General features: G+C 40.5%; 1 protein-coding gene across 1 annotated transcript; it reads left to right on the top strand.

Moving 5' to 3' along the window:
* The first annotated feature begins 27874 nt into the window (after window positions 1-27874).
* On the top strand, window positions 27875-117284 carry LOC149209481 (protein LIKE EARLY STARVATION, chloroplastic). The gene is made up of 4 exons (XM_089396376.1): window positions 27875-29568; window positions 112523-113250; window positions 116108-116304; window positions 116698-117284. Exons 1-4 carry the CDS (start codon window positions 28968-28970, stop codon window positions 117077-117079), a joined length of 1908 nt encoding a protein of 635 aa, XP_089252502.1. The 5' UTR covers window positions 27875-28967; the 3' UTR covers window positions 117080-117284.
* The last annotated feature ends 26895 nt before the right edge of the window (window positions 117285-144179 follow it).

Genomic DNA, 144179 nt, shown 5'->3' with positions numbered 1-144179 from the left:
AGTCTTAATTCTAACTGCTAAACTAACTCTATGCTAATGTAATCTAATGAAGAAAAGTACATCTAATCTACGCTAACCCGGGGTGTTTTTCTTTTGTTATGCGATCTAGAAAGATTTCTAACAGCAGCCGGTAATAAAGATCATTCAACTGATATCAGAATATAAATCAATAAAGATAAACCATTCTGCATAAGAAGTTAGGCAGAGTAGTTGTGAACAGCATATCGCATAATCAGTTTTCTATATGTTAAACATAAATAAATGACCCCACCGTACAGAAGTGCCAAATGGTAATGCAGACATTCATGCAATAACATACAAAGAACTCAGCCACATATCACTTTAGGAATACTAGCAGAATCTAGCCAAGAGATAAAAGTACCATTTATGACTAACTTCACTAATAAACTTCAAGTGACAATGATTTATTTCTACTTGTTCTAACATCTGCTAAGAGTACAGAAGTGCAACATCAGTAACAGATATTAAAATGCAAACATAAATAAATCTCGATCCATCCATTCATCAAAAACCTCCTCTGAGGGTGCAGAAGTGCATGTTCTGAGGATAAGTTTTTTTGACAGATTTCCGGACCCTTCTCCAAAAACCATGAGAAGGGTTAAATACTACTAACTAATCAATCTTAATTACATGAAATTAGGGAATCGGCCTCAAATGACCGCCCTTTTACTAAATGCAACTTTATTTCTAAACTTAAAATCTAATTTCTAACCGTTTCTGTATATTCTCTTTAGTGCTGTCAACAGTGTAATGCTTTCCTGGGAAGAGTCGGCTGGCCGCCTTCTTGTTTCGCTCGGGAGATAAAAGTGGAAATAGTAGGAGCTGGCACTTCCTTCCGGCAGACCAGAAGATATTTTCGAAAACCTTTCTCTAGCTGGGTGTATTCGCCGCGTGTATACTTAGCGTGTCCCAGTTTCTTCTCGAACTGATTTTGCTGTTGCCGTTTTCGGTTTCCGGTCGTGCGAATGACTGAGTGGGTTAGGAGTCGTGCTGTATGGGCAACTCCCTGTGTCGAGAATTTCTTCCGTTCTTTGTTCCAGGTTTTCCTGACGCGTCCTCCTTCTCATGCGCTTCTTTCTCTGCTTCACTAAGTCTGAGCTTCAGGATCTTTTCTGAATACGCTGCTTTTGTGCACCTTTGACTCTGAGTCTTGGATAGTCTAATTTCGTCAGTGCCGGTTGGCTGATAGTCTGGAATCCGCGGTTCTGCTGCATGCAGCATCCGTTTGCGGAGGCATTTTCTCTTTGCTGATTGGCGCTTTCCTCTTTCCCTCAGATGTTTCCTGCATATAAACTTATATCAGTTGCGTGTCTTGCAGTCTACGCAAAGGGGAAGTGAAATGAAAAGACTTGACGTGAAAGCATTAATCTCTAATGAATGCATAATTCTGACATTCATCATAACTTGACTCTTCGATAAATGTAACGCAATCATTCCTAGATACTTAAGCATGCGGTTATTAAATTCTTTCAAGGCGCGCGCTTAATGCATGGGTCTATCGTGTGATAAGTCTTTTCAGATCGCAGGTCGCAGATCGCTGCCATCGCAGATCGCAAATCGCAAATCACAAATATCGCAAGTTCTCGTTTAATGGTTACATCGTATAGCGTGATGCTTGCGATTTGCGATATCGCATATCGGCGATCGCATTGCTCGAAGGTTTTTCTTTTAAGGGGCGCGTGTGAGGCATGCGATGCGATGAACTTCGCATCGCACTTTCGCAGTATTTGCTTTTCGCGCTCGAGTTATGCTTCGGCCTTTCTTTGCGATGCGATTTGAGCCTTAGGGAGAGAAATACAAAAACTTTAGAAAAATATTTTTTGGGATTTTCGTTCAGGGTCCCCTCTTTGCTTGACGTTATTGCTAATGTCAAGTGAAGAAGGGGGGTTGTTGGTGACCACAACAATGGCGATTCACTGTGAAGAACCAGTTATCTCTGCTTGTTCTATTGCATTTTCACTTCCAAAACAAAAAAGTTTTCTTATGCCTAAATTTTGTTATGGACAGATAGAGTATTACCTTTTATCCTATCAATGATGCTTCGTCACAACTTCTTATTCGTTCTGATTGTTTGTTTCCTCTGGGTTATTTTTTTGTATTCATACCTAGTCATTACTCAGTCTCCTCAAAGACAAAATAAGGTGTTCTCTGCGTACTGGATTTGTAAAGTATGCTCATTTGTCGTAGGTAGAGCCTCTGCTGCCCGCAAGCGTCCATAGCCTCGACAGGGTTACCATGTTATCCAGCAATGATCCTTTTTCTTGCTTGAGGTTATTTACAACATTCCAGAGAAAAATCCTTTTGACACTTTTTCTTTCTTTTTTGATTTTTTATTCTCTAAAGAACAATGTCTTGGTTTGGTGGCCAAATTATGACACAGTCATTCACTTGATTTACACGTTTGCTGAACAAGCTGGCTCGTGATGAGACCCCTTGTCTTTCGATTGCACAATCTTGAGTCGTTGCCCTGTTTTGGTAGACAGTAGTGGCAAAGTCAGCAAGTTATAATATCTGTGATCATGATAAGCCGGCTCGTGATGAGACCTCTTATTCTTTGAGATATAGTGTTTTCTTGGATTGTCTCTCTGGATGCTGTGATTCTCCTTAGCAGGGAGGAAGTCATTGTTTTTCCTTAAGAAAGCTCTGGACGACAATAATAGAGTTTTAAGAACAGCAGTTTTGCAGAGAATACCTATTTTGCTATCGATGATACCTTTCATAGCATTGGCATAAAACAATTTTTTGCCAAAAGTTATTCTCATCCCAGGTTTCTTTGAGAACTTTGAAACTAACATCATATTCAGGTTAAAGTTAACTCTATTTGTCAATAATAAAAGTCATATTTTTCGAAAAGTTTTGCTATTTATACAAGTGAAATCAAAATCTGATACAGAAATGATATGTTTCTTCAGGAATACTATTTATGATCGTTCACAACCAGCCCTATCTATGAAAAATGAAAACTAACATGAAAATTTAAAACTATCTTACAAAAACAGAAGGATGACCTTCTATGGGAAATACATTTTGAGGATTTGTCCGTTTACAGGCAGAGAATCTCTCTTGCCTGTCAAGTCCTGCAACACAAAAGTCGACGGGCCTATGACTTCTACGATTTGAAAAGGACCAAGCCATAGCTTCTGGAATTTCGTATGTTTGCCCTTTTCTTCGTGAGCCTTATCCCACTTCAAAACTAAATCACCCATCTGGAAGTTTTTTCTGGTCTTTATGTTCGAATCAAAAGAGGATTTTATCAGCGCTTGGTGGTGAGCATGGGTTTTCTTGGCCTGTTCTCGTCGTTCTTCTAACTTGATTACCTCCATTTGCCTTAGTTGTAAGGGAGAAGTAGGTACTTCATCAATGTATTGTACTAAGGACAAGGAGGGAATGAGTAAGTGAGTAGGAAGAACTGCTTCTCTCCCGTAAACCAAATTAAAGGGAGAAGTCCCGATAGAGGCTTTCTTGGTAATTTTGTCTGCCCATAAGGCGTTTACCAGCGCTTTGTGCTAATTCTTTTGGTTTTGGTCAACTGTCTTTTTGATAATCCTGATCAGGTTCTTGTTTGTTGATTCAGCCAACCCATTACCTTGCGGATAGTAGTTGGCAGAATACTTCAGTTTGAACCCTCTTTTGAGTGCGAACTCAGTCATGGTATTTCCAGAAAAATATGAAGCGTTATCAAATATTAAGGCCGTTGGCAATCTAAACCTAGTAATGATAAACTGATCTATGAATTCAACAATGTTTTCAGAATTAGCTGTCTTGAGAGGAACTGCCTCTACCCATTTAGTAAAATAGTCAGTTGCAGTGAGGATATACCTATGCTGTTTAGAGGAGTGAGGAACGATCTCACCTATTATGTCCAGGCCCCATTGGCTGAACGACTGTTCGATGTTAACCGGCTGCAGTGGCATGGATGACTTATTTTGTTTTCCTGCAGCAGTTTGACAGACTTGGCATTTTCTCACGTGATTGTACGAGTCTTTGAACAGCGTGGGCCAGTAGTATCCTGCACGTAAGATTTTGTGTGCGGTGGCTTCTCCAGCATAGTGTCCACCTGCTGGTCCATTGTGGAGTTCCTGCAAAACCTTTTCGGCTTCAGTTTTCTCAAGACATCTAAGAAGCACAGAATCATAGTTTCTTTTAAATAAGACATCATTTACGAGCTGGTATTGTTTAGCTTTTAACCTCAGGGCTCTCTTTTTGATGTGATCCAGGTGAAATGGAGCATATCCGTTCTTTAGGAAATAAATGATGTCGGCATAAAATGATTCTGCGTCGTTTAGGCTTACCTCATACGCGTGTACCTCTTCAGGCGATTCTTCGGGGATTTGCGATGCTCCAGCTAACATCTTGCAGAAGCCTTGGCCTCTTACGATGTGTGCCGGCTTGATTTCCAGGTCGTATTCTTGCAAGGCGGTGATCCAATTCGCTCTCTTTTCGCCCACGTCTTTCTGAATCAGGAGGTTTCTTACCGCCGGGAATGGTACTATGACCTTGGTATGGGCCTTTAGCAAGAAGGGTCTGAAATATTTGACTGCTTTAAAGACGGCATATGCCTGTTTCTCTACGTCCGAATATTTCAGCTCAGCACCTTGTAAGTTTGAGCTAAGGAATGCGATTGGGGCTTCTGCCTTTTCTTTGTTTGCCTGGGTCAAGATCGCAACATAAGAATGTTCTGAGGCGAACGTGTATAAGACAAATGGTTCTGAAAAATTTGGGGTTGCTAGGGATGGAGCGTCGATGATGGCTTGTTTGATTAAGTTAAACGCTTCGTGCTCGTCTAGACCCCATTTAAAGTTTGAATTCTTTTTTATCATTTTTTGTAAAGGAGAAATAATACGTGAAAAATCTGGGACAAATCTTTTCACAAAATTGATCTGTCCTAGGAAAGATTGCATGGTATTTTTGTTGTGGGGCATGGATATCTCGGAAACTTCTTTGATTCTGGCAGGTTCGATGTGAATGCCCGATTTGGACACTATGAACCCTAGCAATTTTCCTTCACTCAACGCGAAAAAAGATTTCTTCGGGTTAAGCGAGATTCCATACCTTAAACATCTTTGAAATATTTGCTTCAAATCTTTGAGATGGTCGCTTCGTTTTTTGGAGTACACAGTTATATCATCCAGGTAAATCACTACTGATTTATTGACTAACCCTTTGAACGCAATATCCATAGTTCTTTGAAAAGGAGCGCCGGCGTTGATCAGACCGAACGGCATCTTTCGATACGCGTAGGTACCCCATTTAGTTCGGAAGGTGGTTTTTAGCTGATCGTCTGGGTGTACCAGCACTTGATTATATCCTGAAAATCCATCGAGGAAAGACATCAATTCTGAGCCTGCTACAGCCTGTAATATTTGCTCCATAGGTGGGAGGGGAAAATTGTCCTTCTGACAGGCTTTGTTGAGATTCCGGAAGTCGATGCAGATTCTAATATCTCCGTTTTTCTTCCTAACAGGTACCATATTGGATACCCATTTGGAATGTCTGACCGGGAAAATTATTCTGGCTCTCAACAACTTATTCAGCTCAGTTTTTATCTGATTTTCCAGGTTGGGGTGGATTTTTCTGAGCTTCTGTTGGACGGGTTTCTCGTTGTCGATCATAGGGATAGTGTGCTGAATGATAGAAGTGTTATAAGTTTTCAGCTCATCGTAGTTCCAGGCAAAGACGTTCTTGTACTGTCGTAGAAGACGGATGTATGCTGATTTTTCTTCAGGAGCTAGGCCTTGGCCTAGATTGACGTTTTGGGGTTTCTCATCGGTTCCTAAGTTCACTGATTCGTAGTTCAGAGTTGAACTGTAAAGTTTGGCGTTAGCTGACCTTTTGAACCGACTTTTTAAGTCATACAAATCTTCTAATTTGACCACTGATTTGGGTATAGCGTTATCAGTGCCATTTTGTTGTATTTGGTGGTCATGACAGTCCTCGTCGATTATCTGGTTTGAGTAGGATCCTTCAGAGGTAAGGAAACTTACGATGTCTGGGTCGTCGTTGAATACTCTCCAGTTGGTGATGTTGTCAGGGATAGACGGTTTAAAAATTAATTCTATCGAAAACCTATCTGGACTAAAGTCTTCGGAGGGAATGAGTCTGGAGGGAATGAGGTGAGTAGGTCTGCGCTTGCATTGTGAAGTCTTGGGATTGATGAAATATTGAATGCTGTAAAATGCGCAGTGAGATCTTGCACTAAAGATTGGTAGTGCTTTAAATGACTAGACAGGCAGCGTATGGTGTTACGTACCTGTTTGACGATGATCTCGGAATCTCCAAAGACTTGAAGATATTTGACGTTGGAGCCGATTGCTTTGTATAGGCCTTGCACCAAGGCTTCGTATTCCACTGTGTTGTTCGTGCAATCGAACTCCAGTCTGCATGTGAGCATGGTCTTATTTCCGTCTGGGCTAATCAAGACGCATCCTGCTCCCGCTCCCTCGTTGGACTTAGAGCCATTAAAATATAATTTCCAAAATAAAGAAGTATTTACAGGGTTATCTAAGAAACTAACACATTTTGAATCATCAGTCTGGGAAAAGTTTTCTACTTGGGACACGACTGAATTTTCTAAATATGGTGATATGTGAGCATTGAAATTTCCAAGGAAAGAGTCTACCGAATAGTTGCCTATGATGCTGCTGTTGTATGCTATGGCTTCGTTCTCTCCCTCCAGATCCGTCACTATGTACTTTTGGTGCAGTTCTCGTTCAACCTTTATTCGATTTGGCTTCCCGTTGAAGGGTAACCACATGTGCGACCAGTCAGTCGAAAAGTATCCATGGAGCTTCTCGGACCAATCCCTGCTAAGAATTAGACCATAAAATTCAGGGATGTCAGCAACTAGAATATCGATGACCTGGCATACCTTGGGGTTGGACGATAGTCTTATGTTCACTTGATTAAGTTCGCCTATCACTTCGACTTGTGATCGATCAAGTTGAACTATGCGCACTGCGGATTTTTGCGGTTGAACATTAAGTTTGGCACATATTGACTTGGGTAGAATATTGGTTGAAGCACCAGAATCAACCAAGCAGTTATGCACGTTTCTGTTAAAGATCTCGTAAGTGAGGAGGAAAGGGGGAGTGTGAGATCTAGACCTCCCTCCAATCAAAGCGATGTCATTTGGATCGATTTTATTGATCGCGTTGATTGGGGGTCTTCCTATATTATGGGAAGCTATAGCTGCAGGTAGAGGTGCAGTAGGCACGGCGTGTAACTCTTTCATCATGATCTTTTGTTGGTGTTTCAATTTGCTCAGCTCGTACAGGGTGATATTAGCCCTAGTCTTCTTCATGTCGTCGATGATGTTATACTCCATTTCATCTGACACTATTAGTGTCTTTGATGGAGGCGATTGCTCTGATTGGACTGGGCTAAATGAGGTCGCTTTAGGGGTTTTCTTCTTTGTCGCGACCTTTTCTTTTGCTGGAGGGCTTGCGCCCTTCTGTTTTGGGGTAGTCTGGGGAGGATCAAGTTGATTTCTGCTTCTTGTGCTAACCGGAAGTGCTTCTTGATCTTCCTCTTGTGGGAGGATGAAATCCCACATTCCTTGCAGTTCCACCACTTCTTCATCGTCGGTATGCGTTTCAATGGTGTTCTCTTCTTCTTCTTCTTCAGATTCCACGTTAGAGACCACGCTGGGTGGCTTCGTCTCCATAGGAGGATTTCTCTTAAAACTCCTAAAAGGCTTTCTTGGGGACGATTCTGCTACTTGTTTCCTGATATCAATCATCTCATTTGACATGGCCTTTAATACCTTTTGTAATCCTTCCATGTCGAAAGGATCCTTCGTTTGCTTCTTCTTGGTTCCTTCTTTGAAAGAGATTTTCTTAGATTTACGCTCTTCGATTGTAGATCTCTTTTCTAGGGCTACTACGCGTCTTTCGACTGCCAATGCCTCAGCCAAATTTTCGACTAAGGTTGTCTTGCTTGCCCTATCTACGAATATGGCCAAGTTTGAAGGTAAGGCCGTGATGTACCATTCACATCTTACTTCCTCGCTGGGTTGGGAAGCAGCGGGGATTTTATTGAGGATCTTGTTGAACCGTAAGTTAAAATCTTTAATGGGTTCCCGAGCCTCAGCTTTAAGATTGGACAAATCGTTGATCAGTGTCGCTGTCGATCTATCATCGCCGAATTTGGTGAGAAATTGATTTTGAAAAATATCCCAGCTGGTGATAGATCCGGAGGGTAGCGAAAAGTACCATGACCCGGCCGTTCCTTGCATCGTATAGGGGAAGAGTCGGACCACGGCGTCTTCGTTGGTAACTCCGTTGAGATTAACAGAAAGCATGAAATTATTGATATGTTCTTCAGCTAGCATTCCGGTTTCTGGATTGAACTTTGGTAACCACTTCTCGGGATGGGCAGGTATTGGACTCAGGGGTGGAGGCATTAAAACCGCCCCAAGGTTGTTCCATGGAGATTGTGCCATCGCTGAGTTGCTGGTTAGTAAAAGAGTAGAAGATGATCTTTGAGGTTGAGAAGATAGAGATGTTATGATCTTTGACGATTGTGGAGGAAGGGTTGCGGAAGATGGATGAGTGATTTGAGGTGGAGATGTGGGTGGTTGACTTCGCGGAGAGGGAGTTGAAATGGATGAGGTGGATGAAAGAGTCTCTCTGTCAGACTCTTGAAATGCTTTCCTTGCTCTTTTCCTAGTGGGGAGAGGGATTTCAGTTGGCTGAATGCCAAACTTTTCACTCTTCAATCGGGTCAGGGGATGAGCAGGGTTGTATTGCGAAGTCAAGCTGCCTTTAGATTTATCAGATTTCTGGTTAAAAATAGAGAATCCCTGGAGTTTACGGATCAAGGTTTGAACTTCAGGGGGATCGACAATAAGTTGTTCTGATGTATCGGGATGTATAGCAGCGGTGGATGTCCGAGCGACTTCCAGTTCCGAGTTTAGTCGTATTGGGGAAGTCGGGGAAGTTGGTGAGGGTGATTTTCTCTTAGAATGGTATTTGGATTTTGAATTATGTGCCATTCATAGCTAGGCCCTCCTTCTAGCGCCAGAAATGTTGAGGGCCCCGAGGTCGGGTCAACAACAAGGGGGATACCCACCCGGTCCGGAACCTGGTTGGCGGCTCCTTGCCCGTTTGGAGTAGCGGGTCCGACTGGGGGTAATGGGACCAGTTTCCCAATGTGATGGGTGTGTGTGTGTGCGTAGAGTCTGATGGTATTAATCTAGGGGGTTCTTCTAAACTAGTCTTAATTCTAACTGCTAAATTAACTCTATGCTAATGTAATCTAATGAAGAAAAATACATCTAATCTACGCTAACCCGGGGTGTTTTTCTTTTGTTATGCGATCTAGAAAGATTTCTAACAGCAGCCGGTAATAAAGATCATTCAACTGATATCAGAATATAAATCAATAAAGATAAACCATTCTGCATAAGAAGTTAGGCAAAGTAGTTGTGAACAGCATATCGCATAATCAGTTTTCTATATGTTAAACATAAATAAATGACCCCACCGTACAGAAGTGCCAAATGGTAATGCAGACATTCATGCAATAACATACAAAGAACTTAGCCACATATCACTTTAGGAATACTAGCAGAATCTAGCCAAGAGATAAAAGTACCATTTATGACTAACTTCACTAATAAACTTCAAGTGACAATGATTTATTTCTACTTGTTCTAACATCTGCTAAGAGTACAGAAGTGCAACATCAGTAACAGATATTAAAATGCAAACATAAATAAATCTCGATCCATCCATTCATCAAAAACCTCCTCTGAGGGTGCAGAAGTGCATGTTCTGAGGATAAGTTTTTTTGACAGATTTCCGGACCCTTCTCCAAAAACCATGAGAAGGGTTAAATACTACTAACTAATCAATCTTAATTACATGAAATTAGGGAATCGGCCTCAAATGACTGCCCTTTTACTAAAAGCAACTTTATTTCTAAACTTAAAATCTAATTTCTGACCGTTTCTGTATATTCTCTTTAGTGCTGTCAACAGTGTAATGCTTTCCTGGGAAGAGTCGGCTGGCCGCCTTCTTGTTTCACTCGGGAGATAAAAGTGGAAATAGCAGGAGCTGGCACTTCCTTCCGGCAGACCAGAAGATATTTTCGAAAACCTTTCTCTAGCTGGGTGTATTCGCCGCGTGTATACTTAGCGTGTCCCAGTTTCTTCTCGAACTGATTTTGCTGTTGCCGTTTTCGGTTTCCGGTCGTGCGAATGACTGAGTGGGTTAGGAGTCGTGCTGTATGGGCAACTCCCTGTGTCGAGAATTTCTTCCGTTCTTTGTTCCAGGTTTTCCTGACGCGTCCTCCTTCTCATGCGCTTCTTTCTCTGCTTCACTAAGTCTGAGCTTCAGGATCTTTTCTGAATACGCTGCTTTTGTGCGCCTTTGACTCTGAGTCCTGGATAGTCTAATTTCGTCAGTGCCGGTTGGCTGATAGTCTGGAATCCGCGGTTCTGCTGCATGCGGCATCCGTTTGCGGAGGCATTTTCTCTTTGCTGATTGGCGCTTTCCTCTTTCCCTCAGATGTTTCCTGCATATAAACTTATATCAGTTGCGTGTCTTGCAGTCTACGCAAAGGGGAAGTGAAATGAAAAGACTTGACGTGAAAGCATTAATCTCTAATGAATGCATAATTCTGACATTCATCATAACTTGACTCTTCGATAAATGTAACGCAATCATTCCTAGATACTTAAGCATGCGGTTATTAAATTCTTTCAAGGCGCGCGCTTAATGCATGGGTCTATCGTGTGATAAGTCTTTTCAGATCGCAGGTCGCAGATCGCTGCCATCGCAGATCGCAAATCGCAAATCGCAAATCACAAATATCGCAAGTTCTCGTTTAATGGTTACGTCGTATAGCGTGATGCTTGCGATTTGCGATATCGCATATCGGCGATCGCATTGCTCGAAGGTTTTTCTTTTAAGGGGCGCGTGTGAGGCATGCGATGCGATGAACTTCGCATCGCACTTTCGCAGTATTTGCTTTTCGCGCTCGAGTTATGCTTCGGCCTTTCTTTGCGATGCGATTTGAGCCTTAGGGAGAGAAATACAAAAACTTTAGAAAAATATTTTTTGGGATTTTCGTTCAGGGTCCCCTCTTTGCTTGACGTTATTGCTAATGTCAAGTGAAGAAGGGGGGTTGTTGGTGACCACAACAGGGCCCTCGATCCATGTCCAAGCCTTCATTAGAAATGAAATCCATTGTACCACTCCTCTCCCTATAAATATGAGAGCATGAGAAAAAAGAAAATGAGCTCTTAATTCTCAAGATATCATGCAAAACTAGAAAAAGAAGAAAATTTGACATTGATGCAACTCTTTAACCTAGTTTATAGCCAACAAAGAATCTACATAAACATGTAATTGGCCACATCCCTTATCCTTTGCATAAACCAATAGAGCTTTAAGTGCCAAAAGCTTAGCAAGGTTGTTAGTTCGCCTTCTAAAACCCATTTTTGCATGAAAAACATGTTCAACTATAAGATTAAGGACAAAAATCTCTCCACTTTTGTGCTTTCCCTCCTAAGAGGCACCATCGGAATAGGCCGATGGGAATGATCGATCAGGATTCTCTTCCCTTACTGACAGAGGTTAAGATTTAAATTAGGGTTCAGGAAAATGAGAAAGGATTGTCAACCCTTTTGTAGCGATTTTATTAGGGGGAATATTTGCATCTTGGAATATACACTTGTTTTGTGCTAGCCAAATACCTCGTGCAACTATCAGCGTAAGAGATTTGAAGTTTACCATAGCTGAGTTATGGTACCATGAACTCCAACTTTCTTCTACGCTTGGGCCCCCGCATACATAGGTTGGTCCCAGGGAGTAATTTCAAACTTCCCATACTTTCACTGAGAAATGACACTTTAGAAATAGATGTAGTATGGATTCTCCACTTTCTATGCAAATATAGCACCTGGCGGGCCAAATTTTGGATCTCTTTTACATCGCATCCCAAATAGGAACCTTGTTGCTTAATATACACCACATAAAAATGTGAACCTCCAGACGACATTTCAATTACCATATAATCTTCCACCACGAGACGAGGGTATTTTCCTATGCACTGATGCTGTGATGAAGGTGTCCAAGTTTAGGCATATATATTCCTGAAGAATGCCCAAATTAGTTCACCATTAGTACCAGTCAGTCAGACATTGGACTCTTGGAGAGTAGTCAAGAATCTATTCCATTCAATTTGTTGATGACCTTCCAACCCAGGGCTCTCGTTGACATCTAACTTTGTTTCCATAAGGTAGTATATTGTGGATAAAATATTTGGATAAGCCTTGAAATTCATCTCTCTCAAAGGTGATTTACAACATGCTGGGATAATATGAAACTGCCCCCACTAGAAACCTAAGGATCCACACCAACTCTAACTTTTTTCCCATCCCTAAATTTACAAACCAAACCAACTCTTATGAATTCAAAAGAGTTTAACACTGCTTTCCATGCAATTGAGATATTCACTCAAGGCTTGACTGGAAGTCGAATCTAATCTTCCAACAATAAGGGGAATATGTATTTGAGAGTGACCACATGTGTCCACAAGTTATCTAAAGCGATTAACCTCCATCTACACTTTACAACCAAAGATGATGAGAAGAAAACAAGTTTCTAAGACCTCGGCCTCCTAAAGACATATGAAAACCAACCATCCTCCATCTGACCCGAGGAACCACATAATGGTATTTATGCCCTGCTCGCAAGAAAGAGAGATAAATTATTCTTGCTTTTTCTAGTATACCATTGGGAATTTGTTGTCACTGCAACAAACACCCTCCAAAATTTTGCTTATACTTGAATTTTGGAGCCTACCATGGATCTTGCAATCAACCTTTCCATAGTCACTTCTAGTTGTGTTAAGTCTTTGAGCTCCCTTTTGGATTGGAAGTGTTGAAGTCACTTGCTCAACATGCTCAATCTGTAACAAGTGAATGAACGCATTATTTTACACAAGATTGAAAAAGCATAGCACAATCAATCAAGACTGTGCCTATGCGATGTCCACTTTATTAGCTACAAAGACAAGTTGATCAATCAAGAGAAAGGGAAGGGACATCAAATTGAGACAACAACTAGAGATCAAGTTCCATTGAAGAATCCTCATTTCTAATCCATTTGGAGGACAAAGAAGAAGATCATGACCCATATTTTAGAAGACACAAATAAAGTAGCAACAAAAAATGGTTGGACATTGCCATGTCATCGTGTAAGTCCATGTCATTAGTGTCATGTTATGAATCATCATGTGCCACATCATTTTGTGTAATATGTAATTCAATATTGGAGAAATATAATGTAAAGTGGAAGTCCAAGAGTCATTCATGTAATTTGAAAAGTCAGGTAGGAAGTCAAAAGGTCGCAGAGAAGTTGAACAGTCATGAGGGTATCCCAATAGTCACAAGAGAGGTGAAGGATTGCCCCATTTGTTATATATACACCCTCATGGTACAAGTAAGGGAATTTTCACCTTGTATTTTCCCATAAGGCATCAAATAGAAAAAGTTAGTACTTTTTGGGAGCAAGTTGTGGCTCCAATGCTCCACTATTGGAGCTAGTGATGCTCCTTGTATTCATGTATCTTGGGACTTTTACTTAATACTTGAAGCCTGATGCCAAACACGTTTTCATGCTCAATTGCAAATATTTGTAAGCTTGTTATGTGAATATTTATGATTCATGTTTGCTTTCACATGAACTAAAGTAGTTGAACTATTTCGGTTAGTTTAGTGCTTATCTAACTAAAGATGTGTTGTAATGGTTATAATAATCGTCGCATATATGTGGACTATTATGCTTGAATTTAGGCAATTCTCTTTTACTTGAGTGCGCATCTACTAATGTGGTACTATTAGCTCTCTCTTAGAGGCTCACCTTTCCTCCCCCTTGCAGTAGAAGAACCTTGATATACCTGCAACCGAACATTCATTGGGCACACAAACTTGCTTTCTGCAAAGGCACATACATGCTTCTCTCTCTTGCTCGCAGCTAAAGCCAAGGAAAAGCTATAAGAATATATGGCAATCAGGACGATATTTCAGATGGGGCTCCTATTCCAAATATTGTGAGGTATAATTGGGACTTCACATCAGGGAGACCCCCTTGGTTTGACGGATTTCCAGCATCGTCAACAAAAGGGTGCTAGAAGGAGGGCTAGACGACAAGTAGTACCCATTGAATCTATTTTGAATCTCTTATCCTAAATGGGTCATCCTAAAATCATACTCCCGAGGTGTTTTTCTAACCTGTCCCCTGGTGAACTTTTAATCCCTGATGAGCCTCTTTATCACTTGTCTCAATTGAAGTTTGATGGTCAGGATAGAACATCCATAATCGAGCACATTTCTAATTTTCTTAAATTTTGTGAATATTACGAAATCATTGATGAAGATTTGCTTGTGTGGCTTTCTTCCTCACCATTGAAGGTCATGTTAATCAATTGTGACATACCTTACCATCTACTTCCATCCATTATTTTCATCATTTCATCAAGGAGCTTTATCAATCCTTCGTTAGGTATGATTACCGATATGTTATTAAAATAATCAATTAGCTAAGAATGAAGCCTAATGAACCAGTTGAGGATTTCTCTGATCAATTCCTTCACCATTATTATGAATTTCCTGAAGAATACATGGATTGGGATTTCTTTAAGAAAAAGTTTGAGCATTTGGTTCACAACTCTTTGCATGGTGAATATGAACCTCATGATGTTTCTACTTCCCCAACTCTTGTAAATCATGAAACACCTCTAATTTCAAAGGAGGAATCTACGATTCCTTTTGTACGTTGTCCTCCTCCATTTTCAATTTCGATGTGGGTGCCTCCTTGCAATGTTTCTGAAGTTGAGAAGTTTGAAAATCAAATTCCTAATCCATATCTTCATCCTCCTCCCACTTTTCATGATTAAGATCTAATAGAAGAAACCCCATAATGGCTCATGGAGTCTAGGGTGAAGGATAATCCTTTCATTACTCAAGATGATATTGACACTCTTAACATCAGTATTGAATTTGGTTCTATTGAAAGTGTTACTTCTTCAAGGGACATTTGTAATCCTCTATCATTTACATGTCATGACTTTTCGTATCATGATCTGCTTGATCAATCCGCTCCACCAACTAGCTCTTCATGCTCTCCTAGTTTTTGAGTTGCTGGTTCAAATTGTGATCAGATGCAAGGCAACCACATTACACTGGTAGAGGACGAGGAAAGTGAAGAGATCTCTCTTCCCTTTTTCAAAACTACCCATGTCAAGATGATACACTTCCATTCTTGGATGATTTTCAATTTGCTAATCTCGGTAGTGAATCAAATGCAATCAATTCTTTCAATCAATCTGTAGCATCAGTCAATAATCATTTCGATGATGACAATCCTATTAATGTAAGTAATGATGAATGCCTAAGTGCACGGATTTATCTTTCAGTTTCTTATGAAAATTTTAATTCGAAAGATTTAGATCTAGAAGCTTCTTGTTGATTCGAAACTTCTTATTCATCTCACTATCCCTTGTGCTCTACTGTTTGCGATGTATCTACATGTGATGAAGATATTCCACACTCTTCAAGTTCTTCATCAAATGTGTTTGCTTCTCAATTGTCACAAGGTAATGAGGTTTTCCACGATGAAAGAGAAAATAATCAGATCATTGAGTATCCTTTCCATCATGTATCATCTCTTCTCTTGCATGAAGATAACTCTTCGAATAAGATTTCTCATGAAATTTCTCCAATCCATACATCTTCAGATTTGCGATTAGAAAAATCTTCCAAATTGAATAATCTGTTTGTTGAAGTTGAAAAATCCAGTCAAATCAGAGACAGATATGGTTGTCATCCATTGAGCAGTGGTCTTTTTGAAATCAGTGGTAGCAGCTATCCTCACACCATACACGATCTAGCTCAATCTTCGAAATGCGATTTTACAATCTTTAAAGGTTCCGAGACTTGTCAGCGAGTCGAGGTACTTCAACTTCCGTTGATGGTTATGTCAGGATATCGTGACTTTGGTAAGCCCCCCGAACTAAGTTAGATATGGTTTCTCTCACACAATCCTTCTCTTTGCATGGTTTCACTTGATGTAAATTTCTTTTTGAAAGATGTTTGGTATTTTGGATGTAATTTTTCAACTTTTCAAGATTTCACTTATGATCGGATTCAAGAATATTCTTCAATTGATTCATCTTCATGCAAATCTATTACATCAAACTCAGGTTTGGAATGTGCATCTCTATTAAATTCATGGCACTGTGAAGTTGATCACCTCAAAAGATCATCTTTGGCTGAAGGAATCATATCTCTCAGATTTATTTCATGATAAGCGGCTCCTGGTTTTCCTTGTGAATATCATATTGCGAATCTTCTTCTTCATAGCACCTGAAATCCTCTTGAGTGCAAATGAATGCATGAGTTATTGTGCGAATCAAATTATTATCCGTTCACTATATTCTAATCGGTCTCATGTGTTTGTTGTACTGGCATTCCTTTTCACTTATTTCGATGATTATGATGCCAATGCAGTGTGTCATTTGTCATGTGAAGAAGATGATTCTATTATTCAAAGCATTTGTGAAGATGTTCAAACTAATCTATCTTTGTTATTTTCTAACCCAAAATCTCATGCCAAAAATGGTCCATTTGATCATGATATTAATTGTCATTTGTTTCACCACTTTCCCACCAGTATATCCAATGACAATTGTTTTACATCCTTTGATCCTCATGGTTCAACATCCCACCATTCAGATACTTGCCAAGCAGTTGAGGTGCTTTCAACAATTGTTGATGGTTATACCAAGTCCTCCTTGTCTTAGCATGTCTGTTGAATATGATCAGATGTATTTTGCCTCACGAGATTCTCATCTTGATTCCACAAATTTAATTTAAGATTCATTATTTCAAAGTTTTAAAGGTTTTAAAGAGGATTGTTTCGAATTTCATGATCCAATCACAGAATGGTTGGATAAATCTTACTTGGCAAGTTCCATTGCAAATAACATGTTTCATCCTTTTCTTATGATTGCTAAGGAAGATGACACATAATAAGGTGCATTCACAAGAAGTCTTCGAGGTTTGTTTGATTATGGTTTCCAACGAAAAGGAAAGAATGTGAATTGGATAAAAGTAGTGGTTGTGACACATCGTTCTTCCTACAGGCAAGAGATTCATTTTTTGTGCAAGTTATTCAAGTTCTGATCTTTTTCGTTGCACATTACTTTATATTTGTTTTAATTGCGCATATCTTTGTGGATGCAAGTTGGGAAAAACTACACTGGTTACATTGGAAATTTCATTATATGTGACCCTGACCTTGTAGTTGTTAAGTTATGAGTAGGATTAGTTACATTCTAGTTTCCCCTCTCTTGCACTCATTATGCACTTGTTCTCTTTAGTATTTCTTGTATTTTCTTACTTCTTTCTTCCATCATGTTTGGTTTAGCCTCTTTTGTTTGTGCTTTGGTTTCACTTCCTTGTTGTGTCATGTCTTTTCCTTTATGTTATGTTGATAAGACTTTGCATGAAGGGTGTACTATTTGGCCTCGAAAGGACAATGTGGCAAAATAGAGAAGGACTTTATGATACTGCAACATTTGGCTAACTCTCCATCCTTATTCCTTGTCTTGGTTACACCTTTTGGTTAATGATGTTCCGACGGAAAATACGATCCTTACATTAGGAAAGCCTTGTGTTGAACCATGATCTCCATGTCTATTATGGAAAACCTCATGCCTACACTCGGGTCTTTGTGTTTTGGTGTTTTTCAGGCTGATCCAATCAATTAGAGAAGGACAAGGGGAAAATATAAACGAGCAAACCAATATCAAAGGTCTTATATATGCTTCTTTGAAGGGACAACCTCTCTTGCTCTTAGTAAGTCAGGATCCCTCTTCCGCCCATGAAATAAATAAGTGTCGATGCACAGTCCTATATAAATAAATAAATAAAGGCGAAAGAAGAGAAAGGATTCCTGTGCAGAGTGGTGAAGAAAGCAACTCCGCTGGGGTACTGTCCATGCTCATTGGCAGCAGAGCAATGTTTGTGTCCCTGAAGTGACTCTGTCGGGGTACTGTCTAGGCCTGCTAGTAGCGGAGAAACACCAAAGATGAAAAAATATACTCTAAAAATATAAAGCTCACGAACTTCATTACCCTATCTTGATTCGAAGTATTGTGTGATCGCTGACCTTATGTTTGTGTTTAAACAAGTAAAGGAATAAAGGGGACTATTTTTTTGCACAGGGTAAGTGGGGAAGCCATGGTAATCTGAATAATGAATCAATACTCCCTGATGAAATAGACCTCGCACGAAAGAATTGACAAAGGGAGAGAAGTTAGAATTCTACCAGTGTGTCACCAAGTGTTGTCACTGCAACAATCACCCTCCAAAAAAATTTCTATACATGAATTTTGGAGCATACTGTGGATCTTGCGATCGACCTTTTGGTAGTAACTTCTAACTTTGTGAAGTCTCTAAGCTCCCTTTTGGATAGGAAGTGTCGAAGTCACTTTCTCACACATGCTCAGTCTGTAACAAGTGCATGAACATATTCTTTTACACAATCTTGAACAAGAATAGCATGGTCCATCAAGACTGTGCATGTGCGATATCCAGTCCATGTCGATAGTCAGTCTACACTGACATTGACAATTTCTCACTTCTAGCTGTGTTTGTACTTCTATTTCGGTGAGTTTTGCAAAGTGTCGTTTCACCCAAATTTGTTTTCACAAGTGTCATTTTCATGTTTTCGATTGTTGCTTTCACTTGCTTTCCCTTTAATTAGTGTCATTTTCATGTTATCTTCGCCCTAGCATGTGTTGTTTTTACCGTTGTTCGCATATCGCAAGTGTCATTCGCACTCTTATTTTCATATAACAAGTGTCGTATTTTGGTGTGGGAATTGTTGCTTATCATGTAAAGTGGAGTTTTGGTTTGTTTAAAGGGGAAATATTTGTGATAATGAGTTGTTATTATCATTATACATGTTGTGCACTCATTTCCAAAGTTTCATGCATTGTCATACAAGTGGCGTCATTGTCGTCGCAAAGTGTATCTTTAGTGTCACAATTGGAATGGGTTGTCGTAATGTTCTGCATTAAGTAAAATATGTTGTTCATGTGTTTTGAGTGTTTTATGTTGTGTCGTTAAGTGAACTAAGTGTGTGATCATGTTCAAGTCTTGCTTTTATTCAACTTCCTCTCACTGATCCAACACTTAGTCAAAATTGGAAAAACTCCTGACCGAGCCACTCAGCCTCATCCAGCCCTCCTAAACGGTGCAATGCACAGTCTCAGTCCTCAAGCATTAACCTTGTCTATTGGCACTACGTAATGTGTAGTCCCTGCCTCCCAGAACTGCATATTTCACAACCTCAATGTTCATGCCCTGCCCCTGAGTCCCATAACTCCGCAATATTTCTCTTCATCCAAGCTAGCACTGCACATTGCGTAGTCTTAGTCCTCAAGTCTCAATATTAAGCTCCTAAACTATGCAACTGCATAATCACCTAACCTCCTGTCCTTCTAGTATTGTGCATTTCACAATTTTAGTGCTCAATCCTGGGCCTTGGCCTCCAAAACTACACAATCATTCCCTCCAGCCCGGCCTAAACTAAGCATTGCACACTGTCATACCTCAAGCCCATCCCTTGAGATCTCGAGTTGCGCAACTGCGTAGTCACCTAGCATCCTTTGCCTTCTAGAACTGCGTAGTTGGTTGAAACAACGCAAAACCCCTTCACCTGGCTCACTAACTCCCAAAACTGCGCAATCTGCTTGCCCATACCAGCTTGAACTACACATTGCGTAGTCTCAAGGCTCAAGCTTCATCCCTGACTACCTGAGCTATGCAACTGCACATTCACTAAGCCTCTCCCACATTCTGCCACCCAGTTCCGGCATAATTAATGGATCATCATGCAACATTTGAGACTAGGTGTTTATCAGACTGATGTTGTATTGTCATCAGTGGATTGCAGATGAAAGTACTCTATAATTTTATGACAATATGATGAAGAAGGAGATGGAGAAGAAGGCCATACCTGAAGACACTTTATTAACTTCAAAGACAAGCTGATCAAATAAGCTGGAAGTCCATGTCATCAGTGTCATATTGTGAGTCATCATGTGCCACATCATTTTGTGGAATATGTAATTCAATATTGGAGAAATATAATATAAAGTGGGAGTCCAAGAGTCATTCATGTAATTTGAAAAGCCATGTAGGAAATCAAAAGGTAATAGAGAAGTTGAACAATCATGAGGGTAGCCCAAGAGTCACAAGGGAGGTGAAGGAACACCCCATTTGTTATATATACACCCTCATGGTACAAGCAAGGGACTTTTCACCTTGGCTTCTCTTATAAGGCATCAGAGAGACAAAGTTAGTAATTTTGGGGAGAAAAATGTGGTTTTGCAATTCTCCACTGTTGCAGCTAGTGATGCTCGTTGTATTCATGTATCTTGGGACTTTTACTTAATACTTGAAGCCTGATGGTTGACACATTTTCATGCATGGATTTTGAATATTTGTAAGATTGTTCTATGAATATTTATGATTCATGTTTTCTTTCACTTGTACTAAAGTAGTTGAGCTATTTTGGTTATTTTAGTGCTTATCTAACTGAATATGCATTGTAATGGTTATAGCAATTGTCACATCTATGTGGACTATTATGCTTGATGTTAGGTTATTATCTTTTGTTTGAGTGCACTTCTACCAATGTGGTACTATGGCCTCTCTCTTAGAGGCTCACCTTTCCTCCCCCTGCAGTAGAAGAACCTTGATATGCATACAACTGAACATTCAACGGGCACACTAACTTGCTTTTTGCAAAGGCGCATACATGCTTCTCTCTCTCTCGCTGACAGCTAAAGCCAAGGAAAATCTATAAGAATATAAGGCAATTGGGCCAATATTTCGGATGGGGCTCCTATTCCAAATGATGTGAGGTCTAATTGGGACTTCACATCGGGGAGACCCCTTGGTTGACAGATTTCCAACACCGTCAACATAATCCAGGCTAATGACATCTAATAAACATGGATAACCTTCATAACTAATTTTACCAGAACTAACCGCCCTGCTCGGGAGAGCCATCTGAATCTCCAAATATTTAGTCTAGTTTTGCTAAAATCCAGGCCAAATCTGGTTTTGAGTAATCATTTGGTTTCAATTGAAACCCCAAGTATTTTATCCCCTCTTCAATTCTCCTCAATTCAAAAGGAAACAATGTAGTGAGGTGCAACATTTCTTGGTTATCCAAATTCAGGCAAGAGAGAGTGGATTTTATGGCATTTATTTGGATTTTAGTTGTTTTCCCAAAAAGAGATAAGGCTTTAAACTATATTTTTTGGCATCCTGCATCGATCCATTACATAAAATTGATATGCCACATATAAAAAGTAGATGAGTAATAGAAATACCTTGAGCTATATTTAAACCATGAAACTCACCTCGCCTCTTAGAAACAACTAGCAAAAGGCTTAGTCCCTCCACTTCCAGGAGAAACATGAGGGGAGATAGTGAACATCCTTGCCTTAGACCCCTCTAAGAATGGAAAAATATCTGGATGCAGATCCATTTATAACAATGCAAATGAAATAGATTGTATACATTTCATGATCCAGTTGAGGAAAGGAGGTGGAAAACCAATTTGAGTAACTATGTCATAGGTTTTTGAGATGTTGATTTTTAGTGTTGCTCCCTTCAAATAAAGTGTTTTCAAACTATGAAGTCCTTCTTGAGCAACCCTTATGGCTTCGTGTATCTGCCTCCCTTCTAGAAAACCAAATTGTTCTTTTGAGATTTCTCTTGAGAGAATTGGCTTAATCCTCTGAGCTATAATTTTAGCAATAACTTTATATATACTATAGCACAACGAGATAGGACAAAATTCTTCAAAGGTTTGAGGATTTCCCCCCTTTGGATGAGTGTTGCAAGGGTAGAGTTGAAGGCTACCAACACTCTCCCATGTGCTTTGGATTCATTTACCACTCTAAGGATATCAAATCAAATCACCTCGAACAAAGTTAGGAAAGCTTATATCCCCTTCCCATCTTGCCCAAGGCTCTTATCCTTTTGAAAGCTAGACAAAACCTCCTTCCACTCCTCCAAACTGAACTCTTCAAGCAAAGAGTCTAGGTCCTCCTCCTTTACATAACTTGGGAATAACCGAGCTACCTAAAGAATGTCCACTATGGAATTTAAAGCATCTTCTTTGAAAATATTTTGGAAATTTGTCTTCCCCAACTCAACCAGACCATCAAAGGAAGTAACCTCTCTTTCTTCTTGATCCTTCATACTCCATATAATGTTCTTCATCTTACACCCTTTGGCATAAACTTGATTTTTTTTTTTTTTTATTTTTTTTTATTTTATGTTTTCATCTTTGCATTCCAACTAGACTACTGTGCTCTTAAGTCACCAAGTTGCTTCTCTTGATGCCAAAATGTCTCTTCTTCTTTTTTCCAATGATAATAATGCTTCCCTCGATGTTTCACTCGACAAAGCTTCCTCTCTTGCCTAAGATAAAACCCACGCTTCATACTCTACCTTCACCAGATTTTCCTCCTCTTTCTCTCTCTTTTGATAAGCTCAGGCCTTTATATGATCTTTTAAGCTCTGGAGGCTTGACTCAAATTGAATCGTCGCTAAGCTTCCAGTCGTATGGTAAAAAAATATCCAATATGACTTCATAAGATTTATGAAAGCCTCTTCTTGCAGCCATGAGGAATTCATTTTGCAAGAGCTAGTAGGTTTTTTTCTTCATCCTTTGATTTCCAAAAAAATGGGGGAATGGTTAGATTCACCCCTTACACCAATCCATTGGATGAATACATTAAGCCTATCTAACATATGCTCACATTTAAGGAAATGATATAGCCTTTTGGCCACTCTTTTAGGACCAACCCGATGAATACTCCAGGTAGGCTTTATCTTGATAGGTTCAATATCAATCAACTTCTTTTTATCCATTTTGTGTATAAAATATCCCAAAAGCAGGTTAGGAATAACTCTTGGACCCCATGAATTAGATCAATCTTCCCAAGGCCTCCCAAAATCACCCCAAGCTAATGGAAAATTTGTTTATTACGAAGGTTTTGAAGGATAAGGCTACCAGATGACCCTCATCAAAAGGGGCTTAGGTTACATAGATCATAAGAGAAAAAAGGCCCATCAGAGCCCTGGGGAAAATCACACATTGCTTTTGGTAGATCAAGGTATGTGACTAGAAAATTAGAGACCATCGTGAACCTATCGAAATAAACCATTACCCATTCTTTCCAAGTTCAAATAAAGATTCAACAAGAGAGGTTACAAGAGAACAAGAAACTAACATATTGCTTGAGAAGGCTACTGGGACTTCAATTGGAATTGGTTGAACATGAGTGCCTCCATCCAATTCTCGAGCGGTCCCCTCTGCAATCACCTTTGTATCATAGGAAGGGTTCGATGGGCCAATGACATGATCTTCTAAAGGGGCAGGAAGGACATCGATAGTCTGCATGTTTAGAGTGGTTGTGGAAGTAGTAGCGACTGAAGGATTTTTTTGTAAAAGGATCCTTCTGAAATTTATTCTTTTTGACAGGCAACTTACAAAATTTGAGGGTATGTCCATACTGATGACACCGTGGGCAATAGAAAGTAACCCCTTCATAGTCAAGAGGTTGAAGGCTGCCACTACCATCTCCAAGGTCCAGTGAATCAAATAATCCTTCTCTTAAATTGATGTTAATCAAAACCCTAACCATCGATTTGTCCTTAGTCTGTAGATTGGAGAAATCCACGTCCATATAAGTTCCCAACTGCTCCCCACATCTTAAAATATCTCAGGCTTCCATAAGTCTAACAATTAGCCAGGAAGCCCAACCTAAATAGGTGTAACATCTAATCTTTCCCAACTCGTGTCAAACAAAGGGGTCCAAAATTTTAAAATTACTGGGGTAGAGTCAATGTTCCAAACCTGTTGCGAAATAGCTAGGGCTTCCTCATGGGTTAGAGTATTGAGCTGAATCCATCCCTTTGATAGCAATTTTTTTTGGAGCGTTTGAGATGGTAGGACTTACTTCTGCAGCCACCCAAGCTTCCAAATTTTTAATATTGAACTTTTGAGCTCAAGTCCTTCCTACTAGGGTCCTATTTTCCATAGTCGTTGCTTCCTGCATACTCACATCTACCCCAGACACTGATTACATTTTGCAGGAGGATCGTTTCTCTTTATTACGCTTGTCTTTTTTCCCCCGAGGTACCTGGCTCAAATCCCCTGAATGAGGTAGTGAAAGACCTTCAACACTCTTAACTTCCTATTCGTCACCTCCAAGATCTAGGCCTCCCATGACATGTGACTTAGGAACTATTATATAATGAAAATAATTTAAAATGCTACTAGAGCCCGAGTGAAACCCTCTTGATGTTACTTGTTTGATACCAAATTGTTGAGGAGTGCATCGTGAAGGTAGCAAAATATCCTCCGGGAAATTCGCAATACCCCACTCTAGTTAGAGGAAGCTCATTTTGGGAAGGAGAGATATTGAACCTAGGTATAACCTCTAGCCCCAAATCCAACAAATATTGCAATTCCCCAAAAAACGGTGAAGCGAAAGAGGTTAAACCCCAAAGTTCTTCCGAATGTGCCTCAACCTTGGTCCGGTTAGGTGAGGAAACAACTACTAGACTTGTTGACTCCGATGTAATAATAATTACCCCTTATGACCTTGAACCCTCAAACCGAGCCTCCTTCGAGGCTGAAGCCATTGAAGAGACTATTTTCCATTCCAACACCTCTACAGTTTGTCCCCTTCCATTCCAAAGAGCTATTGTCTTTGGGGTATTTATGAAAATAGGGCTCCCTTCAACGTTGACTGTATCATAATACCCCAGGTCTTCTGGTACCACGATGAAATCGTCTGCATAAAAAAATGGTAAGTCAGTTACATGTCAGGCCCACAACCGCTGACCACCCTTACACTGAACTGAAACTAATGACCACCCTACACTAAACCAATATATAAATTAACTAACTGAAGGGAAAGGGAAAATTCCCCTAGTTACTTCTCCAAACCCTAACTCACTGCCATAGATGCGCTCCTATGCTCCTGTCACCCTCCTCTACTTTCCATTTCTTATTACCTTTATCTCCTTTGACATATAATTTTTAATGTAATTATTTGTTTAACAATCTAAATATATTATTGTTTTGAGGCTTCTGTGATCAGTGCTTTGTGTGTAGTTTTCTTCCGGAGTTCTCACATCCATGATTGTTTGTATCGACGTTTCGAGCCATCCATCGTGGCTCATCATCAGGATAGATCAGTAATTGTGTAGGACAGATCTCACTGGACTTGAATAAATAGGGTTAAGAGATACACAGGGAATGGAAGCCGACCTTGCCAAACTTGTTTTGTACTTTTTGGTTTAATTTAATTATATACTATTAATACAATAGAATGATTAAAATTAAGTTTGAAATATTTAATTATATAATTGAAATGTTTAATTATTAATTTTAATGTTAATATCAGTGATGCCAAACAATTCAATTATTTAATTTGATATTCTTTGTTTATTAGTTAAAATGTAAATTAATATTTTTAATATTTAATTATATGATTTTTAATATTTAATTATATGATGAGATTTTTTATTTAATTCAATCAAATAAACCTAAAGTGAATCTATATCGAAATATTTAATTATGTAATGGTATTTTTATTTGTTCGAATATTACTACTAAAATGAATTTTTAATTTATTTTTATTTATTTATTATTTATTTATGATTAATTATATTATGTTTGTTACTACTTTATTTTATACTTAATTTTATTTTAGTTTTGTTCTTATTATTTAGAGTAAAATAAATTAGTTTGATTTTAATAATAATCTTAATATCTTAATTTTATTTTAGTTTTATTTTTATTATTTAGAGTAAAATAAATTAGTTTGATTTTAATAATAATCTTAATATTAATTAGTACTAGTTTAATATTATTCTTTGTTTTTATAAATTTTGTAATTTTAGTGATTTTCATTATTAGATCTAATGGTTTATATGCATGATATGAATATTTAGAGATGAAAACTAATATAGTTATCTGTTTAGAATTTGTTTGCATTTATCTAAGATTTCTGTTAATTTTCTATCATAAAAGGTGTTAATGTTAATTACTAATAATGTTAATATTAGTAATCTAAGATTCATAGTTTTTAGTTTTACTATGTAAATTAATGTTTTTAATTTTAAGAATTGGAAGTTAGGGTAGGTGTTTAGTACTGGTGTGAAGTGTGGAGAATGTTGGGGAGGGAGGTCAAGCTTAATGGGGGAAGGGTTAGGTTAGGAGAGGGTGTTCTAGGACGTTAAAGTAGGAATCCAATTGTCACTTATTTTCCATCCTTCGTCTCGATTAAGGTTGTTAGGGTTTCTATAGCTTCTCTCGGTTTTCTATAGTGATAATAATCAATTTTTAACTACCACCTTAGAATTTATATTTTTAGGGATTAAAAACATATTTATAATAATTATTTTTAAAATATATCTAAAAATAAAATAATTAATTGTTAAAATAGTTAATAATAAACATTATATTATTAAGTTATTATTATAAAATATATATTTTTGGAAATTTGACCAATACCATTTCACAAAATGATATCCAAAATAAAATAGTATTGTTAAAATAGTTAATAATAAACATTATATTATTAAGTTATTATTATAAAATATATATTTTTGGATATTTGACCAATACCATTTCACAAAATGGTATCCAAAATAAAATAATTTTGTTAAAAGTTTGAAAATATAAAATTCAAAAGTATTATAGCAATATATTTATATTTTTATAAGTTGGGAAACATAACAATCGTTTTTACTAATTATTTAATTTAAAGTCAATTACATAAATATTATATTAAATATTATTATTATTATTTTTAATATATTTAATATTATTATTATTATTTTTAATATATTTATATTATATAATAGAAATTAAAATTTCATAGATTAATATTATTTAAAAAAGTTATGATTTTAAATATAATAAAAAAATAAATTATAATATATATATATGGTTGTTGGAATAAGTAAAAAGATATATATTAGAAATTCATAGTTTAGTTTAGGACTAAGATATTAAAGAAAACTCGACACTGAAATTGGGATCTCAGACTCCTGCTTATCTAGTTTTGATAGGCCAAACAAAATGCTTATCTAGTTTTGATAGGCCAATTCAACGAGACGCTTATCTATTGAACTTAATTATGACCGACCATGATGTCTTTATAAAATTTGAAACTGGATTAAAAAAAATAACATCTAAAAAACCAGATAGGAAAAATAACATTCCAGTAAGCTAAGCACTCCTTTGTGTACTCCATCCACAAAGGGACAAATTAAAATAATAAATTAGCCTAAGATCAAAATAAAATTGCAGGGAGGATAAGTAAAGTTAAAATGCATATTGTCATCTAACAACAGGATATCAAACTTCTACCGCAGAACTTCCTATGAACGGTATTGGTGCAACCTAGCAACATTGTACATTTCACTGATATGATATAATATCATTGATATGTGTTAAAGTATGTCAAAGTAGATGCACAACACCGTACTCCGTACTCTGCATATATATATATATATATATAGATTATATATTCATTCATGTGACACCAATATTGATACATGTGAGTCCACATCAATATTGTTTTTTTTTTCTAACTATATGGTGGGTAACAGTCCTAATCAATCTATTCAAGGGGAAGCCATCTAGCGGGAGTATTTGACAAGTGGAATAGGGTAACAAGAAAATTACTAGCAGAGAAGCTATCCCACCTCACCTGTGAACGGTGCACATCGTACGCAGGACACCAGCCATATCTGCTAGTGGACACCGGCTTTAACAAGATGGGGACTTCAACGGAAGAGTACTGCAGTCTGCATTATTTCACCACCGGCTTTAACAAGATGGGGACTTCAACGGAAGAGTACTGCAGTCTGCATTATTTCACCACCGGCTTTAACAAGATGGGGACTTCAACGGAAGAGTACTGCAGTCTGCATTAGTTCACCAGTATCTTTATTTTAGTTGATATATCTGTTCCTAGATCTCTTTCCTCCCCAGCAAATCTGTTCCAAGGTATCTATAACAGGAACGTTCTGACCATTTTGCAATCTGATTTCAAGGTACATAGGTATTGACAAAGGTGGAGAGCCAAGAATTCTTCACATTGTGCTGACAAATCAGAATCTCAATCATCACCGTTTGCACTCCATCCCATGCTTGCCACAGTTCAGACAGGGTGGACCAGGCCTCGAGAATAACTTGCCTACAAAGCCAACAAAAGGACATGAGTCGTCGCTCTTTTATATAAAGCATAGAGTCCAAACTTAAAAATGCAGGTGTCAAAATTCTTCAAATCCCATTCGAAGTAACAGTTTAAACAAATGGTAAAGTTGCGTGCATGCAATTCAGTGACACAACCGCGAGTTGTCGTGCCATTGCTGCTGCCAGGGAGCTGGATCGTATACTGGCAACAAAATAACAGTATGAAATCGAAGTGCATTTTCTAAATGTCATATATTGTTAGCCGCGTCTGAAAAATCCCAGACTTGGATTGTGAATTGCATGCTGGAGAGCAATCTGAAAAAGTTTTAAATGTCTGTTAGTGGGCAGTTTTGAATATGTCTCACATATGCTTTTAACAAATATTAGGAGGCATTATCGTGCAATATTATAATTTGGGTGCTCATAACTGAAACTTGGGTGTACATGTTTTATTGAATATTCGAACTTGGGAGCCAATATTCTTGCAGTACCGAGTTGGGTTCTGAACATGGTTGCATATGTATTTATTGAGTATCGGCTTCGCGACAGATTGGGGTGATTCAGATATATTCATTAAGGATTGACTTGAGGACAATTTTGGCTGATTCAGTTCTAATCTTGTAGAGAATGGCATATAAGATGAGTAGCTTGATATTTGGAAATGTTCATGTCATGGGAATGAGGGAAAATACGGTAACCAGGGATGCCATTGTCCCTGGTGCTAGATTTATGGTGTTACAGAGTAACAGATTGGGAATGGTTTCCTGGAAACAGAGGCCTTGGGTTATATTAAAAACACGAGTACGGTATGGGATGAACATTACTGCTAGGGTTGCTCAGCAGGAAGACAGTAGAGAGAGATCAAACGAGGGAGATGGGTCTTACTTGGATATGCGGAATAGAGCATTAGAGAATCAGAAATCTTCTTCCTCTCTAGAACCAGGCCAAGAGGACAGCAATAGTAGCGCGGATCCGGAGGAGTTAGAGAGAAAAACTAGGTACTTTGAGCAAATACAGCAAGTCCCTATTGACGAAAGGGACAGAACCCAGAAGATGCAGGTAATTGATAGAGCGGCTGCAGCCATTGCAGCAGCTAAAGCTCTGCTAGAAGGAAATCGCCCATCACAACTTTACTCCCCTTCTGCTGAATATCATTCGGATTCCAAAGAGTTGAAAAGTGAAAGCTCGTTGCCAGCGAAGCCAAGTGATCCAAGCAGTCTCCCAGATGGTAATAACTTTTGTTTCTTTGTTTTTGTTCTTTTCTTCGGAATTGCGTATGAAGCATTCTTTTCTCAAGAGTCTGCACTATGTCAAAATCAGCCAAAACCTTACAAGTGAACTAATGCTCCGTTGGCTGTAATCAACTACTTGATCTAATAAATGGTAACTAATGGGCATTTTGTGTGTCTGCCTTTCTTACTATTTTTATTCGTTTTTCTGAACTCTCCCATGAGTTGATATAAATTCCAAATATTAAACAAATCTTTGAAGGATAAGGGACAGAACTTAAGTTTGCTAGGTTGGCCTTAGGATTTTGTCAAATCTGGATTGAAGTCCCTGATACAAAAGGTCTATAATTCTATGTAACCAGTAAAGTTATATATAATGTGTGCGTGCACATGCCGAGAAGGAATTACTAAAAAATGATAAGTACATCAAGAATGATATGTCATGGAGCTAAAGTGTGATGACACAGATTTCCCATCTCTACATAGTGGGGGAGAGCTACATCTTTCCTGAAAATGCCAATCCTGGATGAGATCTGTGCGGCAGACTCCAATTTAAAAGTTGTGACTTGAGATCTGTGCTGCCGACTCCAATTTAAAAGTTGTGACTTCTCCCAAATAGAATGGATTAGTCAACCCACTAAAGCTTGCACGACATTGCCTTTTCCATTAAAGGGCTATACCTGCCAGCAAAATTACATCCCAAAGGCCTCTTCCTGCCTGTCAAAGGGGTTATACCTGCTAGTGTAATGACATCCCAAAGGCTTCTTCCTGCCTGTCAGACCTTCCAGTTGTCCCTAAAAAGGATTCCCTTCCAATGAGGGTAGGAAAAAAATCACGCCTAAAAATCTTTGGCAACTTTGCAATTCCACATAACAGGTTTAACACTTTCAGCTTGAGCTATCACATTCCACAATTGAAAAAAAGATCAAATGAAGTTGAATCTCAAGCAATGCCGAATTTGATTCCCCAGGAAGATTTTCTCAATAAAATTTGTTAAAAAAAGATTGACGATTCACTTTGTGTTAACTTAAAATATATAAAAACATAACTATATATATATATATATATAATATATATACTTTATATACTTTGTGTTAACTTAAAATATATAAAAACATAACTATAATAATATATATATATATATATATATTACTATTTTAATTTTTATTTTTTCAAAGAGAAATATACATTGTGCAGTCTGCCAAGACTGAGTCAGCTTTTTCAGAAAGTAGATTCAAAAAAATACATGTAAACTGTCTGAAAAAACATAGATTATCCTAGTACTTGATCATATAAAATTTCAAGGGGAAAAAGAAAAATTGTCTGCTGACAGGTTTCAAAATGGATTCCATTCCATTTATTTCTTGATCATTCTGAAGCTTGTACTGTCCAAAAGAACCTGCCGGGAGCTGAAGAGCCTCCTTGGATAACTTGTCTGCCTGCTGGTTAAGTTCTCTGTATATGTGGGAAAAATACCTCCATTCAAAAAAATCCATTTCTGACAATATCTCTTTGAGGATGTGATTTATACTTGGAATATTAACATCCACTTTCTTATTAGCCTAGTCAATCACAAGCTTGGAGTCACTAAGAACCTATATTTTTTTAACTTTGAGATGTCTATCTGTGTATAGAAGAACCCAGAGGGCAGTGAATTCAGCCTTTGTGTTAGTTTCTCTCCCATGAGCATATCGCGGAAGATAATGATGGCTTTGGTTAAGAAATAAAATAGCTCCTACTCCACATTTCGGAGGACCTTCCTGGCTGGCGCCATCAAAGAACACCCAAGGAATTTGTTTGTCAAGATCCGGCATGATAGGCACACGAGCTATCTTTCTTTTTGGCTCTGAGCGAAATTCTTTACAAAGTTTTTCAATAATCCCACTAGTAACTTCAGGAGTAATTAGTTTGTCCTGGAAAATAACCTGATTGTGAGTCCATCATATGTTATAAACGAAAATAGCTGGAAAAGCTGGATAGCATTGAACCGATGAATCTGTTACCCATTCTTGAACACATTCTTCTAAATTTATTTTGCCCAACTGAGCAGCGGAAGGGAAGAAAACAGAGGGAAGGATACTCCATGCCTTTTCTGCATATGACAAGAAATAAAGAGATGAGAAATGAATTTAGACTCCATGTGGCATAAGGCGCATTGGTTCAGACCATTCCACCCCCATTTGATGAGATTATCCTACGTTAATAGCTTATTTTTTAGACCCAACCATAGAGATAATTTGCACTTCAGAGGACTACTGTGTTTCCATATGAAACACCACCACTATTTATGATCATGCACGGGGAGGGATTCAACATATGCCTTTTAGCCAAGCTTCGTAGTGTCCTCACCCAAGGAAGAGTTCTTAGACCAAATAAGATGATCTGGGTCATCATCGACTAGTTGGATAAGTGAAGAGACCAACAACCTTACATAAGCTGACCCCTTGGAAGCTTCGGATTCAGGGAGGGCATGATCTGCCGCCAACTTCCAGGCTTGACTGCCCAAAGCAATATCATATTTTGATTTTGTGTCGGCAATAACATATATCCCGGCTTGTCTTAGGAGATGGATACAATTTTGTGACAATTTGAATTCTATGCCCACGGTGGACCAAGGGTCTTCCCCAACCCTTATGCTTCTGCCATACCCTATCCTCCACAACACCCAGTTCCCAACAAAAGGAAAAGATTTGGTTAAGGCCCTCCAGTCCAAAATAAATTTGTCCCCAAGATATTTTGATTTCAAAGTATGTCCCCACAAAGAAAAGTTGTTGAAGGAATGCCAAAAACTGTGAGCAGCGAGGGACTGACTAGAAACATATATATTTTTCAATCCCCAGCCACCCAAAGATTTTGGCATAGCAGGAGATGACCAAGAAACAAGACGACAACCCTTAGATTTTGCTTTTCCAGACCAAAGAAATTTGAAACTTAGTTTTTGAATTTTTGTTAGAATCCCTTTAGGGACCAAAGCAATGGAGGTCCAATAAATAGATTTACTTTCAAAAACGAATTTCACTGGGATTAGACAACCTTCCTTGGAAAGAAGTCTGTTGGTCCAAACCGAAATACGTTTCTCCATCTTCTTAAATAACCAAATCCAATTTTCAAATTTATAGTCATTTGCTTTCATCATAAAACTCATGTACTTCAATCCTTCGTCTATGGACTTGATCGAATTGGAACAAATCACGTATGCAATAGGAGGATTTGTCCGAAAGGTTGTTAAGGATCATGCATGGTTTTTGTATATTAATACCATATCTGTGACTAAAGCAAACTGAGCTAGAATACGATTTAAAGTTTGGAAATATAAATTATTGCTTGGAATGAACAAAAAGACATCATCCACGAACAAAAGTTGAGAAATGGCTACAAATCGCGTGATGTTTACCCCTTTGAGCTCTCCTTTTCCTATTGCATCATGTATAGTTTACTCAATACTTTTGCCACTAGCAAAAAGAGGAAAAGAGAAGGAGGGCATCCTTGACGGAGCCCCCTAGAAGCACTCAAAAGGAAGAAGGGCGTCCATTGATAAGTACTATGAAGCTGGCCAACTAGATACATCCCATTATCCAATTCACGGATCCTTGATTCATGCCTACCTGAATCAACATCAATTGTAAAAACGTCTAGTTCACCTTGTCATATGCTTTTGAAAGGTCGATTTTGATGGCAGCCGTGCTGAGATTCCTAACTTTGATATAGTGAATAGTCTCCTGGGCCAAAGAGATCGCGTCATGGATTTTTGTATTTTGGAGAAAGTTGAATTATTCTTCCGAAATGGTTTCACTAAGAATAGGCTTCGGTCTAGTGGATATGATTTTTGTGATCAGTGTATAGATCACATTACAGTAGGAGATATGCTAGAAATCATCAAATGAAACTGCATTATGAATTTTTGGGAGTAGTGTTATGAAGGTCGAGTTAAGAGCACATAAAACCTTCCCCAAAGCCAGAGAATCCCGAACTACTTTTAGGAGATCAGATTTGATAAGATTGTAAAAGCCTGTGAAAAATTCTACCAACATCCCATGCGGACCCAGGCTCTTTCTTTTTTGCATGGCATAAAGAGCTCCCAAAAGCCCCCCCTCTGAAACTTTAGTTGACATGGACTCATTCATTTCATCAGAAATCGATCGAGGGAACAGGGATAGAGTATCCAAGATTTCCTGGATTGGACACCCCTCAAGTTGGGTGAAAAGGGATTTGAAATGTTGAGAGCCCAAATGCACAATGTCTTGAAAAGAGGAGTGAAGGGAACCCTCTTGTTTCTCAATAGATAAAATAGTGTTGACATTTTTTCTATAATTTGCTTAACTATGGAAAACTTTCGTGTTGTTATCCCTTCCTTGATCCATATTGCACGACTTTTATGTTGAAGCTTGGGGTAGCTTTGGAAGGTCTTCTACATAGGCTTGGGGTCTTAGCATGTAGAAGATTATTTATTGCCTCTTTAAGTGCTTGCTCTGCGGAGTAAGTGATTTATGTATTCTTTCCTAAGTCTAACTTAGGAAAAGTACTATAATTAAGTTAATTAATTATTGTGAACTATTAAATCAATTTCTAAGGATACCCCTAGAAGAAAATTTTTCTCCATGATGGTCTTCAGCCGGTAGTCACCAGCCCCTCGCAGTCACCAACTAGCTTGATGTGCCATTTGCCACCTGAGGCAGCCATGTGGTCCCTCACCCATCTATCATGATCGTATGTTTGAAGGTGGGCCTCCCAAACCTAAAGGTATGCCTTGTTATTTGGTAATTGAGTATTCTAGTTTATTTATCATGGAAACTTTGGGAATGGATTAATGGGGGGATTCGATGGAAAGAGTGGTCTAGGTCTGTGCTCTTGTCCCCTAGGTCCCTTTTGGGATATTAACCTTGCACCCTAGTCCCGTGGGATCTCTTTTATTGACCTATTGGTTTTAGAGATGGTACTGCATGGGAAACCCTAATTTTGGTTGCGTGGTCCCGCTACCCGATTCACATATATTACTCCCCTTCCGCTCATTACACCCCCAATCATCTCTCCTCCCACTTGGGTCCACATTCCTCCACTGGGTCCACATAGGGTCAGCCACCCCCTCCCCTTGCCCCACATCTTGGGTCAGGCCTGGAATGATGTCCAGAGTTTGATGCAACTAAAAGAAAAGGCATAATTGGCCATATTCAACAGGAAATTGTACTACAAAATGCAAAAGATGGTCGAGACAAAAGCATTTAGCATGTGGGCAAAAGCCATGACATGAGCTTTACGCCATTCCATGGCCATCACCCTGGTTCCTACATGGCCTTCATGAGCCTCCTTTATCATGCAGGAACCCATGATTGTCCCAACCCCCGGTGGGCGATGAACTGCCCCACCTTATAAGGGGGTATATACTGCTATACTTTACGCATCATGCTCTCATTACCTAGAGCCTCGAGCAGTTAACCAAAGAAAATCATAAAAAGGCAAAAGGCATATGAAGAAGGGTGGAAAAATCAAGGCCAGGGTAACTCATGCACCACGATTGCTCCCTCCTACACATTATTTACCCAAGTGTGGGCTTCCATTTTATTAGCTACCCTTGTACCATGGCATGTGATCTAGGTTTCCCCCTTTGATTCCCTACTCCATTCCATCATTATGCCACATTCCACCACCATTTAAAGGATGTACCATGGACATACCACCCCCTTTAGAGGTAGAAACCACCTAATAGGATGTTGGGTTAACCCTATTTGGAGTTGGGAGACATTAGCATATGCCAAAGCCCACTGTGGAAGGGCATGCCATTATGAAGTGCTCACTTGTTATCCATGGGTTGTAATCTCTTTAATGACTTGGTGTGCTAGAAGGCACGGGGATGCATTGGATCTTATGCAGGATTGCAGGTGGTTTCCATTTGGGTCTGGTCTCCCTATATGGGGTTCTGACCCCAGAGGGTTACATTGGCACATGTAGGGTGTGTGTAGAGAGCCATGGGCCTCCATAGCAGCAGACAACACTCCATGGATCCCCACAGCCATTCAAAGATTGCTTGTGGTTCACTTATTGGACGAGGAAGATGCATCTAATCCATCATGCCTAGCTGGCCCCAAAGTTGCACCATACACCTGATAGATGATATAGGACTTGCATGATGATGTTGCATCACCTACAGCATCATCCTAGTCCTTGCAGGCGATCTACAGGCATCTTCAATTTGTTTGGAGACCCATGAGGACACTTGTGTGCCCCCAAGTGTCATTTGGAGCACCACAGGTTATTACAAGGGGCCAACCCCTTGTCCATTGCTTTTGGGAGTTCATTTACACATTATGGCACATATGGACTCCATTAGGCCTCCTCCAAGGCCCAACGACATGCACCATTCATTATTTGATCTCTTGAGAGGCTTATTCTTTTGTTTATGAGCTAGTTTGGTGGACTTGTCACCAAGAGTTAGTTATTTTGCACATTATTTTATTGCAGGGGCTAATGTAGGCCTAATTAGCTAAATCAAACTCATTAGAAGTGTATAAATACAAGTGACGTGAATTCATTTTAGTATCATCACTTGGTTGGATGTGTATCTCTTTAGAGAACTTCGCTATCTTTCTTCGTGGACAAGATTTTGGAGCATGGAATGAATTTTGATGTTTGGATCATTTTCTCATCTTGGAGCTTCTTGTTTGGCAAATTTTTGATGGTTGGATATACTCTAATACATGTAAGTGCAATTTTAATGCTATTCTTTGCTCTATTTTTGTCACATACATTGTTGCTGGGATTTCGCTATTCTAGGGCTAATTTGCTGCATCTATTATTGCGAAGTTGTGGAAATTTTGTTTCTAGATAGTGATGCTTCATGTATGGGTCATGTATTATGAGTGAATGTTCCTAAGGATATTTCATGGTTGAAATTTATCTTGATAAGCCATCTATTTTGCAAAACGAAGTATAAAGTCTTTGAAGTTGCTCTCCTTTGCCCTAGTGCTAAGTGAAGCTGCTTTTAAGGCCTCCTTGACCAAGAAAATCAAATTCGAATTCATAATCATTCTTGACTCCAATCTCCCCAAAGGATTAGGCATTGGTCTACCATAGGTGATCACCCTAAAACTTATTTTTCTTCACCTTCTCCTCTTCTTTCTAGGTCTAGCCCCATAGGTCACCTAGGGCATCAAATATCTCACAATCTAGCCATCCAAATACTTCAATTTTTTGTCCACAACTGCGCTGGTGTGTCCTCAAGAAGCCCTCCAAATTTCATGAGATTCTGACAGTGGGATCTTGAGATATCGCAAGCCCTAGCTCAAAGACCAATCTTTGCCTTTGGTTTTCCTTAAGCTAGTTACCTCATAGGGATCATTGTGCCAACTTTCACTGATTTTTTTTTGATCCCCTTCTCTTCCCTAATTAGTTCAAGTTCATCACTGGTTGCTAAACCCTCCCCCCCTTGACCTAACTTGGGGTCCATTTGGTCCTGTGTGGTTCCGTTTCCTATCAAAGCTAACTTTTCAAGGATCACTTAAGAATCCAAGTTCCATAAGGATTTTGAGGAATAAGAAGCTCCATTACATGACCTACTCCCTGAACCTAACCCTCAAATCCTCATCAACCTTTCCTAGAAAAACCCTACACTTTGCTTACAAAGCAAGTAAGCCCTAATTTTGAGTTTCTCCTTGGAAATGGTGATTGGAATCACTTCTTATCCATTGCATTGATATATTCTTTGTAAGTCCTCATACCGAGTCTCCTCCCATCGGTAAAAGTCCGTAATGAGTAGGGAGCCTTAGCTAAGGTGACAATGGGCTAAGTCTCCATTGTTGCCCTTGTCCTAACAGTTGCCCCTTTAGGATTCACTTTAGGACCCCTACTAGTTTGAGTGGTAATAGAATGGATGGATTGGCCACTAAAGGACTCGCTTTTGAGGCAATCAAGGTTCCTTCCAATGTTGAATCCTTCCACAAGCTCAAATTCCTACTCTAGGTCAACTCGTGCCCTAGCCCTAGCCAACGGCTTGACCTTAAGAGGGCCGAAAAAGAGATTAGGAGAGAAAAAATGAGTTTTATGGTAATATTTGTGTGTGATCAACTAAATGACAAGGCTAGTGCCTAATCCTTGGGATGATGGAGTCTATGGGATTGAAAAATCAGCTAAATCATGGAAAGGAGTAAGGGAATTTTTTAAGCCTTAGCTAAAAACCCTAGCTTTTACTTTTGTGAGGGATCAAGGTCACTTGGGAGAGCTAGTTTTAAGATACACCAAGGTGATTCCCGTTCACATTCTATATATGAGTAATGCATACAATGTCATTATCTAGATTCCATACATTGGTTTTTAATAAAAACTAGCACAATAGAAACCCTAGATAACATATCATTCCATACATTAGGCACAAAAATAAATATTTATAAAATCCAAGGCTTACTTACAAGATAAAATGCATGTACAATCCTTTATTGATCCGAAGTGACATCTCCAATACCAAAGAAATAGCTCCAAGTAGCAAAACACCATAGAATCACATCTCCACAAGAATCCAAGAACGCGAAATCTCTAAGAGGGCTGAAATATGTTACAAGTGATGCTGATCTAACACAATGAACTTCTCCTCTATTTATATGAGTAGGACTAACAATTAGCCTAATAAAATCCCCTAAAACAAGTTTGATGCTAAAACATGCTCGAGTTACAAGCCAACATATTAGCTTTATGAAATATGCCCTAATTTGCCCACACGTGTGAGTTGTAAGCTCTCTAGGGCTGACGTCATCCAATAATAAAGCTCCAAATGTCATGTCCCTAGGGTGATGGGTGTCCAAGGTGGTGCAAAAGCATGTTAAGTCCATGATTTGAAGGTTGGCCCTCAAATCCACCTCATTGCCTCTTGTGAGGACCTAAGATCTAGTTGGGGCACCACAAAGTGGCCTCCATGGGTCTCCAATTGCTCAAAGTGGCCTCATCTGCTCCAACTTTGAGGGCTCCTTAGGTGCAACAAGCCCTCTCTAGTCTCTCAATGTGAGACCATCTTCCTCTTAGCTATGAATCAATTGCCACCCATCAATTTATGTCAAGGTCGGCCTGGGGGCATGTTGTGAAAAATCAGAAACCCGATTCCTATTGCAACTGGAAATAATTCTCCTAATTGTTAAATTAGTTTTTAACAATTTATTTACTGTTTGCTACAACAAATACTGAATCAATCACACTGCAACCTACACAAATAAAATGTGGAAGAAAATAAACGCTAGAAGAAATACTAGCACACACACATAAAATGATAGTTATTTTTGGACCAATGTCCTCAGAAAAACCCAACTTGGGAAAACCTGTGCAGCAGTTGAGGATTTTATTATTATGTAGCAGTGAAATAATCTGAGTATAATTGGATGCCGAAACTGGCAATCCTACGGAGAAAAACTGGCAAGAAAAGTCTAGTGAGGAATTTCCTCACTCCATAGGCAAATCCCGACACTGATCTCGACTCAAATTGAGCCTTCCACACTGTCCCTGCGCAGTCACTACGTCACCCTGGCGCAGTTGCTGCTGCTCTTAGCTTGGAACAACTTCTCCTCAAGCCATTTGACCGACTGCTGTTTGAAGAAACGTCACTCCTGGCCTCTGGATCCTCTGCCTAGCTTCTGGCACTGAAATTCTGCTTCTCCCTAGTAATTCGACTTTGCCTCTAGAGGCTACTGCGCTGCTCTGCGTCACCCTCACTGTGGTTTCTCTGCCTCTCCACAAATGCACTTACCGGAACTGGAATCCTTCCTCCGACTTCATTGACCCTGCCCCTCTCACTATTTCGATTTCCCTGGCTCTCTCTCCGACAACTAAATGCTGCTACTCAGGAAATTGATCTGCTCATGAAATCGAACCGCACAAGTGATTTCTCCAAGCCCTATTGACTTCTTCTTATAATCCTTTGTTGAGACTTTAATGACCAAGATTAGATCTTAATCGATAGCTAGGATTAACTTGAAGTCTATCAGTGTGAGTTTCTAGAACATTCACACCTTAACTTAATTAATTCTGATTAATTAGTCATATTCCCTAAGTTTAGACTTAGGAAATATTTAAAAACTAACTAATAATCTAATTAAGTTCTAGGCGGAATTTCTAGAAACGATTTATGGGTTTTGGAGATCTCATGCATTCTAACCTCTCCACCAATTCGATGCTACAATAGCTAACACTCCTTCTTAGCGAGGAATGTGTTCTAGAGTTGCTGCCCCCTGTAGCAACATCCTGTCTCTGCATTGTCGCCTGTCATGATGCTGATGTTTCGCTGCTTTTGCCCACCAACTACTGCACAACTCTGATATGTGCTGCATTTGTGCTGCTGCTGACCTTGCTAAACTATTGCCAACACTACATCTGCATTGCAACTCCCTCTCCATCTTTGTTGCTGCTGCAATTGCAACATTTGCAACTGAAAAACATCCTAAATAGTGAATCACTTGTGATCAGTATGATGCATCTGTCTCCCGAGTCTTTGATTGTTGCTAGTATCTGCACTGTCACTGAGGCATTTGCGTTGCTGCTGACTCTGCACTGCTACCAATTTTGCACTGCGCTTCTCAGCATCTGACTACAACTAGACTCTGCATATGTCACTCTAGCATCTGACTGCATCTACTACCACTGATCCATCCTGCTAATCAATACTGTGGGCCCTGTAGCAAGGTATTGATCTAAGAGATGGACCTCCTCAAAGAATCCTGCCCATCTATAGCACTCTGGGGCTATATCACTAGGTCACCCCACTTCACTCTTGGGGGTGTGTCAGCAAACATGGCGAAGTCTTCCTCTAGCTTAGAGGACAGCCAATCGATCTCTGTTGATGCTACCTGCTGGTCCTGCTTCTCCTCCTTGTCTTTCTTCCTAAGAGGACACTGGGTACTGTAGTGACCAAACTCACCACATCTGAAGCACTCGACCTTTGACAGGTCCTCCTCCTTTGGCTGCTCCCCCTATCCCTAACTGGGACCCTTCGATGCGAGGGCCACATTCTCCTCCTCCTTCACCTGCTTCGATCCACTGCGGCCATTGATGGAGCTCTTCTCTTGAGGTCATCTCAACTCTTCCTACTGCAAGTCAGCCCACATCTTGTCCCACTCTGGTAGCTTCTCTCTGCCCAATATGCTTTGGACAAAGACTTGCCACTCTTGAGAGACACTGTTGAGTGCCAATCTCACAAGCTCTGTGGGTTGAGTCGCTACCCCAACAACTGACAACTGATCTCGAACTTCTTGAATCCTGGTGAGGAAGGCGTCCATGCCTTCCCCCTTCTGCATCCTGGTGCATTTTAGCTTCTCCTCTAAGTACATCTTGGAAGTGACCTGATACAACTTGGAGAGAGTCTCCCACATCTCTCTAGCAGTGCCTTTGCCAGAAATGTGTGAACAATGTGATCCCGAACACCATCAAGGATCAACCTCTTCGCCTGCGCCATCTCCTTTCTGTACTACTTCAGCTGATCTGCATCCTGGGGCGCAACTACCATTACATCTATGTATGTCTTAAGGCCATATTCATCTAGAACGAAGGGCATCCTTGCCTTCTAGATGACATAGTTGGAAGCACCATCCAACCTGTCCTGATCTCGAAGCCCAACAGTGGCCATCTCAAACAATGTCGAAAATCTCCTCTTCCCTTCTGCTCAGCTGCTGCTAGGCTATTCACACTCCCTTATGGAGTGAGAAACTCTACTCACAACGTTTGGTGATTTGCAAGGGAAATCGAACTTCTTGAGACTAGTTCCCTGAGGAAAATTTTCCCTCAGTGTGTGCTCTTCTTCCACTTGATGCTAGCTTTGCTCTAGCAATTGCTGCAGAGCTACTGCGTCTAGCTAGAGATCTGCTATGCGAAAATACTGGGGATGCTCCCTTTGCCTTTGGAATCCCTCGATCTAGAGAGATCGATTTTTTCTGTCCCTTAGAAAAAGCGATTCTCCTCAAGAATTTCGACCTCTTGACCGAGGTGACTGTGCTGCCTCTGGGGTTTCAATCTGCTGGTCACACTGAACAACGAAACTCCTTTTCTTGCTACTGAGCTCTACGACTAATCATTTGCCCTCTGATAGCATGTGAAAAATCGGAAATCCGATTCCTATTGCAGCTACTGGAAATAATTCTCCTAATTGTTAAATTACTTTTTAACAATTTATTTACTATTTGCTAAAACAAACACTGAATCAATCACATTGCAACCTACATAAATAAACTGCAGAAGAAAATAAACGCTGGAAGAAATACTAGCACACACACATAAAATGACAGTTATTTTTGGACCAATGTTCCTGGAAAAACCCAACTTGGGAAAACCGGTGCAGAAGCTGAGGGTTTTATTATTATGTAATAGTGAAATAATCTGAGTACAACTGGATGCCGAAACTGGCAAGAAAAGTATAGTGAGGAATTTCCTCACTCCACAGGGAAATCTCGACACTAAATCTCAGCTCAAATTGAGTCGTCCAAACTGCCCCTGTGCAGTCACTGCATCACCCTAGCGCAGTTGCTGCTGTGCTCAGCTTGGAACTTCTCCTTAAGTCCTCTAACCAGCTGTTGTCTGAAGAAACGTCTCTCCTGGCCTTTGGAACCTCTGCCCAACTTCTGGCACTGAAAAGCTTCTCCCCAACAATTCGACTTTGCCTTTAGAGGCTATTGCGTTGTGCTACGTCAGCCTCATTGTGGCTTCTTTGCCTCTCTACAAATGCACTCACCGGAACTGGAATCCTTCCTTCGACTTCAATGTCCCTGCCCCTCTCTCACTCCTTCGATTTCTTTGGTTCTCTCTCAGACAACTGAATGCTGCTACTCATGAAATCGATCTGCTGATGAAATCGAATTGCACAAGTGATTTCTCCAAGCCCCATTGACTTCTTCTTGTAATCCTCTGTTGAGACTTAAACAACCAAGATTAGATCTTAATCGATGGCTAGGATTAACTTGAAGTTGGTCCATGTGAGTTTTTAGAACATTCACACCTTAACTTAATTAATTCTGATTAATTAGTCATATTCCCTAAGTTTAGACTTATGAAACATTTAAAAACTGACTAATAATCTAATTAAGTCACTTCTAGGTGGAATTTCTAGAGATGATTTCTGGGTTTTGGAGATCTCATGCATTCTAGCCTCTCCACCAAATTTGAAGGCTAGAACACATCTGATGCTACAAAAACTAACACATGTTGGGTACAACTGCGTCATCCTAAGAATTATCAAATTTGATACAAATTCATCCAATGTCTTGGGTGCTAGAGGTTCTCTGGGACATGTGTCATCCAATGATGCTGCTATTAGGCCCAAGAGTCTCAACGCTTCACCTGTTTGTGCTAGTATACTTCTTTGGAGGGCTTGGGTACTTGTGGAGTAAGTGCCCAAAACCTAGGCTGTTGGACCACTTGACAAAAACATGGACTCTAGTGAAAGCAACCAATCATCGGGAACCAAGATCATTAATTCTTCAAAGTGAACCAAAATTGAATGTCATGGGCAATTTAATACTCAAAACAAGGATCCCCTTCCAAAATCAGGACCTTGATCTTGCAATGGTGTTCTCTCCTCGAGTAGGGGTGCCTAAAGGTCAACCCTATTAGGTGTTTCCAGCCCCGAAGGGGAAGTAACATTTCCTTGGTCCATTCTTCAATTGATAGGTGTTAATGAATAGTAATGATGGTAACAAAGGGGATAAGGATTCATGGCCAAGTGCCAGGGCCAAAGGGACCAACTGATGGGTGTGTCCACATTCTGAGTGTATAGATGTGAGTAGGGAGTATTCATGGATGCATGAGATACCAGATCAACGTTTGTTTTTACACCCCTCTTGTGTGCCTTTTACTTCTTCTTGGTTGTTCTTTGCATTATTGCTTATATCTCAAGGGTTAGGGCTTGCTTTGAATGATGTAGCGGTTGTATTAGCCCTTTAAGATGAGTTAGTTTATCGCTCATTGAGGTTGGGGCATGCAAGGGTTCCTTCTTTTGATGTAATGGAGCAACACGTGCTTAGGAATTGGGTGATGGCCATATGAGTGAGGTAGAGCTCATGCTAGGCTTTTGCCCACCTGCTAATATTTATGTCCTTGGCGATTTTTTGCATTTTAATCTTTTCTTTCTTTTATATCATTGTGGCCATGATTTGCTCTTTTTGTTTTGTTTAGCCACATCAACCTCCCAGGGCAGAATTTTTGGGCCCCACCTAGGCATGTGGACATATGAGTGCCAAATCCTAAAGAACCAATGACCAGCTGAACTTGAAGAATGGAGGTTAGATATGGGCTTGCAATATATGATGGAAGGTGTTAAGTATGAAATATGGGAAGATGGAACTATGCTATCTTAATCATGGTTTCCCAAGTAGTGCCCCTCCTATACCCAAAGGGCCCTAAGGGAGGTCCCACTAGACTAGGATCAAAGATTAACCCCCCAAGTCAGGTGAGAGAACATGATAATGGTCAAAGTTCATCAATATTCCATATCACCCCATAATCCATCTTAAATGCTCAAGAACAAACTAGTATAAGCACTCGATTGCAAAATGATCAAAGTACTTTTTGAGTGGCATCCCACCTTTGTCATGTGCTCATGTCAGATTAGTGAGAAGCAAATGGTTGATGCAAGTGGCGGAGATGTATGGCATATCATCAACTAGTGGTGGATGTCAGGGGTTGCTGGCTATCTAGCTAATCGACTGGCTATCAAATGTAGGAGAAAAATGTTCTCCTAGGGGATTACCCATTTTGGTGGGTAACAAGGCTTATTATTATGAATAATCCTTTTTAGGGCAATTCTTTTGGGAGTGCCCTCGAACCCCTGCAAATTCAAAGAAGGAATCTTTATTTAGAGCCTTGCGAGGGGTCTTTTGCTCTAAAGCATCTTGATAATCGTGGCCTGTACTCAACTATGAATATCTTCTTTAGATTTTTGCTGTGCCCTTGACAAATAGGGTTTTGTGCTTACGTGTTCCACTACCAAGGGCATCCATCACCAACCTACCGACAAAGGGTCACTCTTCCTAATGACCAACTTGAGAAGGAAGGGGATATGACCTCCTTTTAGATTGTCTAGAACCTGAGGAAACCTCTGAAGCAACCTCCTTGATGGGATTATTCTCAGGTAGGTAAGCCTTCTTGTCTCAAAATCTAGCAGGTATTGTGAGAGGCCTCACAAGATAAAGAGTATATCAAGTGACAACACTATGAGGTGGGGTTTGTTAGTTTTTGTAGCATCGGATGTGTTCTAGCCATGAAATTTGGTGGGGAGGCTAGAATACATGTATTCTCCAAAACCCATAAATCGTTTCTAGAAATTCCACCTAGAGACGACTTAATTAAAATAATTAATCTTTTTTAATGGTGCCTAAGTCTAAACTTAGGAACATTGATTAATTAAAGGGTATTAATTAAGCCATGGTGATAATATTCTAGAAGAAGACATGGATCGAGTTCTAGTTAGTATTAGCCATCGAGTATGTTTTAATCTTGGCCGTTGATGTCTAACGAGAGATTATAAGAAGAAATTTGATGGGGGTTGGAGAACACACTCGAGACACCAGAAATTCGATTTTGCTGGGAAATCGATTTCCAGAGTAGCACCTGTGTGTTGCCGGAGGTGATTCAATAAGATCGAAGCAGTGAGAGAGGGGCAGGGATAGTAAGGCCCAAGGGAGATTTTCCAATCGGTGAGTGCATAGCAGAGACACAGTGAGTTCCACAGAGAGGCAGCGCAGAGTAGAGAGGTAACATAGTACTTTAGAGGGAAAGTCGTATTTTGCTAGTGAGAAGCAGTGATTCAGTGCCAAAAGCCGGAGTGGGAACCTGGAGGTCAGAAGAATCGATCTTCCAGACAGCAGCTGATCAATTAGCGAGAGAGATGCTGGCCCGAGTTGTGTGGCATAGAACTACGTAGGATGACACAGGGACTGCACAGAGGCAACAGAGAGTAGTGCGTCTTGAGCCAAGGTCAGTGTCGGATCACCGGTGGAAGTGATATTTTTCTCACTAGATCTTTTGTTAGTCATTTCTCTATATGGATTGCTAGATTTGAGCATCCATAGATTTGTACTCAGATTTGCTACTGCATAATAATAAAACCCTCAGCTGCTGCGCCGGTTTTCCCGAGTTGGGTTTTTCCGAGGACATTGGTCCAAAAATAACAATGTTATTTGTGTGTGTGTGTGCATCTATTCTTCCAGCATTATTTTTCTTCTGCGGTATTGTATTTGTGAAGGCTATAGTGTATTAGTTTCGATATTTACCATAGGATGCAGTAAATAATTTGTTCAGTTTATTTAACACATATAAGAAACTTAATCAATTGCTGCAGTAGGATTCAGGGTTTCTGAATTTTCACATGGTATCAGAGCTCAGATCATAAGCCAGAGAGCTCAGTAGCAGAGGGAAGGAGGAATTTTGAATCTCTGCATAGGCAACAGTTCGAAACCCTCAAGAGGCAGCATAGTCCTTGGGCCAGGAGGGTCAGTTTTTGAGGAAAATTTATTTCTCTGAGAGAGTCGACAGAGAAATTATATTTTCCAGATCAGAGCTTACTAGAGGCAGAAGGAGACACAGTGTTTTCCTTGTAGAGTAGATCTTCAGCTGGGACGCAATTATTTTGTAGCAATTTGCTAGTGCAAAATAGCGTTAGGAGGAAGGAAGAGCACACACTGAGGGAATTCTTTTCTCAGGGGACTTCTAGCCCAGAAGTTCGATTTTTCCTAGCAGAGAAGCAGTAGCTGTGAGCAGATTTGACCACTCCAGCAGGGAGTGTGAAAAGCTAGTCAGTAGCTGCGCAGAGGAAAAGAGGAGGAATTTGACATTTTTGCAGAGATGGCATCAGTAGGGTTGAGAGATTAGGATCAATTGGAGGGAGCCTCCAACTATGTGATCTGGAAGGCAAGAATTTCTTGTCTTCTAGATGAGTATGATCTCAAAGCTTACATCGATAGTGTGGTAGCTGTACCTGCAGATGCAGATTTGCTGAAGGCCTACAAGAAGGAGATGGTGAAAGCAAAGAGGCTGATTCTCGATGGGGTTCGAGATCACTTGGTGTCTCACATAGCTGGCAAAACTACTGCCCGACAGATGTGGGAGGCATTTGCTACGCTATACGAGGGATCTTTCGAGCAACGAAAGATGTATCTTGAGGAGAAGCTGAGATGCACAAGGATGCAGAAAGGGGAGCGCATAGACCCCTTCCTCACTAGGCTTCAGGATATCCGAGACCAACTGTCTGTAGTAGGGTCAGCGCCTTAGCCTACATAATTGGTGCGGTTTGCTCTCAACAACGTTTCTGAAGAATGGCAGGTCTTCGTCTAGAGTATTCTGGGCAGAGAAAAGTTGCCAGACTGGGATCGTATGTGGGCTGATCTGCAGCAGGAGGAGATGAGGCAAGATTTGGTGAAGACCATCATCATTGGCAGCAACAACAACAGTGGGACGAAGCAAGTAAAGGAAGAGGAGAATGTGGCCCTTGCATCAAAGGGGTAGCATGAGCAACGTAGGAGGAAGAAGGACGTTTCCAAAGTCAAGTGCTTCAGATGTGGTGAGCTTGGCCACTACAACACTCCATGTCCTCTCAGAAAGAAGCACAAAGAGGAGAAGCAGGATCAATGGGCTGCATCTACAGAGATCGACAGACTGTCCTCCAGATTGGGGGAAGAGTTTGCCATGATCACTGATATACCTCTAGAAGTGAGGTGGGGTGATTTGGTTTTGTAGCCCCAGAGAGCTACAGGATGGGCAGGATTCTTGAGGAGGTCCACCTCACGAATCAATTCCTTGCTACGGGAGCCCATAACATGCAATAGCAGGATGGATCAATGGCAGATGATGCAGTCAGATGCGAAAGTGACAGTTGCAGTAGCTAGCAACAGTCAGATACTGAGCAATGCAATGCAGAGTTGGTAGTAGTGCAGTTGGGATAGAGCAGAGTCAGCAGCAGCGCAAAGGCCTCCAGTGACAGTGCAAAGTCTAGCAGCAGTCAAGACTTGGGTGACAGATGCATCATACTGACCACAGTTGGTTCAGTATTTTGAATGCTTTTTAGTTGCAGTTGCAGCAGCAGCAGATGGAGAGGGAGTTGTAGTGCAGATGCAGTGTTGGTAACAGTTCAACAGGGCCAACAACAACAAAGATGCAACATTTATCAGAGTTGTGCAATAGTTGATGGGCAACACCAGCCAGACATCAACAGCGTGACTGGAGGTGGTGCAGAGCCAGGTTGTTACTTTAGTGGGTTGCAGCTCTAGAACACATTCCTTGCTAAGAGGGAGTGTTAGTTTTTGTAGCATCGGATGCGTTCTAGCCACGAAAATTGGTGGGGAGGCTAGAATACATGTATTCTCCAAAACCGAGAAATCGTTTTTGGAAATTCCACCTAGAGATGACTTAATTAAAATAATTAATCTTTTTTTAATGGTGCCGAAGTCTAAACTTAGGAAAACTGATTAATTAAAGGGTATTAATTAAGTCATGGTGAGAATCTTCTAGAAGAAGACATGGATCAAGTTCTAGTTAATATTAGCCATCGATTATGTTTTAATCTTGGTTGTTGATGTCTCAACAAGAGATTATAAGAAGAAATTCGATGGGGGTTGGAGATCACACTTGAGACACCAGAAATTCGATTTTGCTGCGAAATTGATTTCCAGAATTGCAGTTGTGTGTTGCCGGAGGTGATTCAGTAAGATCGAAGCAGTGAGAGAGGGGTAGGGATAGTAAGGCCGAAGGGAGATTTTCTAGTTGGGTGAGTGCATAGTAGAGAGACAATGAGTTCCATAGAGAGGCAATGCAACGTAGAGAGGCAACACAGTGCTTTAGAGGGGAAGTCGTATTTTGCTGGGGAGAAGCAGTGATTCAGTGCTAGAAGTTGGAGTGGGAGCCCAAAGCCAGAAGAATCGATCTTCCAGACAACAGCTGATTAGTTAGTGAGAGAGACGCTAGTCCGAGTTGTGTGACGCAGAACTGCGTAGGCTGACGCAGGGACTGCGCAAAGGCAACAGAGAGTAGCTCATCTTGAGCCAAGGTCAGTGTCGGATCACCGGTGGAAGTGAGATTTTTCTCACTAGATCTTTTGTCAGTCATTTCTCTATATGGATTGCTAGATTTGAGCATCCATAGATTTGTACTCATATTTACTACTGCATAATAATAAAACCCTTAGCTACTACATTAGTTTTCCCAAGTTGGGTTTTTCTAGGGACATTGGTCCAAAAATAACAATGCTATTTGTATGTGTGTGCATCTATTCTTCTAGCATTATTTTTCTTCCACGATATTGTATTTGTGAAGGCTGTAGTGTATTAGTTTTGATATTTACCGTAGGATGTAGTAAATAATTTGTTCAGTTTCTTTAACAAATATAAGAAACTTAATCAGTTGCTGCAGTAGGATTCGAGGTTTCCGAATTTTCACAAGGTCCATTTTCACCACAACCACCACCTCTTGCTCTTTAGTGGACTTTCAACACAAGGGAGGCTTCCCTATGTAGGTCACCTAATGCATATTCTAAGTTTAATACTAGGAGGTGACAAGGATAGACTAGGGAAAGACACCCAAACTAAGGCAACAAGCCAAATGACTCGAAAAAGGAGAGGAGGATACAAAGTAATTAACTAAGGGGAATGGGCCACTGGGGAGGAAGACTTGACAAAAATCGAGTTAGAGGAACCAACCACCATGGCCCTATTACCACTCAAACCAGCAGGGGACCTAAAAGAGGTTCCTAAGAGGGCAACTGCTAGGTTAAGGGCAATGGTGGAGGCTTAGCCCACTGTCACCACAACTAAGTCTCCTTGCTCTTTCCAGACTTTCATCGATGGGAGGAGTCCCGGTAGTGTAGGGATCACTTGTAAAGTATATGTCAATGGATAGGTGGAAAGTGACCTTGGAAACCCTTTCCCAAGGACGAAGTTGAAGAATGGAACTTGCTTTCTCTTTAAGCAAGGGACTTGGGCTTCCAGGGGTAAGGGGTGAGGATTGGAGGGTTGAGGGAGAAGGAATAGGCTTATAGATGGGGTTCTCAATCCTATAATCCTTGGGAAACTTGGATTCCCAAATGGTCCTTGACAAATAATGTTTATTGAGAAGTGGGACCACATGGGGCCAAGTGGACCCAGTCCAGGTTCGGGGATGGAATGTAGCAACCAATGATGCTCCTATCTTGGACAAGGTGAAAGGAAAGGACCAAACAAGAATATTTACTTCAAAAGGTTGAATTGATCCTGTTGAGGTCTAGCCTTAGGGATGCCTAGGCAAAGTTCGATCCTAGAGCTAGGGCATGGGATTCCTTGAGATTCCACCGTTAGAATTGCCTCAAATCTAGAGGAGAGGGAGGGAACCTGCCAGCGCAGTAGCCTGTAGGAGATTGAAATTTTTCCTTGTGTCAGTTCCCGGGAAATTGATGCCCTAGGTGACCTAATGCGGCTAGACCTAAGGAAAAAGGGAAAAAGGGTAAATAGAGGGTTAAAATGATCAACCTTTTTGAGGGATCAATGCCTAATTCTCTTGGGGATATGGAGTCAAGGATGATGATGAGTAAGAACTTGGTCTCTTGATCACCGAGGCCTAGAAAGTCAGCTTCATCCAATGTTGAGAGAAAGAAAAGAAAAGCTAAGTTACCAGGATTCGGATACGGATACAGATACGGATCCGGATCCGGATACGGATCCGTTGCATTTTTGAAAAGGCAGGATCCGGATACGAGGAGGATACGGCAAGTACAAAAATATATAATAATATTTTTTAAAATTTTAGAAAATACATTTGATGTTTAAAATCAAAACCATTCATGAATCACAACATTAGAACTAAAATTATTAGATAATTTATGAATTTGAACACTGAAATGATGAAATTTAAAAACTAACAAACAAATAAACATATAAATATTAATGCTAACATATTGATATAATTGTTAAAATAAAGTTATTACATAAAATATATATATTTTTTAATTTATAAAAATTAAAAAATATTTTGATTTTTAACAACCTAACATAAAGTTATATAAGTTATGATTTATAAAAATAAAAAATTTAAAATAAAATACAAAACATACGGTTTATTAAACATAAATATATTGATTTAAAATAAATAAATTATATATATTAACATCCAAATAAAATTTTTATTTAAATCAGAAATCTTCATATTATAAATTTATTTAAAAAACATATTGATTTAAAATAAATAAATTAAAATAACTTTATTATACATATATATTAACCTCAAAATAAACTTTTTAATTAAACCAGAAATCTTTATATTGAAAGGTTGTTAACAAAACTTGAAGCATATTTTTATTGAAATCTTTATCTATATCTATATACGGGAAGATGGTATTAAAAAACTTCACCCGTAATCTTAATAAAATCTTTATATATATATGCCAGATGGTATTAAAAAGCATATATAATATATATATATCAATCAGATGGTATTAAAAACTATGATACGTAAATAAATTAAAATAACTTTATTATATATATATTAATCAGATGGTATTAAAAACTATGATACGTAAATAAATTAAAATAACTTTATCATATATATATTAACATCAAAATAAACCTTTTAATTAAATCGGAAATCTTTATATTGAAAGCTTATTAAAAAAACAAATTGATTTAAAATAACTTTATTATTCATATATATAAATCAAAGATCTTTATGATTGAAAGTTTATTTAAAATAAATAAACTTTTTAATTAAATCAGAGATCTTTATATTGAAAGGTATTAAGATCACTGTTTGGTATTGGTAGAAGTCACAATATGTGTTATCGTGCAAAAAGCCTGAGTTGACAATTTGAAAGCTCAGACTTCTGTATACAATTCAATATCCCATGGATTTGTATTTGATAATCTTATTTTGACAATCAGATTGATTTGGAATCTTACATTCGTGAGAGCAGGCGTATATATCAAATTATGAAACTATAAAACATGTATTACTGTATTAAAACTATGGATCGATGACGCCATGGAATCGATTTGCTGACACGCTTCAAGGCATATCTAAAGCGAGTAGTGTGTTTATATTTGACCGGAATTTATGACAACATTAAAATATTATTCAAATTCAATAAAATCAATTAAAATGTGGATAGGATAAATGATTCGATTCATATTTTATGGGAGTTGGTATAGCAGAACCGTAGTTCTTCAATTTTTTCGCCGAAGTAATTAAAAATTTGTTGCGCTGATGACTGCACTGTCCGTCTCTGAAATTTTTTCGCCGAAGTAATTAAAAAAATGTTGACGCATAATTTTATTGAAATCTATATATATATATATATATATATATATAAAAGCCGGCAGATGGTATTAAAAAACCACGCGTAATTTTATTTAAATCTTTATATATATACGCTGGCAGATAGACGCTGGCAGATAGTCATTAACTAAGTCACTAACTGACCGTACACGGATCCTAGCGTATCCGTATCCGTACCAGTTTCGGATTCGGGGATCCGCGGTTCCACCTCTTGCCTTCAGCGGATCCGGTAACGTAGAAGAAAAGTGACCTTCAAGCATTTATACTTCAAAGCAAATGATGCAAGCTCATTGAGACAAATAATCTCTAGGACATTTCATTCATATAACATTGGCCCATACATTAAATTAGTTAAAACATGCGTAATTCCACATTTCAATTATGCAACAACTATCCCTAATTTTAGCAGTATGCAACGACAAGAATAATAACGTCAAAATTTACTTACAATGTTGATTTTGGGTAGCATCTGATGTGCTCTAGCCACGAAATTTGGTGGAGAGGTTAGGGCACATGAGATCTCCAATACCCAGAAAGTGTTTGGGCAGATTCTAAATAGTTTGGGAGATATTATTATAATTAACATTTTTTAATGGAGTCCCTAAGTCTAAACTTAGGGAAATTAAAATATTAATGTGGATTAATATAAAACTGTTTTAGAATGGTCCAAAAGACATGGATCAAGCCAGATCTAATCTTAGCTGTTGATTAGGGACTTAATCTCGGCCGTTGATATGTCAACGAGAAAAATGTAAGAGGCGGCTTGAGGGCCACTTGGAGAGTACACCAGAGTGATCAGTGATTCTATTCTCTAGAGCAGGGTTTTCTAAGAGAGATAGAATTAGTGATCGGGAGTTGCAGCTGAGGGGAATTAAGTATAGAGAGACTGAGATGCAGAGATAGTGCCGGGAGAGCAACGCAGTAGCTGGGGAGAGTGACGCAGTAACAGCTAGAGCTCATGCAGGGCCACGTAGAGGTAGCCGGGAGTTGTGTAGTGCTTCAGGGAGGCCAGCGTTGCTGACGCAGAGGGCCAGAAGGCTGACGTAGGGCCTCCTAAGGCTGACGCAGACCCATATGGGGTTGTGCAGGGTCATCACTGGGCAGAGAGGGGCTGACGCAGTGCAGAAAAGGTTGACGCTGGGGTTTCTAGGGCATATTGGTGCTGAGGAGTTGCCGGAAGGATTATCTGAGGTTTCAACCAGGAGATTTGTCTCAAACTCAGAGGTATTACTGTCAAGGAAATTCTCTGTTGGGTAGGCCAGTCTCGGCACCCAGATTGTACTCTGATATTGCTTAATAAGAAAACCCTTAGATAGCTGCACCAGTTTTCCCACATTGGTTTTTCCGGGGACATTGGTCCAAAAATAATGGTGTCATATGGTGTGATTGTTTCTGTTTCCTTTAGTTGTTGATCTGTAATATGTTGAGCATGCACTAGTGTTTATCGTTGGTATTTACATTGTAAATAACTTGTTAAGTAGACATAACAAGTAGGTAGGTATAAATCAGATAAAGTGCATGGAGGGTTTCTAACTAAGTAGACTTAGAAACTTAAACATACAACGTTATATAATATATCCAACCAACATTTCGTTTGCAAGACAAAGTTCCAAGACAAGACAAATAGCCCAAATCCATACGTCAAAATTCATCTATCTCCAAAAGATATCCTCCAAGGTAAATATGTGAAGTTCTCTATGATTAGAGAGATCCCAAGTCAAGTGATGATCCAAATGAATGTATCTAACATCAATATATAGCCTCCTAAGGAGTTCGAATTAGCCTATGGACCTACATTAGCACCTAATGATAAAATAATGTGCAAATACAACCCCTATTGGTGACAAGCCCACCAAACTAGCTCACAATTGTAAAACTAAGCCTCATAAGGTGCCAAATAATAATATGTATGTGAAAATTCCTTAAACCTAGGAATTCCTACTGCAACACTGATGATATTTCTCCTACTTGTTAGATTTACATGAACAAGTTATTTGCAGTTTCCTACGGAAAACATCGAAATACATACACTGCAGCCTACGCCAATTAAATTATATGCCGAAATAAGAAACTGAACAATAGAGAAAGATGACACAAATCACAATTATTTTTGGACAAATGTCCCCGGAAAAACCCAATGCAGGAAAACTGGTGCAACAGATCTGAGGTTTTTATTATTAAGCTGAAGTATTTTTGAATACAACTACTGGATGCCCTCTCGACAATCTAGTTACAGAGAAAATCACTTAGCAGAAGAAACTGGTGAGATTACCTCACTCTACACTCCAAGTCCCCATTGATCCGACAGCTGAACTGTGAGTTCCTCGGCTACTTCTGCATTGCCCCTGCGTGGGCCTTGTGTTAGCCTCTAAGGTCCTGTCAGCTCAACTGGGAATCGATTTGCCCACTGGAGCCTTTTCCAGCCCTCCCGCTCAGAAACCTCAGTGCCCTCAACAAATTCGGACCTCTGCACTGGAAGCTATTGCGCTGCTCTGCGTGGGCCCTGCGTGAGCCCTTCTTGGCTCTGGGTCACCTTCTCTACCCTTTGCGCTGCCTCCTCTGTGTGTCTCTCTGTCTCTCTGCTGAGTATTCTTGTCTCCGGAGAAGATCCTCCAACCAAAACTCCCTCTACCCCTCTCTACAAAAGCTCACTATCGAAATTCTCCCTGCAGCTGCTTTGCTTCAGCAAATCGAACTTTTGAACTCCGTGTGTGTGTCTTCCAAGTGACCCTCAAACTTCCTTGAATAATCTCCTCGTTGACATTCAACGACCTAGATTAGAAGCTAATCAATGGCTAAGATCATTTTTACTTGATCCTCGTTTTCTTCTAGAAGTTACACCCATAGTTAGATTAATACCCATTAATTATTTTATTTTCCTAAGTTTAGACTTAGGGTCCCATTAAAAATAATTAATTATTATAATAAAACTGTCTCCAGGTGGAATTTTCCAAAATGCTTTATGGGTTCTTTGGAATACATGTGCCCAAGCCTCCCTGCAAAATTTGAGACTTATAGCACATCCGATGCTACTAGAAATCAACACTCCCTCTTAGCGAGGAATGTGCTCTAGCAATGCAACCTGCTGAAGCATCATTCTGTTCTGTAACATCTCCCTTTGCGCTGCAAATGTTTGACATGTTGTCCACCGACCACTGTGCAAATGCTGCATCTGTACTGTTGCTAACCCTGCCATTGTCAACACTGCATATGTACTGCAACTCCTTCTGAGTTTCTGCATCCGTGTTGCTGCTGGCACTGCAAACTGCCAATTGCCCCTGCACTGCAAACTGCTGTTGCTACTGCATCAACAACGGAAAAACATCCCAAATTACTGAACTAACTGTGTTCAGTATGATACCATGTGAATGCTGGAGCTTGATTGCTGCTAGTCTCTACACTGACCCTCTGAATCTACTGCACTGCTACTGAGCTCTGCTCTGTGCCATTTGCACTGTTGCCAACTTTGCTATGCGCTATTCAGTCTCTGACGCTCCTAGCCACTGCAATTGTCTCTCCGACACTCATCAGCACCATCCGACTCTAGTCCATCCTGTTACTTCTAATCTGACCTCCTTTAGCAAGGAATTGATCCAAGAGGTGGGCTCCTTGAGGATCCTACCCTTCTGGAGCTCCTTTGAACTACAGTTCCAAATCAGCCCACCTCCCTCCCCGAGGTATCTCGGCTGTCATGGTGAACTCCTCCTCCTCGATCTTCGCGGGTGCAACATTCGGATCGTGCTTCTCATCTTTGTGCTTCTTCCTGAGAGGACATTGTGTTGCGTAGTGACACATCTCACCACACCTGAAGCAATTTATTTTTGAGACGTCCTTCTTACGTCTCTACTGCTCCTGCTGCCCATTTGATGTAAGGGTTGCATTCTCATCTTCCTCCTTGGGCTTCGACCCACTGTTGTTGCTTTCGTCAAGCTTACACTTGACCAAGTCTCTCCTCAGCTCCTCTTGCTTGAGAGCTGCCCACATCTCATCACAATTCGATAAAGTTGCCCTGACTAGGATACTCTGGACAAAGACTTGCCTCTCATCTGAGACAGAATTGAGGGTCAGTCTAACCAACTCGGAATCTTGAGGTGTAGACCCCACAACTGATAACTCATCTCGAGTCCCTTGAAGCTTTGTGAGGAACGAATCTATGCACTCCCCCTTCTGCATTTGAGTAGATCTCGACTTCTACTCGAAGTACATCTTCCGTTGCTCAGAAGATCCCTGATATAGTGTAGACAACGCATCCCACATCTCCTTAACAGTCCCTATGCTAGCGATGTGGCAGACTACATGATCCTTCACTCTGTCGAGGATCATTCTCTTTGCCTTTGCCATTTCTGCCTTGTACTTCTTTAGCGGATCTGCATCTGCAGGCACAACCACCACGCCGTCGACATATGTCTTGAGAGCATGCTCATATAGAAGGAATGGCATCCTTGCCTTCTAGATGACATAGTTGGATGCTCCATCTAGTCTATCTTGATCCCTCAATCCATTGGTTGCCATCTCTGCCACGAAAATTGTCGAACTGCCCTCTTTGCTTCTTACTGCTGTCGCTCATCCAATAAGAAAATAGACTTCTTGGCAGGAAGTCTTCTGAGGAAAAATTCCCTCACAGTGCTTCTCTTCTCTTTTGACGTCTTTTTGCCTAGGCTAAAGGCCTGCAGAAAAAATGCGTCCCACCAGCTTTTCCTCATGCTGAGGCTTCAATGTTGCTCCCTCTACCACAACAAGATTTTAATCTGGAAGCCCTTCTCTCTGTCAACTCACTCAGAGAGAGACTACCTCGAAATTCAACCCTCCTGGCTTGGACTGCGCAATCCCTTATGGGGATTCGAACTGCTGCCTCTTGCAGCTATTTCGATCTCCTTTTCTGCTCAGCGCTGGGTTCTCTGGCACTGTTCTTCTTGCTTCACCTGCACTAGCTTTGATACCATGTGAAAATTCCTTAAACCCGCGAATTGCTACTGCAACACTGATCATATTTCTCTTACTTGTTAGATTTACATGAAAAAGTTATTTGCAGTTTCCTATGGCAAACATCGAAATACATACACTACAGCCTACACCAATTAAATTATACGCCGAAACAAGAAACTAAACAATAGAGAAAGATACACACAAATGACAGTTATTTTTGGACAAACGTCCCCAGAAAAACCCAATGCGGGAAAACCGATGCAACAGATTTGAGGGTTTTTATTATTAAGCTGAAGTATTTCTGAATGCAACTACTGGATGCCCTCTCAGCGATCCAATTACAGAGAAAATCACTTAGCAGAAGAAACTGGAGAGATTACTTCACTCTACACTGCAAGTCTCGGCTGATCCGGCTGCTGAACTGTGAGTTCCCTGGCTAGTTCTGCGTTGCCCTTGCGTCAGGCTCTAAGGCCCTGCGTTAGCTCAACTAGGAATAGATTTGCCCTCTGGAGCCTTTTCCAGCCCTCCTGGCGCAGAAACGTCAGCTCCCTCAGCAAATTCGGAACTCTGCGCTGGATGCTGCTGCGCTGCGTTGTGTGGGGCCTGCGTGAACCCTTCCTGGCTCTGCGTCACCCTCTTTGCGATCTGAGTTGCCTCCTCTGTGTGTCTCTCTGCCTCTTTTCTGAGTACTCTTGGCTTCAGAGAAGATCCTCTAGCCAAAACTCCCTCTGCCCCTCTCTGCAAAAGCTCACTATCGAAATTCTCTCGATAGTTGCTCTGCTTCAGAAAATCGAACTTCTAAACTCTGTGTGTGTGTCTTCCGAGTGACCCTCAAGCTTCGTTAAATAATCACCTCGTTGACATTCAACGACCCAAATTAGAAGCTAATCAACGGCTAAGATGATTTCTGCTTAATCTCTGTCTTCTTCTAGAAGTTACACCCACAGTTAGATTAATACCAATTAATTATTTTATTTTCCTCAGTTTAGATTTAGGGTCCCATTAAAAATAATTATTTATTTTAATAAAACTGTCTCCGGGTGGAATTTCCCAAAACGCTTTCTGAGTTCTTTGGAATACATGTGCCCAAGTCTCCCTGCAAAATTTGAGACTTAGAGCACATCCGATGCTACCAGAAATAAAAAATGTACATGTCCAAAGGCCTAATAATGTCCTGAAGTGCCATACTAAGGAATAAATTCCATATAATATGATGGACAAAGGGGTGACCCCTTGTTCTCCAAGTAGTAGACATGTGTTGCTCCCAGTAGGTCTGAGGGTACATAAATGACCCCAAGGGTCTCCATATGAATCGAAGATGCTTGTAGATCCTCTGCAAGGGTTTGAGTGGTGGAATGAATGCTGCCATGATATTGTACAAGTCCTGGGACACCTGCCAGGAGTGTGGGGCTCCTATGGGGGCCTGCTGGTCATAATGTACCAAGCATATCACCATCATCCCAAAAGTGGATCGTTAGTAGTCTTTGAGCATCGATGAAGATTCATGGAGTGCTTTCTGCTGCTGTGGAGGCCAATGGCTCTCTATGCACACTGTATATGTGCCAATGTGGACCTCTGGGGGTTAGGATTTCGTATAGGGAGACCAAACCCAAATGGAAACCACCTGAAATCCTGCATAAGATCCAATGCGTCCCCTAGGTTTCTAGTACAACTAGTCATTAAAATAATTGTATAAAAGAGTTTACAAACCATGGATAACAAAGTGGGCACTTCATAATGGCATGCCCTTTCGTAGTGGGCTTTGGCATGTGCTAGTGTCTCCAAGCTCCAAAGGGGGCTAACCAAGTACTTTATTAGGTGGTTTTAGCTCTTAAAGGGGATAGTATGTCCAAGGTACATCCCTCTAATGGGGGTGGCAAGTGATAAATAAGTGGAATGGAGTAGGGAATGAGAGGGGCAATCTTGGGCCACATATTGGGGCATGGGGGTAGCTAGATAAGGGGAAGCCCACACCTAGATATGTAATGTGCAGAAGGGAGCAATCGTGGTACATGAGGTGCCCCGACCTTGATTTTTCCACCCTTCTTTATATGCCTTTTGCCTTTTATGAATTTTCTTTTAATTAACTGCTCGAGGCTCAAAGGGCAAGAGCATGATGTGTAAGATATAGTAGTGACTACCCGCTTTAAGGTAGGGCGGTTCATTGTCCTCTAGGGGTCGGGACAATCATGGTTTCCTGAATGATAAAAGAAGTTCATCTAGTTCCTATGGAACCAGGGTGATGACCATGGATTGGAGTAGAGCTCATGTATTGGCTTTTGCCCACATACTAATTATTTTGTCTCGGCCATCTTTTGCATTTTGTGGTACAATTTCCTGTTAAATGTGGTCAATTATGCTTTTTTCTTCTTCTTTTAATTGCTTCAACCTCTGGGGTATCATTCCATGCCTGACCCAAGGTGAGGGCAAGGGGATAGGGAGGTTGACCCTATGTGGACCCATAATGGAAATATGGACCCAGGTGGGAGAAATGATGAATGGGGTATAGTGAGTGGAAAGGGAGTAATATATGCGGATAAAGGAGTGGGACCACACACCCAAAGTAGGGGTTTCCCAAGTAGTATTTCCCTAGAACCAAATGGGCAATAAAGGAGATCCCATGGGACTAAGATCCAAGGGTAACATCCAAAAGAGATCAAGGGGACAAGAGCACAAATTAGCCCACCCTTTCCGCCAACCCCCCCCATCAATCTATACCCAGAAGTATCCATGATAAGTAAACCTGATACTCAATTACCAAATGACAAGACATACCTTTAGATTTGGGAGGCCCACCTTCAAACATACGATCAATACAGGTGGGTGAGGGACCACATGGCTGGCGCAGGTGGCAGAGAAATGGTACAACGAGCTAATAGGAGGCTGCTGAATGAGGTCCATCATGGAGAAAAAATTCTCTTGGGGATATCACCCACGAAGTGGTGGGTAACAGACCCACAACAAAAAAAATATGAGAGAGATTCGACATCCTTTCAAGATTTACATTCGAAATATTGCCAATTTTTTGGAATTCAAATTTCACCATTTTTATGCATGTCATCATTCGGGAATGAGGAGAGAATGCCAGGAGGAATCTTACTTGGCTCCACATTTTGGCAAGCAGGATCAAACTTAGGCTTCACATCTATAGTCTTCCCTTCTTCCTGGTGAATTGATTGACAATGAACCTCTGACAGAACTGCACCCTTTGTCAATGACGACTACAAAGCCATCGAAGGAGATTTTTTAATCCAAGTTTTCTTATGGGGTTGGGGATTTCAAACATTTTTTTCACAGGGTTCAATTAGGTTTCCTACCTTATGGCACGCGAAACACTTGAAAGGTAGTCCCCAATAGTCAATTATTGGATTCCATTTTCGATCTTTATAGGTCAACTCTATTTCTTCGAGGAGACTGTCTCTTAGGTCTACATCGACCTACTCCCAGGAAACTTTGTGGTCAAGATTAGTAAAACAACAATCCTCCAAACATACTAAACGACTAATTCTATTCTCAATTTCTTCGAGGTGCAAATTCCAGAAAATTAGAGGTAGCCCCAGAAGAAGAGCTCATACCTTTTGCCTACGCATGGGTTGACGGGTTGCGTCGTGTTGTCGCCCGGATTGTACAGTTACCGCGACAACGCTCAGGATGGGGACTGTCACTCTGATCCTCGTCCACTCCGTTCTAGCTGTCTCCCAACAACATGCTATGAGAGGTAGTCCCTATGGAATGAGGTGAAAGAAAGTAAGTTGAGAAATCAACTTACTTGGGAGACATGGATGAGTGGCTTAGCCACTTGGTCAGAATTAAACAAGATTATGATTAAATTATATTTTCTATTATGAGGCTAGTGCCTTAATGGAGTCACAAATTCTTGCTTCCTATGAATTGGAACCAATTGACCGATGGACACCCGCTGCTTGAATGATTGACTAACCTAGTGAGATGCTTATGCAAGAGATTATGAGTGACTGCTATTTTGGATTAAGATTGGTTAGATTACTTAAGTACTTATGTGAGATTTATCTTAAGAGTATTTAACAATATTATGATGCAATCTTAAACAAGATAAGTTTCAAGAGTTACACGTGGAAACTTCAAGTAACCAATTCACCAATTAACAAAAGATGTTATGCCACGCTATGAGATCAATGAGATTAGCCAATTTTAGATGTATCTCAACAATAAATGTTTAGAAAATTCAGACTTGATCAATGTTATAACAACAGTAAAAAAAAATGCTAAACTACCAATGCTTATGCTTGCCCGAGATCACAAAAATATGCCAACTTAGAAAATTATGTATGTTAACATTCTTAAGATGTATCTTTCAACAAATTTCAGATATGAAATATAAATTGCAGCAGTAAGTTAATCTACAGATCAACAAATAGTGATGTCTGCACCAATGCCCCAAAATGCCTAAAAATAGTAAAAATTTGCCAAACTTGAGAAAAATCGATTTTTGAGATTTTTTAGTGCTGGACTAAGAAAATTTCAGATCTGATACTTATTTCAGCGGTAAAATAGTGACAGATCAACAAACTGAAAATACTACAGATAATCCCCACAATGTCTAAAAATAGTAAGTTTTCCGAAAAACTGAAAATTCAGATTTTTTTAGACTTTAATTAGGATGTGATTAAAAAATGTTTAGATCTGATTTTTTACAGTTATGCAGAAATTTCCAACAGGCTAGAATGTCAGATCTAGGTCAAATTAGAGATGCCCAAGTGGCAAAAAATTGTGAAAATGAAGATTTTGCAATTCTAAAGAATTTTGACCATATAGAATTTGATTTTAGGGCCTAATTATTTGTGTTTTGCTTGCTATAATAAAATTGTAGAAAAATAAGGATTTAGAGATCAAACCTTAGGCCCAAGGCCTTGAAGATCCCACTGTTGAAAATCGTTGAAACTTTGGAATCGCCTTGCCACTCACTAGATCTGAATTTTGAGACCTTAATCCGGCAAAACTGCCAAGTATTGAGCCTTAAATCTTCAGATTAGGGTTTCAGGTCAATTTTGGGTAAAAAGAGGCCAAAATTTGGGAAATTAAGAGAAGGGTAGCGAATTTGCAGGGATAAGAGGGTCAAGATGATAGATCGGAGTTCAATAAGGTTGAAAAAGGCCACAGAGAGTCAATGCTGGGGGAGGAAAAGCCTCTAAGGCTTGATGCTGGGCAAAAAGGGCTCCAAGAGGAGGATGCTAGAGGGTTTGAAGGCAGAAAAGGAGAGAGAGGCCTGCGCAGGCCTAGGGAGGGTTGACGCATGCCAAGAGAAGGCTGAAAAGATGACTCAGAGGGCAATAATCGCTGACGCAGGCCAAGAGAGAGAGACACTGGGTCTAGAGGGGGTAGATCTGGCCCCAGGAAAGCCAAAAATTTGAAAATCCTTGCTTTGAAATTTTTTTATGTTTCAACTCTTTTGATTTTCTAGGAATTTTTCTATGGGAAACCTGCAAAATTTCCAAGAGACTAGATCTTACCCTCAAGGGCCTAGATCTAGCTCTTCTTTCACTTAACTCCTTGATCTAACCTGCAAAAATAAAAATAAAAAAACTCCCAAACCCCAAATATATACAAAATAGATCTAAAATCCCCAACCCAAGTTAGAAAAAATAGATTACAATTTAAATTTACAAAATATACATGGGTTTTGAAATGGATTTGGAGAATTTTTTTTTTGTTTTGTTTTTTGTGCTTAATCTTGTTCATATTTTTTACTTGAAAGAATGACTAAAATGCTTCAGAAAAATTAATGATTCACTATAGGCCAAGCGAAGATTAAATCCACCATATGAAAACTAGAGATCCAAGCAACAATGATTCTTGCCCAAGTTTGTGAACTTGGAGGCCAAGGACGGAAGTACCTGCAAGCACTACGAAATTATCATAATTTGTTAGATCACATGGGGAATCAAACCACTTAAGATTAACCCAAAACTATCAATAGTATGGTTCTATCTCCATCTAATGATAAAAACAAATCTTATAAATATTCAACACAACATAGAGATGTCCATAGTCAACACATACCACAAATCAATAAGCAAGAACACTTTGAATTGCACCCCAAAGTCTTTTATTATGATAGAAAAAATAGTTCCCAGTGGGACAATAGTTTACACAATGGTTCAACAACAATTCTAGCCAGAGATCAAAATCACTAGAGACTCAAATGACTCTCTAATTTATAGATAAATCTTCCAAATGGAAAAATAATGGCTAGTTTTTTTGATCCTTGTCAAAATAATCTTGGCCGTTGATAAATACTTCAAGATCTTTTAATCTTGACCCTTGATTTTTTATTTTTGAAGAATTTTCGAATTTATCATTTAATTCCATTTTAATTAGCTCAAAATTAATTATTTAGAGCCAATTTCCTCAAAAATTTGACTTCGAATTAACTACCAAGGTCCAAGGGGTCCAATTTTTCTTGAAAAAAGACAATATTCCATTGGTGGAGGACCTTTAAAAATTGATTCTTTCAAAACCCACAATTTTTTTCCATTTGGAGAATTTATTTTCCTAGACAATTTAATTTTTGACTCAAATTAATTAATTTTCTGGTTTAGGATTTAATTTAATTTTGCTAGAAAAATAAATGAATTTACACATGAGGGGATTAATTATTTTTTCCAACCTTCTAATATATATGATTTTTCTTTTACAAGATTCAAAGAGGGAATACACATTCGTCTTAGACCTTCAAGACACAACCCACTTGCGACTCAATATGATCTAGTAAACCAAGTGATTTGTAATAAAATAATTTAGCCAATTAACTTAAATTATTGCCAAACCACTTTTATATCAAACTTGACTAAAACACTAGGACTTAACTAAAAATTCGACAATAGATTTCACCTTAGCTTTGGAGGTTTAAGCTGAAGGGAAAAAACTCTTCTAATTAGCCGTGTTGAAAAACACAGGGAATCAGTGTGGTTAAAAAACCTCTAGGATGGAATTCGTCATCAAATTATAGGATTACCTAGGTTGTTACATAGACTCATGGTTTTACTAAGATCATTTACAATATATAACTTGTAGAATGGAATGACTATCACACACGGACGGCTGATATGTGATCTGATCCTTGTTGAAAAAATGGGTGCTTCCGCTTCCCTGGAACTTTGACAATTTGAGTGCAACATTTGGCTCTGTATGGGGACACATTGCTTAACGTGAGAATCCCAGAATCCTGCATCCAAGGAAACAAAAGTCCATCAAATAAATATCCATTCAACATCAAAATCATCATGCATATATAGAAAATACCGTTGGAATAGAAAATCTATTATAACAAACTGAAATATAGAAAACATAATATAAATGTGTGGAATAAACTATCTAATGACAAGAAATGAAAAGGGAATAGGGTTAGAGATGCTACACAAAACGATGCCCATGGGATCAGATATCATCTCTGTAGTACAACTTCAGCATCTGCCCATTTGCTGGTAGGTCCACAGGGTTGCCTTCCAAAGTGCTAAGATAGAAAGAAAGGGCTCCAACAATCTCTCTGATAGTGTATGGTCCCAGCCACAGAGTGTCAAACTTTCCATGATTTTTGAGCTTCTCATTTCTGTGATCCCATAATAATACCATGGGATTATTTAATTGCAGCCATAGTTAGTGTGTCATCAATAAAGGTTACAGTGGAGAATTTTCTCCTTTGGGGTCATATCTTGTTACCACCATCACTAATTAAAAGGCAAGATAATTTTATTAATGTCCATCAAATTACTAAAGAAATGTCAATGGCACTAGAAGGAGCAATCAGAGATACCATCTGTAGGGGTGCCCTAATCTACTTCAAAAGCATAAAAGAAAATATAACATGATTAAAGAAAATGGGAACTAAATATCACAATCAAGAAGAAGAAAGAGAAGAGTGAAAGAGAGTTCCTTGAAATCTAAAGAGAGAAGAGTGAAAGAGAGTTCCTTGAAATCTAAAGAGAGAAGAGCTGAACTTAGATGAGAAAATGGATTTTCAACTTCAGATCAATTTGTAAGTTCATCTATGAAGGCAATAATGTAACCAGAGCAAAACTTCCTCTATCTAATTTAAGAAGAAAAATTTCTTGACACAAGAAGAGAGATTTCAAATTACAATTTTTTCTGAAAATGCACATTACAACTCTTTGTCCTAAGATAAATCTAGAAGGCACTTATTTATTAGGCAACCGAGACATAAGGTGAAGGCTAGAAGTCTGGAACAAGTAGGAAGTAGAGACTCTTTCTAGAAAAGTCATGTTCAAAACATTATAGAAAATCTGCTTTTGGCAGCTGTTAATGTGTTATATACACTCCCTTTGCTATGCAGGATTAGTGTTTACTGTTAGACTGTAAGTCAATTGTTAATATAATGAATAAAATTGTGCTATCTCCATCTGTCATATATTTCCTAGTGTCAGCCAATACTCATGCATAATATTGGCCTACAACATACATATTAAGATTTAAGAATAAGGTTACTGCTTTTAACTCAAATTGGTGCACATGGTTTGCAGCACAATCTTTTACTTCATTGATTAAATCACAATATGGACAGTATGATTCTGTTATGAAACAATAATTTTCATAGTGGTCGACGCTTACTGCCAAATATTGCAATTATTCTTCTATTTGTAGCCTCTATTCACTCATACATCACATAGGATGTGTTACCGCTCAAATTAGCAGTGTTGGCAAGGTTAAAACATGACTGCTATATGGTAAGCACTATTGTATGCCTGATGTCACTTCAGTGTATTCCTCTTGCTTTAAACCAACTCCTACAAAATGGCATGGGTAGTATCCCTACATACAACTCAACCAAAGAAATAATAGACCAATGCTTAGATGAAGTATATGGAAGAGGTAGGAGTTAGTTAAATAACTAAATTCTGATTTGATTAATGATGTAACAACAAACCAATATTGCAGGCCAGCGAAAGAAAATACTCAATATGCCAAGGAAACAAGTTTGAAAATGCCACAGATTGAGTATAAGAACTTCTGTTGTCACTGCCACAACACCCTCCAAAATTTCTTCTATTTGAGGCCTCTATTCACTCATACATCACATAGGATGTGTTACCGCTCAAATTAGCAGTGTTGGCAAGGTTAAAACATGACTGCTATATGATAAGCACTATTGTATGCCTGATGTCACTTCCGTGTATTCCTCTTGCTTTAAACCAACTCCTACAAAATGCCATGGGTAGTATCCCTACATACAACTCAACCAAAGAAATAATAGGCCAATGCCTAGATGAAGTATATGGAAGAGGTAGGAGTTTGTTAAATAACTAAATTCTGATTTGATTAATGATGTAACAACAAACCAATATTGCAGGCCAGCGAAAGAAAATACTCAACATGCCAAGGAAACAAGTTTGAAAATGCCGCAGATCGAGTATAAGAACTTTTGTTGTCACTGCTACAACACCCTCCAAAATTTCACTACATTTGAATTTTGGAGCCTACTATCACTGTCATATCTAGTGTTGCCTTGATCACCAAGTGTCACCTCATGTTATTCTATGAGTTTCAAGTGTCATTGAATGATATCAAGTGTCGTTGCATTGATTAGAACATCTTTAGGTGCATTTCATGGCCATAACATCTTTGTTGTTGTAAAACGACACTTTTGGGTTGCGGTCGTAGTCGCACACACTTCACTTGTGGTACTTGGGGAATGTGTACAAAGTGGCGTTTTGATGTATATTTATCATTGTTCAATCTTGTCTAAGTTTTCTTGATGAGTTGGTATGAGTCGCACATGGTTTTATGTTTAAAATCATCATGATCGCCCCTTGTCCTATCTCCCAGACTTAGACAAATTTTCGTTTCAAAGCAAACCCATTGAGGCCAAGAGTGCACCATGAAGCCTCGATCGGGGATCGTTCGTTGTTCAGAAGTGCACAATGCGCCCTCCAAGAGCACATATCGCACTCCTTAATACATCTTTCCCCATCCTTGTTCCGAACTGCGCCCTTAAAAGACCAAGCCTTCCTTTGAGCGCACTCCTTTGACCTGAAGGAATGCGCCCTCCTTGGGAGCACTTGTTTGACCCGAAGGAATGCGCCCTCCTTGAGCGCATCAGCGCACCCCGAAGGCCTTAAGCTCCACCCTTCAACCTTCCACAACGCACCATGTGCCCTCTAGACCCTTTGAGCACATGAGTGGACTTTGAAGGCACGAAGCTTCATCCTTCAGCCTTCGGACTTGTACCATGCACCCTCTTTGGTCTCTTGAGCGCATGAGCGCTTTGAAGGCACGAAGCTCCATCCTTTAGCCTTCAGACTTACACCATGCGCCCTCTTTGGTCTCTTGAGCACATGAGCACACTTCGAAGGCACAAAGCTTCATCCTTCAGCCTTTGGACTTGTGCCATGTGCCTTCTTTGGTCTCTTGAGCGCACTTCGAAGGCACGAAGCTTCATCCTTTAGCCTTCGGACTTGCGCCATGCACCCTCATTGGTTTCCTTTGAGCATGTTCCTTCGACCTGAAGGGATGCACCATCCTGGAGAGCACTCCTTTGACCCGAAGGGATGCGCCCTCCTTGAGAGCACTCCTTTGACCTGAAGGATGTGAAAATTTCTATATAGAAATCCAACTGTAGTGACTGATATTATTTCTTCTACTTATTAATTCAAAAATAAGTTATTCACAATGTTTCTACAACGAATAGGGAAATAAATTCTACTGCAGCCTTCACAATTAAAATTATGCGGAAAATAAATGCAAGGAAAAATACTAGCACAAGTACAATCATAATAACATAGTTATTTTTGGACAATTGTCCCCGGAAAAACCCAATGCAGGAAAACTGGTGCAACAAATGAGGGTTTCTTTATTATTCTTCAGCAAAAATCTCATGTACAAGATACAACCAACAGAATAGAAGAGAAATCTCTGTGAGAAATGTACTAACAGTTCTCTCACACTTCCTGGCGAGATTATAATCTAGGAGAGGGCTTGCTGCCCCCTTTGCTTCTCACTGCGTCAGCTTCTATGTGAGGACTGCACAGTCCCAACGTCAACCTCTGCACTGTCCCTCTGCGTCACGATTCACAGCTTCTGTGTTGCCTCTTCTCTGCTCTGCATCTTCTACCCTTGCACTTTCGACTGATGCTGCTGCCCTCTCTCTCCTCCTCACCTACAACTCTCCCTTTGAATCGATTTCCTCTTGCCAAACTTCAACCAGTGAGAATTTATTTTACTCGGGTAACTGGGTATCTGCTTGGTGTATTTTTCAAATGCCTATTGAATTCCTTCTTATAATCCTCCAGTTGAGAACCAACGACCTAGACTAGATTCTAATCAATGGCTCAGATCATTTGGACTCGATCTTCGTCTTCTTCTAGAAGTTTCACCCACAGTTTAGATTAATACCCTTTAATTATTTAAATTCCCTAAGTTTAGACTTAGGCCTCCATTAAAAATAATTAATTATTTTAATAAAACTGTCTCCGGGTGGAATTTCCCAAAACGATTTCTGGGTATTGTGGAATACATGTGTTTAAGCCTCCCTGCAAATTTTGAGACTTAGAGCACATCTGATGCTACCAGAAAGAAACACTCCCTCTTAGTGAGAAATGTGCTCTAGCAATGCACCCTGCTGAAGCATCACTTTGTTCTGTAACATCTCCTTCTGTGCTGCTGATGTTTGACATCCATTCCACCAACTACTGCGTAAACATCGGTACTGCTGTTGACCCTGCCACTGTCAACACTGCATCCATACTGCAACTCCCTCTCAAATTCTGCATCCGTATTGCTGCTGGCACTGCCACTGCCAACACTGCATCTGCACTGCAACCTTCTTTAACTGCTGCTGGCACTGTCACTGCCAACACTGCATCTGCACTGCAACCTTCTTTAATTGCTGCTGCAATTGAGAAACCATCTGTTTTAGCTACTGAAACGGATTCTCTACCATACCCATCTGTTCCCTGAACTAGATAAACTTCGCTCTTCTTAGAGCTTTTGTGAGTACGTTTGCTACCTAATTTCCTGTGGAGACATACTGCAACTGTACTGCCCCACGTTGAACACAGTCTTTGATAAAGTGACATCTGATATCGATGTGTTTCGACCGATCATGAAATACTGGATTCTGAGAGAGTTTAATACAACTCTGATTATCATAGAAAATATTGGTCGCCTCCATCCTTTTCCAGAACAAACTCACAAGTAGTTTTCTAAGCCATATAGCTTCGCACGTTGCTGTGCTGGCTGTCATATATTCTGCTTCTACTAAGCTTATAGCTACCGACTTCTGCTTCCTGCTGCACCAAGAGATCATTCTTGATCCAACACTGAAGCAATACTCGGAGGTACATTTCCGGTCTACTGAACTACTTGCCGAATCTGCATCTCTGAATCCATTCAATTTGACGTTCCCATATCTGACTGTTCCCCGCACATATCTAAGAATGTGCCTAACTGCTGCCCACTGCACCCTTTTCGGTTCCACCATGAACTGACTAAGTGTGTTGACAACAAAGCAAATGTCTGGCCTAGTGTTGACCAGATACATGAGCGACCCAATGAGTTGTCTGTAGAAGGTGGGGTCTACCTCCTTATCTCCTGGTGCATCTATTTTCTTCTAGTTGGTGATCATGGGCGTAGGCATGGGGCGACAATCCTGCATTCTGAATCTCTTCAAAATCTCTGTAGCATATCTTCCTTGTCTAAGGAAGATCTCCCCATCCTTTTGCCATACTTCCAACCCTAGATCTCCCCATCCTTAATGCATCAACCCCATATCCTTCATGTCGAATTCTGCTTCAAGATTCTTCTTGCAGTCCTTTATGAGCCTAGATGACCTTGTTAGAAACAAGTCATCCACATATAATACCAGAATAAGTGGCTCATTCTCCACCATTAGATAGTAGAGATTGGGATCGACATCACTCTTGATGAATCCGAACTACTGCAAGTAACTATCAATCCGACCATACCATGCTCTGGGTGCCTGCTTAAGCTCATACAGGGCTTTCTTTAACCTACATACATGAGTTCTCTTCTCATGAGTTTCGAAGCCTTAGCGCTGTTCTATATGCACCTCTTCTTCTATCACCCCGTTCAAGAATGATGCCTTGACATCCATCTAGTGAATCTCCCATCCCATTTGAGTTGCTAGGGATATAAAGAATCTGATAGAGGTTCTGGTTACTGGGGCTAAGGTCTCTTCATAGTCTATTCCTTCTTTTTGTGCGTACCCCTTACGAACCTAGCCTTGTACTTCTCTATATTCCCATTTGCAACATACTTGATCTTATAGATCCATCTTGATCCTACAACTGATCTATCCTCTGGCCTAGGTACCACTTCCCAGACATCATTCGTCATGATAGAACGATACTTTTCTACCATGGCATCCACCCATACTTGGTGTTGTACGACTTCCTGAAAGCTAGAGGGTTCTTCAACCTGTGCTACCAAGGCTTGGTATCTGTCAAGCTGTCTATGCTGCCTTTTCTCGGTTCTAGGAGCTCCAACAAACTCCTCTGCGTTCCTCAATGTCGGTCGTACTTCTCTACTAGTTCTGCCACTGGTGGTGGGAGGCTCAATCAAATCCCCCTCCTGTTCCTGCCGTTCCACCTACTGAGAACTACTTGGATTTCCTTCTTCTGAGGAAATACTTGTACTGGTCACTGTGCTAGTTCCAGGTGTGTGTCCTCCTTGCTGCCCCTGCTGCTGGTGGACTAAAGGAATATCTACTGACTGGTCTTCTGCTGGCATCTCTCGGGATTTCTTGAAAGCTCTATCCTCCATGAACTGTGCATCCCGTCTTACTGCAATCTTCTTGCTGCTAGGAATGTAGATTCTATATGCCTTCGAGGTTTCGTTATCTGGTACCCCTTCTCAGTAGTCTGATCTAGTTTACTACGCTTCTCGTCTGGAATGTGACAATATGCCACACTTTCGAATATTATGAGATGGCTGACTTTCGACTTCTTCCTTGTGAAATCACCTTCAGGCGTTTTCTTCCCCAAGGCTCTGTGAGGAGTTCTATTCGGGATATACACCGCTGTGTTGCAAGCTTTGCCCATAAGAATCTAGGCAAATCCTGATCATACAACATAGATTTTGCCGCCCCAACAGTAGTTCTATTCTTACGCTCTGCTACTCCATTCTGCTCCGGATTATATGGAGCTGTCCATTCTCTTTTGATGCACTCTTTTGTGCAGAAATCCGTGAAGTCTTTGTCCGTATATTCTCCACCATTATCTGAACGCAATACCTTTATCTTTTTTCCTGTCATGTTCTCAATGAGAGCCTTAAACTCTCTGAACTGATCAAAGACCTCATCCTTGGTCTTTAAGAAATAGATCTAGGTTTTCCGAAAGTGATCATCAATAAAGGTGACGAAGTATTCGCCACCACTGAGAGCTCTTGTTGACATTGGACTACAAATATCTAAGTGTTGATCATTGGTTGTCATTGATGTCAACCCAAGCAGCACCAGGGGCTACCCCGATCTTGCATGGGCATTTTGACTTGACAACTTACTCTATTCTGAGTCAAGGATCTTCTAGATGGATTCTACTTGTCAAGATGTTTCTGTTGATATATGGCATGCCAAGTAATTCTTCATGGTTTGAGGGATATTCATGTTTGAAGTTAGTAACCACAGTTAGTGGGCTAAAACCCTATGGGGTTGTGGCATGGCACTCATAATTGGTTTTGGTCATTGAATAATCAATAATTAATAATTTTTTTTTTGCTCCTAAAATCCCTCCAACATTCACTTGTTGAGGACCCTCTCAACTCAAGACATTCATATAAATAATGACCCTCATATCCTCCTCTAGCATGGATTTTGTGGCTTTAAACAGGTCATCGTGGCATTTTCGCTATAATTTTTTTTTTTTTGGCTTGAAACTTCAGAAGCTGAAATTAAAACCCATTTGAGCTAAAATCTTGATGAACCTCGTGACCGAATTTCAGATTTTGGTTCGCTATATTTTCAAAGATATGATCTGAGGAAGTTAGGGTTTTTGCAAGCTCCCGAATTCCATGTCAAACAGGTGACGTTGGCAAAATTGTCATAACATTTTATCTGAGCATTGGATTCAAATTTCATAAATAGTCACAGAAAGAGGACGAACTATAGTGTGTTGAGTAGCGTTTTTAGGGCCAAAGGTCGCAGCAATGACACGTGGCACTTCGTACAAGTTTGTTGTACTGAACCAATCTATAATCAAGTCATCGTGGGAGATTGGGCATAACTCTTTCTTGAAGAATCCAATCTTGACCAGACCTGTGGGGTTGGAAAGAGGACTCAGAGGGCTACCACAGGATGGAATTTAAGACCCTGGAGATCCGAAATTACATAGATATAACAGATTCAATATCGAGCTCCTAGAAGGCAAGAAAAATCATGCATTCAAGGATCACTGCAGTAAGGACCACACATCAATAGTCAAGGGTAAGTGTCCTACAGTAAGGTATGTATGATTAGTGTTTACATTTGAATTTTGAGCATCATCTTCGACATATGTTTTTGCAGGACAACATAAGTATATGCAGGGTCTCGGTTATATCTCTATGTCTCTATATGTCACAGTTAGTTTTTTGGATGTCCTATTCTTGATACTACACATTTGATGCTACATATTCTTGATGCTACACCAAGTCTCCTAAATGTATATGATGTTGTAAGTTCATGTTACTTGTCTTGTCATTTTTGATAGAATTCTCTCTGTTGTTGTACTTAGAACTTGGTCCATCACAAGTCTAGGGTCTGTCATTAGTTTTTATTGTATATATCTTTAGGCCAGTTTTGGATATAGTCTTGCATAGAGTCTAGGCCAATATCAAGAGTGTGAGTCTTTGTCTACTGCTGCAACAAGTCAACAATAAAAGTGACAAGCACACTTCAGGTACGCATTGCAATTTTAATTTGTATTTATTCATTATTATGCACTTACATGTGTTTTGCAGGCAGAGGTGAGTTGAAGGGTATTTTGTTTTGGTTAGGGATTGGTTTCGCCGGGCAAATTTTGCATGCAGGTAGAAGAAGATTCAAGTACAACTTCAAGCAAAAATTCAAGAGCAGAAGTATCAAATCAAAGGAAGCATTGTAGCAAGACATCCTTTGAAGACATGATAGCCATCCGTATATTATGAAGAAGTGTCAAGGCCAAGAGTCATCATTGTAAAGTTGTAAAAGAGTCATTTGTAAAAGTGTCATCATTGGAAGAGTCATTATTGTAAAAGAGTCAATCTGCCTAGAGTCAAAAAGGCATTATTGGGAGGTATAGGAGTCTCTGTTGGGATGATGTCATGGTTGGATTGCAGGTCATAGTGTGATTGGGTGTTCGGTCAAAATCATTGTAAATCATATTGTATCATGGATTGTTGTCCCTGGTACGGGAGTCCACACTTTTGTCTCATTTCAATCATTATAGGGTGGCAGGAAGGTGCTAGGCAGGTGTATGAAGTCACCTACAGGTTGGGCCCTGTGAACACTTCAGTGTGGTAGGGTGGTGCTAGGGCGAGTTGTGGCTCACTAGGGTGTTGGGGCTCGCTAGGGTGTTGGGGCATCCATTTAGTTGACTACTGAAGAAACCGAGGCATTGGGGCATCCTTCCAGTGGGAGCTGGAGAAGAATGCTTTTTTAGAATTCTAGGAAGTTGTTGCTTGCATTTAGTTGGGGCTGAAGATTAAAAAATTTATTAGAAAAGCGTTCGGTGGTTTTTGACTTGGAGGGGGTTTTCCACCCAAAATTCTTATGTTTCCTGTGTTCTTTTATTTACTGTTATTACTGTATAAACATTAATAATAATTGAAGATTAACTAATGGAAAAGATTTAAAAGTGTTAATTGCTAAGGAATATTGATTCACCCCCCCTCTCAGTATTTCCAACACTAAGGGTATTAATCCCGATACACCCTCTGGAAAACGTTGCTTTAGCGTACTTCCCTAGTACACATCCTTTGTATATATCATTATGCTTAAGAAATGGAACTCCTATAATAGTTTCTCTGAGCATCCTTAGTGCTCCATGGTGTAAGTGTCCCATTCGCCTGTGCCATAGCTCATTCAATTCCTTTTCACCATTAAGATTGCTACCTATTAGTGCCATTGGAGACTCGAGCTGCAACCTATATAGTCTGTTGCTTCGAGCTCCAATTTGTCTCTTCTTCTTCCAGCTTGGATGTTTGACATATACTTTCTTTCCAATGAAGTATACATCGTATCCCTTGTCCTATAACTAGGACATTGAAATCAGATTCATTCCTAACCCAGGCACATGCAAAACATTAGTGGCTCGGATGCTGGTTCCTGCTTCTGTCTGAAATGCTATGGTGCCTCTCCCTACTGGAGTACACTTCGTTTTGTTTCCCATAGTAATCTGGAAGTCCATTTGCTCTTCTTGATAGCTCGATAAATATTCTCATACTCCAGTTATATGAGCTGAAGCCCCACTATCAATGTACCAAACATCTGCTGATGCTGAACTTGCCAAGCATGCAAATTCTTTTTCTAATCTAGAAGATAATCCATAAACATCTTGATTTTCCATCTTTCTTTGTGCTATTTTCCTATCTGACGCTTTTCTGCCTCAGCAACTGTTGCAAAATATTTGCGTCCCAGCTTGAAGGTCTGCTCTGCAAGGGAAAAACATGCTTCTCTCTTCTGCCTCTGGTAAGCTTTGATCTGGATATCGAATTTCTTTGTCGACTCACTCAAAGAAATCGATTTCTCCTCAAAACTTCGTCCTCCTTGGCCTTTGAACTACGCTGCGTATGGGGTTTCAAATTGCTGCCTCTGTAGTAATTTTGAAATCCTTTTCCTCTCTGCTTTTGAGCTCTTCTGCTTACGTTCTGCGCTCTGATACCATGTGAAAATTTCTAGATAGAAATCCAACTGCAGTCAATGATATTATTTCTTCTACTTATTAATTCAGAGATAAGTTATTCACAATGTTTTTACAGCAAATATCGAAATAAATTCTACTGCAACCTTCAGAATTAAAATACTGCGGAAAATAGATGCAACGAAAAATACTGGCACAAGTACAATCACAATCACAATTATTTTTGGACAATTGTCCCTAGAAAAACCCAATGTGGGAAAACTGATGCAACAGATGAGGGTTTCTTTATTAATCTTTAGCAAAAATCTCATGTACAAGATATAACCAGTAGAATAGAAGAGAAATCTCTGTGAGAAATGTATTGACTGATCTCTCATACTTCCCGACGAGATTTCGATCCAAGAGAGGACTTGGTGCCTCCTCTGCTTTTCATTGCGTCAGCGTCTGCGTGAGGATTGCACAGTCCCAACGTCAGCTTCTGCGATGTCCCTCTGCATCACAACTTCTATGCTGCCTCTTCTTTGCTCTATGTCTTCTTCTCTTGCACTCTCGACTGATGCTACTACCCTCTCTCTCCTCCTCACCTGCAACTCTCCCTTTGAATCAATTTTCTCTTGTCGAACTTCGACCAGTTAGAAAATCGATTTTACTCGGGTAAGTGAGTATCTGCCTGGTGTATTTTTCAAATGCCCATCGAAGTCCTTATAATCCTCCAGTTGAGAACCAACAACCCAGATTAGATTCTAATTAATGGCTCATATCATTTGGACTCTATCTTCATCTTCTTCTAGAAGTTTCACCTACAATTTAGATTAATACCCTTTACTTATTTAAATTCCCTAAGTTTAGACTTAGGCCTCCATTAAAAATAATTAATTATTTTAATAAAACTGTCTCTGGATGGAATTTCCCAAAACGATTTTTGGGTATTTTGGAATACATGTGTCTAAGCGTCCCTACAAATTTTGAGACTTAGAGCACATTCGATGCTACCAGAAATCAACAAAGGAATGCGCCCTCCTTGAGAGCACTCCTTCGACCCAAAGGGCTGTACCCTTCTTGGTTTCTTGAGTGCATGAGCGCACTCCGAAGGCATGAAGCCTCATCCTTCAGCCTTCAGGAGTGCGCCCTACGCCCTCTTTCTCTCCCTTGAGCACACAATGTGTTTGGGAAGCTTGAAGCCTTCCCCTTCGTCATTTAGTCTTGTGCCATGCACCCTACCTTGATTGTCTCCCTCTCTTGAGTGCATGAGTGCATGCCGAAGCCACGAAGCCTCTCTCCTTCAACCCTTCAGCCTTTCAAAGTGTGCCCATGTGCCTAGAAACCCCTTTTGTCCCTCTCAAGTGCATTGAAAAGCCATGAACAAAAAATATGCATAAAGCATGGTAGAATAGGAGATTTACAAGCTAATCGTTACTTGTCATGAGTGATTGTAGATGCAGGTATTCCAGAAACATCATGGTGCGCACGAGGAAGATCGGAAAAAAGAACAAACAAAGGAAGCTACATGAAGAATGAAGAGAACACTTGAACCTTGATGATCAAAGCACCCCAAAGACTCCATTACATCAAAGAACCTTTGCAGGGTGAGGACATCAATGATTGAAGTTGCTTGAATAAATGAAGACACAAGTAGCAACCATGTCATCACTGGAGAAAGTCCATGTCATCAGTCATTATTAGTCACAGTCACAAAGTTAGAGACATGTCAAGTCTCATCACATGATGATGTGGAAGTCATGATGTATTATTGTAATCAATGTAAACACAAATAAGTGGAAATCTAAGAGTCATGTATAAACTAGAGTCACGGAAGTCCAAAAGACATGTAATATCAAAAGTCTCGTAATCCCAAAGGTTGTAGAAGTCCAATGGTCACTAGAAGTTAGAAAGTCAAGAGTCATGAGGATGTGCTCTAGCCACGAAATTTGGTGGAGAGGTTGGGGCACATGAGATCTCTAATACCCAGAAAGGGTTTGCGCAGATTTTAAACAGATAAGGAGATATTAAAATAATTAATATTTTTAATGGAGTTCCTAAGTCTAAACTTAGGGAAAATAAATATTAATGTGTATTAATATGAATCTGTGTTAGAATGGTCCAAAAGACATGGATCAAGCCAGATCTAATCTTAGCCATTGATTAGGGACTTAATCTCGACTGTTGATATGTCAACAGGAAAAGTATAAGAGGAGGCTTGAGGGTCGCTTGGAGAACACACTAGAGTGATCAGTCATTCTATTCTCTAGAGCGGGGTTTGCTAAGAGAGATAGAATTAGTGATCGGAGTTGCAACTGAGGGGCATGAGTACAGAGAGAGAGAGAGGCAGAGATAGTGCCAGGAGAATAGTGCAGTATCCGGGGAGAGTGACGCAGAGCCAGCCAGGGCTCATGCAGGGCCACGTAGAGGCAGCCGGGAGCTGCGCAGAGCCTCAGTGAGGCCAGCGTTGCTGACGCAGAGGGCTAGAAGGCTGACGCAGGGGCAGCGTTGCTGACGCAGAGGGCTAGAAGGCTGACGCAGGGCCTCCTAAGGTTGACGCAGACCCATCCGGGGTGACGCAGGGCCAGTGCTAGACAGAGAGGGGCTGACGCTGGGGTTTCTGGGTCAGATTTGTGCTGAGTAGCTGCTGAAAGGATTATCCGAGGTTTTAGCCAGGAGATTTTTTAGAAACTGAGAGGTATTACTTCCAAGGAAATTCTCTGTTGGGTAGGCCAGTTTCGGCATCGAGATTGTACTCTGATATTGCTTAATAAGAGAACCCTCAGATAGCTGCACCGGTTTTCCCACATTGGGTTTTTCCGAGGACATTAGTCCAAAAATAATGGTGTCATATGGTGTGATTGTTTCTGTTTCCTTTAGATGCTGATCTGTAATATGTTGAGCATGCACTAGTGTTTATTTTCAGTATTTACATTGTAAATAACCTATTAAGGAAAATAACAAGTAGGTAGGAATAAATTAGATAAAGTGCATGGAGGGTTTCTAAGTAAGTAGACTTAGAAACTTCAACATGGTATCAGAGGGTGATTGTAAATCACTGGAGGACTAAAGGACATTAGTCAAACGGAGCAATAACAGCAGAAAACAGCTGTATGGAGGTGACAGGAGCTGTTTTTAGGAGAGCAACAACAAGGAAGGGTGACGCAGTACCTGCGTCATCAAGGGTGAGCCAGGAAGAGGCAGCGTAGAGGCGAAGAAAGGTAAGAGAAGCCTCACGCAAAGCCACGCAGTAGCTAGGAGGGCTGACGCAGTTGGCTGAGGAGGCCGGTTTGCGGTGCCGGGATTGCATAGAGCCTAGGAGTTCTCACTTTCAGGTTGCTGGGGTTGAGAAGGCTGTGGGAATATTGCAGAGTGGAGATGGTGAGGTACTGTAGTCAGAACAGTACCTGACAAAGAAAGGCCAGAGGAGTTGCTACTGAGGGTTTCTAGTCGAGGAAATCGGATTAGTGGTGCGGTTGCATAAGACGATCAGAGTAGGGGGCATCTCGACAGTGGTAGAAGGATTTCCAGGAGGGAAATCAGGACTCAAAGGGAGTCCAGAAGAGAACTTCCAGATGGGAAGTAGAGACTCAGAGGAGTAGTACAGAGAACTTCTAGGAGGGAAGTAGAGGAGCATCATGGCACTATACTGAGTAAGAGACCAGGATACACTGGACTGAGCATTGAACTTCGAAGTCTAGAAGGCCAGAATCTTATCCGTACTTGACAAGAAGCGTGTCAAGAACTTTGCCTTGAAAGTAATAACTATCCCAGTGGACCCCAATGATAATGACAGGTACGAGGAGGTGATGGCGAGGGCCAAGAGCATTATCCTTGACGGGGTCAAGGATCATGTAGTACCACACATAGCCGAGAAGGAAACAACATTTGAGATGTGGGAGGCTCTCAAGAAGCTATACCAACATACTTCTGTGCAGAAAAGAATGCTGCTTGAGAATCAGTTGAGGTCGTATCAGATGAAGAAGGGAGAACTGATTGACACCTTCCTTAGAGGATTGAATGAGATCCAAGATCAGTTGACTACTATATGGGTGACACCGGATCAGGAGCTGATGGTGAGGACAACCTTGAATGCTGTCTTAGAAGACTAGGAAGTATTTGTCTAGAGTATACTCGGCAAAGGGACTCTCCCACCTTGGGACGAGATGTGGGCAGCCCTTCGCCAGGAAGAGATCAGAGGGGTGTTGAAGACGGGTAGCAGCAGCAAGGGATCAAAGTCAAGCAGGAGGAGGAAGATGTGGCCCTAGCATCTGAGGGAAAGCAGGAGAAGCGGAAGAAGAAAGATCTCTCCAAGATCAAGTGCTTCCACTACGGGGAGCTGGGTCATTATGCGACCCAGTGTCTAAGGAAGAGGAGTAAGGGAGAGTCTTTTGAGACTAAGGCAGCGCCAACAACGGTAGCGAAGGAAGTTTTGACAGACGATGACTGTGCCATGAGTGCACATGCGCCACTTGAGAAGAAGTGGGGAGACATCGAGCTGTAGTCAGGCGGACTATAGGCGATGAGGGGCAGGATCCTCGAGGTACCCAACCTCTTGGATTAGACCTTGCTACGGGAGCCCTGAAGAGGAGTAGCAGGACTGGCTAAGTCGGGTAGAGATGGATGCGGATGGAGTGGCAGAGAGAGCTACAGTGCAGGAGTCTCGAGACAGCGCAAGGCTAGCAGGTTGTAGCAGTGTGAGAGGCACATGAGTGTTGCACCAGTGCAGGATGGCACAGAGAGGTGTGCAACGGTGCGAGATGCAGGGAGTTGTTGCAGCAGCGCAGAGGTCAGAGAAGGAGCACTTGTCAGCGACAGAGGGAGCTTCAACATCAGTGGGTGTCTCTAGCCCAACAGGGAGGTCAGATTGGGAGATCATTTACTTACTTCTCAGTAACTGAGTTGTAGTGCAACAGTGGGCTGCACGATGCAACATGATGAGAGGAGGTGCAGTGCGGATGCAGTGTTGGGAGAAAGGACCAGCAACAACACAGATGCAGAGGGAGTTGTCGTACAGATGCAGCAGTGGCAGTGGCATAACCATGGGCAAGCAGTATAGGATGCAGCGGTGTAGAGGATGTTGGGCAGGAAGGCTTAGCATCAGCACAGGTACCGATGTCGGATGATCAGAGTAATACTCAATAAGGAGTATTGCTAGAGCATAGTCCTTGCTAAGAGGAAGTGTTGATTTGGGGTAGCATCGAATGTGCTCTAGCCACGAAATTTGGTGGAGAGGTTGGGGCACATGAGATCTCCAATACTCAGAAAGGGTTTGCGCAGATTCTAAACAGATCAGGAGATAGTTAAAATAATTAATATTTTTAATTGAGTTCCTAAGTCTAAACTTAGGGAAAATAAATATTAATGTGTATTAATATGAATCTGTGTTAGAATGGTCCAAAAGACATGGATCAAGCTAGATCTAATCTTAGCCATTGATTAGGGACTTAATCTCGACTGTTGATATGTCAACAAGAAAAGTACAAGAGGAGGCTTGAGGGTCGCTTGGAGAACACACTAGAGTGATTAGTCATTCTATTCTCTAGAGCGGGGTTTGCTAAGAGAGATAGAATTAGTGATCGGGAGTTGCAACTGAGGGGCATTGAGTACAGAGAGACAGAGAGGCAGAGATGTGCTGGGAGAACAGTGCAGTAGCCGGGGAGAGTGACGCAGAGCCAGCCAGGGCTCATGTAGGGCCACGCAGAGGCAGTTGGGAGCTGTGCAGAGCCTCAGTGAGGCTAGCGTTTCTGACGAAGAGGGCCAGAACGCTGACGCAAGGCCTCCTAAGGCTGATGCAGACCCATCCGGGGTGACGCAGGGCCAGTGCTGGGTAGAGAGGGCCTGACACAGTCCAGAAATGCCTGATGCTGGGGTTTCTGGGGCAGATTTGTGCTGAGTAGCTGCCGGAATGATTATCCGGGGTTTCAGCCAGGAGATTTGTTAGAAACTGAGAGGTATTACTGCCAAGGAAATTCTCTGTTGGGTAGGCCAGTTTCGGCACCGAGATTGTACTTTGATATTGCTTAATAAGAAAACCCTCAGACAACTGCACCGGTTTTCCCACATTGGGTTTTTTCGGGGACATTAGTCCAAAAATAATGGTGTCATATGGTGTGATTGTTTTTGTTTCCTTTAGTTGCTGATCTGTAATATGTTGAGCATGCACTAGTGTTTATTTTCAGTATTTACATTGTAAATAACTTGTTAAGTAAAATAACAAGTAGGTAGGAATAAATCAGATAAAGTGCATGGAGGGTTTCTAAGTAAGTAGACTTAGAAACTTCAACATCGGAAGACTCTCCCTTACTCTTCTTCCTTGGACAGTGGGTCGCATAATGACCCAGCTCCCCACAGTGGAAGCACTTGATCTTGGATAGATCCTTTTTCGTCCGCTTTCCCTGCTTTCCCTCAGATGCTAGGGCCACATCTTCCTCCTCCTGCTTGAATTTGATCCCCTTGCTACTGCTACCTGTCTTCGACTCCCGTCTGATCTCTTCCTAGCGAAGAGCTACCCACATCTCGTCCCAAGGTGGAAGTGTCCCTCTGCCCAATATAATCTGGACAAACACTTCCCAGTCTTCTGAGACAACAGTCAGGGCTATCCTCACCATTAGCTCCTGATCCGGTGTCGCCCCTATAGCAGTCAACTGATCTCGGACCTCATTCAGTCCTCCGAGGAAGGTGTCAATCGATTGTCCCTTCTTCATCTGATACAATCTCATCTGAGTCTCGAGCAACATTCTTCTCTACACAGAAGTATGCTGGTACAACTTCTTGAGAGCCTCCCACATCTCAAATGTCGTTTCCTTCTCGGCTATGTGTGGTACTACATGATCCTTGACCCTGTCAAGGATAATGCTCTTGGCCCTTGCCATTGCCAATTCGTACCTATCATTATCACTGTGGGGTCGACTGGGATAGCTATTACCTTCAAGGCGAAGTTCTTGACATGATTCCTGTCATGTACGGATAAGATTCTGGCCTTCCAGACTACGAAGTTCGATGCTCCGTCTAGTCTATCTTGGTCTCTTACTCCGTGTAGTGCCATGATGCTCTTCTACTTCCCTCATGGAAGTTCTATGTTCGACTCCTCTGAGTCTCTACTTCCCATCTGGAAGTTCTCTTCTGGACTCCCTCTGAGTCCTGATTTCCCTCTTGGAAATCCTTCTGCCGCTTGTCGAGATGCCCCCTACTCTGATCGTCTTGTGCAACTGCACCATTGATCTGGGTTCCTCGGCTAGAAACCCTCGGTAGCAACTCCTTTGGCCTTGCTCTGTCAGGTACTGTTCTGACTACAGTACCTCACCAGCTCCACTCTGCAATATTCCTGCAACCTTCTAAACCCCAATAACTGCCTAATTGTGGACTGCGTCAGCCCCTTTCTGCCTCATGCTGGCCCTGTGTCACCCCAGATGGGTTTGCGTTAGCCCTGGGAGCCATCTGCGTCAGCAACGCTGGCCTCTCTTGGGCTCTGCGCAGCTCCCGACTGCCTCTGCGTGGCCATGGCTGGCTCGTCACACTCCTTGGCTTCTGTGCTGCTAGAAACAGCTTTTGTCATCTCAGGACAACTGTTTTCTGTTCCTATTGCTCCGCTCGGCTGATGTCTTTTAGTCCTCCTGTGATTTGCAATCACGCTCTGATACCATGTTGAAGTTTCTAAGTTTACTTAGTTAGAAATCCTCCATGCACTTTATCTGATTTATTCCTACCTACTTGTTATTTTCTTTAACAAGTTATTTACAATGTAAATACTGAAAATAAACACTAGTGCATGCTCAACATATTACAGATCAACAACTAAAAGGAAACAGAAACAAACACACCATATGACACCATTATTTTTGGACTAATGTCCTTGGAAAAACCCAATGTGGGAAAATCGGTGCAACTATCTGAGGGTTTTCTTATTAAGCAATATCAGAGTACAATTTGGGTGCCGAAACTGGCCTACCCAACAGAGAATTTCCTTGGCAGTAACACCTCTCCGTTTCTGACAAATCTACTGGCTGAAACCCCGGATAATCCTTCCGGAAGCTACTTAGCACCAATCTGCCCCAGAAACCCCAGCGTTTGCGCAATCTGGATTGTGCCAGCCTCTCCTAGCCCAGTGCTGGCCCTGCGTTAGCCTATCTTGGCCTGCGTCAGCCCCAGGAGGCCCTGCATCAGCACTCTGAGCCTCTGCGTTAGCTACGCTGGCCTCTCTGGTGCTCTACACAGCACTTAGCTGCCTTTGCATGGACTTGCATAAGCACTGGTTGCTCCTGCATCACTCTCTCTGGCTGCTCTGCTGCTCTCCCGACACTATCTCTGCCTCTCTGTCTCTCTGTACGCAATGCCCCTCAGCTGCTCTCCGATCACTGATTTTATCTCTCTTAGCAAACCCCGCTCTAGAGAATAGAATCATTGATCACTCTGGTGTTTTTCTCCAAGTGACCCTCAAGCCTCCTCTTATACTTTTCCTGTTGACATCTCAACGGTCGAGATTAAGTCCCTAATCAATAGCTAAGATTGGAGCTGGCTTGATCCTTGTCTTTTGGACCATTCTAACACAGATTCATATTAATACACATTAATATTTTATTTTCCCTAAGTTTAGACTTAGGGACTCCATAAAAAATATTAATTATTTTAATATCTCCTAATCTGTTTAGAATCTACCCAGACCCTTTCTGGGCGTTGGAGATCTCATGTGCCCCAACCTCTCCACCAAACTTCGTGGCTAGAGCACATCTGATGCTACCCCAAATCAACACTCGAGATGGGATTCCTACACCAAACAGTGTCTAGTTGGGACCTTATATTGGGGAGATCCCCTGTATGTTGGTGGTATCCAACGCTGTCAACATTCTGGTGCTAGAAGGAGGGCCAGATGAAAAGCTGTGCCTGTTGAGTTTGTTTTGAATCTTTTATCTTTAATAGCTCTTTCCCAAATCATAATCCGAGACTGTTTTTCTGACCTACCTCTTGGTAAACTTTCAATCTTTGCGGAACTCGTTCATTCCTTGTCTCAATTCAAGTTTGATGGTGAGGGTGGTACATTTCTATCCAAACACAAACGATTTTCCTGGGTTTTGTAAATCTCTTCAAGTCGATGATGAAGATGTTATGTGTATTCTATTCACCCTCACTCTTGAAGGTCATGTTAATCAATGGTGTCTTACCTTAGTGTCTGCTTCCATTCACTCTTTTCGTCAATTTATTAAGGAGCTTCATCAAGCTTTTGATAGGTATGCTTATCGAGATGTTTTGAAAAGGATTGATCAACTAAGAATGTGCCTTAATGAATCAATTGAGGATTTTTCTAATAGATTCCTCCACGTATGTTGTGAGTTTCATGGGGAAAATTTGGATTGGGATTTCCTTAAAAGGAAGTTTTAAAGTTTGGTTCGAATCTCTTTACGCGGCAAATCTAAAGCCCTTGATGTTTATGTTCCCCCAACTATTGTAAATTGTGAGACACCTCTAATTCTAAAGGAGGAACCTACTATTCCTTTTGTTCCTTCTCCTCCTTGTCCAATACCAATTTGGGTGCCTCCTTGTGATAATGTTGAAGTTGGGAAATCTAGAAATCAAATTCCTAATCCATCTTCTCAACCTTCTCCCATTGTCCATGATTCAAATCCAATGGAGGAAGCCATCAACCTTCTCCCATTATCCATGATTCAGATCCAATGGAGGAAACCTTGGAATGGTTCATGGAGCCCAAGGTGAAGGCTAATCCTTGATTTCTCAAGATGGTATTGACACTCATAACTCTTCTTAAATCTGATTTGCATACTTATCATCCTTTATCATCTCTTTCGCATAATCCCTTGCCCCTTGGTCCCCTTGATCAATCTCTTCCAAATCCAAGTATCGATTAGAAGAAAGGTAGTCACATTTCACAGGCAAAGGAGCAGGAAGGAGAGGATTTTTTTGATCTTTCTTGTCTTTTTCAAAATCCTCCATGTCAAGATAATGTTCTCCCATCCTTGGTTGATTTTGAATCTAGCAATCTCGGTGATGAATCAAATAGAGTTAATTTGCTTAATCGGTCTGAAGTCTTGGACAATCTTCATTCTGCTGATTCTGGTTCCATTATTGGATGTAATGATGCTTTCCCAAGTGCACCATTTAATCTTCCAATTTCTCAAGAAGATTTTGATTTGAAATATTTATATCTTGAATCTATTTCGGTTAAAGAAGATGCTATTATGGAAACTTCCTCTTCACCTCACTACTCCTTGTGTTCTACTTTTTGTAATGCATCAACTTGTGAAGAAGATACTCCATGCTCTTTATGTTCATCATCTAGGGAGTTGGATTTGGAGTTGACACAAGATAGTGAGGTCATCCATGATAAAGAAGAAGGTAAGCAACTTATCAAGTATCCTTTCCATTCTTTATCATTTCCAGTTTTGCATGAACAAAATTCTCCTATCCAGGTTACTCATGAGTTTTGTTCGATTTATCCATCTTTAGATGTGCAATTAGAAGAATCATTTGACTTGGGTAATCTGTTTGTTGAAGATGTAAATTCTGACCAAATCATTGATTTAGATGGCTGCCATTTGGATAATAGTGATCTTGTTGAAATTACTAATGATCGCTGTCTATACACCATGCATGATCTGATCCAATCTTCGATATCTCATTCTACAATCTTGGAAAGTTCCATGATTTATCGGGAAGTCGAGGCACTTCAAATTCCGTTGATGGTTATGTCAGGTTCTTGCGATTCTGGTAATATCCTTGAAATAAGTCAGATATGGATTTTCTCGCACAATTTGTTCCTTTGAATGATTTCACTAAATGCAAATCCCTTCTTGAAGGATGTGTGGTATTTTAGATATAGCTCTCTTACCTTTCAAGATTTGGTTTATGATCGGATTTGTTACCCACAACCTTGTGGGTGATATACCTAGGAGAAAATTTTCTCCATGATGAGTCTCAGCCGACAGCCAACAACCCCTTAATGCCTCCTACTAGCTCGTTGTGCCATTTCTTTGCCAACTGAGCCAGCGATGTGGTCCTTCACCCACTTGTATTGATCATATGTTTGAAGGTGGGTCTCCCGAATCTAAAGGTATGTCTTGTCATTTGGTAATTGAGTATTGGGTTTAGTTATCATGGATATTTCTGGGTATGGATTGATGGGGGGATTTGGCGGAAAGAGTGGGCTTAGTTTGTGCTTCTGTCTCCTTGACCTCTTTTGGTTGTTACCCTTGGATCTTAGCCCCCCTGGGATCTCCTTTATTGACCATTTGGTTCTAGGGTTGTACAACTTGGGAAACCCCAATTTTGGGTTCGTGGTCTTGCTGCTTCATCTGCACATATCACTCCCTTTTCACTCACTATACCCCCATTCATCTTTTCTCCCACTTGGGTCTAGATTTCCATTCTGGGTCCACATAGGGCTAACCTCTCTACCCCCTTGCCTCCACCGTGGGTCAGGCCTAGAATGATGCCCCAGAGGTTGAAGCAATTAAAAGAAAAGGTGAAAAGCATAAATGGCCACATTTAACAGGAATTTGTACCACAAAATGCAAAAGATGGCTGGGACAAAAATAATTAGCACGTGGGCAAAAGCCGACACATGAGCTTTACCCCATCCATGGCCATCACCCTCGTTCCATAGGCCCTAGATGAGCCTCCTCTATCATTCAGGAACCCATGATTGTCTCAATCCCTTGAGGGCAATGAACCGCCCTACCTCAAAGGGGTTAATCACTGCTATATTATACACATCATGCTCTTGTTCTTTGAGCCCAGAGCAATTAATTAAAGAAAATTTATAAAAAGCAAAAGGCATATAAAGAAGGGTGGAAAAATCAAGGTCGGGGTACCTCATGTACCAAGACTACTCCCTACTATACATTATATACCCAGGTGTGGGCTTCCCTTTATCTACCTATCCCTCATTCCCTATTCCATCTCATTTACTTGTCACTTGCCACCCCCATTAGAAGGATGTACCTTGGACATACTATCTCCTCTAAGGGTTGAAACCACCTAATGAGGTACTTGGCTAACCCCCTTTTGAGTTTGGAGACACTAGCACATGCCTAAGCCCACTACAGAAGGGCATGCCATTATGAAATGCCCACTTTGTTATCCATGGTTTGTAAGCTCCTTTACCCGATTATTTTAATGATTGATTATACTGGAAGCCTAGGGGACGCATTGGACCTTATGCAGGATTGCAGGCGATTTCCATTTAGGTTTGGTTTCCGTATATGAGATCCTGACCCCTAGAGGTCTACATTGGCACATGTAGGGCATGCATAGAGAGCCATGGGCCTCCACAACAGTAGACAAAACTCCACAAATCTTCATGGATGTTCAGGGATTACTAGCGATTCACTTTTGGGACGATGGTGACATGGTTGTTACACTATGCCTAGCAGGCCCCCACAGGAGCCCCACACTCTTGGCAGGTGTCCCAAAACTTGTACGATGTCATGGCAACATTCATTCCACCATCGGGACCATTGCAGAGGATATACAGGTATCTCCGATTCATATGGAGATCCATGGGGTCATTGATGTGCCTTTAGACCCCCTGAGAGCACCATAGGTTTACTACTTGGAGAACAAGGGGCCACCCCCTTGTCCATCATATTCCGAGGAATTTATTCCTCAATATGGCACTTCAAGATGTTATTGAGCTTTTGGAGGGCCCTACGACATGCATACATCATTATTTGGCCCCTTATGAGGCTTGTTTTTACATTATGAGCTAGTATGGTGGGCTTGTCACCATTAGGAGTTATTGTTTGCACACTAGTTTATCTTTAGGGGCCCATAGGCTAATTCAAACTATTTAGCAGACTATATATTGATGTTAGATACATTCATTTGTATCATCACTTGGCTTGGGATCTCTTTAGTCTTAGAGAATTTTTGCACTTTTTCCTTGGAGGATATTTGCTGGAGATGAATGAATTTTGATGTATGGATTTGGGCTATTTCTCTTATCTTGGAGCTTTGTTATGCAAACGAATTGCTGGTTGGATATACTCTATAATGTTGTAAGTGCTTTTTATTGTTGTTATTCCTATTTCCACATATTGCTAAAATTAGGGCTAGTTGCTGCATTATTGTAATGTGGAATTGAGCTATGTTTTAGTTATTAAATGTATGGGCCAATGTTATATGAATGAAATGTCCTAGAGATTATTTATCTCGAGAAGCTTGCATCATTTTCTTTAAAGTATAAATGCTTGAAAGTCGCTTTTCTTTTCTTACTATCTACATTGGATGAAGTTGACTTTCTGGGCCTCCTTGATCAAGAATCCAAGTTCTTACTCATTACCATCCTTGACTCCATATCCCCAAGTGAATTAGGCATTGGTTCCATAAAAGGGTGATCATCTCAACCTTCATTTTACCATTTTTCCCCTTTTTCCCAAGTCTAGCCCCATTAGGTCACCTAGGGCATCAATTTCCTGGCAATTGGGCCAAGGAAAAATTTTGATCTCCTCTAGGCTACTGCGTTGGTGGGTCCCCTCCCTCTCCTCCAAATTTGAGGCCATTCTGATGGAATCTCCGGGAATCCCAAGTCCTAGCTCTAGGATTGAATTTTGCTTAGGTATCCCCAAGGCTAGACCTTAGTAGGATCAATTCAACTTTTTGAAGTGAATATTCTTGTTTGGTCCTTTCCCCTCACCTTGTCCAGGAAAGGAACATCATTGGTTGCTATATTCCGCTCTCGAATTTGGGTTGGGTCCACTTGGCCCCATGTGGTCCCACTTCTCAATAAAGACTATTTGTCAAAGATCACTTCAGAATCCAAGTTTCCAAGGATTACAGGGATTGAAATACTCCTTTATAAGCCTATTCTTTCTCCTTCAAACCTCCAATCCTCACCCCTTACCCCTGTTGGATCAAGTCTCTTGCTTAAAGAGCAAGCAAGTTCCATTTTACACTCCATCCTTGGGAAAGGGTTTTTGAGGGTCACCCCTCACCTATCCATTGACATCTATCTTACAAAGTGATCCCTACACTACCGGGACTCCTCCCATCGGTGAAAGTTTGTAAAGGGCAAGGAGACTTAGCTGTGGTGACAGTGGGCTAAGCCTCCACCATTGCTCTTGACCTAGCAGTTTCCCTCTTAGGAACCCCTTTTAGTCCCTTGCCGGTTTGAGTGTTAACATTTCTGGTGCCATCGTCGGGGAGGAAGCAGGTCTGCCTCCCTAGTGAATCATTGAGGAATTGATTCATTGACGACATTCTTATTATTCCTCTGGCGACTCCACTCATTGTCAAAACCCCTAGTTTGCTTGAAGGTGACAACATTCCTCCTTTAACTAGGGCTGCTGCAAGAAGGAACTATGAACCATCACCTGTTGGCACCGCTCTCCTTCCTGAATTTGAAAAAGTTAGTGACTCAACTCCGAAAATGACGGATACTTCTGGCACTAGCAACAACAAGATGACCAAAAGTCAAAGACATTTGGTTAGTGTATTTTCTCCTTTGAAGCTTGGTAATGATCCCAAGCCCTTACCTGAAAAATATGACCGATGGTTACCTAGGTTCAAGGGAGATGTCACTATGAGTGGTGGTGACTTTGTTGAAGAGTTTTATGGGAGATTGTCCCTGAGGTTGATCTTCGACGAAGATAGGATCATGATGCTATTTGCCTTATCACTTGAGGGACAAGTTAGAGAATGTTACCTTAGTCTTCCACCGTATCTCTTATTCCGATGAATTTGAAGACCCATTCATGAAATGGTGGTCTTGCAATGCCCAAGGAACCTTCAACATCGAGAAGTTTTATCAGATATCCAAGGGAAGGGAAGACCTCCGGGAATTCATTCAAAAGTTTGATAGGATTGTACGGGATATCCTTGATCACCTAAAGCCTTCCGATGCCAACATCCTTGATAAATTTGTCAAAGTTGTTGGGGGCCACCTAACCTATGCCTTAAGAGACAAGAAACCTTCCACATTAGCTGAAGCTAAAGAAATGGCAATTTAGGTTGAGGAAAACCTTCGTATCTCAAAAATGAATGTTGATGACCTCCCTAAAGCCAAAGCTGAGACCAAGAAGGAGAAATCAAAAGATCAACATGAAGAAACCATTTGGGCTATCCTCAAGAAGATGGACAAACTTAGTGAGGAATTTCATTCACGGGATCGAATTGTTATGAACAAAATCATCGCTTTGGAGAAGGCCCAAAAGTCAATTTTGTCCCAAAGGGGAAGCCTTTTCCAAGAAAGCAAAGTGATGAAGATAAACCTAGCTCATCTCAAGTCCCAAACACCTTGGCCCCAACCAATATAGTAGACCAAGACTCTTCCTCTGAAGAAGAGCCTTACAAGAGTGATGATGATGAAACAGACGAACAAACTAACCTTGTAGAAGCTGATATATTCAACATTCTACTTGGAGGTTCATACACTCACCCTCCCATCAATGAGGTCACGACCAAAGTTGAAAAAGAAGAGCCTGTCCTGAACAATGATGAGCATAGTGGAAGATTCAAAGGGGTCCAATATTCCCGAAGAGACCATGGCAAAGACCCTGCAAACTCCAAAGAGCCTAACAAAGAGGAATCTCTTCCTGATCAAGATCCCCCCAAATATGTATCCTCTAAAAAGCCTCCCAAAGAGAAAGCCCTTTCAAAGAACCCTCCAAAGAAGGATTCCCAAACAAAAGCTAAACCAAAAAAGGGCCCTTAAAAGGAGGAAAACACCAGAAAGAAAGAGAAGGGAAAACATGTTGGGCTTAATGTGGAAATTCCTGAATCTAACAAACCAGAAATCCTACTGCAATACACTGATTTGCATTACCTACTTATGTTCTTCATTTTAACAAGTTATTTTCATAAATATTCAGAAAATATTAATGCAAATACACTGCAGCATACACCACTATAAGATCAAGTACTGAAAAATAAATGAGACAACCACACAAAGGAAACTTATTTTTGGACTAAACGTCCTTGGAAAAGCCCTGTGTGGGAAAATTGGTGCAGCAGATATGAGGGTTTTATTATTAAGCATATTTTAAATACAACTAGGGTGCCAAATTCGGCTCACCCAATAGAGAATAAACCCAACAGAAGTACCTCTATCTGGAGATAGATGTTTTAGCGAATCTAGCGATTGGATGAACAAACCCCACAGGGGACTATGATGTCCCTAGTGTTGTGCAGCGATGGCTACTCCCAGCTTTGCGCTGGAACTGCGTCACCTCTTCTAGGAGTTGCGTCACCCTCCTAGTGAGCCTTCCCGGCTCAAAAATCAACTTGCTGAATTGATGCCCGATCTGCCTCATAGAAACCCCAGCGCTGCCTCTATGTGACTGCGTCAACTCTTTAGCCTCTGTGTCACCTTCCTGGAGCTGCGCTGTCTCTCCCTGGTGTTGCATTGCCTCTCTGCTATGTACTCTTGGCCTTGGACGAAAGTCTCGCTGCCGAATTGCCCCTCTACATTAGAAGCTTACTCCGAAATTCTCAGCAAACCACGCCCCAGAATTTCGATCTAGCTCAAGCGCTGCTCTGTGTGTGTGTGTGTTCTCCAACTGACCCCAAACCTTCCTTTATACTTTTTCTGTTGAGAAATCAACGACTAAGATTAAATTAGACTTGATCCTCATCTCTTTGAAGCTTCTCACCCATATTTTCATTAATACCCATTAATATTTTAGTTTTCCTAAGTTTAGACTTAGGAACCCCATTAAAAATATTAATTATTTTAATAAAATACAATCCAAGTGGAATTTCACCAAACGATTTCTGGGTCTTGGAGATCTCATGTGTTCTAGCCCCTCCACAAAATTTCGTAGTTAGAACACATTTGATGCTACCCAAAAATCAACACTCCCTTTGAACGAGGAATGTGCTTTAGCAATACTTCCTAGTAGAAGTATCACATTGATCCACAACATCGGTCCTCTGCATTGCTGATGCTCGGCCTGCTGCCTTTCATCCACTGCGCTGCTGCAATCTGCACTGCTGCCCATGACACTGCCACTGTCACTGTTGCATCTATACTACAACTCCCTCTCAATATGCTGCATCATGCTGCCCATAGCACTACCACTGCTAACTGTTGCACCGCAACTTAGTTGCTGAGAAGTAAGCAATTGAAAAGCCACCCAAAAAGCTGACATGCTGGTAAGTCTGGATGCCCCTTGATGCTGAAGCTACCTCCGTTGCTAATCTGTTCTGACTCTCTGATGCTACTGCGCTGCTGTTGTATCTGCTTTGTGCCTCCCGCACTGCTACAACACTCCACTGCGCTGCTTCAAACTTTGGCACTCTGGCTATGCCACTGCTGCTCCATCATCCCTTGCACCAACTGACTCCCGTCATTCTGCTACTATCATTAAGGGCTCTCGTAGCCGTATGTGATCCAAGAGTTTGGGCACCTCAAGGATCCTGCCCCATCTGTAGCTCTTTCGAACTACAACTCTAAATCTCCCCACCTCCCTCCTGGAGATGCAGCTGCCATCTCTGCCAAATATCGAATGACAAACTGGTTCTCTTCTCCCTCTTTCGCTTTTGCCCGAGCAAAACTCGGATATGGATTTCTTTGGCGCTAGAAATCCTCTAAGGAACAAGCTCCCTCTGAATTTCGATTTCCTTCACGGAAATCCTCCTGCGAACCACTTTCAAACCACCCCTCTGATCTCTCTTTGCTGCTGCTCAACACTGGATCTAGATTTCTTGGCAAGAAATCTTCTGAGGAACTGATTCCCTCTACTTTGCTTCTGCCCCACTAGGTACTATTCTGCACCAACAGAATCAGCACCCCACCAGCAACTCCAGATAAAATCTGCACCTCTAGCCACGACAATTGGAAAAACGAGACTCAACAGTCTTCGCGCTGGCCCAGTAACCACTACGCTGCCCTCTGCAGCTGCCAACAACAATGTCACCCAATCAGGCTGACGTAGGCTCTGCGTGAGCCTCCTTTGGTGATTGCGTCACCCTTCCTCTACTCTCTTGGCTTGAAACTACACTATCTCTTGGGACAACTGTCTTCACGCACAAATTTTCCTCTGTCCTTTCGCTGATGGCTTTAGTCCTCCTTGATCTGCAATTGCTTTGATACCATGTGAAAATTTCTGAATCTAACAAACCAGAAATCCTACTGCAGTAAACTGATTTGCATTACCTACTTGTGTTCTTCATTTTAACAAGTTATTTTCAGAAATATTTAGAAAATATTAATGCAAATACACTGCAGCCTACACCACTATACAGATCAAGTACTGAAAAATAAATGAGACAACCACACAAAGGACACACTTATTTCGGACTAAACGTCCCTGGAAAAACCCAGTGTGGGAAAACCGGTGCAACAGATATGAGGGTTTTATTATTAAGCAGATTTCTAAATACAACTAGGGTGCCAAATGCGGCTCACCCAACAGAGAATAAACCTCGCAGAAGTACCTCTATCCGAAGACAGATATTTTGGCGGATCCAGCAACTGGATGAACAAACCCCATAGGTGACTATGCTGTCCCTAGTGCTATGCAACGATGGCTGCTCCCAGCTTTGCGCTGGAATTGCGTCACCTCCTCTAGGAGCTGCGTCACCCTCCCAGTGAGCCTTCTTGGCTCAGAAATTGACCTGCTGAATTGATGCACGATCTGCCTCATAGAAACCCCAGAGCTGCCTCTATGTGACTGTGTCAGCCCTCCAGCCTCTGCGTTACTCTCCTGGAGCTGTGCTGTCTCTCCCTGGTGCTGCACTGCTTCTCTGCTATGTGTTGTCGGCCTTGGACGAAAGTCCCGCTCTGAACTGCCCCTTTCTGCACTAGAAGCTTACTGTGAAAATTTATGAATCTAACACATCAGAAACCCCTACTGCAATTACTGGATTTCAATCTCTGACTTATTCATTACATTAAAAAGCTATTTAATTGCATAAACATTGAAGTAAACACTATTGCAGCCTTCACAAATATACAGATCATGCATTGAAATAAACTGAGACAAGAACACAAGGGACACAGTTATTTTTGGACAATCGTCCCCGGAAAAACCCAATTCGGGAAAATCGGTGCAGCATATAGAGGGTTTGTATTATTAAGCAGATTTCATGAATACAACTAGGGTGCGAGAAATGCCTCACCCAATAGAGAATATCCTCGCAATAGTACCTCTATTCGGAGACAGATATTCTGGCAAATCAGCAACCGAATGATCAAACCCCACAACGACTTTGACTGTTCCTTATGCTGGACAATGAAAGCTGCTCCAACCACTGCTCTGGAACTGCATCACTCCTCCAGGAGCTGCATCACCCTCTCCTGGCTCAGAATCTGCTGATCTGCTCCCAGTCTCCGCCACAGAATCTCCCCAGTGCTACCTCTGAGGCCCTCTACGACTTCTGCGTCAGCCTCTATGGCTTCTACGTCAACCTCTACGGCCCTCGGCGTCCTCTGTGTCAGCTCCTACGGCCTCTGCGTCAGCTCCTACGGCCTTTGCGTCAGCCCTTCTAGGGCCTTCGCTGTCTCTCCCGACACTTCACTGCCTCTGCTATGTATTCTTCAACCTTGGATCGAAATCCCTTGCTGAACTGCCCCTCACTGCAACTGATCAGTAACTCGATTTCCTCAGCAAACCTCGCCCCAGAAAATCGAATTCTTTGATCACTTGGTGTATCTCTAACTGACCCTCAAGCCTCCTCTTATACTTTTCCTGTTGAATCTTCAACGGCCGAGATTAAGTCCCTAATCAACGGCCAAGATTAGAACTGGCTTGATCCTTGTCACTTAGAACTTTCTCACCCATATTTTATTAATACACATTAATATTTTTCTTTTCCTAAGTTTAGACTTAGGAACTCATTAAAAATATTAATTATTTTAATAACCCCTCATCCAGGTGGAATTTCTCCAAACGATTTATGGGTCTTGGAGATCTCATGTGCCTTAGCCTCTCCACCAATTTTCAAGGCTAGAGCGCATCCGATGCTACCCAAAATCAACACTCCCTCTTAGTGAGGAATGTGTTCTAGCAATGCTTTACCATAGAAGCATCACATTGATCCTCCGCATCGGTCCTCTGTGCTGATGCTCGGCCTGCTGCCCCACATCCACTGCACTACTGCTTCTTGTACTACTGCCCATGACACTGCCACTGCCACTGCCACTGCTACATCTGTATTGCAGCTCCCTCTCAACATGCTGCATCATGCTGCCCATAACACTGCCACTGCTAACTGCTGCACTACAGCTTAGTTATTGAGAAGTAAGTAACTGACTTCACCCAAACACTGACATCTTGGCTAGTCAGGAAGCCTTGTGATGCTGAAGCTACCTTTGCTCCTATCCTGTGCTCCCTCTGCTGCCATTGCGCTGCTGCAACCTCTTTTGTGCCTCTCGCATTGCTACAACCTTCACTGCGCTGCTACAGACTTCGGCACTCTAGCACTGCCATTGTTGCTTCATCACACCTTGCTCTACCCGACACCTGTCATCATGCTACTATCTTTAAGGGCTCCCGTAGCCGGATGTGATCCAAGAGTTTGGGCACCTCAAGGATCCTGCCCCTTTCTTCTGTAGTCCTCTCGGCTACAACTCTATGTCTCCCCACCTCTTCTTTAGAGGCGCATGAGCACTCATGGCACAATCGTCATCAGTCTCGACATCCTTCTCCGCCTTTGCTGGAGTAGCTTTTGAGTCGAAAGCTTTTCCCTTGCCTTTCTTCCTCGGGCACTACGAGGCATAATGTCCCAACTCCTCACAATTGAAGCACTTGACCTTGGAGATGTTTTTCTTCTTACTCTTTTGTACTCTTTGTCCCGCTGATGCGAGAGCTGCATCCTCCTCCTCCTTCTTGATTCGAACTCCCTTATTGCTACTCCCCGCCTTGGTCAATCTCTTGAGCTCTTCTTGTCGAAGAGCTACCCACATCTCCTCCCAACTGGGGAGAGTCACTCTGCCCAAAATGCTTTGGACAAAAGTATCCCACTCTTGGAGACTGCATTTAGGGCAGTCCTGACCATGAACTCTGGATCCAGTGTAGACCCCACAAAAGTAAGTTGGTCGTGAAGCCCTTGCAACCTAAGAAGGAAGGGATCTATCTCCTCCCCTTTCTGCATCTGGTATGACCTCAACTGATTCTCCAATAACATTTTCCGTTGCACGGAAGAGCCCTGGTATAAGGTGGTCTGGGTCTGCCACATCTCCCTTGCTGTTGCCTTCTCAACAATATGTGGTATTACATGATCCTTGACCCCATCTAGAATCATGCATTTTGCCTTCGCCTGGGCCTCCTCATACTTCTCATTTGCATCAGGGTCAACTGGGACAACTACAGTTTTCAAGGCATAGTCCTTGATGCGATGTTTATCTAGGATTGCCAGGATCTTGGCCTTCCAGATAACAAAATTGGAAGCTCCCAATTTGTCCTAATCACTCAATCAATTCACTACCATCTCTGCTCCTGTTCTCTAGAGTCCCTTTAAGTCCTGATTTCCCTCTTGGAAATCCTCCGGCCAACTGCCGAATCACTCCTCTCCCATCCTCCTTTGCCGCTGTAACCCAGATCTAGATTTCCTAGCTAGAAATCTGTCGAGGTAGTGCTTCCCTCTACCTTTGTTCAGTCTCCTTAGACACTGTTCCGCACTGACAGAAACAACGTTGCACCAGCTCCTCAAATCAAAATCTGCACAACTCGCTTAGCCCCGGCAACTCGAAGAATCTGAGCTCTTCAGGCTTTGCACAATCTCTGCATGCGCTGAATCTTCTCCTCTCGGTCAACTACGTCAATCCTTCCTGGGTCAAAAAGATGACGTGGCTATGCGTGAGCCTAATCTTCCCTCCTCTGCCTCTGCGTTGGCCCTGATGGATGACACAGCCACTGCGTGGGCTCCTCCCAGCTACCACGTCTTCCTCTTCGCTGACGCAGGCACTGTGTGATTCTCTGCATCACACTCTCTGCACTGCATCACTCCTCTCGCCTCTTCAACTCTAGAAAAATGCTGTCTTTTGAGACAGCTGCTTCTCTGCTGCAAATTCTCAAATTTCTCCGTTGGTGTCTTCAGTCGCCTATGATCTGCAATCCCTTTGATACCATGTGAAAATTTCTGAATCTAACACATCAGAAAACCCTACTACAATTACTGGTTTACAATCTCCTACTTGTTCATTACATTAACAAGTTATTTAATTGCATAAACATCGAAGTAAACGGTATTACAGCCTTCACAAATATACAGATCATGCATTGAAATAAACCGAGACAAGAACACAAGGGACACCGTTATTTTTGGACAATCTTCCCCAGAAAAACCCAATGCGGGAAAATCGATGCAACAAATAGAGGATTTGTATTATTAAGCAGATTTCGTGAATACAACTAGGGTGCCAGAAATGTCTCACCCAACAGAGAATATCCTCGACAATAGTACCTCTATTCGGAGACAGATATTCCGGCAAATCAGCACTCGAATGATCAAACCCCACAACGACTCTGACTGTTCCTTATGTTGGACAATGAAAGTTGCTCCAAGCACTGCTCTGGAACTGCATCACTCCTCCAGGAGCTGCGTCACCCTCTCCTGGCTTAGAATCTGCTGATCTGCTCCCAGTCTGCCCCACAGAATCTCCCCAGTGCTGCCTCTGAGGCCCTCTATGACTTCTGCGTTAGCCTCTGCGGCCCTCTACGTCCTCTGCGTCGGCTCCTATGGCCTCTGCATCAACCCTTCTAGGGCCTGCGTTGTATCTCTCGGCACTTCACTGCCTCTCTGTTATGTATTCTTTAGCCTCGGATGGAAATCCCATACTGAACTGCCCCTCACTTCAACTGATCACTAACTCGATTTCCTCAGCAAACCTCGCCCTAGAAAATCGAATTCTTTGATCACTTGGTGTATCTTCAACTGACCCTCAAGCCTCCTCTTATACTTTTCCTGTTGAGCCTTCAACGACCGAGATTAAGTCCCTAACCAACGACTAAGATTAGAATTGGCTTGATCCTTGTCACTTAGAACTTTCTCACCCATATTTTATTAATACACATTAATATTTTTATTTTCCTAAGTTTAGACTTAGGAACTCATTAAAAATATTAATTATTTTAATAACTCCTCATCTGGGTGAAATTTCTCCAAACGATTTTTGGGTCTTGGAGATGTCATTTGCCTTGGTCTCTCCACCAATTTTCAAGGCTAGAGCACATCTGATGCTACCCAAAATCAACACTTACTCCGAAATTCTTAGCAAACCATGCCCCAAAATTTCGATCTAGCTCAAGTGCTGCTCTCTATGTGTGTGTTCTCCAACTGAACCCAATCCTTTCTTTATATTTTTCCTTTTGACAAATTAATGACCGTGATCTAAATCTCTAATCAACGGCTAAGATTAAATTAGACTTGATCCTCATCTCTTAGAAGCTTCTCACCCATATTTTCATTAATACCTATTAATATTTTAATTTTCCTAAGTTTAGACCTAGGAACCCCATTAAAAATATTAATTATTTTAATAAAATACAATTCGGGTGGAATTTCACCAAACGATTTTTGGGTCTTGGAGATCTCATGTGTTCTAGCCCCTCCACAAAATTCGGAGCTAGAGCACATCCGATGCTATTGAAAAATCAACACTTAACATTGATATGGATGCTACTTTTGGAAAGATGACCGTATCTGTCCCTCTGAAAGAGATTGCTAAACTTCTCGAGCAAGGACAAAAAATTAAGAAGTCCTTGGGTTTTGAAGTGGAAGAATTACCTGAAGAGTTGCAAAACATTCACATTCCCGATTGAAACCCTGGGCACGAACCTTTCATGCTCACTTTGGCCTTCAATGACCTTTATCTCCATAATTGTATGCTCGACTCAGGGCCTTCAGAAACATCTTGCCTTCAATTGTTATGGAGCAATTGGGTCTCAACATTACCTAGCCATACAAGAAGGTGTGTGGGTTTAACTTCAAACCTGTGGAAGTAGAGGGTCTCATTAAGGATCTTAAGGTTTCTCTGGCTAGAAACCCGACATATCCCTTCTCATGGACATTGTTGTCCTTGAGATTCCTGATGTATGGGGGATGTTGCTATCTAGGAAATGGGGAGCCACTGTTGGGGGGCATCTTCAAATGGATCTAACATATGCTACCATCCCTCAGTCTAATGGGACCCCTTTCATCCTTCATAGAGAAACTACCTACCTATTACATGTGATTGAACCTGGTCCTTACTATGAAGCACATAACACTGCGAAGCCCTCCCCCATTCTCCCTTCATAAGAGGTCCTTATCCTTAAAAAACCAAACCACAAGCCAAGCAAAAAGTGGAAACCAAAGAAAGAATACAAAGTAGGGGACTTGGTCTTGGTGGACAAAGAGTTAGTTTCTGTCAGGATTCATGGGAAAGTTGGGGATGACTATCACTGCATTGCCAAACTCAACTACAAACTTTGGCCTCAATTGGTCAAAATAAGTCGTATCACTACTTTCCTTTATTCTTGATATGGTAGCATATGCATGTTAGAGTGGGATGCATTGCATGATGATTTTTGCATTAGAACTATATGTGTATGATGTTTTTCATGATATATCTATATATATATATATATATATTAGATTGGCATATTTTATTAGTTTATGGGCTAACATTAAGCATGGGTGATCATCAAACACTGTGAAAAACATGCTATCTCGTCGCTTTGATCTTTGACATGTGCAGATAACAGGTCTATGGTGACCAAGAGATTGCTGGAGTTCTCGTGACCTCCCGTTCGAGCCGCGTCGACCACTGTTGCGAGAGATCACGTCCCAGTTGGAGCCAGATGTTATCCACTACCTTGTGGGTGATATCCTAAGGAGAATTTTCTCCATGATGAGCCTTAGCCAACAACCAACAACCAACAACCCCTTGATGCCTCCTACTAGCTCATTGTGCCATTTCTCTGCCACCCGAGCAAACCATGTGGTCCCTCACCCACCTGTATTGATCGTATGTTTGAAGGTGGGTCTCCTGAATCTAAAGGTATGTCTTGTCATTTGGTAACTGAGTATTGGGTTTACTTATCATGGATACTTCTTGGTATGGATTGATGGGGGGATTTGGCAAAAAGAGTGGGCTTAGTTTGTGCTCTTGTCTCCTTGACCTCTTTTGGTTGTTACCCTTGGATCTTAGTCTCGTGGGATCTCCTTTATTGACTATTTGGTTCTAGGGTGGTATTACTTGGGAAACCCCGATTTTGGGTGCGTGGTCCCGCTCCTTTATCCGTACATATCATTCCCTTTCCACTCACTATACCCCCATTCATCTTTTCTCCCACCTGGGTCCACATTCCCATTTTGGGTCCACATAGGGCTAGCGTCCCTACCCCTTTGCCCCCACCTTGGGTTAGGCCTAGAATGATGCCCCAGAGGTTGAAGCAATTAAAAGAAAAAGTGAAAAGCATAAATGGCCACATTTAACAGGAAATTGTACCACAAAATGCAAAAGATGGCTAGGACAAAAATAATTAGCACGTGGGCAAACGCCGACGCATGAGCTCTACACCATCCATGGCCATCACCCTGGTTCCATAGGCCCTAGATGAGCCTCCTCTATCATTCAAGAACCCATGATTGTCCCAACCTCTGGAGGGCAATGAACTGCCCTACCTCAAAGCGAGTAATCACTGCTATATTATACACATCATGCTCTCGCCCTTTGAGCCCCGAGCAGTGAATTAAAGAAAATTCATAAAAGGAGAAAGGCATATAAAAAAGGGTGGAAAAATCAAGGTTGGGGCACCTCATGTACCACGACTACTCCTTCCTATACATTATATACGCAGGTGTGGGCTTCCCTTTGTCTAGCTACCCCTGTGCCCCATTATGTGGCCCATGACTGCCCCCCTCATTCCCTATTCCATCTCACCTACTTGTCACTTGCCATCCCCATTAGAAGGATGTACCTTGGACATACTATCCCCTCTAAGGGTTGAAACCACCTAATGAGGTACTTGGCTAACCCCCTTTGGAGTTTGGAGACACTAGCACATGTCAAAGCCCACTACGGAAGGGCATGCCATTATGAAATGTCCACTTTGTTATCCATGTTTTGTAAGCTCCTTTACCCGATTATTTTAATCACTGATTGTACTGGAAGCCTAGGGGACGCATTGGACCTTATGCAAGATTGCAGGTGGTTTCCATTTGGGTTTGGTTTCCGTATATGGGATCCTGACCCCCAGAGGTCCACATTGGCACATCTAGGGCATGCATAGAGAGCCATGGGCCTCCACAACAACAGACAACACTGTACAAATCTTCATGGATGTTCAAGGATTACTAGCGATCCACTTTAGGGACGATGGTGACATGGTTGGTACACTATGCCTAGCGGGCCCCCACAGGAGCCCCACACTCTTGGCAAGTGTCCCAATACTTGTACGATGTCATGGAAGCATTAATTCCACCACCAGGACCATTGTAGAGGATCTACAGGCATCTCCAATTCATATGGAAACCCATGGGGTCATTGATGTGTCCTCAGACCCACTGAGAGCACCACATGTTTACTACTTGGAGAACAAGGAGCCACCCCCTTGTCCATCATATTCCGAAGAATTTATTCCTCAATATGGCACTTCAAGATGTTATTGAGCCTTTGGAGGGCCCTACGACATGCATACATCATTATTTGGCCCCTTATGAGGCTTGCTTTTACATTATGAGCTAGTATGGTGGGCTTGTCACCATTAGGAGTTATTATTTGCACATTATTTTATCTTAAGGGGCCCATAGGCTGATTCAAACTACTTAGGAGGCTATATATTGATGTTAGATACATTCATTTGTATCATCACTTGACTTGGGATCTCTCTAGTCGTAGAGAATTTTTGCACTTTTTCCTTGGAGGATATTTGTTGGAGATGGATGAATTTTGATGTATGGATTTGGGTTATTTCTCTTATCTCGGAGCTTTGTTATGCAAACGATTTGCTGGTTGGATATACTCTATAATGTTGTAAGTGTTTTTTATCGTTGTTATTCTTGTTGCCACATATTGCTAAAATTAGGGCTAGTTGTTGCATTATTGTAACGTGGAATTGAGCTATGTTTTAGTTATTAAATGTATGGGCCAATGTTATATGAATGAAATGTCCTAGAGATTATTTATCTCAAGAGGCTTTTATCATTTTCTTTAAAGTATAAATGCTTGAAAGTCACTTTTCTTTTCTTACTATCTACATTGGATGAAGTTGACTTTCTGGGCTTCCTTGATCAATAATCCAAGTTCTTACTCATTACCATCATTGACTCCATATCCCCAAGTGAAATATGCATTGGTTCCATAAAAGGGTGATCATCTCAACCTTTATTTTACCATTTTTCCCCTTTTTCCCAAGTCTACCTCCATTAGGTCACCTAGGGCATCAATTTCCCTACAATTGGGCCAAGGAAAAAATTCGATCTCCTCTAGGCTATTGTGCTGGTGGGTACCCTCCATCTCCTCCAAATTTGAGGCCATTCTGATGGTGGAATCTCCATGAAACCCAAGCCCTAGCTCTAAGACCGAATTATGCCTAGGTATCCCCAAGGCTAGACCTTAGTAGGATCAATTCAACCTTTTGAAGTGAATATTCTTGTTTGGTCCTTTCCCCTCACCTTGTCTAGGATAGGAACATCATTGGTTGCTATATTCCATCCCCGAACTTGGGCTGGGTCCACTTGGCCCCGTGTGGTCCCACTTCTCAATAAAGACTATTTGTCAAAGACCACTTGGGAATCCAAGTTTCCAAGGATTATAGGGTTTGAGAAACTCCTTTATAAGCCTATTATTTCTCCTTCAAACCTCTAATCCTTACCCCTTACCCTTGGTGGATCAAGTCCCTTGCTTAAAGAGCAAGCAAGTTCCTTTTTTCATTCCATCCTTGGGAAAGAGTTTTTCAGGGTCACTCCTCACCTATCCATTGCCATCTATCTTACAAAGTGATCCCTACACTATTGGGACTCCTCCCGTCAGTGAATGTTCGTAAAGAGCAGGGATACTTAGCTGTGGTGACAATGGGCTAAGCCTCCACCATTGCCCTTGACCTAGCAATTTCCCTCTTAGGAACCCCTTTTAGGTCCCCTACCGGTTTGAGTGGTAACATTTTTGGCGCCGTTGCCGAGGAGGAAGCAGGTCTGCCTCCGTAGTGAATGATTGAGGAATTGATTCATTGACGACATTCTTATTATTCCTTTGGAAACTCCACTCATTGTCAAAACCCCTAGTTTGCTTGAAGGTGACAACATTCCTTCTTTAACTAGGGCTACTGCAAGAAGGAACTGTGAACCATCACCTGTTGGCACCGCTCTCCTTCCTGAATTTTAAAATGTTAGTGACTCAACTTCGAAAATGACAGATACCGTTGGCACTAGCAACAACAAGATGACCAAAAGTCAAAGACAATTGGTTAGTGTATTTTCTCCTTTGAAGCTCGGTAATGATGTCAAGTCCTTACCTGAAAAATATGACCGATGGTTACCTAGGTTTAAGGGAGATGCCACTATGAGTGCCCGTGACTTTGTTGAAGAGTTTTATTGGAAATTGTCCCCTAGGTTGATCTTCGACGAAGATAGGATCATGATGCTATTTGCCTTATCACTTGAGGGACAAGCTAGAGAATGGTACCTTAGTCTTCCTCCTGTATGTATCTCTGATTCCAATGAATTTGAAGACCTATTCATGAAAAGGTGGTCTTGCAATGCCCAAGGAACCTTCAACATTGAGAAGTTTTATCAGATATCCAAGGGAAGGGAAGACCTTCGGGAATTCATTCAAAAGTTTGATAGGATTGTATGGGATATCCTTGATCACCTAAAGCCTTCCGATGCCAACATCCTTGATAAATTTGTCAAAGCTGTAGGGGGCCACCTAACCTACGCCTTAAGAGACAAGAAACCTTCCGTCGAGCTAATTTATGTAGCAATGGTATTATCATGGGCATCCATTCTCCAAATATACATTTTGTAGAAATTTTGCAAACTCTCTACAAATCTCGCTCTAAGACAATGTAGAAAATCTGACTATAGATTAACTCGATAATGCAATATAACCAAAGCAAAATACTATAATCTACTTCTACTATCAATTTTGCGGAAGCTTAAAGATTGAGTTGAATCAAAGCTGAACACATATAACCATAAGAAGAAGAATCAATACACATGAAACACAGAAAATACTCGGGGGAAGCCTCAACTAAAAACCCCACTATCTGTCTTGTCATACAAGTGGAAATATACCAGGATTACACAAAGCTTTAGCTTTCACAGCTAGCCAACTCTTAGTACAATCCTCCTCCTGAATGCTCATAGGCAAACAAGGTTTCTCACAAACCTTCTCCTCTGCCCTCCAAGCCTCCTATTTCCTTGCGCAGTTACCTTTGGGATGATCTCCTTCACCCAGTGTAACACTGCTCTCACACACTATTCTAACACACTGTCAGAACTGCGCAATCCTCAAGGAACCTTCCCTTGACTGCATGGATGAGTTTCTTTTATAGGAAAACTCATGCAACTGATAGTAACCTGCCCTTGACATTTAGCTCAACTGGGTCTTTCTCTGAATAGACATGCATGAGTTTCTGATGAGAGAATCTTCAGTTATCTGGAGTACACTAGTTGGATGCATGCATGCATTAACTGATTGAACTCACAATTAGTTCCTCAAACAGTTTGGAACTAATTTAATTGGACTTAACTCAGTTAACTGAGCTAACTAATTACAACTCAAATATAACTCATCCTTATCTCCTTAATTAAGGGATAATCTCCTTAATTTAAGGGATAACTGTTGCATGACTTCACAAAGACTTCTAGCCTGAATTTCTCCAACTAATTAACTCAATATGAAGTAATTAACTATTTTTCAAGCAACTGGTGAGACTAAATTCGAATTTTAATTCAAGGATAAATTAAAATTGGAATATTTTGAATGCTATTTTTAGCATTTCTTGTTGCTATTCTCAACACTCCCTCTCAACAAGAAAGGATCTCGATCCCGATCTTGAACCTTTGGAATGTTCTACATGCAACACTTTTCTCTAGCGTTGTTGCTCCAGCAACTCTAGAAACAAAAAAAACATCCAAGCTGAATCAGTATGATGCATCTGTCATCAAATCTCTGACTGCTATTGCCTCTGTCAACTGAAAACTTTGCGCTTCGGCTGACTCTGCCTTTCTGCACTGTTGTCAATCCTTCTCTGCGCTTTTCAGTATCTAATTGCTCTAGCCTCTATCACTTTGATCTCTAACTGCATCAATCCCACTGATTCCTCCCGCTACTATGTACTTTGGGCTCTCGTAGCAAGGTATGATCCATGAGATAAAATCTCTCAATGGACCCTGCCCAATTTCAGCGTTCTTCGGACTATCACTTCACATCGTCCCACCTCACACCTGGAGGTATGACTGCATGTGATCCCTCAGCCCACTTGATTCGAAATTTCCCCCTATTGGAGGTCTTTGCATGAGTGGATGCCTCCACTTGGTCTCCTCTCAGCATCTCCAATTGTGGCTCCTCCACAATTGTCTGAGACTTCTTCTGTTTTTGCATGTTGAGAGGTAATTTACTCTCCCTCTCAACCACCAAGTCTCTAACATTTGCCTTGCTCCTCAAGGCTTTGCATGCATCTTGAACCTCAAGAGCATACAGGTTCTTGACTCGTGAACCGATCTGCTTCACCTGTCTCGTGGTGATGTGTCTAAGGAAAACCTTTCCCTTACTGAAGACAACATCGTAGCCTTTGTCCTCCAACATCGCGATCAATACCAAATTCTTCTTCAGTCCAGGCACATACTTCACATCTGTCAAGGTGATAAGAGCTCCATGCTCCCTCTGAAAAGCAACTGTGCCCACTCCTGAAACACTATACCTTTCATCGTCACCCATCTCTATGCGAATCTTGAGGTCTTTCTCCTCCAAGGTACTGAATAAACTTTTATCGCCAGTCATGTGGAATGAGGCTCCACTGTCAAGAAACCAACCACAACCCATCATCGATGACACCATGCATGCGATGAGGGTGAAGTCCATCTCAAACTGAGAGGCTAATGCCTCACCTTCAGATCCTTTTGAGGATCCCTTCTTGGACTTCTTCGATGGGCAATTAGTCGCATAATGACCCATTTCGTGACAATTAAAGCATCTCACTTTAGACTTGTCAACCTTCTTCCCTCCATGAGAAGAATTTGATTCGGAATGGGACGCCTTCCCCTTCCCTTTCCTTGCCTTACTTGCTAAGGCCAGATTTTCTTCATCATCCTTGGATGAAGAACCATCTCGTGTGCTCCTCTTGATCTCCTCCTGCATGAGATCCGACCATAGTCGTTCCCAATCTGGCAGTTTCTCCCTTCCATTCACAGAGTCCTGGTAGCTATTCCAGCTCTTTGGAAGGCCAAGGAGAGCGAGGCTCACCATATCATCATCAGCAGTAGTTATTCCCACACTTCCAAGCTCATCTCTATAGGTGGTGAGCTTGTTCAGATATGTGGAAATAGTATCACCGTTCTCCATCTTGATTCTTCGAAGTTTGTCCTTGAGTGCCAATTTCCTCTGGTCGCTACTGTTCTAGTAGAGGTTCTTCAATGTCTTCCACATTGAATATAGAGTATCCTTCCCATGGAGACTCGAGACAATATGGTCTCGAACTCCCTCAAGGATGATCCGTCTCGCCCTCGCCACACACTTCTTCCATTCAGCCAACTCTTGTGCATTAGTTGAACCTAGCTTTGGGATTTCTTGATCAATGAAATCCTTCAAGCCGTTGTCTTCTAACACAACCTCCATGCGATCTTTCCATGCTATGTGATTTGAGCTACCATCCAAGGCATACTCGAGTCTTAAGCCACAGAACGCCATTGACCAACCTGAAGTATGAGGTGAATTTGATTTGTACCTGCAATCCCGAACTTCAAACTTCGAATTCTCTTCTTCGTATACTGTTCACAGCTCTGATAATCTTTGCTCTGATACCATGTAGAATTTCTGCAAATTCTCTACAAATCTCGCTCTAAGACCATGTAGAAAATCTGACTGTAGATTAACCCGATAATGCAATATAACCAAAGCAAAATACTATAATCTACTTCTACTATCAATTTTGCGGAAGCTTAAAGATCGAGCTAAATCAGAGCTAAACACATATAACCATAAGAAGAAGAATCAATACACATGAAACACAGAAAATACTCGGGGGAAAGCCTCAGCTAAAAACCCCGCTATTTGTATTATCATACAAGTGGAAATATATCAGGATTACACAAAGCTTTAGCTTTCACAACTAACCAGCTCTTAGTACAATCACCCTGGATGCTCACAGGCAAACAAGGCTTCTCATAAACCTTCTCCTCTGCCCTCCAAGCCTCCTCTTTCCTTGCGTAGTTACCTCTGGGATGATCTCCTTCACCCAGTGTAACATTGCTCTAACACACTGTTAGAATTGTGCAATCCTCAAGGAATCTTCCCTTGACTGCATGGATGAGTTTCCTTTATAGGAAAACTCATGCAACTGATAGTAACTTGTCCTTGACATTTAGCTCAACTGGGTCTTTCTCTGAATAGACATGCACAAGTTTCTGATGAGAGAATCTTCAGTTATCTGGAGTACACTAGTTGGATGCATGCATGCATTAACTGATTGAACTCACAATTAGTTCCTCAAACAGTTTCGAACTAATTTAACTGGACTTAACTCAGTTAACTGAGCTAACTAATTGCAACTCAAATATAACTCATCCTTAACTCCTTAATTAAGGGATAATTTCCTTAATTTAAGGAATAACTGTTGCATGACTTCACAAAGACTTTTAGCTTGAATTTCTCCAACTAATTAACTCAAGATGAATTAATTAATTATTTTTCAAGCAGTTGGTGAGACTAAATTCGAATTTTAATTCAAGGATAAATTAAAATTGGAATATTCTGAATGCTATTTTTAGCATTTCTTGTTGCTATTCTCAACACATTTAGCATCTTTGGTAAAGTCATTTGAGGAGACACAAATCATTTCTGTCTTAGGGGGTTTAAGTCCCATATTGTTACATATCTTGGGCTTGCATAATTGTTATAGGATCTTTATCCCTAAGCTGATACAATGCTTCTGCTTCAAATGCTTGGAAGTATATAGAGAAGATTGATTCATAAGGAGGCTTAAGCTTTTCACAGACAATAGCTATTAAATGGTTAAACCTCTGGTTGAACTCCCTAACACTCTCAAATGTTTCTTTCTTTACTAAGAGGAGATCCTTGTACAAATCCACTATGTCTCTCTCTTCTATCCACCTAAAAGAGAAAACATAAACAAACTCTTTCCATGAGTTTGTGCACTTGCCTAGGAGAGTTTGAAACCATTCCCTCTTAGGGATTGAGCAAAGAGTCTCATTATTGCATCATCTTCTATATCTCTATCTTGGTGGGAAGCAAAGCAATTGTAAAGATTTTCAAGTGTCTTTTTGGATCATCAGAAGCATCCCCATGGTAAATTGGCAACTAGTTCGGGTTTTTAGGCATCAGGGGTGGGTATCCCAATATCCCATCTAGGTCAAGGGAAGACATGTTGTAATTGATCCATGGATTTACAATTGTAGCCATAATGAGTCTGTCAAGGACATAAATTTAAGGGGAAACATCAATTCTCCTTTGATAGGTCAGAATCAGATCAAGTTCTCCACGCTTAATGATTAATGAGTCACCAGATGAGAAGTTCTAACATAGGTTGTTTGGATACTGAGACATGTGCAAAAACATATAACAATACAAAACACTAGAACTTTACTAATCTAACCTCCTATGCATAGAACAACATGTAATCATAATAGAAAGGAGACAAGAGATAGAAGAATAAACACACCAGATTTATGTGGTAAAACCCCAGTTGGGGAAACATCCACAAGAAGGTAATAACATATTTATTATCTTCATATATCTCCAATCTTTACAAAGAGCACCACCACAAAATTTTCACCATTATACAATGATAAGACTACCATATTTTTTTTGTGCTTTTCATGGGACTTCATAACCTCTATTATATACCAAGAAATATTAAGGAATTATATCCCAATAATACATGTGGGATAATGTAGTTTCACCTCTTTATATGATAGATTATTACAAGGGTATTTTACTCCATGATGAATGTGGGATATAACACTTACATAAGAAATATTAAGGAATTATATCCCAATAATACATGTGGGATAATGTAGTTTCACCTCTTTATATGATATATTATTACAAGGGTATTTTACTCCATGATGAATGTGGGATATAACACTTACATAAAATTAGAGTTTCTTTCAACATAACCTAGGCACTATTACCTTCCAAAGGGACACATTCCAACACTCCCGCTTCATGATGACTACTAATGGACACATTCCAACACATTCCAACATTCCTCGACTTGCCTTTTCCACTCCTCTAGTGCACCTTTTACTTATTTTTGATAATTCTTTGATTGGGAGCATAGTTTAGGAGCCCAAACTTGCTTTTAATGCTTTAACATTTATTTACCCCTTAATGATGAGGTGGTTTATCGCTTATTAGGGTTGGGACATGCCAGAGTTCTTTTATTATGTGATGGAGCATCAAGTGCTCAAGGAATTAGGTGATGGCTAATGAGGGGGTAGAGCTCATGCTAGGATTTTGCCCATGTGCTAATTAATGTCCTGACCATCGTTTGCATTTTAACTTTCTTTTTCTTTCATTGTGGCCATTTTATGCTTTTATCATTTTTTGAGTGACATCAACCTCCCGGTCAAAGTTTCTTGCCCAAATTCAAGGATGAAGATAAGAGGAGTGCCAATCCCAATGAACCAATGACTAAAAGCCTGAAGAATGGAGATGAAATCTAGGGAATGATGGAAAGTGGTAAATATGGAATATCATGGACAAACTACTTCAATCCAAGTCTCCAAAGTAGTGAACCCTAAGGCCTTGGAGGAGGTCCCACTAGAATAGGGTCAAAAACTAATCTCCGTAGTGAAGTGAGAGAACATGTTTACAATCAATATTAGTAAATAATCTATATCTCCCCTTAATCCATGTTAGAATGTCCAAAACATTAAGTAAAAGCACATGATTGCAAGATGGTTAAAGTACTTGCCGAATGATGACCCACCTTCCTTCAAGAGGAATGCTGGATGGTGAGAAGTGTTTGACTGGTGCAATGGTGGAGGATCATGGCATATCATCATGTACTGAGCAATGCAAGGTTGTTGGCTGGGTGGCTCTCCAAAGAAGGAGAAGAATTTTTCTTATGGGGTTACCAACTTTCTGGTGGGTAACATGACCAACTCTTGTAGGGATGTAAGGTAAACTGAACTGTGATGATAAAGGTGATGCCATTGGCAAATTCTTTTTTTCCAATGGCATTCCTTTCCACGTTAGTCACTCTTCTTATAATGAGGAGACGTTCAAGGTATTTGCAACAACAAGACCGTCATATGTTCTTCTAGGTGAACATAAGTTGATGATAAAAATCTTAGAAAGGCAAGTGGCCAATATTAATATGCAAAAGGAAAGGATGAGGCGGACATGGGTGAGGGAAGGTTGTTCTATTGTTATGGATGGTGGAGAGTCATTGCTAAATGTCTAGTTATCAATATCATAATTACTTGTCGAGAGGGGCCTTTCTTTTTTAGAGCTTTTGATTGTTTTGCTATTTTGGAAAGCACAAATATGCAATTTCTCGTTTTGAGCTTCTTCATGATGCTATAGAGGAGGTTGGGCCTATAAATGCTGTATAAGTTGTGACAGATGCAGGAGTAGTGTGTAGATCAGTTGGAGTAGTGATTTAGCGTAAATATAGACATATTTTTTGGACCCCTTGTTGTGTGCATGCACTCAACAATGCGTTGAAAGACACTCGCAAAATTAAGTGGGTATCTAACTTGGTGATAGCTACAAGAAATGTGCAAATGTTTATTTGCAATCACCACACCTCTTTAGCCATGTACATGTCTTACTCAAGGAAGAAAAATTTCAAGCCCATAGATACCAGATATGCTAGCTATTTTATTTTATTGGAGAGGATGTTAGAGGTGCAGTCAGCATTGCAGGCCATGGTTGTGACTCTAGATTAGAGTAGGTGGGCAAAATCCAAGACAAAGGAGGGGAAGAAAATCAGGGTTCAAATATTGGATAATGGTTGGTGGACAGATTGTGGTTATTTGGTGTCAATCGAGGTCATTCAGTATATTGACACAAATTGTCCTAGTTTTGGAGAAATCTATGAGACTTTTGATAGTATGTTGGGTCAAGTGAAGGCGGCCATTTATGAGAAAGATCTGTCCTTGGAGTTCTATATGACTTAGATTCGACCCATTATTTAGTGTAGGTGGGATCAAATGAATACACCTTTGCACATGGCAACATATGCACTCAACCCAAAATGCTATGTGGTAAGGCTTGGTAGAATTTGGTAGAATTCTTCTCATTGAAGATCCAAAGGTCAAAAAGGGATTTCAAGCTGCCATTACAAATATAGTTCAAAAGAAGAGAGAACATTTAGGAGATAGTGGATACAATTTGCAAGTCTTAATGGTCCCTTCAACAAGATTGATGTGAGGGGAGATTGCAATGACTAAGGCTAGGATGACCCCATTGGTTTGGTGGACGATGCATGGGGATGATGTTCCAAAGATCCAACAACTTGCTATCGCTTAATGTCTCTGTTTGCTAGTTCCTCTGCAACAGAGAGGAATTGGTCCACGTATTGCTTCATCCACTCTATCAAGAGGATTAGACTTGCCTCTAGGAGTGCAAAGAAATTACTCGCAGTGCACAATTCCCTACATCTTGCATATAGGAAGACACTAGAGTATCAGAGGGGACTAACGACACGACGACATGTGGATCCAGAGGATGGTGCACATATAGATGAGGAGGATGCACTAGATGTGTTGCAACATGGTTTGGCTAGTGTTGTACTCTGACTTAGATAGTGACATTCCCATTGATGGTCCTAATGACTTCATGCGATAGATGGATGTAGAGGACCAATCAATGGCATTGACTCCTTGATGTTGATTTTATTTTCAATGCTCATTGCCCATTGTTAATTTTCAGTTTTAACTTTTGAGTCTTGACTTTAGATATCGATGACCTTAGACTAATTCTTTGACTCGTCACTCTTTACTATTCTTGAGATTGAGTTATATCAATTTACTATTCCAGTCTTCATACTTTAGTATCTACTATTTTGTGTAGTACTATTTAGATTCTAGAATGACGAATGATGAATTTAAATTTTAAATCAATTTAGATTCTAGAATGATGAAAGATGGATATGGATCAATGTATTTCATTATTAAACTTGTGGTGTATGGATGAATGATGAGTATGAATTATGTATGTATCAGTATGAATGATAAGTATGGATCAATGTATTCCATTATTTAATTCAATTATGTATGGATAATGTATTTATGATTTCATTATATATATATATACCCTGATGTCCCCCTGCCCCCCCTAAAATTTGAGGACGCTCCATACATCCCCTGCGCATCACCCCACTCCTGCATCCCTCCATCTTGGAGTCTTGGTGGAACATGGGTCATAATTATTGTAACTGCCCTATTTTGAATAAAATTCTACTTCTGATTATATTGTACGCTCACTTTTTAAGCATTTGAAAGAAGAGGTTATTCCCTATTATTTTGCATAAAATAATTAATTTTAGTTGCATCTGTTAGATTCTGTGCTCCTTAGCTATTCTTTTACTCAAACTTCTATATGTTACTCACCACCTTTTGGAACTTATCTGTCATGCCCATTTTATGTGATTGAGACTGGGGTGATGAATGGAATTTTACATTTTAAAGTACTGATTTTTCTGATATCTTTTCATTTTTAGAAATGTTTCTTTCCTAATCTCCTTATCAAGTAGTAGAAAACATAATTCTTTTGTTCTAATTCCACATGGGATATAGAACAAGTTTAAATACTGTCACTTGCTAATATCTGTTTTTAACATTTGGTCTTTATTTTCCTTGACACTATCTATTAACACTCACTCTTTCATTTCCTTGAAATTTTAAATAGGAAAGCAGACTCAGAGATTTGTATCATCTTCACCTCAGTCAGACATTCATCAAAATACCACGCCAGGTCCAGATTTTTGGTCATGGTCTCCACCTGCCATAAATGAGGGAGATAATATGCCAACTCCGACAAAGTTGCAACCAACAATACCTTCAAATTCACATGCTAAACCTGTGGTAGATATACTTGAAAAAGAAAGGTCTTCTGAAACACTGGAGATACCATTTCAGAGTAAAGTTCATGCAGAAGCAATGAAATCCTCAGAGGCATCTGTGATATTTCAGGACAGGGCAGCACCTTCCCTTCCACCTCTTCAGTCACTTATGGAGGTTGAAACTGCAGGCACTTTGGAGCACTCCATTGACTCAATTGTTCCAGGAAAAGAAGAGATTTCCAAGTCAATTTTTGATTCAACTGTTGCTCAACATGCATCTGAAATAGCTTCAGTTATGAACCAAGATCAGCAAAAGCATGCAAATGCAACAAGTGGTTTTAATCCTGATGGATCGAGATGGTGGAAAGAGACAGGCGTAGAACATTGGAGTAATGGAGCGATCTGTAATTGGACACTGACAAGGGGTGTAAGCTCTGATGGAGAAATAGAGTGGGAAGAAAAATTCTGGGAGGCATATGATGATTTTGATTTTAAGGAACTTGGTTCTGTGAAATCAGGTCGAGATGCTGCTGGTAATGTCTGGCGTGAATATTGGAAAGAATCAATGTGGCAGGTCACATCCCTAACTCTTAGTCTTTAGTCTTATTTACCTAAGTTGTTTTCTTGCCTGCTATTTGAAGAACATAGAGCATAGTGGGTTGCTGTTCCGGCAATCAATCATGAAGAAAGGGTTTTGGAAATTTGCATCTCTCGTCATTTTGATAATTCTAACAATGCAGATTTTCCCACGGAGTCACGGTGGGGAGTTGCCATGCCTATTTGACCTTGTAATTCTGCAAATAGTCCATTTCATTAAGATTATTTTTCTGGGTAGAGTTGGTCCCTCAGATCTAGCCTCTAAACCTCTTGTCACATAGGAGCATTGCAGAACCTTGTCCTTCAGTTGGCCCAAATTATATTCTCTTAAAATCGTTGTTGCTTATAACTTGCAGGCCCTTTTATAACCATGGGATGCTGTAGTAACTTAGCTGGACACTTGGAACTTCCTGACCATTAAGAAGTCATTACCTTGCTACCTAGTGACTGTTGGGTCTATCTTGTAAGTACTGATTTTTACATGTTGTCCACACAGGTACCTACTTCAAATGGGATTCTGTTGGTGGCAAAATCTGGCCCATCAACAGATATATTATTTTTGCCCATCCTTTCCACTTCCATGTTTGATTCAATTTTCGATCACAATGTTACCAGAGTCTTTAATAAATTGGCAATTCTCCCCCCAAAACCATTTTTTTCCCTATTTACCTTTGCTGAGTTATTTCCGTTCACAATTTTTGCACCATTTTCTTTTAACCATCCTAGTTTGTCTTACTCACCGTTAAGAATGCCCTGCATTTTCACTGTCACTTATTACTAGACCAAAATCAATTCCTGAAGTCAAAGTTTGAGAGTAGAATGAAATTATGACAAAGTGGCTATTTGATATACTGGAAATATTGGAAAATACCTCAAGGCATCATCTGCTACTACATTCAAAATTTAAATAAGCTGCCGGTATCACGTAACACTAGCATCGGTAAGTTAATGGACATCATAATGGTCATGTTAGCAGAGGCACTTTAAAAAATAGTACTTACTGCCTGATTGGATTTCTCATCAAGCTTCTGCCACGTGTGCATAATAGCAATGAGACAGATAGTTCATTCAGTCAAACACTTTATTAAAGCCGTTTTTAAAGAAGAGCAACTTCTGGCTAATATGCATAATTATTCACCACCTTTAATATTAGATCATTCAACGTAGACAGCAGTAGGAAACTCATTTTTTCCACCTGCACATCATGGGACCAAACCCCTAGATAGTACAGACATACATGCAATGCTTTGACACCAAATCCTAAAGCAAGCAGACGTTCAAAACTAGAGAATGCTTATATATTAATAGCATGATTTAGGGCTAGATTGCACTAGAAATAGATTATAAAGTTGAACAATTTCTCCTTGAAGATGAAAATTTTCTTGGAACCTTAAAATATTGCTGATAGCTGCTAAACATGCACAACAGATTAAACTCTTCCTTGAAAACTACAATGTTTGTGTATCTCCCACACTGAAGAATTGAGTGCCTTTAGATAGCAACTAACGAATTTAACTGATTCATTCATTTTGTCTCCTAGTATTCTTCCTTCACCACAAGTCAATTGCACATCAGATTATCCAATAATCTGGATTTTTCTGATAGTTAATCCTACTGTGATGGGTTATACGGATACCTTTCCCATAAGATGCTTGTCATGTACTGTTTAACCATTTGATTCAAATGGTTGAAAAGGCTCATATGATGAGCATGCAACCTGAGTTAAAATCATTCATTCAATGCTCTGCCTAGATGATTTTTTATGAAAGGACTCCAAATTAGAGATATCATCCCCTTTTGAAAGTTAATAGTTTGTAGTCTATGATTCAATTAGTTATTCCGGGATGTAACAGTAATTCTTAGTCGAAGTATAAACTCGCTAGAAGTCCCTAAATACTTAGATGTCTAACTACTTAGCATATATTATGGCTGAAGGTTGACTTGGGCCTGATTTCTTCTTTGCTTCTGAGAAGGCCATTTGAGAACAGAAAAGTTATTTCTAGAAGGAAAATTAGAGAGGCATAAAGCTTGGTTTGGAGGACATTCAAGGCTTTGTAGGAATAAGTTATCTTTCTGCATGCCCATTTTGATTATGTGATTGTGTCTAATATGAAAAAAGGACGTTGTCTACCGAGGCCACAATTTCGCCTGGACGGCAAGTTTCTCGCCTGAATCTCGCAATTTTTTTTTTCAAAAATCTGTATTTGGGAGTGTTTAAATCATTTTTTTCATGGCAGAAATGGATTCAGTACCATCAAGAACCTCAGGGGCACCCAAAATCCTGAAACTTGACTGCTGTAACCTGGCTTTTCAAAAATTACTGCTGGATTTTCTCAGAATCATGCCCAAATTCCTATTGTTTTCTGGGCAAAATTGTGGCCTCTTTAGACTACGCTTGAAAGAAGTGGATTGATTTAGAGGTAGCAGGTCATACTTGTTGAGTGATAACCACTTGTTCAATTTCCATGGAGTGAAAAACAACTATACAATCACAAATATTGTGTGAAGGATTTACTTAATGAGGAAAACTATATCTGTATGATTCGGCATCTTGAGTTCTTGGGTCTCTCCCAAGCTTATATCTATAACAGATATTTGTTGTAAACATGCATAATGGGCTGTGCCATACTTCACCATAAGGTGATGAATGATATTGCATTATGAATAGTTGCATTCCGTAGAAAATCTTAAGAACGTTGGAGCAGGATTCACTTAGATAGTAAAAACTGAACATTTTCTGAGAAGTTTGTATATGTATACAGTACTAAATTTGCGGGTTTCATGCCCTACGTAAAATATATTTATGTATTTTTGTTGGGTAATCCCTATTACAGGACATGAAGACTGGTCTTGTACATATGGAAAAGACTGCAGACAAGTGGGCAAAGAATGATCGTAGTGAGCAATGGCAAGAAAAGTGGTGGGAGCATTACGATACAGCAGGTCATGCAGAAAAATGGGCTGATAAATGGTGTCAAATAGACCTTAACACTCCCTTGGAAGCTGGGCATGCACATGTTTGGCATGAAAGGTATCAAATATGACTAATATCACTTGATGAAGTTAATTAGGAAGAGAGGAAACCATAACTGGTGTAAATGATACAAAAGGCGAGAGAATTGAATTTTTTAGGGTTGAAAGAACATATTGGTGTTCAATGGTCATTTATTGGCTTTTGCAGAATTGTTTCTTTGCAGGTTTCTTGATTTCCCTTGTTTTTATTTTGATTAGGGTGGTTCTTATCTTATGTCGTGACAAAGTTTGCATAATTATTTTGTTGACTCGCGTTTCCCTGATTTTTATGACAAAGTTATGTCTATGACTTTTTAGCTTTAATATTTAATCCATGGAACTTTATCGTGTTATGCTAACCTGCTAAGTTTTATGAGGTTAATAATTGATCTGTTTGTCCGAAATTTTGCAGATGGGGTGAAAAGTATGATGGGAAGGGTGGTGCCATGAAATACACGGATAAGTGGGCTGAACGTGTAGACACAGAAAACAAATGGACAAAGTGGGGTGACAAATGGGATGAACACTTCGATCAAAATGGTCATGGAGTCAAGCAAGGAGAAACTTGGTGGGAAGGGGCAACAGGTGAAAGATGGAACCGAACATGGGGAGAAGAACATAATGGCTCAGGGTGGCTCCACAAGTATGGAAAAAGTAGCAGTGGAGAGCACTGGGATACTCATGAACAAGAAGAGACCTGGTATGAGAGGTATCCACATTATGGTTTTCGCCATTGTTTTGAGAATTCCCAGGAGCTAAGAAAGGTTGGCAAGCGTACTGAGCCTGAGCTGTAATGAGATAGGAATTATCTTGTTATGTCATGTACGGCAGTCCTATTTCTTAATGTAAAAGAATGGTGTGTATACTACTTGGTTGTTTTCCTATTTTGGTAGCTATGGTGATTTGTTCAGTCCACCATTGTTGCACTCTTCTTTATTCAATGTATAAGAGACAAAGATGCTCATATAGCTAATGGATTTGGTCTTTTCTCTATGTCAATAGCTTCACCTTTCCATTTACATTCACTTGATGCTTAAACAAACATGTCTGGCTCCTTTGTGTTTGTAACTCCTTAAAACATAGAACATGAGAAAAATAAAATACCAGCAGGCTGTAAAATGTACGAAATATATTGCATTCAGAAATATTACTGCAGAGAAACTTTTGTTCCAGAAGAATCTTCATGTCTCTTCAAAATCCCTCACTCCATTTTAGTTTACACGAGTAACTAATAACTAAATGTTGTTGGATATAAATTGAATGTGTTAACAGACTTGACCTACAGTCTTCATGGTGGTCTCCAAATGAACTTCTCAGTTCACTGCTGGTTGACACCCAACAGACTTCTCAACAATGTTACCGGAAATGCCATACCCAGGTGCTGGAAACACATTTATGTATTGTTGGAAACATATCCTTGTATAGAATGCCTCTGAAATGCTGCTGAAACATTTTAAACGGAGTTCAGATTTTTGAAACACTGTATCGGCCGTTTAAACTAGGCATTCTGCTGTTTCAGCAGGCATTTGGCTTTAAACACATTTAAAAAGAAAATGCTAAACCTAGTTTCTTTCAAAAAAAGTTATAAACAGAAGGCTTTGGCCTCCCTTAATGATGATTCTCCTTTCAGCTTTATTTCCATCATTCAGCTGTATTTCCATAATTGAAATTCATTAATAGTATTCTAAAATTTTAATGTCTCGTGGTGTTTTTTTTGCATGTGTGTGTGTTTTCGTCATATTCTATTGGAATTGTATCTTCTAAATTTTTTCAAATTTTGCCCAATCCATTTCAGATACTGTATCCTTATCTGTGCAACCTAGCTTCTCAGTGAATTCGCAGGGGTTTTCCAGTGTACTCTTGGTTGGCTTCTAGTTGATTCTCAGTGGGCTTCTCACTAGAGTTTACATCTTTGAATTTTTCTATTGTCCAGCACTACCACTTGGAAAATTTCTAAATTAGGAATCTTCACTACACACTTCATTCCTCTAAAGTACTCGTCTTTGTTCTCACCAGGTTGGTCAGTATTTTTGTTAAAACATCTGCAGAAATTTGACAAGTTCTAAAACAAAGATTAGAAATTTCTGCAAAAATTTGACAAGTTCTAAAAAAAAGATTAGAAATTTACTGTTATAGACCCGACCTTTTCTCCCACAATGTTATGTTCAGTATTAATGAGCTTGAATTTGGATCGATATGTAAATCCCTTGTCAAAGCAATAGAATTTTGACTGTCACTGTAGATAGCTACGGGTTCTGCTCAGAATAGGGCTTCATTTGTATTTTGTGCTGCTGCCATGTGTAAAACTCAAATAATGGACAGTGCAATGGTGGGTCATTGCTTATTGTTCTATAGCATCTTCCAAGCAAAGAGAAAAATGTTTCTTGGTGTTGATCTGCGACCATCAATGTCTCACCCCCAATCTGCATTATTGTATTCGATCAAGCTCTTATGACTCAAAACTATTCCCATTTTAACAGATTTAATAATCCAGTGTTCTTTAAAAAGAGTGAAACTCTTCTGATCAACACCTAATATTAATGTCCATGACTGCTATCTTACTAAATCCTAATTGAGTGGACTTATCACACTTCTAATATAACGGCAAGTAATATTAATGTCCATGACTGCTATCTTACTAAATCCTAATTGAGTGGACTTATCACACTTCTAATATAACGGTAACGGCAAGTACAAGTACACGTGTTATAGGAAATTCTTCTCTAAGGCTAGGGTTAAGAGCCTCAAGAAATCGGGGAAAGAAAGTAAAAAACAACCCAAATACTCAAGCAATTACAATAAACTATTATCCAATGGTCAAAGAGCATACTAGAGAAAACTATTCCCATTTTAACAGATTCAATAATCCAGTGTTCTTTAAAAAGAGTGAAACTCTTTTGATCACCACCTAATATTAATGTCCATGACTGCTATCTTACTAAATCCTAATTGAGTGGTGTTATCACACTTCTAATATAACGCCAAGTACAAGTACACGTGTTATAGGAAATTCTCCTCTAAGGCTAGGGTTAAGAGCCTCAACAAATCGGGAAAGAAAATAAAAAACAACCCAAATACTCAAGCAATTACAATAAACTATTATCCAATGGTCAAAGAGCATACTAGGGGATTCGTTGGTTGGAGTCAATGTTGCAAATATCGGCATCGGGATAAAATTGATAAGGGTTTAGAAAACCAAAAAATTTTAATAATCGCGAAAATATTGTTAAAATTCAGAGAACACCGGCAAAATTGAGATACCACCAAAATATCGGTAAAAATCGGATAACATTGGCTAAGCCAAAAAAACACAAAATTAGGTTGTTTTCAACACTGTGGGAGTAGATCTCCTTGTCTAATCTTCATCTCTCACTCCTGACATTACACAACTAGAGAAAGTAGATAACAATAATTTCAAAGTAAACTTAAATATGAATTGTTAGTGATAATCAAATTCTAAATAGAAAATATGTCATATAAACATCGAAATTAAGACATGAAATATGAGTTTCTTATTGATTTAAATTCAGTAATACAATGGATGATGATCACCTGACTCTTGTTGCGGGCACCGAATGATTTGGATTGGATCATTATATTGTTTGTTATTCATCTTGAAGCTTTCAGAGTGGAAAATGTGGAAGCATATACTTACAAGACCATGTCTACCCGTGTGACCTAGTTTGGAAAATTTGGGTCATTTAACATCAAAATTGAGACATGAAATATGATTTTTTTATTGATTTAAATGCAGTGCTACAATGGATGATGATCACCCGATTCTTGTTGTAGGCACTGAATGATTGGGATTCTATCATTATATTGTTTGTTATCCATCTTGAAGCTTTCAGAGTGGAAAAAGGTGGAAGAATAAACTTACAAGACCATTTCTACTCACGGAACCCAATTTGGCAAATTGGGATCCGAAAACTTTTGGGAATAGTTTGAGGCATTAAACAACGTTTTTTGGTGAGTAAAACTTTGTCGGTTAAGTGCAACACCTTTTTTTGTTGTTCTACACGAAGACCTTTTCAATGACACATGAATCGTCTCAATCAAAGTCCATATGCAAAGTTATGCCACTTGGAAGTTGACTTTCCTGTTTTTACCACCATGATTCGAGAAGATGCCATGTCATCTTCTATTATTCATGGAAAATGGGCTAGCTACGTGATCATGACGAAGAAGACTCTAGAAGATTCAATATTGTAATTTTAGTTAAGAGTTGAAGGAGTCAAACCTAACCACTAGTAGGCTATTGGGCTCTGTTATAATTGTGTGCCATTAGGAAGAAAAGGGGTTCCATTATATTTGAGTGTATTTTGTTCTATAGATGAGCAAGTAGTTAAGAGTGGATAGGGGAGAGAAAATAGAGAGGATTTATGCACTGTAACATCCCACGACCCAAAAGCTTCACATCTTCGTGCTTGCATCCATTTTCCATTTAGAGAAAGAGAGTAGAGAAGCCTCACCTTTTAGTTGGGCTTTCTCCCGAAGGGTTCTCCAAGGTATATCTTGTGTTCTTATGGTTGGGAATGATTGTATTTTTGTCCGTTCTCTAGTTTCCACATTTTACATATTGCATACATGAAATTGTAATTCAATAGACCCATAAGTCTAAGGAAAAATAATCCACATCGTATAAATTTCGGGTTTTCAAGTATAATTTTATCAAATATGTTGTGACGTACTATCCAGTGGAATATCTAGGGAAATTTATGGATCATATTGGTATTAGAGCAGGTTTCTTTGAGTATATTGGAGGGATTTGTAGGTGATCCAAATCGGTTAAATCCAAAAGTCACAAAACTCCAGTCATGGCTGATGAATCTATGAATAAACCTCATGATCTAGTAGAGGTGAGGTTTGTGTGGTTGGAAGCACAAGATGCAAATATGAACTGTAATGTGAGTCTCCTGATGGAAGCCCTAATCAATAAGCTTGAAATATCGAAGAAGATGGGGGTTCTAACGTAGAGCTCTGATTAGAGGGGAGATCAAGAGATCAAGAAGAAACAAAGAGGAGTTGAAGAAAGAATCCGATAAAGATCAACCTAGTTGAAGTGTTGTGAACCATTCACTATCCTTGTTCAAAATGGAAGTGAAGGTCGACATTAAATCATATCAAGATGAATTGACACTCTTAAGCCAAATCACTAGTTGCAACAATTAGAAGTTATTTTAGTGTTCATCATATACAGGGAAAAATAGAAATTTTGTTTGTTCGGTTGAAATTAGAAATCCATGCCCTGACCTGATGCGAAAGCCATAGGGAGACCTTGAGGTTTGAGGGAGATATTTCAGTGACTAAGCGAGAGGATTTCAAAACCCTCATTGAGTCACAATTTTATCCTATTGGGTATGCAGAGGACAAGTGGATATGGTGGCATTATTTCAGGCAGACGCGGGGGCAGAGTGTATAGGTACACCATAGAGTTCAGGAAGATGACCATAATGCTAGGTATCTCCCCAAAGAACTCAGATGCACTCCTCATGTATTTGGGGGGGTTTATACAACCATCTATGGAAGTAAGTGATGTTATTCAAACCTAAATCGGTGGACGACACTTGTGTACAAACACAATACCTAGATAACATAGGTCAAAAGAAAGGGAAATTCAGTGGGTCAAAGAAGAAAGAGCACCCCGATGCTTCTAAGGAGAGGAAGAGGAAGTGGATACGGAGAAAATATAAAAATACAACAACCACAACGCACCAGTGCAAAGATCCCAAGAACCACAACAACCACTGTAACATTGCCGAGCATACAAAGGTGAAGTGTTGAAAGTTACATCTAGAGCTTACTCTGAAGAACAAAAGTAAAGATGCAAAGAAGAACCTCATGGCCATTGATTCAAGCAACAAGGTTGAAAGCAACTCAAACATGGATGACAAGATCTTCTATGCATAAGTGTAGAAGGAGGTGAATCTGAGCAACCTTTAACACCATGAAGAGAACAAAAGACTAGACTTTTCCACATAAAGATACAAGTCAAGAGGAAAAAGATTGATGCTCTGTTCGACTCAAGATCATAACCAAATCTTATTGTAGTAGAGTTGGTTACCAAATTGGGATTGAGAGTTCATGATCATCCAATCCCATATCCATGGGATGGGTAATAAGGATGCAGAAGTAAAGGTAACCAAACAAAGTAAGGTTAAATTTACTATCAATGTTGATTTTATTGATGAAGTAGAACTAGGTGTAGTTCCCTTTGATGTATGTGGAGTGGTGTTTGGAAGACCCTATATATTTTGAAAATTTCAAGTCTGAAATCTTATTGCAGTAACTGGAATTAATTATTCTAATGGTTAATTAATTAACAATTTATTTGTGACGACAAATGTCGAATAAATTACATTATAACCTTCACAAATAAAATTGCGGAAAATAATAGCGCTGGAAACTGAGAAATATGTTAGCACACACACATAAAAATTTGAAAGAACTATTTTTAGAAAAATGTCCCCAGAAAAACCCAACTTGGGAAAATTGATGTAGTGGCTGAGGGTTTTTATTATGATGTAGTAGTGAGAAATTTTGAGTACAATTGGATGTCGAAATCTGGCAAATCCTATAGAGAAAAACACTGACAAAAATCTAGTGAGGAATTTTCCTCACCCTACAAGCAATTCAGGCTTTGACTTCTAGCTCCAAGGGAGCTGTCGAACTTTCTTTTGCACAAGCCTGCGTCACCGTAGCGCAGTCTCTTCTATGCTCAACATGAATAAACTGTGCCTCAAGCTGTCTAGTTTGTTGCTAACTAGGAAAACATCTCTCCTGGCCTCTGCAACTGAAACTTTGCTTCTCCCCAACATAATCGAATTGCCTCTTAGAGGCTTCTGTGCAGCGCTTGTGCAACCCCTTTGTGGCTATCTATGCCTCTCTGCAATCTACTCGACGAAATTGGAAAATCTTCCTCCGGCCTTATTGTTCCTGCTGCCTCTGGAAAATCAAACTCACCAAGGAGATCGATCTTTATATGTTTCACCAGTTCGTTATCCATATACCCATCGACAACTTCTAATCTTTTGTTGGACGTCCAATGACCAAGATTAAAACTTAATCAAGGGCCCATATTAATTCCCCGTCGACTAGTGTGAGTTTTTAGATGATTCACACCTTATCTCAATTAATTTTGATTAATTAACCCATTTTCCGAACTTTAGACTTTGGAAATAATTAAAAATAGGCTAATAATCTAATTGATACACTTCTAGGTGGAATTTCTAGAAACGATTTCTGGGTTATAAAGAAACCCTATGTTTTAGCCTATCCACAAAGTTTCGAGACTAGAACACCTTTGATGGTATGATAAACTAACAATATATATATATATATATATATATATATATATATATATATATATTATGCGGGATGCAATTTTCATGCGAAGAGGCAACCAGTACCGCCTCATGAGGATGAAAAATCCTTCACCATCAAAGTGCATAAGGGTAAGTAAAAAAAAAGTTAGTAAGTGCCAACCAAGTCAAGAACTGATTAGTTTCAACAAGAAGTATGTTTTACTATTTTTAATAGAAAAGCAATTTGCAAAAGAGTCAATGATAGACAAAGTCATCTCTAGAGGGGTGCACTAAAAAACATAATCAAGAATTGGAAGAGTTGCTACAAGCATAAATAGATGTGTTCCAGGAGCCTAAAGGGATATTGCCCAAGAGGGTGTTAGTTTGCGCAACTTAGACAAGTGTTCTAGTATGAAATTGTGTCTGAGGCTAAGGAACACATTTTCTCTAATATCTAGAAAAGGTTTCGCGAGAAAAGGCCTTGATTAGATTTAATGAAGCAGTTAATTAATTTTCCTAAGTCTAACTTAGGGAAATAAGATTAATTAATCAATATCAATTGGGTAAATTGATTTTTCTCTAGAGACTTCCGAAAAAGTCACTTGATGGGGCCAGGATGATCTTAGCCATTGATTATGCTTAGATCATGACCGTTGATTCATTAATGAGAGATTATAAGAGGAAATCGATGGGTCATTTGGAGAACACATCCAAACACATATTTGCAGTGATAGCAAGGACACAAAGGCAGTGTTGGGGCATCAATAGAGAGAGATCAATAATGGTTGGAGATGAGAGTACCAGAGAGATTCCTCACAACAATTTCTAGGGAAAATTGGAGATTGATTTTTCTGTAGAAAGAGGCCGATTTTCTAGTAGTGCGAGTTGCTCCAGGAAATGGTGTGAACTACCCTAGTAGGTAGTGCGAATTGCTCATAGAAGGAAAAATTATGGAGCAAGGAGAAATTACAGGAGAGATCGATTTGCACAAGGAGATGGATTTTCTAGTTGAAGTCATATTTTCCAGTGGAGGTCGAGTTGATTTTACCGGCTAGTGTGAGTTGCCAGGAGGGCCAAGTTTATCTACCAAGGCGCACGTGTGAGCTAGATCGAGCTTCATAGGGAGGCCAAAAATGATTTGGAAGGACGAATTGATTCTAGGAGGCCAAGGTGACTTGCAGAAGTGATTATAATAATTTTCCTAAGGTTTGCTAATTTACGACAAACAATTTTGTAAATTATCCATCACAAATTTGCTGAAGAATAATAAAATAAATCATCTGCAGAACTAGTTTTCCCCACCTTGGGGTTTTTCCAAGGATATTTGTCCAAAAATATTGGTGTTTAGTTTTGTGTGTGTGTGTGTGCATAATTTCTTAGTTCCTATGGTTAATTATTTTTCAGTGAAGTTGCAATAGTGTTTAATTCAGTATTTGCTACAAGTATTTTGCAAAATACAAATAATATAAACATATAGGTGAATAATAACATGTTAAATGCAACAATATTAAAATTTCACATCGTATTAGAGCGGATCTGAGGGAAGAAGGAAGATCTGCACATACACAGAAACATAAAAGTTGAGGGTTTTAACCCAATTTGAGTTATTCCGTTTATTTCTTTAGTTTATTTGAGTTTTCTAGATTTCTAGATTTTCTAGATGGCTACAAGAAGTTTGAGAGATAAGGACACGTTGGATTGAGCCTCCAACTTTGGCGTGTGGAAAGCTAGAATGTTGTTCCTTTTGGATGAGTTTGGACTAAAGGAGTATGCAAAGAATGTTATTTCCATACCAACAGATCCACAACCACTAGCAATCTATAGAAGGGAGAATGCCAAAACGAAGAGGATGATCCTTGATGGAGTCAAGGATCATATTGTTCCACATATCACAGATAATGATACAACAAAGTAGATGTGGGATGCCATAATAACCTTGTACCAGAGTTCTTTAGAAAAATAAAAAATGATTCTCAAAGAGAAGTTGAGGACTGACATGTAGCATAAATGAAAAGATGTGATTTCCTACCTCACCAGAGTTCGACTTGCTAGAGATGAGTTAGCTGCAGTAGGAGACTAGCCCAGTGACAATGAGCTAGTGCACATAACACTCAATGGATTTTCCAAGGAATGGAGTATGTTCATCCGAGTGATTTCTAGGCAAGATACAATTACATGATGGGATCACATATGGAGTGAAGACGAGCTTAGCTTACCTTAGTCAATGGCACTAGTAGCAACAACAAGGCATTGAAGGTTGAGAGGGACATAGAGAACATTTCACTTGCAAGAAAAAGGAAAGCGAAGAAGGGTTTCAACAAGGGACCAAGCTCAAAAGGTGAGAAGAAGAAGAAGGACCTACCAAAGGTTAAGTGCTATGGTTTTCATGAATTTGGCCACTATCTCAGCGATTTTCCATTGAGGAAGAAGAAGGGCAAGTAGCAAGTTGTAGCTTCAACAAATGCAAATGATCTCTCCAACAAAATGAAGTAGGAATTCAAATTTATAGCTTTTCCATCTAGATCAACTTCAGAGGGTGTTCGTTATATAGATAATGGAGCATCATTTCACATGATAGGAGTTAGAGAGTACTACTCCAACTATAAGGAGAAGGAAGTCAGGTTCAAGATTCTGATGAGAATAAGTCCAAGTGCAACACAATTGAAAGAGGGAATGTTTAATTTCATAGGGAGAATGGCAAGGTATAAGGAGTGAATAGTAAGGGATCTTCCAAAACCCTAAAATTCTTGCTGAACTTGGTTTCCCAAGTGGTTTTTGAAGAGTTGACTTTTCAAAGGTATGAGACCACATGGGACCAAGTGGGCCCATATTAGGTCAAGAGGAAGAAGTTTTGCAATCAATGATAGACTTGATCTAAACAAGGATGAAAAGGGATCAAATAATTGATTTTCAGTTGAAGGTTTAAAATGATCCCTATGAGGAACTACCCTAGGGAAACTTAGGGAAAAACCATTCTCAAGGCTAGGGCTTGGGATATCTCACAACCCCACCATCAGAATTTCCTAAAATTTGGAGGAGGCCTAGGAGACACACAAATGCAGTAGAGGCCAAGAGATCAATTTTTTCTTATGGGTGGTTTGTCAGGGAAATGATGCCCTAGGGTCCCTATTGTGGCTAGACCTAGAATAAAGAAGGAAAGGTGAAGAAAAATGTTTCTTTGAGTGATCACCTTATGGTAGACCAGTGCCTAATACTTTGGGGAGATTGGAGTCAAGAAGAATATGAAGATAGACTTCGTTTCTAGGTTAAGGAGGCCTAAAGATCAACTTCGCTTGTCATTAGGGCAAAGGAGAATGACCTCAAGAGCTTTTATACTTCGTTTTGCAAGGTGAAGTGGTTTATCAAGATAAATTCAACCCTAGAATTATCGCTAGGATAATTCGTTCAACATACATGGCCCATACATAAATATATGCTATATAGAAACATAATTCCACAATTTCGTATTAATGCATGCAACAACTAGACCTAGTATAGTGAAAATATCATTATCAATGCATGTGACAAAGTAAAATAATAATATCATTAAATTTGCACTTACATGTAAGAGAATATATCCAGCCATCAATACACTTGCCAATCATGAAGCTCCAAGATAAGAAAAGACAATCCATACATCAAAATTCATCCATGCTCCAAATTTCATCCACAAAGAAGGAATAGTGAAAATCTCTAGAGAGATACAAGTCAAAACCAAGTGATGATGAGAGAATGAATCGACTCATCATCTATTTATACAATGTCTAATGAATTCTATTTAGCTTATTTTGGCCTTAGTTAGCCCCTAGAATAAAATAATGTGCAAAATACAAGTACTTTTGGTGACAAGCCCACCAAAGTAGCTCAATAATAAAGGAGTAAACCTCTCAAGAGGGTCAAATGATGAATAACATGTTTCTTTGGGCCTTAGAGGAGGCCTAATGAAGTCCATAGGTGCCATAACGTGAAATAGGACTCCAAAAACACTGGACAAGGGGTTGGCCCTTTGTTCTCCAAGTAATAAACTTGTGGTGCTCCCAAATGGATGTGGGGTAACACAAATGTCCTCATGGGTCTCCAAATGGATTGAAGATTACTGCAAACCATATGAAAGGGCTGGGATGATGATATAAGTGATGCCACACCATCATATAGATCCTGGACCATCTATCAAGTATATAATGCAATTGTGAAGCTGACTGGGTATGGTGAACCAGGTGCATCTTCCTTGTCGAATAGGTGAACCACGAGAAATATATGAATGAATCTAGGGATCCATAGAATGTTATCTGCTACTCTGGAGGCCCATGGCTCTCTACACACACCCTACATGTGCCAATGTATATAGAGGGTTAGGACCCCGTATAGGGAGACCAAACCCAAAATGGATACCATATGTAATCCTGCATACGATCCAATGCATCCATTTTCTCTCTAGTACACCAAGTCATTAAATAAATCAAGTAAAATAGTTAACAAACCATGGAAAATAGGTAGACACTTCATAATGACATTCCCTTCCATAATGGGCTTTGGCATATGCAAATGTCTCCCAGATGAAAGGGAGGTTAACCAAGCACCCTATTATGTGGTTTCTACTTCTAAAGTTGGTGGAATGTCCCTGTTACATCCTTGAAATGGTGGTGTCATGTGATAAAGTGATGGAACAGAGTAGGGGATGAAGGGGAAAACCTGGGTCACATGCCATGGTACAAGGATAGCTAATGAAAGGGAGGCACATATTTGTGTAAATGATGTATAGGAGGGAGCAATCATGGTGCATGAGTTGCCCCGAACTTGAATTTTCCACCCTTCTTCATATGCCTTTTTCCTTTTATGATTTTTCTTTGGTTAACTTCCTGGGGCTCAAGGGTATGAGAGCATGATGTGGATACCCCTTTCAAGGTGGGGAAGTTCATCACCCATAGGGGTTGGGACAATCATGGGTTCCTGAATGATAGAGGAGGCTCATCTAGGGCCTATAGGAACCGGGGTGATGGCCATATAAGAGGGTAGAGATCACATAATTTTATTTTTCCCACGTGATAAATGTTTTTTCCCGACCATATTTTTCATTTTGTGGTACAATTTCCTGTTGAATGTGGCCAATTATGCTTTTCCTTTTCTTAACTTTTGCATAAATCTTCGGACATCGTCCCAGGCCTGACCCAAGGTGTGGGAAATGGGGAGGGGGTGGCTGACCCTTTGTGGACCCAATGAAGGAATTTGGACCCATGTGGGAGGAGTGATGAATGGGATTATAATGAGTGGAAGGGGGTGATCTATGTGGGTCGGGGAGCGGGACCATGCAACCAAAATCGAGGTTACCCTTGTAGTACCATCCCTAAATCCCAAAGGTTAGTAACAGAGATCCAACGAGATTAGAGTCCAAGGTTGACATCCAAAGGAGACCTAGGGGACGAGCACAAACCTAGTCCACTATTTCTGCCAAATCCCCCAATTTATTCATACCCAAGAGTTTCCATGATAAATACACTAAAATACTCAATCACCAAATGAAAAGGCATACCTTTATGTTTTAGAGGCCCACCTTCAAACATACGATCATTACAGATGGTGGGGTCCACATGGCTGGTTTAGGTGGCAGAGAAATGGCATAATGAGCTAGTTGGTGGCTGCAAGGGGCTATTGGCTGCCGGTTGAGGATTATGATGGAGAAAAATATTCTCCCAGGGATATTACCTATAAAATGGTGGGTAACATTAGGCCCCAACTAGGAAATGATCTCTCAGACAAGTGGGCAAAGCTACTCGAACGAGAGGTCATGACAACACCAACAATATCTTAGTTACCGTAGACCTGTTATCTACACATATCAAAGACTAAACACAAGGGGCAACATGTTTCTATGATGTATTATTATCACCCATGCTTAGTGTTATGCCATAAAATCAACAGGAAAGTAAATATAATGTAAATTTAATCTAAATGCATCTAATCTACCATGAGAAATATCATATGATGTTAGTTCTAATGAGAAAATGAGCATGCAATTCATCCTACCCTAACATTCATACAACGAAGCTAATATTAAGTGTAATCATAAATCCAGTACCACCAACATATAATCAAATCAATATAAATATTACTACTTATATGATTACTCATGCAACAAATCCCAAAGCGAATGCAAACCCAAACACATGGAGGATGCTACAGGTGGGAGGTGGGAAAATATGGTTTCCATGTGAGGTAAGAGGAATCCCTAAGAGAAGGAACACGATTAAATCTAGAAATGCAGAGCCTTCACTCTATGTACAAAATGGTGGAATGAATGATTATCCCTAAGAATTTTTTATCACAATCATTACTCATGATATTGTGCTTTGTAGTTTCCACAAGGTTGTGATGAGAGGGGAAAAAAGGGTGAGGGAAATAAGGAGTGAAACAAATAGGTTGCTCAAGGTGATGGTCACATTGGATAAGGGAGGTCATGGAGTGATCAAAACCCTGAGGGTGTGTCCAAGGAGGTAAAGTATAATCAATGAGGGACTCTTCCTTGACACTATACTCGGAAGGGGGAAAGGGATCATAGTCGCCTTATATCATATGACAAGGGGTGAGGGAATCATTTGATGAAGACTCAAGATGATGAACAATAAAAAAGGGAAAAGGGGAAGGTGAAGTCTCAATGAGATCCTTTTCCTGAAAATCCAACTCTAAAGGCTCAAGTGATTTGAATATACTTCCAGAATCATAATGGAGGTAGGTATGAGCAAGGGCCTTATCAATTCTATCATTGTTGGTATCAAATATAGGGTATTCCCAAAAATGAGAATCAATCATCTCCATTTTCTCCCTTTGATGCAAGGGAAAATGATAATTCTCCTTCCTAAGGGTATTGATGGATGTGTCATCTTAAAAAATGCTTGGGAGAAAGTGAGGACCACTCTCAACCTCATCCTCCATTTCAGTGTCATAAATGGGAGCACAGTGAAATTGAGGGCCAACAATTTCCCATTTCTCCTTTTCAATATGGAAATACTATCTAATGTCATTTTCCAAGGGGCTAATGGGATCACCTTCCTCAAGGTTCTCAAAAGGAGAATCATCAGGAGTAATATCCTTGAGAATGGTAAGGTTAGTCTCAAATTCACTTTCCATAGACTCATTATTCCTAAACACATGTTGTTAGAATCATCTTTTTCATTGTGCAAACCCAACGATGACTCGTCTTCCGGCTTGTTGCTTAGATTCTCAATGTCTTGATGATGCTCGATGAGAGATCCCATGAGCAACAACATAAGGACATCTTGGTGAACCACTTTCTCTTTTGAAGCATGTGAATCAAATCTTTCTACATGGTCAATTGCAAAGAGTGGATCACCATCAAACACGGGTACCCCACGTACCATCCTTCTTGTGACATGATTAGGGTGGCCAGGGACGCTAACGATGTCAAAAGCAAGAAAATCATCAAATAAAGACAACCTGTTTGAGATATATATGTAAAATATGTAGGAGTCACCATGGTTAATTTAAAGATGCCTATAGAAATGCTTGCTTCACCCTACAAACATCGACTTTAAAGTTCAATGAATAACTAGGGCTTCGTTCTTCCATTGGAGTTGCCAATAATGATATGTCGATATGTTGTATGGGAACAAAACACACGTCTCGTGTCCCTTGCAACGACACAAAAATGTTACCGCTTAAACTAGCAGGGGATCCTAAAGGGGCACTTGTTAGTTCAAGAGCAACAATGAAGCTAAAACCCACTACCAACAAAGCTAAAGCTTCCTACTCTTTATGTAATTCAATTGATGGTATGAGAGTCAATATATAGAGAATCACTTATGAATTATATATCAACTAAGATGGGTGTGAAGTGATCTCGGGGACCCTTTCCTAGGGGAGGCTCAAGAATTTGACTTGCTTTCTTTTTAAGCAAGGTACAAGGATTTCTAGGAGAAGCAGATGATAATTTAAGGGCTAGGTTTAAGGAGTGTGAATTGTAAAGGAACTTCTAAAACCCTAAAATCCTTGTTGAACTTGGTTTCCCAAGTAGTTTTTGAAGAGTTGACTTTTCAAATGTCTGGGACCACACGGGACCAAGTGGACCCAAATTAGTTCAAGAGGAAGGAGTTTTGCAACTAATGATAGACTTAAGCTAAACAAGGAGGAGAAAGGGATCAAAGAGTTGATTTTCAGTTGAAGGTGTACAATGATCCCTATGAAGAACTAGCTTAGGGAAACTTAGCATAAAGACAGATCTTGAGGCTAGGGCTTTGGATATCTCACAACCCCACAATCGAAATTTCCGATAATCTGGAGGAGTCCTAGGAGACACACTAGCGCAGTAGAGGCCAAGGGATCAAATTTTTCTTATGGGTTGTTTGTCAGGAAAATGATGCCCTAGGAGCCCTAATGTGGCTAGACCTAGAATAGAGAAGGAAAGGTGAAGAAAAATGTTTCTTTGAGTGATCACCTTATGGTATACCAATGCCTAATCCTTTGTGGAGATTGGAGTCAAGAAGAATATGAAGATAGACTTCGTTTCTAGGTCAAGGAGGCCTTAAGATCAACTTAACTTGTCATTAGGGCAAAGGAGAGTGACCTCAAGAGATTTTATACTTCGTTTTGCAAGGCGAAGTGGCTTATCAATATAAATTCAAACATAGAATTATCCCTAGGAGAATTTGTTCAACATACATGGCCCATACATAGAGATATGCTATATAGAAACACAATTCCACAATTTCGTAGTAAATGCATGCAAGGACTTGCCCTAGTATAGCGAAAACCTGATTATCAATTCATGTGAAAAAGTACAAGAATAATAGAATTAAATTTTCACTTACATGTAAGAGAATATATGGAACCACCAATATACTTGCCAATCACGAAGCTCCAAGATAAGAAAAGACAATCCATACATCAAAATTCATCCATGCTCCAAATTTCATCCACTAAGAAGGAATAGCGAAGATCTCTAGAGAGATACAAGTAAAAACCAAGTGATGATGAGAGATTGAATGAACTCATCATCTATTTATACAATTTATAATGAATTTGATTTATCCTCTTTTGGCCTAATTTAGCCCCTCTAATAAAATAATGTGCAAAATACAAGTACTTTTGGTGACAAGCCCACCAAATTAACTAGCTCAATAACAAAGGAGTAAGCCTCTCAAGAGGGTAGAATGATCAATAACATGTCACTGGGATGTAGAGGAGGCCTAATGAAGTCCATAGGTGCCATAATGTGAAATAGGACTCAAAAAATACTAGACAAGGGGTTGGCCCCTTGTTCTCCAAGTAATAAACCTGTGGTGCTCCCAAATGGATGCAGGGGCACACAAATGTCCCCATGGGTCTCCAAAAAAATTGAAGATGCATGTAGACCATATGCAAAGGATAGGATGACGATATGAGTGATGCCACATAATCTTATAGATTCTGGACCATTTACCAAGTGTATAATGCCACTACGAAGTCATCTGGGCATGGTGAACCAGGTGCATCTTCCTTGTCGAATAGGTGAACCATGAGTAATCTCTGAATGACTCTAGGGATCCATGGAATGTTGTTTGCTGCCGTGGATGCCCATGGCTCTCTACACACACCCTACATGTTTCAATGTATCCCTCTAGAGGGTTAGGACACTGTATAGGGAGACCAAACCCAAAATGGATACCATATGTAATCCCGCATAAGATCTAATGCGTCCCCTTGCCCTCCAGTACACCAAGTCATTAAATAAATAAGTAAAAGAGTTTAGAAACCATGGAAAATAGGTGGGCCCTCGTAATGGCATGCCCTTCCATAATGGGCTTTGGCATGTGAAAATTTGTCCTAGCTGAAAGGGAGGTTAACCAAGCACCATATTAGGTTGTTTATGCTTCTAAAGGGGGTGGTATGTCCCAGTTACATCCTTCAAATGGTGGTGGCATGTGATAAAGTGACGGAAAATAGTATGGGATGAAGGGGAAAACCTGAGTCACATGCCATGGTACAAGGGTATCTAATGAAATGGAAGCCCATACTTGGGTAAATGATGTGCAGGAGGGAGCAATCATGGTGCATGAGTTGGCCCGTCCTTGATTTTTACACCCTTCTTCATATGCCTTCTTCATTTTATGATTTTTCTTTGGTTATCTGCTCAAGGCTCAAGTTGATGAGAGCATGATGTGTAAAGTATAGTAGTGGATACCCTTTTTAAGGTGGGGTAGCTCTTTGCCCACCGAGGGTTGGGACAATCATGGGGTTTTTAACGATAGATGAGGCTCATTTAGGGCCTATAGGAACCAGGGTGATGGTCATGGAAGGGGTAGAGCTCATGTAATTGGATTTTTCCCACTTGCTAAGTGTTTTGTCCTGACCATCTTTTGAATTTTGAGTACAATTTCTGGTTGAATGTGGCCAATTGCGATTTTTATTTTCTTTTCTTTTGCATCAACCTCCGGGCATCATTCCAGGCCTGACCCAAGGTTCGCGCAAAGGGGAGGGGGTGGTTGACCCTTTGTGGACCTATTAGAGGAATTTGAACCTAGGTGAGAGGAGTGATGCATGGGATTATAATGATTGGAAAGGGGGTGATCTATGTGGATCAGGGAGTGAGACCACACAACCAAAATCAAGGTTTCCATTGTAATAGCATCCCTAAAGCCCAAATGATAGTAAAAGAGATCCCATGGGATTAGGGTCCAAAGTTAACATCCAAAAGAGACTAGGGGGACAAGAGCATAGACTTAGTCCACTCTTTTCACCAAATCCCCCCATTAATTCATGCCTAAGAGTTTCCATGATAATTAAACTAAGATACTCAATCACCAAATGACAAGGCATACCTTTAGGTTTGGGAGACCCACCTTCAAACATACGATCATGACAGATGGATGAGGGACCACATGGATGGCTTAGGTGGTGGAGAAATGGCACAATGAGCCAGTTAGTGGCTACTGGCTAAGGACCATCACGGAGAAAAAAATTCTCCTAGTGATATCACCCACAAAATGGTGGGTAACAAGACCTAAAGAGAAGGATTGGTGAAGGACTACTAGACTGCTAGTAGGGAAATTTTTTTGGACCCCAAGGGTTTTTCCTTTGAAGGACTAAAGGGAAGCCAAGGGAGAAGTAGAATCAACCCTAGTTCACATTTGTAGATAAATAATTATTTAGTGAAAAGTGGGAAGCCTCCAAGCCCTTGAATTATCTTTGTTATAGTAGTAGAGGAAGGAAGAAGCGACCAACCAAATATTTTCTCACAAATAGAGTTGTGAACAACTAATCGAAGACCCTGTGTGTTGTTGACTTGAAGGAAAAAGGAGTAACTAGAGGGAAACAACGTTTGGAGTTTTTTTTCGTGACATAAAGGACTTGTGATCATTGATAGAGGAAGATAAGAGGAGCTGCAGATTGGGAGCTAAAGGATCAACAATCGTGTTTAGGGTATGTGGGCTAGAAGGAGCCGAGGAGTGCACTACATCAACAAGTAAGCAGTTGTATCATGTTCAGGGTAGATTGGCTGTCAAAAGATAATCATCCTAGATTGTATCAAAGATCACTTGATACCTCATGTGTCCACAAAGAACACTTTCTAGGAGACACAAAAATCTCTTCAGGATCTGTTCCATAATAAGAATGAGAACGACGGTTGGTATTAAGCGATAATTTGAAGATGACCAAGATGATGGATGGATGGACACTGTATTTGATGAGATTGTCTTAGGTTCGAGATGAGATTTCCGCCATTGGTGAGATTGTTTTAGATTATGAGACGGTGAGGATTACTTTGAAAGGGTTCATTGAGGAATGGAAGCCCTTCATCAAGGGTATTGTTGCGAGAGAGAACCTTCCAGACTAGAATAGGTTGTGGGATGAATTCATTTAGGAGGAACTGCGAGACGAGGATATTTATAAGAAGAAGAAGAGTTCTAATGATGGTGTGGATATTGATATGAGAATGAAGGGCAAGCAAAAGAAGGATTTGAGTAAGCTGAAGTGTTTCCATTGTGGCGAGCATGGTCATTATTTGATGGTGTCTAAAGAAAAAGAAGAGATATGATTAGAAGAAGAAAAAGAAGGCAGTAGTAGGTGTTTCCACTTCCACTAAGCTGGATGATCTCTCCAGGAGATTGGAGAGTGAATATTTTTCTCTGATTTCTCATTTCTCTCAGGGTGGCATCTGTGAGACTGCATGGTACATGGACAGTGGTGTGTTGAAGAACATGATAGGTTCGCAGGATGTGTTCAAGACTCTAGTTGAGCGGGACTCAAAGTTGCACGTGATGGTGGGAGACAAGAGTGAGAAGGAGATCAGAGGGTCCGATGTCATGCCATTCAATATGGATTCAGGTCAGTTGATGGGAGTTCAAGATGTATTGTATATACCAGATCTTATATATGATGTGTTTTCTATCTTAGTGATTGAGCATAATGAGTTTGACGTGATTTTCCAGGATGGGAAAGTGAAGCTTAGGCCCAAAATCTATAACTATGGTGGAGTGGTCATTGGAGTTAGGGAACATGGTATATATCGTATTACGAGCAAGCTAGTAGATCATGACAAGCAGAAGTAGGTGCATGTTCCAGAGTTTCAGAGGGACCCAAGTTCTAGCAATGGTTTTTAGGTTCAGAAGGAGAATGTGCAGCCCAAGAAGAGCGCGTGGTTAATGGGGAGCAAGGGAGCTTCTACAACTGGAAAGAAGGAACCGTGGGATGGTACAAAAGTATATCAGTAGAAGAAGCAGGAGGCTTCTATGGAAGTGACACTTCTAAGAAGGATGTAGTTCATGCTACATGGTATGTTAGAGTGGTGAGTGCCAGGAGTTGGGTTAGTGTGGCCAACAATGACAATGATGATGAGTTAATTTCTAGTGTTGAACGCACCTCCCTTTCTAAGAGGGGTGTTGAGATTGGTATCTTGGGAGGTACTCCAAACCATATGGTACAAGGCTGTGGATGAATTTGATCCACATGGGCTTTGTGGGCAAGAGTACCCAGGCTGTGGGGTTTTCACACAAATTTGTGGGTGTGAATCCATGAGTTATTTTGGAGGTTGGACCCTTGGAGCATGTGAGACACCCTTAGTGGAGAAAGGGGCACTAAGGCATTCAAGGTAAGACTTGATCAAATTGAGGATTTTTTTTTTTTTTATTTGTATGTATTGGGCTAATTAGCACGAAGCTCAAATCAACTTGAATCATAATGGTGTCTATTGGTGGCTATTTGTTGCACCCATAGGAGGCATATAAATAAAGATTTGGAAGACCTCATTTGATCATCCAACACAAAATCACAAGTGAAAATATCACAAGGAGAAGGACCATTACATCATAGAGGTGTTTATCCAAGAGAAGGGAGATCGAGATTTGGTGATTCTTTCTGTGTTTGGGAGACCGAGATAGGAAGAAGGCATGCCTATTAGTTTGAGGGAAGATGTGGGAAGTTTTTGGTGCAAATTTGTGGTGGATTTATCTGAGACAGGGCCACATATTTTCTAAGTCATTTTCAGGGAAGGCCAAGCATTTTAGGAGCTTGTTCTAGGTCTTGAATAGTAGATAAAGGAAGGTCAAATTACTAGGCATATAATGCAGGAAATTATGACCAAAGGAGAGGAATAACAAAGGAATTCAGGGTAGGTTTAGGGTAGGGTATTAGGGATGACGTAAGTCTTGATGGAAGAGCCAAGAAAACTTAGAATTCAGTCTACCGTCCAAGGATATTTCTAGGGCATAAATCATCATTCAAACATAGGTATGTTTTGTCCTTCCAAGGTTGATATTTTCTAGATTTACGGTCCAAGTTTTGGACAGGTGTTTGGAAGTCTAAGTACAATGAGGAGGGATGTTAAGTGACTGCTAAAAAAATAGCCCTAAAGTGTAGGATTGGTGAAGGACTACTAGAATTCTAGTAGGGCATAATTATGGGAGCTCAAAGGTTTGTTCTTTGAAGGACTAAAGAGAAACCAAGGGAGTAGTAGAATCGACCCTAGTTGACAATTGTAGAGAAGGAATTATTTAGTGAAGTGTGGTACACCTCCAAGATCTTGAATTTTTAGCAAACAAAAGTGGGCAACCAAAGAGATGTTCACAAACAAAGTTGTGAATATCTAATCAAAGACCATATGTTGTGATGACTTGGAGGAAAAAGGAGCAGCTAGAGGGCAACACCGTTTGTAGCCATGTTCAATGACCTAAAGGACTTGTGATCATTGATAGAGGTAGATTGGAGGAGCTGCATTTTAGGAGCTAAAGGAACAACAATCATGTTCATGGTACATGGACTAGAAGGAGCCAAGGAGTGCACTACATCAACAAGTAATTCAATTGTATCTTGTTCAGGGTAGATTGGTTGTCAAAGGATTGACACCAAGCCCTAATTGTATTCTTTTATTAGTGATTGTATGAGGGCCATGATCCTTGTTATAAGAGGCCTAGATTGTTGTATTATAGTTTGTTAATACAATGAAGTTGGGTTGGAAAATTAGAAAATTGTCTATTCACTACAAGGAAATGACCCTATAGCAGAGGTTTTTGTAGAAGCCACTATAAAAATTGCCCAAAAATTTGTAGCAAAGGTCACTAGTGGAGGTGAGAGGGCAAAAGTTTTAGTGTATGTTTTTTTAACGGTGCGTCTATCTTATAAAATCACACTAATTATTTACTATACATATAAGCATAGATGCCTAATAGAACATGGTGCATCGTGGCATATTTATTAAAAAAAATGGTGCACAAAATAAAAAAGCGCATTGGTGCATATACTACTCAATAACATCGAAAAAGGGTTAAATTTATAAAAAAGTTGGTTGTAAAATGTTGGGGATGGAATCCCCCCAAGGCATGTTTTGGGGCTCAAAGCCCAAGTTTTGACCCGATATTGTTGTAAAAACTCCGTGAATTATGGGCGCAGAGCGCAAAATGTATGATACAGTCACAGGGTTGTCCACCCTAATCTTGTAATGTAATGTCGGCCTACCCATGGTCCGCGGACCATGGGATTGTATAAATAGAGCGAGGCTTTAAATGTAAAAAATAACAATAGTGGAGTAGTAGAGAGGAGAGAAGGAGTCTAAGTAACTAAGTGTGTCTTTGGGTCATAGGGTAGGAAAAGGCTTTGCAGCTAAGTGCACAGAGGCTTAGCAGTCCGCAACTGAGTGCACGGACCCTTGCAGCTGAGTTCGCAGGGCGGAGTCGAGTCTGTAACCAAGAAAGAAATTAATAAAGAGAAGTTTTGTTACCAATTTGTATCTTTGTTCTTGGGTTAATGCATGTTTGATATAAATTGAAAATATACCGTTTATTTACTCCGTGCACCTGTATGAATGATTTATGTTGTTAAGTATAACTTAAAGCACACAAGTAGGATAAAATAATCAACTAACATTGGAATACTAGTAAGGACTTGGGTAATAACAACATTCAGCCTTCGAGTAGGGTTGCGTGAAGGCAACATCTCAAGCTGCGAGATACGAGAAAGTGCGCGCAGTGTCGAACCGCAGACCACTTGAACTCATCAAACATCTATAAGGTGTGGAAACCTGGTTCTAGCACCCTCCCATACTACTTTGGGTGAGACCTTAGTCCGCGCTTTGCGGATTGTTGCCGAAAGGGCCAGTTGTACCAGGATTTGTTTGGCTAAATCAACTTTGAACCTGGGTCAGGCCCCAATAAGCCAACAAATGGTTCCATTCCCGGGACCGAGATCTGCATAAGAGATGTCTAATGTTGTGTCACTGGAATCCGACAAAGAAAGAAATTGAAGAGCGGTTGGACAGAAAGATTCACGAGTTCGCGGCGCAGGAAAAATAGGAATCCGCGAGTATCGAAGGAATAGTGGTCAGAGCATTACTTATATATGGAAATCCATGAAATTTTCTTTGCATCCTTCCCCTCTAAGTTGTACGAGTGGATCGCGAAGCTAGCAGACAGTCAGGGAAGGTGTAGGCTTGACAAACCAATTGTGTGGACTCCAGAGTTGGTGCGCAGATTGAAAGCATCAGAAGATAAGATCGTGTGTGCTATGGACCATTGGCTGGATCAAATTATAGGAGGGTTTATCACAGAGTTTGCGGTAGATACTTCAGTCAGCTACAACGAGGCGGAACGATGATTCTGTTAGCTCTGCTATATATTGATGATACTAGAGGAGAAGAAATAAGCTCGGTCCTTGGTTTTGCTCAAAGGAGGCCTATATTGGTCATTCTCACCCTCTCCTTCACCCCACTTATCCTCATTTCACCTCCACTTCCCGGGCTCATTGTTAAAAATCATATAAAAAAACTTTTTGCTCTTAAGTCCAAGCGCTAAAAACTAAAGCCCCCATAACACCGCATCCACATGACCTTGCGCCTCTGTAACCTGTCGTCACCTTTTAATTGTGGCCGTCAATTGCCGCACCCCGATCCAATGGTTCCCTGTCACATCCAATGAAAAACTAGCTCGATTAAATCCCCACCGTCCGATCATCTCCGCCATGATCGGATGGCGATCGCTTCCCCTGCGCTCGCAAAGCGACGACGTGATAACGTGCGATGAAAAGTGGTTTCCTCCTTTCCCTGCCGCCACGCGTCGCACTCTGAGTGGTATCACACGCCATTGTACCTTTACCGCCCAACCCCCAACGCTGGTGCGAGCAATACCACTTACCGCCCACGCTCGCCCTGCTCCCATATCTCCCGATACCCTCAACCAAGTAATCCCTTCCGTCTATCCCCTTAATCCGATGGCCAGTCTCGCTCCTCCATTCGGCTCGTACATTCACCATGCAGTCCACTTGTCCTGACCATTCCGTGCACCCGAAGGACAAAGGCGACCGACTCACCAGTACCAGTAGCAATTGCTCCACAACAATCGCATTTAACAGGCAGTATGGCTAAGAAAGAAAAGGACCAAGTATGAGTATGTAGCTACATTTAGCAGTTATGGAACTTAATGGATAAGGAAACTCTAGCCACCCGAGAGGATAGCAGAGCACCCGAGGAGATCAAATTCACTCACAGAGACAAGTAAACTCACTTAGAGGCTCCATCAGGCAATTAAAGCAATTGGTGGTCAATTATGACCCCTCCATACTTAGAATGGCCGAGTGCCTTTGTAATGAAACTCTATATATACCCAGAAACCAGATGTAATCAGTGTTGATGATTGTTATTTTGATGTAAGGTTCAACTTCTGGAGATTGTAACTATTTTGGCACTTGCAGTGTCTCGTCTTCATTTTCAGCTAATAGAAGCTTCTTTTGCTGTTAATTGCTCACTTTTCGTTCTCCTTCTATTATAAGCTGTGCCTGATATGCTGTATTTCTGAGCTCTTGATATTTAGCATTAGAGGAGCTGTCATCCTACCTTTGTGTTAAAGTCTTGTATGTATCAGTGAATGAGTTATTCGGGTTTCTTTTCACCTAATGCCAGAGAGCTGTCATCTTGCCTGTGTGTTGGGGAATTAGATTTACAGACTTCTTTACTGGTTGCAGCTGGCCATCACATGGTCTTGTGCATTTGATGGTGTGGTCAGTATTCTCCATATTCACCCAATCCTTAAATTGTGAGTAATTGGTGGTCTAAATCCTTGTAGTCTGGGGGTGTTCACACATGTCTGGAGTTAAGCTAAGTAGAAGTGGTTATCTGGCTTGAACAAGCATCATTCCTTCCATTCATCCATCTGCAACAATAAGTTGAATTTATATGTTCCCGAGCATCTCCGAGCTACAACCTAGGAGAGTTTCTTGGGGTGATAACATTAATTGGCGCCGTTGCCGGGGAGAGGAGATTGAAGCTCAGCTTCCCTGGGAGAACGACACAGTTCCACACTTTGATGATAGACAAGGTCTGGACACATTTCTGGTTGTAATCATCTATCTGGTGACTCTACTGGAGAACCAACCTAGTGGCGACTCCACATTATAGTTCTGGCTCAGTTTGTGAGGCATACCCAGAGAAATCCTCAGAAATCACCAGCTGACCCAGTGCCTGACCCTGAGAAGATTGCTAAGCAAAGGAAAACATCACAGAAAGGAGCATCAGGATCAGGTAAGCCTAAGAAATTTTATGTATCTCTGCAAGAGAAGATTATAACTGAGAATATACGGTTTGAAGATATAGATCCTAGCATTGTTAGTGAAGAAATACCTTCAAAGATTCATAAAGATCCTTGTTCAGTCAGTTCCCCTTTGGATCTCAGTCCAAAGAAAGCCTCCCATACAGTCCATCTTACTCCTTTGTTTCTGTCATCCATTTCATTGCTCCCTACTGTTCAAATTTCCAGTATCCTTCCACCTATCCTAGTCATGGCAGGCCAGCAAGCACCCACTAAGATGGAAAGAATCATAGCTGCTAGATATGGACCCCTGGTCTTCCTTGTTCCTTTGAATTCCATGCCTGCAGGAGAATATCAGAAATACATGCCTAAGTTCACTGGAGCAGAGGGAGTAACTGCTGAAGAATACCTTGAGTCTTTTTATAGTTATGCTGATAACTTAGATATCAGTGAAGATGATGTGTGGATGAGAGTGTTTGTCCAGAGCCTTGATGGAGAGGCTAGAAAGTGGTTTAGAGAATTTCCCCCTAGGTCCATAGTAGACATTGAAGCATTGGATGATGCATTTCTGAAGCAATGGGGGGATAAGAAAGACTTGCTCTATTACCATACAGTGTTTGGAAACCTAAAGAGGGAAAATGGGGAATCTTTGCCTGATTTTAATAAAAGATTTAACCGTATGTATAATAAGATACCAGCTAAAGTAAATCCGACCCCCACCTCTGCCAAACTCACTTATGCCAATGCTTTTGACTCTGATTTTTGCCTGCTGTTAAGAGAAAGAAGATGTGCCACTCTAGTTGAAATGCAAGATGCAACTTTAGAGGTGGAATCTAATATCATGGTTGCAGAAAAGCTCAAAAGTCATGCTGATAGAAGGAGGCAGAGAGGTGAGGCTTCTTCTTCCTCTGATTCATCTTCAGAACCCAAATTAGATAAGATGACTAAGATGATAGAGTCATTGGCTGCTGAGATATCTAGGCTGAAAGTTGAGCAGAACTCTGGGAAGGCAAGGCTTCCAAACACATTTGCTCCAAGAAATCCAAATCCTTTCAGAAGAGAAAATGAACAATTGCAAATCATTTAAAGGGGTAAAGAAGCAAATTAAGAACAAAGAGTTAAGGCTCCTTTTCAAAACATAGTCATGGAAGAGGAACAACTTGAAGAAGAGGATGAAATTCATTGCATGGAAGATAAAGCAGTGCTACCTTTTTGACATTGGTTGCCTATGAAGAATCATTGTTTTAGGACCGAACCGGTCAAAAGTGGGACATAGAGGTTGTTCTGCAGTCTGATGAACAACAAAGATACAATCTGAGGTCAAAAGCAAACAATGTCCAGGAGAATCCTGCTCAAAAAGCTGCTGTCCCAACAGAGCAACAGAATACCAGGCAGAAAAGATCGGCGGCTGATCCTATCATCCTCAAGGCACCAGCTCAAGAGGTAAGAGGTCCTGACAAGTCCTCTTCCCCTTTCAGTTTTGAATCAGAAGTCCAGAAGTTAAAAATATCTGTACCTCTGATAGAACTTGTAAAGAGTGAAGTTTTTAGAAAGTCTATCCTTGATGCTCTTGAGCTAAAAACCTCACCAGCCTCTACTGACTATGTCAATTTGCAAGATGATAAGCCTGCAATTGTGCTTAGCCCCATGACTGAACCTGCTGATAATAGCTCCCCATCATTCTATGTCTCCTTGACCATTCATGACAAAACCCTCCATAACTGCCTGCTAGACACAGGGGCCAACCATAATTTGATGCCTAAAGCTGTCATGGAAGAGTTAGGCCTTGATATCACTAGACCATATCATGACTTATTCTCATTTGATTCAAGAAAGGTAAAATGCCTAGGATTAATCAAAGACCTAGCCATTACCCTAACTCAGCTGCCCATGAAGAGCATGATGATGGACATTGTGGTAGCAGATGTCCCTCCCAAGTTTGGCATGCTGCTGTCTAGAGGGTGGATTAAGAGACTAGGTGGGACACTACAGAATGATTTATCTTATGCCACTGTCCCAGTCTTTGGAGGGGAAAGTAGGAGATTGTACAAAGAAGCACAACTGGCCTACATCATTAGTGATGAGAAGAATCCTTCCAATCATCCCATTTATGCTGTGGACACCGACTTTGGAGCATGTATCCTCCAAATTGAAGAATCTCAGAAGGCCTCAATGCAGATCAAGAAACCAGTGAATCAGGCCAAGAGAGAGCAAGGAAGTCAAGTTTGGGAGATGTTCTTTGATGGAGCATGTTCGAGGGAGACTGCAGGAGCAGGGGTGGTGCTGATATCTCCAAAACAAGAAAGCACACATCTGTCTTTTAAGCTGGCTTTCCAAGTCACCAACAATATAACAGAGTATGAAGCTCTGATATTGGGTCTCAATGCAGCTAAGGATAGAGGAGTTAGGAACATAAAGGTGTTCGGAGATGCTGATCTTATCATTCAGCAAGTAAACAAAACATTTCAAGCAAAGCACCCAAGGCTGAAAGCATATAGAGATGAGGTATGGAGACTCAAAGATTCTTTTGATAGTTTTTGTATCTCATATATCCCTAGAGTAAAAAATCAGCTTGCTGATTCCCTTGT

Source organism: Pinus tabuliformis, chromosome 1_2 (genome assembly GCF_031772625.1).
Source record: "Pinus tabuliformis cultivar Carrire ecotype Pingquan chromosome 1_2, CPIR1, whole genome shotgun sequence".
Classification (NCBI taxonomy): Eukaryota; Viridiplantae; Streptophyta; class Pinopsida; order Pinales; family Pinaceae; genus Pinus; species Pinus tabuliformis.
This window is presented reverse-complemented; position numbering and strand designations above follow the sequence as displayed.

Bases quoted from the DNA above. Each gene is read 5' to 3' on its own strand.
- LOC149209481 (XM_089396376.1), top strand. From the start codon at position 28,968: ATGGCATATAAGATGAGTAGCTTGATATTTGGAAATGTTCATGTCATG. The intron at 29,569-112,522 runs GTAATAACTTTT...AATTTTAAATAG, and splicing joins TCCAAGCAGTCTCCCAGATG to GAAAGCAGACTCAGAGATTT. The intron at 113,251-116,107 runs GTCACATCCCTA...TCCCTATTACAG, and splicing joins GGAAAGAATCAATGTGGCAG to GACATGAAGACTGGTCTTGT.